General features: G+C 44.7%; 5 protein-coding genes and 2 pseudogenes across 6 annotated transcripts; 4 read left to right on the forward strand and 3 right to left on the reverse strand.

Moving 5' to 3' along the window:
- Window positions 1-21860: 21860 nt before the first annotated feature.
- LOC136509163 (uncharacterized) lies at window positions 21861-39047 on the reverse strand. The gene is made up of 9 exons (XM_066503996.1): window positions 38917-39047; window positions 38672-38818; window positions 38414-38548; window positions 38127-38238; window positions 37799-37885; window positions 37522-37620; window positions 22489-22584; window positions 21990-22311; window positions 21861-21903 (listed from the first exon to the last, which is right to left on the reverse strand). Exons 1-4 carry the CDS (start codon window positions 38981-38983, stop codon window positions 38153-38155), a joined length of 435 nt encoding a protein of 144 aa, XP_066360093.1. The 5' UTR covers window positions 38984-39047; the 3' UTR covers window positions 21861-21903; window positions 21990-22311; window positions 22489-22584; window positions 37522-37620; window positions 37799-37885; window positions 38127-38152.
- Window positions 39048-40633: 1586 nt separating this feature from the next.
- Window positions 40634-44982, reverse strand: LOC136509159 (uncharacterized). Of its 2 annotated transcripts, none has more exons than XM_066503987.1 (10): window positions 44770-44982; window positions 44500-44634; window positions 43682-43824; window positions 42982-43068; window positions 42750-42875; window positions 41857-41991; window positions 41577-41669; window positions 41316-41486; window positions 41151-41239; window positions 40634-40936 (listed from the first exon to the last, which is right to left on the reverse strand). In XM_066503987.1, the coding sequence occupies exons 1-10, from the start codon at window positions 44912-44914 to the stop codon at window positions 40921-40923; spliced, it is 1140 nt and encodes a 379-aa protein (XP_066360084.1). In that variant the 5' UTR covers window positions 44915-44982; the 3' UTR covers window positions 40634-40920. The 2 variants fall into 2 exon arrangements, with proteins under 2 accessions (XP_066360084.1, XP_066360085.1); XM_066503988.1 differs by lacking the exon at window positions 40634-40936 and adding an exon at window positions 40954-40972.
- A 2728-nt stretch (window positions 44983-47710) lies between these two features.
- Window positions 47711-49144, reverse strand: LOC136507685 (uncharacterized; annotated as a pseudogene).
- Window positions 49145-70099: 20955 nt separating this feature from the next.
- On the forward strand, window positions 70100-72226 carry LOC136507686 (uncharacterized; annotated as a pseudogene).
- Window positions 72227-72410: 184 nt separating this feature from the next.
- On the forward strand, window positions 72411-73811 carry LOC136507687 (uncharacterized). Its single transcript, XM_066502336.1, has 5 exons — window positions 72411-72539; window positions 72968-73063; window positions 73240-73389; window positions 73486-73565; window positions 73730-73811. The coding sequence occupies exons 1-5, from the start codon at window positions 72411-72413 to the stop codon at window positions 73809-73811; spliced, it is 537 nt and encodes a 178-aa protein (XP_066358433.1).
- A 2698-nt stretch (window positions 73812-76509) lies between these two features.
- Window positions 76510-80795, forward strand: LOC136509158 (uncharacterized). The gene is made up of 11 exons (XM_066503985.1): window positions 76510-76573; window positions 76861-77007; window positions 77096-77227; window positions 77342-77481; window positions 77653-77739; window positions 77906-78034; window positions 78788-78940; window positions 79097-79195; window positions 80196-80366; window positions 80468-80547; window positions 80697-80795. Exons 1-11 carry the CDS (start codon window positions 76510-76512, stop codon window positions 80734-80736), a joined length of 1242 nt encoding a protein of 413 aa, XP_066360082.1. The 3' UTR covers window positions 80737-80795.
- An 11659-nt stretch (window positions 80796-92454) lies between these two features.
- LOC136507688 (uncharacterized) lies at window positions 92455-133468 on the forward strand. The gene is made up of 12 exons (XM_066502337.1): window positions 92455-92770; window positions 93083-93648; window positions 93845-93896; window positions 94086-94214; window positions 94854-94968; window positions 95067-95203; window positions 95399-95485; window positions 98121-98249; window positions 132436-132591; window positions 132754-132849; window positions 133091-133261; window positions 133355-133468. The coding sequence occupies exons 2-12, from the start codon at window positions 93638-93640 to the stop codon at window positions 133466-133468; spliced, it is 1197 nt and encodes a 398-aa protein (XP_066358434.1). The 5' UTR covers window positions 92455-92770; window positions 93083-93637.
- Window positions 133469-135063: the final 1595 nt, after the last annotated feature.

Here is a 135063-nt window from a genome sequence, read left to right on the forward strand (position 1 = left end):
CGAGAGCTCAAGAACAAATTGATGGATGAAGCTCATCACTCTAAGTTGTCTATCCATCCTGGAAGTAACAAAATGTACCAAGAATTGAGACCTTGTTATTGGTGGACGAAGATGAAGAAGGAGATTGCAGCTTATGTCGCTCGTTGCGACATGTGTTGTAGAGTGAAAGCTCTTCACATGAGACCCGCAGGAATGTTGCAACCTTTGTCAGTACCAGATTGGAAATGGGATGATATAAGTATAGATTTTATCACCGGTCTTCCCACCACACCAAAGGGGAATGATTCGATTTGGGTGATTGTAGATCGCCTTACCAAATTTGCTCACTTTTTACCAGTCAAGAACACTTTTCGACCACTTCAGTATGCTGAGAAGTACATTGCAGAGATTGTCCGATTACATGGTATACCAAAGACTATCATGTCTGACCGTGGGTCACAGTTTACCGCTCATTTTTGGGAGCATCTTCATAAAGGTTTGGGTACTAGCTTGATTTGGAGTACAGCTTACCACCCACAGATAGATGGGCAGACAGAGCGAGTTAATGTTGTTCTTGAAGATATGCTTAGAGCTTGTGTGTTATCGTCTAAGGGTTCATGGGAATCATGGTTACCTTTGGCAGAGTTCGCTTACAACAACAGTTACCAAGAGAGTATCAATATGGCTCCATTTGAAGCATTGTATGGCAGGAAATGTAGGACACCGTTGAATTGGGTTGAGCCCAGAGAGAGAAGGTTTTACGGAATCGATTTTGTTGACGAGGCTGAGAAAAAGGTCCGTATTATCCAACAAAACATGAAAGCGGCACAGTCACGCCAGAAGAGTTATGCCGATAAGAGACGGAGACCGCTTGAGTTTGAGGTAGGTGACTACGTTTATCTGAAGGTTACTCCATTGAAGAAAGTACAACGGTTTGGAGTAAAGAGAAAACTTGCTCCTAGGTTTGTAGGACCGTACAAGATCATAGAGAAGAAGGGTCCCATGGCTTATAAGTTACAGTTACCAGAAGCGATGGGTTCGATCTTTCTAGTCTTCCATGTATCACAGTTGAAGAAGTGCTTGCGTGTTCCGAAAGAGAGAATAGAACCTCAGAGCATTCGGCTCAAATCAGACTTGGAATACCATGAGCAACCAGTTCGAGTTTTGGACACTAAGGACCGAGTCACTCAGAATAAAGTGATGAGAACATATAAGATACAGTGGAGTCATCATGATGATGGTGATGCGATGTGGGAAAGAGGAGAATATCTGCAAAACGCTTATAAGGATTTTTATAACAAATGGTTCGTAACTCAAAATCTCAGGACGAGATTCTTATAAGGGGGGAGGACTGTAACACCTCGGTGTTAAGCATGCATTAACATTTTGCAAATCATGAGCATAATCCCCATCATGCATTCATAAGCATGACATGAAATATAGGATTGAACCATGTATGTTGCATTACTGTTTAAATGAACCTGGGTCATGTTTGTACTTGTAATGATGTTTAACATGTTTGTTTGGGAGTACAAATGACTTAGAAATGTTTCACATGCATTTTGGAGCAAGGTTGATATTCAAAGTTTTCTCAAATTTTGCTTTTGAAAAAAATCTTCCAAAATACGGTTTTGAAATTAAATTGACCTTAATTTTGTAATTCAAAATCTAGTGGGAATTAGCCCTAGCTCCTTTTGACAAAGTTGTAGAGAATAAATTTTAGAGTAACTTTTATTTTTAGGCCAAAGTTCGAAACTGCTTTGAAAAGGTTCAAAATTTCATTTGAATGAATTTGGAGAAGAAATAAAAAGGAAAATCACATTTTTCACCTTAATGGGTCGCTGCCTCCCTTTCGGCCCAGCAGCACAGGCCGGCCCGGCCTGCCTCCGCACCCACCATCCGCTTGCCCACACCTGCGCTCCGACCATGCCTGGGCACGCAAGCCGCGTGGCGGCCATGCGCCGGCGAGCTCGCCGCGCGGCACCACCGGCCTGCCCCGTCCGACCGGCCACGCTGCCTTCAAGGCCCCGACCAGCCACACCCTAGCACCGCACTCCAACCCCCCTGCCGACTTCCCAAGCTCCTTGGCCCATGCCACGGGCACCGTTGGGTTCGCACGAGGGTGGGGAGCACGCTGGTCACCTTCACCGGGCTGGAGACCTCGCCATCGATGAGATCTCAGCGGTCCGCCGCCTCCTCTGTCCTGTGTGGCTGCCAGGTGGGGCCTGCCTGATGCGAGAGCCCACCTGTCTGTCGCTTGGTGTGTGTGTCTGTGTTCGGATCCAGGTGGATCTAGCATTTTTGAGCCGGGATTTTCAGAAAGAATAAAAGAAATGATTTACAGATTTTGTTTAAATGCTTTAGAAATTCATAACTTGCTCAAAATAGCTCCAAATTTGTTGAAACAAATTTTGTTAGGTTTCTTGTGACTAGATCTATCTGTTAAAAATATTGCATGTCAAATTTGTGGTACTTTTCTATGTAGCTTTATTTAAATTGAATAAATGCTAATTTCTTAAAAAATGTCTAATAAATAGAATATACATCAAAAAAATATGGTTCCAGTTTTGTTAATCTCCTTTAGTGATGTACTTTATAGGAAAAATAGAAGTCTTGCATGTTCTGAAGAGCAATATTGATGTGTAGTTCAAGTGCCTTTAATTGATGATTTTTGTTATTTTGATAGAGAGCAAAAAATTGTATAAAACATGTGTATGATAATTTTTGTGCAGTGATTGTTTACTATGTAGAACATAGGAAAAATACCAAATCTGTTGTTTGACACTTTTCATAGTACAAAGTATTTTCATGCTCATAATTATGCCATAGCTTGTAATTTTTGTGTTGGATATTTTACTTATCCAAATGCCATGAAAATTTTATGGTAGTCTACTTAGAGTAGTATTATGCTACTATAATTTTCTTAGATTTTTATGAGCACCAAAAATATATGTTGCTGTTGTATCCCTAGTTTAAAATGAAATAAAATAATCTTCTTTAATGCATGTTTAGTTAATAATGTTTGCTTTGGTGTATCTTTGAAGCATCTTAGCTTGTTGTGGTGACTTGGCATGTTAGTACAGTGGTTGTAGTAGTAGTATAGTAGTACATGTTCTTGGATGATGTTGGCTACCTTGTAGAAGAGCTTTACTTCTACTATATCCAATAAAGTTAAACATGTTCATTGACATTCCATGCATCATGATCATTACATGTCATCTCTCCGATGCACCTATGCATGAGCACTTATGCATCTGCATCAGACAGGATCGCAGGAGGAGTTGTTAGTAGCAGTTCAGGAAGAGCAGACCAGGATAGATCCACAAGAAATCCAGGCACAGGGGGTGCCAGAGGAAGAGGAGCAAGGAGAGGACCTGCCCGAGTGCATGGATCATCAAACTAGTTCATTCGAATGAGGCAAGCCCTGGAGCATTCTAAGCCTCCTACTTTATAAAAGCAATTCTTTCTATATATATGAGTTTATATATTGTTGCATTAAGTTGTAGGAGTTGATTGAAACCATTGATGCATTTATTACTATCCTTGCCTACCTTATTACCCTGTTAGGACGTGATCGAATAACTGCTTAGCCTTGCTTAGACTGGTAGCGATCGGTGACTTCCGGTCACCTACATTTATAGGTGGTTACTAGAAGAATTTAGCTATGGAAAGAATGATATCCTAGAATTAACCATATGTGATAGATAATTGGAGACCGGACGGAAAAAGTTGGAGGCAACCAGATAGGGTTCTAGGGTGCTGTTAGTTTCTGTCTGTGTCGATTAAGGACCGATCGTTGCTCGTCTCTCTTGTCATGTTGAACGCATGTCTCGCATTTAGCTGGCCGAATAAAGTACCTTTCGACCGTGAAGCTAGTGACACTATTCGAGCCGGGATAAACTCGAATTGGCAAACTGGTGCTACGCGAAGAGTGAGCCCAAGGTGCGTCCTGGCCGTCGAGCAGTCCCTGGGTAGTGCGGTCCCTAACTGTTATCCTGCGGCTACTTGGAAAGTGTCATTGGTGATCTATAGCTCACTTGATCGGTGAGTGTGGTTTGTGTGAGGAATAAATCACCAGCTGGTTAGGAATCGATTCGAATTGCCATCGCTCCTGGATAGTGAGCACTTGACTCGAGCTACAGCATCATAGTAATTATGATGGAACAATGATGGTTATCTGGATAGTACGGGATATGCTAAATCTAAGTTGGTAACTGGATGTTATTGGTTAATCAAGTGATTACTATAGTATAGGTGCTTACCTAGATGGATAGGTCATAATAAAGATGATGCAAAGTACTTAAAATGGTTTCTTCATGATAGCTTATGTTTTTTGCAAACGAGTCAGCTAGCCCACTAAAGAAAGCCTTGCATAATCCTTGGTGTCACTTTATTTTGGTTTAAGATGGGTAAGTCTAGCTGAGTACATTCTCGTACTCAGGGCGTTGTTCCCATTGTTGTTGCAGATGGTCAAATGTACTATGGTTATTGCATTAACTGCCTATACCCGGCGATGGGTGACAACTAGGACCAAGGGCAATGGTCACTCCGTATCTCTCATTGGATGCTTTTGTTGGAGATGACTACCTACTAGCACTGTATCTGAACTAAAAGTGTGTGTGTGGCTTTAAAACTATTTGCTTCCGCTATTTTAGTTTGAACTTTGGTTGTAATAACTTTATATTCTAAACTCTAATGTATCCAAGTGTCATTGCGAACTCTATGTAACATGTGACGGTAATTGCTAAACTTGTATGATCTTGGTTTGTCTGTCGATTGGTTTGAAATCCTTCGTGGTTTCACAGACTACCGGGTTATACGGGCTTAAGTTTGCTAAATTATCTGCTTCGGCGGAAGATTTCCTTACTTAATCTCGTATAATTGGTCGGTTCTGTTACAGTTCAGCATGGCAACCAACTACCGCGTCGAGCACATCAACTTCTGCATCGCCGACTTCAACACTGCCTACCACGCCATACTTGGTTGGCCAGCTCTAGCCAAGTTCATGGTTGTACCGCACTATGCTTATCTCGTGTTGAAGATGCCTTCGCCTACAGGAGTCATGACCTTTCAGGCCATCCTCTCCATCGCCTACACCTGCGAGATTGAGAGTCTCGCCCTCACCGAAGCCACTGACCTCTCCTTCCAGATGGCCAGTGTGGTCACCGACGCCAAGATGGTGCCTGTCGATGACCTAGAGATCCCATCGTTGGAGCCTCCTTGTGCCTCCGCCAAGTCCAAGGAAACCAAGGAGGTCAGCCTTGGCCTCGATGACCCCTCCAAGACCATGAAGATTGGGGCTCACCTTGACCCCAAATAGGAAAGCACATTCATCTCCTTCCTATGTGCCAACGCCGACGTGTTTGCTTGGAAACCTGCAGACATGCCGGGGGTACCACGGGAGAAGATTGAGCACTCATTGAATGTCTCGCCGACCGCCAAACCGATCAATCCAAAACTCCACCGATTTGCGCCAGACAAGTAGGAGGCTATTAGGGTAGAAATAAAATGGCTCCTAGCTATTGGATTCATAAAAGAAGTGTATCATCCTAAGTGGTTAGCAAACTCTGTTCTCGTTCAAAAAAAGAATAAAGAATGGAGAATGTGCATTGATTACACTGATCTTAACAAACACTGCCCTAAAGACCCCTTTGGTCTGCCTCAGATAGATGAGGTTGTAGACTCCACCGCCGGCTACGAACTGCTCTCCTTCCTTGACTGTTACTCCGACTATCACTAGATCTCCCTCAAAGAAAAAGACCAGATCAAGACATCGTTCATCACGCCCTTCGGTGTGTACTGCTACACCACCATGTTCTTCGAACTCAAGAACGTTGGGGTGACCTATCAAAGGGCCATCCAGATGTGCCTCGATCAACAGATTGGCCGCAACATCGAGGCTTACATTGATGATGTGGTCGTCAAGTCTAAGACTATCGACAATCTTATCGCTGACCTCAAGGAAACGTTCGCCAACCTGAAAAGGTACCAATGGAAGCTGAACCCTTCAAAGTGCATCTTTGAAGTTTCATCCGGTATACTGCTGGGCTACATCGTTAGCGCCCGTGGCATCGAGCCCAACCCCAACAACGTCTCCACCATCACCAACATGAAATGGCCAACATGTGTTAAGGATATACAGAAGCTTACAGGTTGCATGGTTGCTTTAAGCCGCTTCATATCGCACTTCGGTGAAAAGGGGTTACCGTTCTTCAAACTCCTCAAGGCCTTCGAGCGCTTTTCCTAGTTGGAGGAGGCAGACACAGCTTTCGAGTAGCTCAAGTTGTACCTAACAAAGCCTCCGATCATGACGGCGCCACGGCTAGACAAAACTCTCCTGATCTACATCGCCGCTACTTCTCACGTCATCAGCATAGCCATTGTGGTCAAACACAAGGAGGTCGGGCATGCCTATAAGGTGCAACGTCCGGTATACTTCATTAGTGAGGTCCTTAGCGAGCCCAAGACTCGTCATCCTCAGGTCCAAAAGCTGCTATACGCCATCCTAATTACATCGTGCAAGCTCTGCCACTATTTCGAGTATTACAAGATTGATGTGGTCACCGAGTTCCCTCTGGAGGACATTCTCTGCAACAAAGAGGCCAATGACCGCATCATCAAGTGGGTTGTTGAGCTCGGCACTTACTCCATCGAATTCAGAAGCAGGCCAACCATCAAGTCTCAAGCGCTTGACAATTTCATCGCTGAGTGGACCGAGATTCAAGAGCCCATCGCCGCTACTTGCCTTGAGCACTGGGTGATGTACTTTGACGGTGCTCTCAACATCAACAGTGCTGGTGCGGGCATTTTGTTCATCATGCTGACCAAGGATAAGCTTCGATAGTTCTCCGGATAAATTTTCCGGCCTCCAACAACGCCGCCGAATATGAAGCATGTCTCCACGGACTCCGTATAGCCGTTGAGCTTGGTGTTAAATGCATCATGGTATACGGAGACTCCGCGTTGGTCATCAACCAGCTCAATAAAGATTGGTCCTGCTCTAGTGAGAATATGGATGCATACTGCGTCGAAATCAGGAAGCTTGAAGGGAAGTTCTACGGTATCGAGTATCACCACGTGGTACGAGATCAAAATCAGCTCGCCGACCTCCTATCCAAGTTAGGCTCCTCTCGTGCTATGATTCCGCTAGGGGTCTTTGTTCAAGATCTTTTGGCGCCATCCATTAAGGAAGAGAAAGAAGTTCAGGAAATTCCCCCCGCCGAGCAGCTGGTACTTACGGTACCTTTGCCGGCCGCCGATTGGAGGGAACAGTTCATCAAGTACCTCACTAGCGCCAAAGTACCCACCGAAAAGACTAAAACCAAATGCCTAATTCGTCGAAGCAAGCATTATGTGCTGGTGGACAGCAACTTGATGAGGAAAAGTGCCAAGGAAGGGATACTATAGAAATGCATCACCCAAGAAGAGGGAGTGAAGCTACTTCTCGAAATTCACTCTAGTTCCTACGGCAACCATGCGGCCTCGAGAAACCTAGGCAGCAAGGCTTTCTGAGCTAGTTTTTACTGGCCTACGGCCATCTCCGATGCAGAAGACCTCGTCCGACGTTGTGAAGGATGCCAATTTTTCGCCAAGCAAATACACGTGCCGGCTCAAGAACTACAAACCATCCCAGCTTCCTGGCCCTTCGCATGTTGGGGACTGGATATGATCGGACCTTTCAATCCAGTGCCAGGTGGTTTTCGGTACGTATACATCGCCATCGACAAGTTCTCCAAGTGGATTGAGTATAAACCACTCATCTCGGTTACTGCAAAGAAAGTAGTCGAGCTGTTCGAAGATATCATCCATAGATTTGGTCTCCCAAACAACATTATCACCGACCTCAGAACTACATTTACTAGACATCATTTTTGGAACTTCTGTGAAGACCGATGCATCTTCGTCAAATATGTCTCTGTTGCCCATCCTAGAGCCAACGGCCAGGTCGAATGGACGAATGGCATGATCCTTGATGCCCTCAAAAAGAGGCTATATCAGAAACAAGAAAAACATCCGGGCAGATGGCTCAAAGAGTTACCAGCTGTGGTCTAGGGACTGCACAGTCAAGCTAGTCATAGCACCGGTGTGTCTCCATATTTCTTGGTCTACGGCTCAGAAGCCGTACTACCAGCGGATATTGCCTTCCGAGCACCTAGGGTGGAAAATTATGATGAAGAGCAAGCCGTAGCTGTTCGGACAGAGGACGTCGATAGGGCCAAGGAGGAACGCCTGATCACCTATGTCTGCACAGCCAAATATCTAGAAGGTTTACAGAGGTACTACAACCGCAACATCAAATGTTGTTAATTTGCTATTGGCGACCTCGTTCTCTATAGAAAACAAAAAAATCCGACGAATTGCACAAGCTCTCCTCCCCATGGGAAGGGCCTTACGTCGTCAAAGAGGTTACCCGACCAGGGTCTTATCGCCTATGTGACTTAGATGAAATTGATGTCCCCAACTCATGGCACATCAAGCACCTTATACGTTTCTATCCTTGAAACGCTCCAGATATGTACTCTCCACTTCATGATGAATAAAGTTTTGGTCTCCATAATATGTCTCCATTTTTCTCCATTACGATTTAATCTCCACTTACGGTCACCGAGCTCTAAGCTACTCCTTAACGAACTCTAGTACGAGATCGCCATAACTACTCCTCCATGTTTCTCCAAATCTCCAACGTATTTCGCCGAACAGGTTTCTCCAAATCGCCGACCACGTTTCTCCAAATCTCCAACGTATTTCGCTGAACAGGTTTCTCCAAATCGCCGACCACGTTTCTCCATATCTCCGAAATGTTTCGCCAACCACCGAGCAGCACACGTTTCGCTCTGCGCTCTATGGAGAAGACCCAGTCTCCGATCTCTCCCTAGACGTGCTATGGGCTCCGAGCTCTACGTTATGGGTGGTCAGCTGCGGTTCCTTGGTGACGCCTGTTCCTCCTACATGTGCACGGGCTCCGCGTTTGACGTTATGGTCTATGGGCTAGCTAAGGCAGAGAGCTCAGTAAAGAACTAACTGCTCGGACGCCACTTATACTATGTTTATCTCCAAGTTATTTCTCCAACCGCCGAGCCGCACACATTCCACTCTGCGCTCTATGGAGAAGATCTAGTCTCTGATCTCTCCCTACACGTGCTACGGGCTTCGGGCTCTGCGTTATGGGTGGTCGGCTATGGTTCCTTGGGGACGCATGTTCCTCCTACACGTGCACGGGCTCCGTGCTCGATGCAATGGACTATGGGCTAGCTAAGTCCAAAGAGTTTAGTAACGAACTAACTACTCAGACGCTACTTATACTACGTATAATTGCATTAGGGTTATTACTATAATGATTCTTCACCACAAATACCAGCAAACTGCATAAACATGCACTTTATAACATTTATACACATACATAAATGTTTTCTGCGCTCTCACGCGCTCTAACTACCCTCTCTAGATGTTACAGATAATATTCTCTGAGCAGATCACCGAGCCTCGCCATCGTCGTCCATCTCGCTAAATAGGTCGATGTCGTCGGCTAGCTTCTTCGCCATGCCCTCCACCTCATCCTCCAGCTGCTGGTGCTCCACCTCACCCATCCCTTCGGTGAATCCGGACCCTATCGCCTGAAGGTCAATGACTGGATAGTGGGACCAAATGCAAGGGCATGAGTAATGGTGGTAACAATGGCGTCGTGGTTGAAGCCCTTGAAATTCTCCCATGCCACCTTGCACTTCTAGATGATGGTGTCCGAACGCAGTGGCCTGCTGTCGAGTTGACGAGCCGCCTCCAGGTTGACGCAGTCGAGCACCGGTTTGACTCCGGCGACTACGGTGTTGAACTTGTCCCTTTAGGTCCTAGCCTCCTGCACCAGCATGTCAAACTATGCCTTGACCCTCTGATGGTAGTCTGCAAGCATTACAAGGTTCCATCAAGCACGAAAACTGCTTCAACAGTAACTTCCACTAGGAAGTACTCACCTTTTAGCTCCTCGGCCAGTTTGTCTGCTCGCCCTGACTCCTTCGCCTTCTCCTCTTAGAGTTGCTCGATGGCTTGGCGCAGGTGGCTGAGCTTCACATCTTGCTCTACAAGCGCAACAGTCATCACAAAAAATATGGCTATTCACCTATACAAAGCACATTCACCGATACGCCATACCTGCTTTCTGTTCGGACTTCTGCTCCAGCTACTTGGAAGCACTCGACAGTTGCTCAGACTTGCTGCGTAGCTGCTCGGACATGGTCGCCAGCTGCTCGGACAGGACACCCTTCTGGTATTCCAGGTCTCGCGCGTTGGTCTCCGCAAGGTCTCGCTCATGCTGAGCCCTCTAGATGTTTCTCTCCACAAGGTTCATCGCATCTTTGAGATTCTCATTCTCCTCGGTGAGGGGCTCCATCCTCTTTATCAGCTGGCGCCACTGCTCTATAGTCCAAGTTATCCCCTGCATAAATGCCAAGATCATGAAGAACAATCTCCAACATCAAAGATGAACATTACAGATGCAGTACAGACCTTGATTTGTCTCATCACTCCAATCTCTTTAGCTCCCTGGTGGTGTCCTCCTCTTCAACGACCACCACCTTGTCGCCACGTCTATAGAGGATTCGGACAGCCTAGGGTTGAGATTCCTCACGTTCAATCTCTTCCACCTCGTTCTCCTCTGCTGTGGCTAGACACACCACCGAGGGGGCTCCATGGCTGGACAGCGGGCTGACCATGCCCTATGATGCCTTGGGAGGCGCTGGTTGCTCCTCAGGCACCATCGGCTTCGCCGCCCTAGACCTAGGCGCGGCACCGGCATCTCCTGCATTCGCTGCTAAAGACCCAGCGGTTTCCACTGTTGCCCTAGGCATCGTCACCGAAACATCCGTCGTCGACGCCAACTGTTCGCTGCCGCCAAGTCCGCTAGCAGTGGCGATTGACTCCTCCACAGGCTGCCGAGCACCCAGGGACTCCAGGATGGGGTCTGTCGACATCTCATCTGCCGCGAGGCCAGCCTTCGATTACTCGTCAGTCTGGACAGGCGGGGCTAGATCCTCCGTGCGCCTCGCTCTACATCAGATCAGCTCGTCAATCGCCAAAAAAGGATAAGGAAATGACAACCAAATAATTCCAAGACAAGGGTACTTACGTAGCAGCTTTTCGAAAGATTTTTTTGAATCGACGCTGCCTACCTGAGCCCCCAGCCACGGCCTTGGGGTCGACATCTACTTCTTGGGGTGGAGGTCACGTGGTCTCCACCATCGGCCTCTCCTCTACCCACCGCTCTGGGGATCCCCTAGCCTGCTGCTCGGGGACTCCCTCCGCCTACCGCTCCAGGACTCCCCTCGCCTACTGCTCGGGGACTCCCTTCGCCTACTGCTCGGGGGTTCTCGTCGCCCACTGTTGGGGAACTTCCTCCCCTCCCCTTGATTGTTCCTCCACGCACGTGCTGCGTGGAGGCGCCTTCGTGCTCGGTGGAGGAGCAACTAGAACTTCATTATCATCCGACCACTCCAACATCGCGGTCCTCCGCATCTGAGTGGTCTGGTCACCACCAAGCGATATGTCGCCCGGCTTGAGGGGAGCGGCACCTATCATCTTTCTCTTCTTCTGGGTTGGCTCGTCTACCGTTGCCCTCTTCCCCCAGATTTTCTCTAACACCCGGGATGGACTCTCCGACAAGATGCTGACGGTTTCCTCCTCAGGCCGCGTTGGTGGTCAGGCATCTACCGTCTGTGCTCAATCCCCCTCGACATGCCCGAGAAGTACACCGCTCTTTCCTATGAATGGATCTTCGCATAAGTGAATCAGTCCACTGCTCGGCAATGATAGAAGATAAAAAAGCATTAGGAACACACAATTGAGGTATTTACCTGAGGAGGCAGATTTTTGCAGTGAAAGGGTCTTGTTTGCCCTGGCAAGTTGAACGAGGAAAATAGAGTGAACAGCTCTACAGCCCGCTCTTGCACTGCATCCCTTGATAGCATCTCCATCCTCTCCTGGGTACCGTCAGTCTCCCCCTTGAAATCAAAGGCCGCGTGAGCCCTCTCCTTGCAGGGATGAACACGGCGCACTATAAAGCTCGCCGCCACCAATCCACCGTTGGTCTTCACGCCCTTTATTAAGCCAAGGAGCTCCCTCACTTGCTCCATATCAGCGCTGCTTGGCATCTCCGGCCAGCTCTTCTGGCTCTCTAGGATGTGGTCAGCGTTGTAGCGGACGGCAGGGTGGTTCTGCTTCATGTAGAAACACCTGGCGTTCCACCCCTTCAACAAAGTGTTTAGCGGCACAGTAAGGTACTCGCCCATCATTCGATCACGTAGCCGAAGGTACACTCCGCCGACCACTTTGGAACCACCGCCGCCTCTCTTCTTTAGCCAGAACAGGTGACAGAAGATGTTGAAGTGGGGAAGGATTCTAAGATACGCCTCACAGAAATGGATGAAGATCAAGATGTGCAAAATATATTTGGGTAGATATTGCACAGACTAACCACCCAGAACTCCAACAGATCCCTCAGGAATAGATGAACAGGAAATCCCAACCCGCGCCAGAAATAATCCTCAAATACCACTACTTCATCAGTATGAGGCATTGGGAAGGGCTCACCGAGGGCCAGCCGCCATCTAACGGTAACGCGGTCAAGAAGAACGCCCGCCTCCACCAATCTATTGAGCTCCGCATCTCTCGTTCGTGACGGCACCCACTCTTCGTCATGCCGGATTTCGGCGCTCGCCTTCTTGGGGCTCGTCTTCTTTGGTTTTGTGGCTCCCTTCTTTGGCACCATCTCTCAGATCTGGTTAGGGTTTGGCGGTAGAAGCAAGTGTAGATGTGAATCTAGAAATGTGAGGGCTGAGGAGGAAGATGAAATGGCAAAGTGGCAAAGGTGGGAGCGCGGGGTGCGGCGGTGCAGTTATAAAGCACTCCCCCACCTTTTCGCATTCGAGGGTTTTTGGGAAACCGTTCCCATGATTTGCGCTTGTCTGAATTCTCTGCAACAACAAGGTGGGCCATTACCTGGGCCTTTGCGCAACCGTGGCCCATGTCGCCAATTTATCTCCGCAATTTGTTATGCCTCACTGAATATTCACCGACTTCTCTACCAACCGTTATGGCTCAGTAATTACTACTATACAGCCATTACTCTGGTATTTTCTCCACGATTATGTTTTCTCCAAGATTCCCTCTCATGGCTCGGGGACTGCGTCAACATTATGTCTCGGTTCCTCACCGCATTTGGGATTTTTCTTTAGTTGACTATTGTTTCTGACCCTGGCACCACGTGACCACGTCACCTACTATCAGGCTCGGGAACTAAGTGGGCACACTTCTCCTTGCAGTGAATGTGCTTTTTCTCATTTTGGGGCTACGCCCAGGGACTAGCTGCCTGCTTGGCTGGTCTTCTATTATTCTTCAACTTTGAACCCTGGCACCACATGACTACGTCATCTACTGTTAGGCTCGGAGACTAAGTGGGCACACTTCACCTCGCGGTGAATGTGTTTGCTTTATTCTGGAAGACTCCACGCCTCTTGAAGCTGAAGAAGACTATTTTCTTTTCTCATGGTCGGACTCTAAGTGGGCACACTTGGTCTACTGTGAAGAAATTTTCATTTCTGAACTTGAGCTCCTTACACCCTTATGGCAAGCTGCACTTGGGTTACACTGCTCAGCGATGGTTCGCGCTGCTCGGCGACAGCTCACGATGCTCAGCGATAGTTCACGCTGCTCGGCAATGGTTCACGCTATTCGGCAACTGCTCACAACTGCTCGACAACTCATCACGGTGGTCGGACCATGAGTTTGACTACTCGGCTTTGTTCGCACCTACTCAGACAAGCTCAAGACGACATTGCACAATAGGTACAAGGCACTCAGGGACTAGCTGTGGAGGGTACGACCCTGGATACCCATGGCAGACCACATCGGTTAAGCCCCCAGGGGCAGCCCAGCCCACAAGACGAAGCCTTGCAGGGCACGGCGCTGCTCGGTGTCTCCCACAAGACACCGGGAAGATATCCTAAAGATACTACAAGATCTGTTAGGATGCGTATGATTCCATAATTCCTATAATCTATTATTACTTTCTGGTTATCTCTCAGATCTAACCGACTTGTAACCCTACCCCCGGACTATATAAGGCGAGCAGGGACCCCCTCCAAACTCATGCAATATCATACGATAGCCAATACAAACCAACAGACCACAGGAGTAGGGTATTACGTCATACTGATGGCCTGAACCTGTCTAACTCCTGTGTCTCTGTTGCCTTCTTGTTCTTGATTACACGCCTCTCTACCAATCAATCTACCTTCATGGGATACCCCTCGGAGGACTACCGATGATATTCTGTCGACAACCTTTTTTAGCTCTTCCCAGGATTCGATGGAGCCAGGGCGAGGCTTGTGAACCAGTTCATCGCACCTGCTCTTCCTAGCATGATGGCAAGATAGTTTGCCATGACACTAGTATCTCCCCCAGCGGTGCGCACAGCAGTGGCATAAGCTTGTAGCCACTATGTGGGGTTCATCTGTCCCTCGTAGGGCTCGACCCTGGTGATTTTGAAACCCTAGGGCCACTAGACTGTTTGGAGTGCCCTTGTGAATGGTCGGGGCCCTTCAGGATCGTCGCCGTCGTGATCTGCGGCATTGCCGGCATTGAGTGGCTGGAGGGTTGAGTCTGGATTACTAAACTCTTGCTCGTACTCTTGACGGCGGCGTACTTCTTGGCGAGAAAAACAGCACTCGTCGATATGTCATCGCGCATCTCAGAGATAGTTGAGATGTGCTCGGACGTCCTAGTCAACTTCCTAGTCATCTTGGCGAGGGTGGTCGACGCGGTTGCCCCTGGCTCCCCCCAGGAGAGGTTGTCCATCATCGCAGTGCTGGTCAGTGAAACGACTTTGGCTAGGGTGGCGATTAGATCTTGGCGCGGCTGATCGGCGAATCAAGCTCATCAAGTAGGAAGGTCTTTGATCCTGGCGGATCTCATTGACCTGGCAGTGCACCGCTTTAAGCATGGCGGTGACCTTGGCAACCTCCGGTATTTGCGGGAGCAGGGCGAGCTCGTTGGTGCTTGGGGTCTTGTAGACGTCGTGGCCGTCAACACGAACAAATTCGTCATCGAGGTAGCGTTAGAGTTGGCGTGGCCTTCCTTGCGAGTCGAGCTGATCGTTGCGAGCAGCCTCGGCCAGCACAAGGGTAGCTACGTTTGCTCAGCGCTGCGCACGGTTGACATTCCTGATGACGCGGGCGGCACGATCCTCCTCGGTTTCCCCTTCCTGCGGGGGGCTGTTGTAACACCTCTGGTGTTACGAGCTCGTTTAGCACCACGATTTAGGCCTAAGTAAAATTTTCGAAACGAGTTTCTTAGATTTTTTATTGAAAACGTACTTGCCGTGATGAGGGAATCGGGTGTGACTTAGTTTTGTGGACTCAAATCAACACCAAGTTAAATTGCTCAGTACATAAAGATATTTAGGAATGTCGAGCGATAATTCTAGCCAATAGACAGCGAACGGTTTGCTCTATTAGATTAAGCATGAAAAAACAACATTTATAAATAAAATAAAAATCCATTAATAAATAGAATGATATATATATATATTCATAGCCTTGGTCTAGTGACATGTTTAAGTATGGACTCGTTTAGTCCCTATGATAAGTTGGTAATGTACCCGCGACAGCTGCCCGTCTGGCCACTTCATAAATTTACGTGGTCGGTGTGAAACACATTATAGACGTGAGATAGCATAGCAGCTTAGCAGTCTTCATTTACTTTTCCTGGCGTGGCTTTAGTGTACTCTCCTTGCTTTGCAATTATGCACCGTCTCGTCTCCCATCGTGGCTCTGCATCCCGGCTGTCGGTTTGCTTGCGCTCCTGTCTTCTCTCCCTCGCTTGCGTCGTATCTAAATTTTATGAGAGCACGTGGTTCTGCCCCTACCCACGTTGTGTCCTCTCACCTTCCTGCGCTCGCCGCTACTGGCCACATTGTGCCATCCCATCTTGTTTCCTTTGGCATGCTTGAAATTGGTGGCGAACCTACACGAGTCTCCTTGCTTGCCTCTGTCTGTTGTCTGCCTCTGCTTGCGTTGTCGTGCCAGCACGCCAGGTCTGCAACCGTCGTCACTCGGCCCTGTACGTTCTAGTGCCGGCCACTATGGCGAGGATGCCTAGGTGGCCATGCCATGCCGGTGCCTGTGCTGTGTTGTCCCTTCCACAGTCGCATCTCGCCAACGATGAGGCTAAGCCATGCCAAACGTATCCCTCTTTCCCTCCCTTTTTCCCCTACCTTCCGGCCACCATCATCCGGCCACAGCGCGTGTGAGCACCGAGCCCTGCTGCTAACCGTGCATGAGCGTGCCCGCATTCCTCGAGTTCGTGCTGGGCATACGGCTCCTAAGTGTTGTCCCTCTCATGCGCCTGCTCGGCCACCACCTCTGCCGCTGCACCTGGCCGCCGTTGCCGGTTGCTGCCCCACGGTCCCGCGCCGCCCGACGACCGCTTCAACGCCTGCCCTTGCACCTCCTCCGCACGCCGCAGCTCCACGACGCCCACACACATCTCCACCTCCGTGCTGTGCTCCGAAGCGCCCTGCTGTTGAGCCGTTTCGCCCTCTATCGTCCTTCGTGAGCACCGGCATCCCCTCTCCTTCCCCCTCTGCCTCGGTCCGCTGCCATGGTCAGGCGCGCCTATGCCCCGCTGCCTCTCCCGTGCGTGAGCTCCTCGGCCACGCTGGTCCTTCAGCACCCACCTTGGCGAGCTCCCACAACGTCCTCAACCCCGCGCTAGCTTGCAGCGCCATTTTCCCCTTCCCTGCTCCTTGACCACCGCCGTTGGGCTGCCATGCTGCATTCGGCCACCCACGCCCCTATCCTGCACGCTCGCCGTACCGAGCCGTTGCAAGACACCGTTGCTGGGCTAGGGCCAGGTACAGGTGTGGCCGACACCGCCAGTGGCCACCGCCGAATTGATCTCGCCCCGATGCTCCTCTGCTCTACGGCCATCACGGTGTGTGGTCCCAATGCCTAGCACCGCCTCTGACTGTGCCTCGGTCGCCTTGGGGTCACGGAGGGACCCACGCTGAGAGTCGACCGTTCTGTCGTCACCGTGGCGCCCTTCCCTGCTGGACCGACCGTCGATGAGGCCCGACGTGCGTTCCTCTGCTCTGCTCGTGAGAAGGTAGAAGAAGGACCTTAATGCGAATAGAAATTAATGCATGGATCTTATTGCAAAATACGTGACTCAGGTTAATAGGGTTGAATAGTGTCTAGAGTATCACGTGTAATTTATAGAAAGATCAGGGGTCTCGGCGCAAAGGGGTTGAATGAAACCCACTTGCATATATATATCTTTATCCTATGAGTCTTACTAGTATGACAGGATCGTGTAGATTGCTATACTACATGATTCCGGTAGAAGTCGAGTGATTGTTGTTACTCGCGAGATATAGGAAATATATTACTGTATTATTATCGCTTGGAAAATATAAATGGTGGAAATGAAAATGGTGACCGAGCAGGGATATGGTTTGAGTATTGGTGGGTATAAGAGGTTGTGTCACCGCGGACGCGGGGCATAGCTTGGTTACACTGCTTCCCCTGTCTATGTCGGTTAAGGACCGGTCATTGCATAAGACTCTAGGCAAGTCACAGACTTATTATCCCGAGCATATACTTGGGTATGGGTGCTTGGAAGACTTGCTGCTCTCTTGTCGTGGATCTGACTCTTTCCGGACTGACTGTCTTGGTGGTTTTTGGGTTAGGAGGTCCTTGCACCGCACTGAGTCTGGGACTCAGGGGCGGGGGCTTGGAGTCCCAGTTTGGATGGGGACCTGAACACCTAGGATAGGAGGGTGATGGGTTGGTCCTACTTGTGCCTTGGGTATTAGCGAGGCATGTGTTTTCGGGATACCCAGCTGGGGGCATTGATTCACGAATCGCCAAGCGATCCAGTACGGTTTGTCGAAGGCCTAGCACCGTAGTAAGAACTGAAAGATGGAAGATGGAAAAAGGAAATCTGATTGCTTACCACCTACTTGAAAGTAGCATAGGTGCTTACATAGAATGGTTAGTTAATGAACCAATGCGGTTATTAATAAAAATCGAATATAAGGACGCACTTTTAGTAATGCTCTTGCAGATGCAATAAACCCACCAGCCAGATAGCCTTGCATATCCTTGGAGTCTTTTCTTTCCTCCTATCAGGTAAGTCTTGCTAAGTACAATTGAGTACTCAGGGTTTTATTCCCCCTATTGCAGGTGATAAGTGGATGCTAGAGCCGACTCTTGTGTGTGGATTCCTCCTGGTGGGCTCAGAGAGGATTTCCTTACGCTGCGATCATAGTTTTTATTTATAACTCTCACCAAATGTTTTTATAAATAAAAGTTTTATAATCTGTTGTCATAGTTTATTTATCAATGCTTCATCATACCATGAATAGATAATTATTTCCGCTGTAATTCTGATCGCATGTTTATATTCTGCTGTTACATTAAATTGTTCATAACTTTGATAATATGATTACATTCCGTTGTTATAATAATAACTATTATACTCTGATGTTGTAATAAAAGTGATGTAAGAAATTGTTAAGAATGATGTAAGCTTTATTCTCTCATTTGTGATCCTGATGGAAAAATGTGGATTTTCGGGTTCTCCCTTAGGGTGTGTCCGACAAGACCGAGTAATTTAGTGTTCTCCCTCGAGTGCTTAGTGTCTAATGGAAGACGAGCACTCCTAGGAGGTATTAGATTAGGCGGTTCTGCTACAGCTGTCGACGCTGACGTTGAAGATTGCGCCTCCACGGAAGGGAGGTTGTTCGGCGGTGGTTTCGGCGACAGTCTCCGTAGAGCCCTGGGACTCGGAGTCTGGATTCTCCTCTAGGATGGTTTGGAGGGATACTCCGGGGCATCGGCCGACGTGTAGCATGTTGATAGCCGACGGGAGCTGGTCGGTCAGAGGATAGATATCTCCAACCTGGTCGGTGAATTTACCCCTTAGGGCATCTTGATAGGCGACGACGACGCTGGTGATCCCGAAGGGTAGGGCCGTAACCCCTGGAGTTTCCCGATCCGCCTCCGATAGATCTAAATCAGAGGGTGGTCGACGCTGGACTAGAGTGGTCAAAGCTGATTCTACGATGGAGAGGCAATCGGCGAGCTTCTGGCCAACCTGATCGATGGATGCGATCAGATCATCGTTGTTGATTTGCCTCCTTGGGTAGCGGGGGAGTGGGCGGCGAATTGTCGGCGAAAGTGACCTCGGAGGTGGTTTTGAGATCGGATCTACAGTCGTAGGTGTTGGGGTGATCAGTGTAATATTGGCCTGCATCGGCTCGATGAGCTCTCTGACTCCGTTAGCATTGATGATCCACGAGATCGATCCGACCGTGAAGATCTGGGCGGACTGTGGGAGGGACGAAGAGCCTGCAAAACATACCATCTTGTTCGACATGGAAATAGCACGCGCACCCCTACCTGGCGCGTCAGTTGTCGACAGAATATCGTCGGCAGTCCTCCGAGGGGTATCCTACGAAGGTAGATTGATCGGCAGAGATACGTGTAATCAAGAACAAGAAGGCAACAGAGACACAAGAGTTAGATGGGTTCAGGCCGTCGGCGTGATGTAATACCCTACTCCTATGGTCTGTTGGATTGTATTGGCTATCGTATGATATTACGTGTGTTTGGAGTGGGTCCCTGCCCGCCTTATATAGTCCAGGGGTAGGATTACAAGTCAGTTAGATCTAGGAGATAACTGAAAAGTAATAATAGATTATAGGAATCATGGGATCATACGTATCATAACAGATCTCGTAGTATCTTCAGGATATCTTTCCGGTGTCTTGCGGAACGCGCCGAGCAGCGCCGTGCCCCGCAAGGCTTCATCTTACGGGCTAGGCCGCGCCCTGGGGGCGTAGCCCATGTGGTCTGTCGTGGGTATCCGGGGTTGTACCCCCCCCCCCACAATAACCTATGTGTACATTTTTGTGAGACACATATGTAGGGCTGGACAAAATACTCGTGGCTCGCCAACTCGCTCGACTCGACTCGTTTTAACTTTTTCACGAGTTGAGCTGGAAGTCTAAGCTGAGGCCTATCAGCACACGAGCATGAATCCAGAAGATGATAATGCCGACCTAGAAGTGTACACCTATTCTATTAGTATGTAATCATTATTTTCAGCTGTTTCATATGAATTTTAATTTTATAATTGTTGTGGTACTTAAATGTTGATTTTATGGATTGTTTTCCAGGAAGAAAATGATGATGCTGACATTGAGTCTGTGGACTTTCCTAAGTTTATGGTGGCAAACAACTAGTTAGTATGCTGAAACTGCATGATCATGGATGGACCAGCTATGTTGCATGGTTGATATTTTTGATGAACCTGATATGTATTAATCATGTATGGTTGCATAATAATTGACATCACCTTCTAAAATTAATGTAGCATAAACATTATAAACGTGTGTCTCCTATTTTTTTAGTAGCTCACGAGCTAAACGAGCCAGCTCAAGCTCGGTAACGAGCTGAGCCGAGCTGCCCCTCTAGCTCATAATATTAATGAGTCGTCTAACGAGCCAGCTCGAGCTAGACCGAGCCGAGCCGCGATATCCAGCCCTACACACGTGTGTTATTTTTGGAAGGAGAGAGTACAACGGCCCCGTTCGTTTGAAGAAATTTTGAAGGAATCTAGAGGAATTAGATGAATCTGGAGGAATTTGTGAGAGAAAAACACTGTTCCGGATAAAAAAACGGATAAGTCAGGTTTAAGGACACGCGAAAGGGGCCTATAACACATCTGCAGGAGCAGGCGATAGGGAAAATTTCTTTACTCGTTGCAGTCAGTTTGGAATCATTTGGAGTTTGGATCCATAATGGTGATGTGGTGTTGCCATGCTAGCATGCTCGTGTGGCATCAGATGTGAAACAACCATCTTACTACTCTATGCTTTAGAGCAAAATGAAAATGTTATTTTTGGTTCAGTTTTAAATCTTACTCCAGTACTATAAGTGTGGCCACACACCATAGTTCTCGCATAGAAAAGGCTCACCAGTCTTGCGGTGAGTTGTGCTGTTACAAAATGGAGCCAAAACAAAGTGTGGCACACAAAATAACCAGTAGCCAAACTTAGGCGCAGAACCTGTGACGAGCTCTAGTCATCAACCAAACACGACATACATTCCTGTGGCATTAGGCACATCCCATTTGGACCCAGTAGCTCAGGGAATAACAAAACAAATCCACATAGCATATGGACAGAGGAATTATCCCATTTGGTTCCTAAACATAAAATGATCTGGGAGCACAATAACAATTGAGGTCCAACAGCTATGCATGCCTCTTGGTCAGAAGCTTGGCCAAAATACAGGTTGTGCCAGCTTGTTCGCAAGATGATTTCCATCTGACAGAAAATTCATCCAGTGAATCCCCTTTGGCCAGGTAATCGGTTGGTCCACAAGTGTGCTACTTACAAAGAAAAACAACTCAATTTTCCTTAGAAGGGACCCAACAGCACCAGTTCGCTCCAGGCAGCAAATGATATTTCACAAAAGATCAAGAGTCAAGAATAGCTTAAAATAATCTTAGCAGCAGTGGGCTGATGCTAATCCCCATAGATATTATAGACGATTGATTAGTAGTCTGATCGAACGTATGCAGCAACTTGAGGGTTCTATTCTCTAGGGCAAGCATCATTCTTCATAGACTCCATGGCCTCCCTGCAAGTTTGAGGAATCAGAGACATAAGAATGTCATGCACAGATCTAAGGCACTACAGGGAGGAAGTACGATTTGGATGTTCATGCTCCGGTCCAATGCACAACAGACTCGGTTAGGGCAATAGGTGAAAGTAGCATAGAAGGAAACAAGAGCAGTGCCTCAATGCTTTTTTGATGTCATGGTTGGTGGGATCGAGCTTTGGCGCCTCCTCAAAAGCATCCACTGCTCCTATATAATGGAGAATACCAACCACGAGAGTGATGATTCAGGAGCAGAAACTAGCTAGATTCAAGGCTATTTGATGTACGCTATACCTTGAGGAAGCTGAGAGCCATGCCCTCACGGTACCATGCCTTTGCCCAACGTGGGCGCAATGTTTTGCAACGTCGAGCATCTGATTTGACCAGGGGGAGAGATGTCCCCCTGATTTTCATCTTAAGAAGTTGGTGCCGTGACTCGAACCTGGGCTGGCTCAGCCAACCGCTTCTATGGCGTGTTGTGCTGACCAGTTGCACCGTGAGAGTGTTGGCCAACGTCGAGCATCTGACAGAGCCCTCACCTTCTCTCAGCCGCAGCCAGCATATATAGGCTCCGATTGGCGAATAAGGTGGCATCTTGTGGGTTTTTAGTCATTGCCTGCAGTAACAATCAGCAATACAGGGTCATAGAGCCTTTTTGAGCAGTGCCTAGTGACTACAAGAAAAAAAAATGAAGGCCCTTCTTGTGTCCAGAGCTTGATATTTCAGAACTAAGTACCTATCTTGCAACACTTTGTATTATTCCAACACGTATAGCATTGGTTCAAGCATTTACCAGCATATAGAAGTAGGCTGCATCAAAGTAGTCCCCCTTTGCAAACGCTTCTTTCCCTTTAGACTTCGCATCAGCTATCTGTTCTTCCAGTGACTCCTAAACATGGAAGCATGTTCAGTTACAAGTGCCATAGCCTTCAAGGGGCTCCAACATTTAATATTGTAGCAGTTAGCAAATTTTTGTTCCTGAATGACTTCAATCATAATCATTTTCTCACTCTAATAACTTTGAAAACCTGGCAGGCAAAGTGTGCCAGTAAGAAACCAGTAACATACCTGAGGCTCGAAGCATAGGTATTTCATAGCTCTAATAATCGCATCAATTATCGAAAAATCAAGGATTAGGCAAAGATCACGACTCACTTATATTCGCTGTGGTGATGCCAACACAAAGTTCTTCCATATTAGAGTGAACACACGGCGCAGAAAGAACTACATTCATTGCCTCCACACCGACGAGGGAATAGTCATGGCTCATGAAGAGAAGCATAAAGTGGTAGGAGACTATTTCAAAAACCATATCGGCTCCACAGTTCCTAGAAACACAACCTTCAATTGGCAAGCTCTGGGTTACTCTGCGCATGACTTGACGGAGCTTGAGGCACCTTTCTCCCAGGATGAGATTGAATACACAATAAAATCCATGCCATCCGACAAGGCCCCCGGTCCAGACGGCTTCACTGGAGCCTTCTTCAAAGCTTGCTGGCATATCATAAAGGATGACATTATGCACGCAATGCACAGCCTATTCTCCATGAACGCCCAGGGGTTTGAGTTGATGAACTCGGCTAACATCATACTTCTACCCAAAAAAACGGACGCCTTAAGGGTCACTGACTTCAGACCCATCAGTCTCATCCACAGCATTGCAAAGATCTTCTCAAAGATGCTTGCCAACAGATTAGCACCCCACTTGAACTCCCTCGTCTCAAGCTACCAAAGCGCGTTCATCAAAAAGAGAAGCATCCACGACAACTTCTTTTATGTCCAGGGTGCAGTACGCAAACTCCATAAGCTAAAGCTGTCAACTCTGTTTATGAAGCTTGATATTCATAAAGCCTTTGATACGGTAAATTGGGGATATTTATTGGAAATTTTGCAGGCCCTGGGTTTTGGGCCACGCTGGCGGGAATGGGTCTCTATCCTTTTCCGCACGGCCTCCTCCGCCATCCTAAATGGACAGCAGGGCACTAGCTTCAACCATGCCAGAGGTGTCCGCCAGGGTGATCCTCTCTCTCCCATGCTTTTTATCCTTGCTATGGATCCACTTCGGCGTCTATTTGACATGGCAACCCGACAAGGGATCATAACCCCTTTACCCCTAGTGGCAGCCAAATGGAGAACCTCCATGTATGCAGACGATGCGGCAATCTTCATTAATCCGATAAAAGAGGACGTGGATGCTATCAAGACGATCCTGGAAGTATTTGGCAACTTATCAGGCCTCCACATAAATCTACAGAAGAGCTCAGTTCACCCGATCAGGTGTGAGGATGTAGACCTCGACATGGTGCTATCCCCGTTTATAGGTACTAGGGGCACTTTCCCTTACAAATACCTTGGGCTGCAGCTACACATAAGGTCGCTACAGAAGGTTCACATTCAACCGCTCATTGAACGAATTGGACAGTGGTTGCCCGGCTAGAAAGGGAGATGGTTGAATAGAGCCGGACGTCTTACGCTCGTCTCTTCAGTTCTTTCGGCCATGCCAACCTATCACCTTACCGTTTTTCCCCTGGCAGCGTGGGCAAGGAAAAAATATGACAAAATCAGGAGATCGTTCCTGTGGAGAGGGGAGGAAGACGCAAATGGCGGTCACTGTTTGGTAAATTGGCCAACGGTCACGCGGCCGAAGGATTAGGAGTCTGTCGATGTTTTACCACCGATAGCCTGCCACGGGGGTACCCGGGACAGTTGTTCGGGCTTCGGCGAATAGCGGAATTCGGCGGTTACGCAAAGAGACTCACGATTTATACTAGTTCAGGCCCTCGACTTGGTCGAGTAATAACCTTACGTCCAGTTTTGGCGTTAGCCTGTTTGCGTTTGTATTTCTTTGAGTATCGGGTATGCCTTCTCTTCAAGGGATATCCTCACCAGCCCTTTATAGTCTAGGTGCTGAGAGGAGTTGTTTGTGTTCTACTCAGATACAAGGTCAGAGTCTTAAACTATGCTTCGGGCGCCTTTCCTTGTATAGTCCGAATTGGAGTTTTGATCTTGCACGTTGCTTTGCTCCGTGTAGTACGGTCTATGGGGGGCCCGTAGGGTTCCCTATCGACAAGCCCCCGAGCATTTCATGATTGAGCTTCAAGGGCCGAGTTGTTGTAGACTTGATCCGGGTTCTTCTTGAAGTGAAATCTTGATATGGTCTTCTTTGATTCTTCTTTTGACTGATGTGCACTTTTGCTGAAAAAAGTGCACTCATTGAGTGTAGCCCCCGAGCCTCTTGTTTTTTGGTACAAAAAACTGGAGGGTCTCTCTGTCTTCTTGGTTGCTCCGAGTTCTTTTTCGGTAGGTGCAATTTTTCGTAAAAATTGCACTCACCGAGTGTAGCCCCCGAGCCTCTTGCTTTTGCTTGCAAAAGTTGGAGGGTCTAGATTCTTGTCTTCAAAAATTTCTGGGGTTATGTATCCCGCAGCCCCCGAGCCTTCTCCGAGTTCTTTTCTTTCGAAAATAAATCGGATGAAGGGTCTTGATGTGTTGTCGTTTGTTGTAGTCTTGAATTCTTGTATTCTTGGTCCTTCGTCTTTAAATCCGAGCCCCCAGGCGTAGTTGAAGCGAATGCCGAGCCCCCAAGCTTAGTGTTTGACTAAGCCGTGATGTTCTTCTGAGTTGTTTTTATTCATCCAGGTCATTTCTAGACTTCTCTGGTTCTTGATGTACCTCTTCCAGGTTGTTTGCACTTTGTCCAGGTTCTTTCTGAACTTGTATGTACCTAATCCGGGTTGTTTTCTGATCACTCCAGGTTCTTTTTTGTCTTGATTTCTGTTCCCAACTTGTCTGAGTTGTTTTTCTTCAATATGGGTTCTTTCTGATCTTGACTTGATCTCTGTCTCTCCTTGTTGGGGTTCTTTTTTGATCAATCCGGGTTCTTTCTAAGCTTGTTTTGGTTCTTGTCGGGATTCTTTTTTGATCAATCTGGGTTTTTTCTAGCTTGTCTTGGTTCTTGCCGTACCTCATCGGGGTTCTTTTTTTACCAAACTAGGTTGTTTCTTGACTTATCTGAGTAAAGTAGCTCTCAGGAGCGTGTTTTTCTTGATCTCATGGTACAGATGTAGCTTTCCTTCTTTGTTGGTTGTGGTTCCGCCTTGAGTAGGAAATTATTTCTTCAATTCTTTCCTCATTCGTAGCTATGCTGGTGTGTGAGGTTGAGCAGCCGCCAGGCTTTTGTATACTTGATAACTTTCGCGTTGGTAGTTAGAAGAGTTCTTGTGATGTGGCTTCCATGCTTGCTCTATCTGCTTTTCTTAGGGTAATCAACCGATTTGTACTGTAGATCTACGTCATTCTTGGGGCGGGGTAGTTCTGAGGGTAAGCTCCTGAGTTGTACTTGTTACTTGTGCCTGCTTCTGGGGCGAAGTGGTCGACCATACTGCTCTTGGAGTAAATGGCCGAGTTGTTTTTTGCTGATTGTTCCGCTCTTGGGGTGTAGTAATCGCTTGACTGAGTTGTAGAGTTGATTGCGCTTGTTCTTTGTGTGGAGTAGTCGATTGTACCGCTCTTGGGATAGGCGACCAAGTTGTTGGAGTGATTGTACTGCTCTTTGGGTGAAGCAGTCGATTGTACCGCTCTTGGGGTAGGCGACCGAGTTTTCTTTGTTGATTGTGCCGCTTGTTGGGTGAAGTTGTCGATCGTACCGCTCTTGGTGTAGGCGACCGAGTTGTATATTTGTAGATGCCTTCTTGTTGGGCGAGGTAGTCAATCGTACTGCTCTTGGGGTAGGCGACCGAGTTGTTTTTGTGCTTGTGCCGCTCCTTGAGCGAAGTAGTCGATCGTACCGCTCTTGGGGTAGATGACCGGGTTGTAGTGCTTGTGCCGCTTTTTGGGCGAAGTAGTCGACTGTACCGCTCTTGGGGTAGGTGACCGGGTGGTTGTAGTGCTTGTGCCGCTCCTTGGGCGAAGTAGTCGATCGTACTGCTCTTGGGGTAGGCGACTGGGTTGTTGTAGTGCTTGTGCCGCTCCTTGGGTGAAGTAGTCGATCGTACCGCTCTTGGGGTAGGCGACCGGGTTGTAGTGCTTGTGCCGCTCCTTGAGCAAAGTAGTCGATCGTACCGCTCTTGGGGTAGGTGACCGGGTTGTTGTAGTGCTTATGCCGCTCCTTGGGCGAAGTAGTCGATCGTACCGCTCTTGGGGTAGACGACCAGGTTGTTGTAGTGCTTGTGCCGCTCCTTGGGCGAAGTAGTCGATCGTACCGCTCTTGGGGTAGGCGACCAGGTTGTTGTAGTGCTTGTGCCGCTCCTTGGGCGAAGTAGTCGATCGTACCGCTCTTGGGGTAGGCGACTGGGTTATTGTAGTGCTTGTGCCGCTCCTTGGGCATGTAGCCGATCGTACCGCTCTTGGGGTAGGCGACCGGGTTGTTGTAGTGCTTGTGCCGCTCCTTGGGCGAAGTAGCCAATCGTACCACTCTTGGGGTAGGCGACCGGGTTGTTGTAGTGCTTGTGCCGCTCCTTGGGCGAAGTAGTCGATCGTACCGCTCTTGGGGTAGGCGACCGGGTTGTTGTAGTGCTTGTGCCGCTCCTTGGGCGAAGTAGTCGATCGTACCACTCTTGGGGTAGGTGACCGGGCTGTTGGAGTGCTTGTGCCGCTTCTTGAGCGAAGTAGTCGATCGTACCGCTCTTGTGGTAGACGACCGAGTTGTTGGAGTGCTTGTGCCGCTCCTTGGGCGAAGTAGTCGATCGTACCACTCTTGGGGTAGACGACCGAGTTGTTGGAATGCTTGTGCCGCTTCTTGGGCGAAGTATTCGATCGTACCACTCTTGGGGTAGGCGACCGGATTGTTGGAGTGTTTGTGCCGCTTCTTAGGCGAAGTATTTGATCGTACCACTCTTAGGGTAGGCGACCGGACCCATATAGCACAACCGTTTCCAGGTTAGCTGTTTGCAGGAAAAGTAAGCAATCGTACCAGCTCTTGGGGTAAGCGATTGCGCCCGTATAGCAACAACCGTTTCTGGGTTGAGCTGTTTACAGGGCTGCCCCTTTTTCCCCAACCTGATTACGGGTTGGTTCTGTCCGTTGGACAGGGCTGTCAGTCGTACCATCTCTGTATGGTAGAGTGACAAATGCTAGATTGGGTCTCCTTACCCAAGAAGCTATTTGGCCATTGGCCGTCAGTTAGACCATCTCCATATGGTTGAGTGACAAGATTGCCCGTGTAGCGCAACCGTTTCTGGGTTGGCTATTAACAGGGAAGCCCCTTTTTCCCCAACCTGATTACGGGTTGGTTCTGTCCATTGGACAGGGCTCATATTTGAAGTTGTTCTTCTTGAATAATCTCTGTTTTATTTTTCTTGAAACTTGAGTACAATCTGTTGTACTTAATTGTAGAATCTTTTGAGCTGGCTGATATGCCAAGTGTTCTTTGCAGGTATTTCATCTGGAGTCATCAACTCGTATGTGCCGGGTCTTGTTGCTGTCTTCACGATGAAGGGTCCTTCCCATGGACTGAGTAGTTTGTGTCGTCCATCTTTCTTCTGGATTAGTCGTAGTACTGAGTCCCCTGGCTTTAATGATTGGGGTTGAGTACTTTTGTCATAATGTCTTCGTAACCCTTGCTGATATCTTACATTTTGTATGATTGCACTCTCTTATTTCTTCTATTCAATCAATTTCTAACCGCCTCGTTTCTTCTGCTTCGCCTTCTTCATATTGTTCTATTCTTGGAGATGGCCATATTAAGTCGGCTGGTAGTACTGCCTCTGATCCGTAGACCAGAAAGAACGATGAGTATCCAGTTGCTCTGCTGATCTGGGTTCTTAGACCCCATACTACTTTCGATAATTCATCGATCCATTTTCCACCATAATCTTTCAAATATTCATATAATCTTGGTTTTAAACCTTGTAATATGAGTCCATTTGCTCTTTCAACTTGTCCATTGGCCTGCGGGTGTGCTACTAATGCAAAGTTGATTTCTATCCCACAATCTCTTGCCCAGTATTGGAATTCTCTTGCTGTAAATGGTGAACCAAGATCTGTGATTATTCTGTTGGGCATGCCGAACCTATGCATGTCTTGTATGAATTCCACTGCCTTTTCTGCACTGTATTTGACCAAAGGTTTGTATTCAATCAACTTTGTAAATTTGTCGATTGCCACAAATATGTATTCGAAGCCTCCTTTTACTTTTTTGAGTGGTCCGACTTGATCTAGCCCCCAGCATGAGAACGGCCAAGCCGGCGGTATGCATATTAAGTTGTGAGCCGACACATGTGATTGCCTAGCAAACATTTGACAATTCTTGCTTGTTCTGACGAGCTCTTCTACATCTTTGAGTGCTGTTGGCCAATAGAAACTGGTTCTGAATGCTTTGCCGACTAGTGTCCTAGAGGTTGCATGATTTCCACAGCATCCTGAGTGGATTTCGTCCAAGATTTCCTTTCCTTTATCTGTCGGAACACATTTAAGCAGTACTCCTGATGATGCTGCTCTTTTGTATAGTTTATCCCCCACCAGAACGTAGTTTTTGCTTCTTCGTACAACCCGGGTTGCTTCTGCTTTGTCTTTAGGTAGTTTCTTGTCTTTGATAAAATTAATGTATGTTTGTCTCCAATCACTTTGTATGACCATGATTTGTCACTGGTCTGGTTCTTCTGCTTGATCTATTTCCATTGGATCTGTTGTCACCTTCTCTTTTTCTGTGTTCCTGAGTTGTTTGATGGATGGGGCTGTGAGTTCTTCCACAAATATACCGGGTGGTACTTTTGCTCTATCTGATCCTAATTTGGCTAGCACATCTACTGCAACGTTGGAATCTCTTAGTACATGATGGATTTCGAGCCCTTGGAAATTTTTCTCTAATTTTCTAACTTCTGCACAGTATGCATCCATATTATCTTTTGTACAATCCCAAACCTTGTTGACTTGATTGATTACTACAGCTGAATCACCGTAGACAAGTAAGTCTTTTGATCCCAAGCGAGCTTGCAACTCTTAGACCGTGTATTAATGCTTCGTATTCTGCTCATTGTTAGTTGTCTGCCAAAGTATTTGTAACACATATTTTAACTATCTCCCTTCTGGTGATATGAATAGTACTCCTGCTCCAGCTCCTAGCTTTAGGGAACCGTCAAAATACATTTTCCAATGATCAAGTATTGGTTCGGGTTCTTTTTGACTGATTTCTGTCCATTCAGCAATGAAGTCGGATAATGCTTGAGATTTGAGTGCTGTTCTTGGTTTGAAGTCTAGGTTGAGAGCATCGAGTTCTACTGCCCATTTTGATATCCGACCTGTTGCATCTTTGTTGCGTAGAATATCTTGAAGTGGAAAATTGGCTACCACTGTAATCTTGTGTTCATGGAAATAATGTCTCAGCTTTGTTGATGATATCAACACTGCATAAAGTAGTTTTTACACGTGTGGGTATCTCACTTTTGATTCTGTTAGTACTTCGCTTATGTAATAGACTGGTCTTTGCATTTTGTATGCGTGTCCGGGTTCTTCTCTCTCAACCACAATTGTTGTGCTGACAACATTCTTGATTGCTGTAATGTATAGCGTAGTGTCCTCTGTCTTTTGGTGGTGTCATTACTGGTGATGATGCCAAGTATTCTTTTAACTTTTGGAATGCTTCTTCTGCTTCTTCTGTCCATTCAAAATTTCCTGCCTTTTTCAATAATTTAAAAAAATGTAGCCCTTTTTCTTCTAGTCGGGAGATGAATCTGTTGAGTGCTGCTATGCATCCTGTAAGCTTCTGTATGTCTTTAACTTTCTTTGGAGGTTTCATATCCATGATGGCTTTAACCTGGTTTGTACTTGCTTCAATTCCTCGGTTACTGACTAGAAACCCGAGTAGTTGTCCTGATGGTACCCCAAAAACACACTTTGTGGGGTTTAGCTTCCACTGCCATGCTTTTAGATTCTTGAAAGTCTCCTCGAGGTCTTCTATCAATGATCCGGGTTCTTTTGTCTTGATTACTACATCGTCAATGTATGCTTCTGCATTTCTTCCGACTTGACTCCCCAAGCAAGTTTGAATTGCTCTTTGATATATTGCCCCTACATTTTTTAGCCCAAAAGGCATTGATTTATAGCAATATGCCCCAAATGGTGTAATGAACGAAGTCTTGCTTTCGTCTTCTTCTCTTAAGGATATTTGATGATAGCCTGAATAGCAATCTAGAAAGGATAACAGAGCTGATCCTGCTGTCGAGTCGATGATTTGATCAATCCTTGGTGGAATATATGGATCTTTTGAGCAATGTTTGTTGAGGTCTATGTAGTCGATGCACATGTGCCATTCTTTTGAATTCTTCTTCTCTACTAGGACCGGGTTGGCAAGCCAATCCGGGTTGATTATTTCTCTGATGAATCCTGCTGCCATGAGCTTGGCGATCTCTTTTTTTTTTTGCTGCTTTTCTGTCTAGAGCGAATCTTCGTAACTTCTGCTTAACGGGTTTGGACCCTTTGTTCACATCAATTATGTGCTCAGCCAACTCCCTTGGAACCCCTGGCATGTCTGCTGGCTTCCAAGCGAAAATATCTTTGTTGTCCCGAAGAAAGTTGGTGAGCGCGAGTTCCTATTTAGGGTCGAGATTTGCACTGATGATTGCCGTCTTCTCCGGATCACCAGTCAGTAGGTCAATAGTCTTGGTAGCAGCTTCTTTTGGTGGTGCGAAGTTGCTTGGCTTCTTAGCCGGTATCTTAATCTCATCTGGGTTCATTTCGTTGACCAACATTGCAATCTCCTTTCCTTTCTTTATATCTTGTAATCTTTCGAATATTTGTACTGCTTGTACGTCACAATCATGTGCTTTCTTTATATCTCCTTTCAATGATAATACGCCCTTTGTTGTTGGCATCTTGAGTAGTAGGTATGGATAATGTGGTACTGCCATGTATTTTGTTAAAGCTGGTCTCCCAAGTATTGCGTGGTAGCATGATTCAAAGTCTGCAACTTCGAATTTGATGAATTCCGTCCAGTATTTGTCTGGTGTGCCAAAGGTGACAGGTAGGGTTATCTGTCCGAGGGGCATAGCTGCTCTGCCGGGTACTATTCCGTAGAATTGTGTGCTTGTGGGTGTCATTAGACCTTCACAATCCAGATTCATCCTTTTGAGAGTGTCTACGAAAATTATGTTAAGCCCGACTCCTCCATCGATGAGTACTTTAGTTACTGCTACTCCTGCGATAGTTGGACCCAGTACCAGCAGGTAGCATCCTACGTTTGCTGCACTGGTCCATTGGTCTTCTCTTGTGAAGTGGATGGGGTACTCTGACCAATCTAGATATCTTGGGATGGCTGGTTCAGCTTCCATGATGGCTCTATGAGCTAGTTTCTCTTGTCTTTTGCTTCGTGTGTTAGGAACACCTGAAAATATCACCGCTAATTGGCGTTGGGGTTCTTAATCTCCTTCAGCTCTCTTTTCCTCCTTGGATTCTTCTTGCTTTGGCTCCGAGTTGTTTTGATTCCTGTTTTCTCTCTTCATGAATTGCCGCTGAAAAGTGCTGCATTCAACTAACTTGTGTCTGGCCCCTGGGTGTATGTGACACGGCATGTTTTCTATGTTTTCCGGTGCTCTTCCTCGGTAGTTGTTACTCTGATAGTTGCTATTACTGTTGTAACCGCTGTTGTTACGGTTGTTGCTATTGTTGTAGTTGCCATTGTGATTGCTACCATTGCTATCATTGTCGTTGCCATTGTATCTTCTTTTGTTGTTTGTGGTTGCCACCATATTGTCCTGCCTTGGTCTTTTGTCTTGCTGTCTGTAATCGGGTCTTCTATTCTCTGGGTTGTCCCTAGCAAATCTGTGTTGAGTTCTTTCTTCTGACGAAATTAGCTTCTCAACAACCCTCTTGAAGTCTTCATTTGTTCTTGGGTTCTCATTGAAATAGTCCTTGTATTGCCAGTTTGCCCAGATTCCTTTTGCAAAGGCCTCTATCACCTCCCTATCAGTAATGTCATGGACTAGAGCCCTGAATTCTCCAAATCTTCTATAGTATTCCCTTAGACTTTCTTCTCTCCTTTGCTTTACTCCTTTCAATTCGGCTGCAGTCATTGGATGGGTAATAATGCCTGCGAAGTTGTTGCAGAAAGCTTCTTGCAAGTCTTCCTAATACCTGATTGATCTTGGCCTCAATTTGTCAAACCATTGTAGCGGCATTGCTTCGAGGGCCATTGGGAAGAATAGAGCCTTGATGTCGTCGTCTCCTCCAGCTAATTCAATAGATTGGGAGTAAACCCTTAGCCATTGTCTTGGTTCGACTTTGCCATCATACTTGGAATGATTTGCTGGTTTAAACTTGTGTTGTAGCTTTAAAGTTTGTAGTCTTCTTGCGAAACAAGGGAATTTGTCGTATGGTTCCGTTCTTCCATAATCTGGCGATCTTGCCCTTCTGTAATAAGACATGTCTTCTTTTAACTCAGACTCTCCGTAGTCATCTTCTTTGTCAAATCTTCTTGATATTTCTTGGTAGCGTTGGCTCAATTTTTGTTTGTCTCTTTCTTGTTGCTTTGAGTAGTGTTCCTTCCTTCCATTGATATCAACACTTTCTACTGGTCCTATCCTTTGAAAATTCGATTTTTTGGGTGGCTACTCCCTTTGTGGCTCCTGTGGAACTTCTTCGCCGGGTTGTTTTTCTGATCCCCCGACTTCTTTCTTCTGGTCTTCCTTTGCTTTCCCGTTATTCGTGAGGGTGTACAACTCCTTTGTTAATTCTTCAATTCTTTCCCTTTTTGTATTTTTTGTGGCTTCTTTTTTCGCCTTCTTTCTGTTGTATTCCGTTAGCTCCGCTTTGTATTTATTCCAGACTTGCTTCCTTTGTTTAGCTCGGTTCCTCCTTCCAGCTTTCAATTTGTTCTTCTTTAGCCTTGCTAGTCTTTGCTCATCATTTTCGTTGCTGTCGCTTTTCTCATTTGGCGAGATGTTGCCTTCTGATTCGTCTGAAGATTTTATATCTGGTATCTGTGGTGGTTCCAAGGGTTGTTCTAACTGCTCTGCCATGTATACAGTATACCTCTTCCGAGCATTTCTTGTACGGTATTCCATCCTTCGTTTGGTTGAGCTGTCTGTAGCTTCTGAGCTGGATCCGAGTTCTTTTCCTTCTTAATAAGGTAGTTCTTCAACGGGCGTGCCAGTCTGGGCTTTGCTTGAGGTGAAAGAACCTGACCAATGCACCACACAATCTTGCGGGGTAACTGTCATGATCATCCCTTCTTGTGCTCCCTCCAGGAGTATTCTTCTTGCTAAGTTCATCTTGTTTTGGGTAAAGTGCTGATAGACTGATGCCGCGTTGCGCAGTCCGTAAGTTCCCAAGTTCTTCTTTGAGTTGTACGGGTCGTATCCCTTCGCGATCGTTGTTGTGTCTCCGAGTCCAATTAGGCTTGGCTCTTGTGCCGTGAAGATTGTCTTGGAATCAGGTTGTATCTCTTTTTCAGAGTCGGTTTCGTATCCGCTTTTTTCCTTATTCCGAGTTGTATCCGAAGTTGAGAGTTTCATCATCTTCTCAGCGAGTTTGTATTGAACTTCATCATCGAATTCTTTTTCTTCTCGGAGACGGGTACGAAGCTTGCCGTCGTCGTCAGCCTTGCAGATCCAGGATCCGAAGACAAAGGTTGTTCCCGCCAAAAAGGTCATCTTGAGGTTGAGGTCCGCCGAACTCTCGAGAAAAAATTCGTCGAAAGCCCCTACCTGGCGCGCCAGCTGTCGATGTTTTACCACCGATAGCCTGCCACGGGGGTACCCGGGACAGTTGTTCGGGCTTCGGCGAATAGCGGAATTCAGCGGTTACGCAAAGAGACTCACGATTTATACTGGTTCAGGCCCTCGACTTGGTCGAGTAATAACCTTACGTCCAATTTTGGCGTTAGCCTGTTTGCGTTTGTATTGCTTTGAGTATCGGGTATGCCTTCTCTTCAAGGGATATCCTCACCAGCCCTTTATAGTCCAGGTGCTGAGAGGAGTTGTTTGTGTTCTACTCAGATACAAGGTCAGAGTCCTAAACTATGCTTCGGGCGCCTTTCCTTGTATAGTTCGAATTGGAGTTTTGATCTTGCACGTTGCTTTGCTCCGTGTAGTACGGTCTATGGGGGGCCCGTAGGGTTCCCCATCGACAGAGTCCCCAGCCTGGAGAGGTTTGGCCGCGCCCTCCGTCTCCAATGGCTATGGCAGGAATGGACAGAAGACTCCAAACCTTGGTTAGGAATGGACCTCCCTTGCAATGACATTGACCACCTTTTATTCAATTCATCAACAACAATCACTTTGGGCGATGGCGTAAAGGCCCGCTTCTGGCACAACAACTGGCTTGACGAGGAGGCCCCTAGATACCTAGCACCCAACCTCTTCAGACTTGCCACCAGAAAGAACAGAACAGTGAATCAAGAGCTCAGAAACAACAATTGGATACGCTCACTAAGAGGCCGCATCACCTCAGCCACCCACGTCGAAGAATTTGTCTCCCATTGGATTAGGATCTAGGATGTGCATCTCCAGGGCGTCCCAGACTCCATCACTTGGAAATGGACTCCGAACGGCACTTACTCCACCCGCTCGGTTTACAGGATGCAATTCTGTGGATCCTTCAGTACTTTCTGGAGCGACCAAATTTGGAAAGCACATGCTGAGAATAAATGCAAGGTCTTTACCTGGATACTTATACATGGGAAAGTACTAACAGCGGACAACTTGCAGAGAAGAGGGTGGCCACATCAAGACCACTGCGCACTCTGCAATGGACCCCTACAAACCGGCCTCCACCTGTGCTTACACTGCCCTTTTGCCATGGCGGTCTGGAACCAGATTTTAACATGGGAGCACTTCGAAGACATCTTGAGCCAACTACAGCAGGCCCCCTCTTAGATCATTTCTTGGTGGAAGAATGCTGCAAGCAAAGTGCCTAGAGCGGAGCGGAGAAGGTTCAATGGCTTGGTGATTTACACCTTCTGGAATTTATGGAAAGAGAGGAATAGGAGAATTTTTAACAACGCCACAGAAATGGTACTACAAGTGGCCGCGAGAATTAAGGAAGACATAGACCTTAGAAAGAGGGCCTTTTCATAGGGGCTGCTCTTCTTTCTTTATGTGGGGCTTTGATTTTTCTGCTGTGTGACAGCCGAGGGCCAGGTCTCTTCCCTTTCTTGTACATAAACTTCTCTTTTTTCCTACCTTAATTGAAAGGCAAAGCTCCTGCCATTGCTTTCAAAAAAAAGCGCATCAACACTCCAATGTGGAAAAATGGGAATTGGTTGTCTGAGGAAATAGAATTTCAACTAGCTCACGTTGTTCACAAGCTGCTAACATGATTGGGAATTTCCCACGCTGCAATGCAAACACAAAAGTGGAAGGTAATATAATCTGGCATGAAAGGAGGAAAGACCAACAACAAAGAATTCTAAGAATATAACATAACAATTGTATGATGGTCCTATATAATCTTAAATTCTAGTTAGTTATCAAGTGCTAGAAATCATACCTAGGCTAACATTTTCAACAGTGGGATTTGAATTCTGTGCTTTGGACCTCCCAGGCATCACAATTTCGAGAGGCAATTTTGATTTATAATACACTTCACAAATCATTCATGTTTTTTCAGCAGGTACTTATAACTAGGGCTGCAAACCTCATAATATTTGATTGGATCACCACAAACCGAAATAAATTAACCCAAAAAATCTACATAGAATACACACACTGTACAAAAGTTGGTTGCCATAAAGATGGGGATGGTTCGGTTTGGCCCAGCGGTTCGTCGAACCGCACCATAGAAACGACCCATTAGGGCCCCTTCTCTAACCCGTAAAGTTTCTTTGGGTAAGTGGATCAGAAACCAAAGAACCAAAAGATCCAGGGGTTCGATCCACCTCGTCGCCGGCGCTCACAACTGGAGAAGGCCGCGACCCCGTCGATCCCGGCACGGTAGCGGCAGCCGCCCCTCCCCCCGGCAAATATTTCCGGCTGCTGCCCTGCTGACAGACGACAACCACATCACCAAGGCGAGCTCCGCAACCTGTGCGGCGGCAGCGGCGGCTGACCAGTGCTGGATTCAGCTTCAGCGATGGGGTTCCACCTGCTGCCGTTCGTGGCGGCGAGGGGGCCGCCGCGGCGGCCGACCGGTGCTAGATTCAGCTTTGGCGATGGGGTTCCCCCTGTTGGCGGCGTTCGTGGCGGCGAGGGACTCATGCAGGTGTTGAACCTCTTGGTGCCGCTCAACCTCCGGCTGCTGCTCATCTGCTTGCTCTGCCTCCTCGGATCAAGCGGCAGCGAAGCTGCAAAGGAGAGGAACGTACACAGAGGAGAGAAGCTAGGCTGTGGTTGGAATCGCACGATCGACGACATGGGTCGACCCGTATACCCATTGGAGCATTAGACCCAAGCAGCTTTAGTTTATAATGGATGAACCGGTGCCCCTTAATGTCATGAATGGATCGATGGTTCGGATGTGGTTCGATCCATGGACCAACCACGCCCATCTTTAGGTTGCCACAGGAGCAACAGGTATTTCATACACGCACTTATGCTCTTCAAGTTTTTGTTAACCTGATCACGAGCTCTACCGTTCATGAACGCAAGAGGTTACTAAACGGGAACACACTTAATCCCAGCCTAAGCAACAGTTAGCAAGAAAACAAGAGGCAAAAGTTATGACTATGACAATATAAATGAGCAACATAAAAGGTCTCAATAGGGAACTGAACTAGCTCCACTAGCTCCAGAGCCTCTGAGACCTTGGTTTCATTATATTAACCTGTCATAGGAATATAGGATATGCAGATGAGCAGGAGATTATAAACCACGCAGCATCAAAGTAAATAAACAGCAGGAAAAAAGATAATCATAAATGAGATTATCCTGTCAGGAATGTTAGGGTCAGCTCCAACCTCCAGCAAGAACTTGACAATATCGGTGAAGGCCTTATTAACTGCTGTTATTTAAACACGTGGCTCCTGCAGACTTTTGAATTTCACATCAGCACCAGCCTATAGAATGAGAAATACAAGTCAGATTTAGAGCGGATTGCGAATTTGCCATGTGTGATAAGGAAGACAAGATCAATGGTTGTAAGATCAATTAGTTGGTCTACATTCTATCCATTACATATTAAGGCATAAAAATGTCATAATAGAATACTTCAAGGAAGTCAGTAAGTACCAGGACCTGAGTAAGTAGCTTCATACATTTCAAGGAACGCGCACAGCATGCCATCATGAGTGGTGAAAGGTCATCATGGACAACTCTGTTGGGCTGCAAAGGGAAAATGGATGGGGGTTTTGATTAGCTAGTGAGGTCACTGGAAAAGAAAAGGATTCAGAAAATTCACCCACCATTGTGTTCTCTAAACCTCCGACAGGGAAGTAGGGAACGATTTCATCATCAAGTAAAGCAAAAACAAAATTTTAGGCAGTGCGGTGTGCTGCGGTGCTTCTCTCTAGCATGTGAATTGCCAACACAGCAGGAGTAACATGACATCAATACTGAAACTTACATCAGCACCATGATCCAGGCGGATCTTCACAGCACGGCGTGCCACATATGCAGATTGAGATGATCAACAGAAACGCCCTTGGACAACAGCAGCCTCACAGCGCCGTAGTGGCCTGGAAGGCACGCGAAAAGATGTTAAAATTTCCAGATCAAACACAACCAGACCTCCTCCTCCAGAGAGGACAGGTACGGTAAACAATTCATAAGCAAGGTTCTCAATCTAAGCGCCCCTTCCATAATACTGCAGAGGGCAAATCGAGCTATGGAAGAGAAAGGAAAGGAACACACCATTGTGCACCCCATTGTGCAGCAGCGTGGATCCTCTGGCATCCGGCATGGCCGGGTCCCCGCCGCGATCAAGAAGGTACATCAGAACGGGGAGGCTCCTGCTCCCCTCGGTGGCGAGGAGAATTGGCGTCTTGCCTGCGAGGGGGAAGGGAGCACTGCCACTATCAATGATATTTTTGACGAAAAAGTGATAATCCAGTGATTCAGCCACCGGGAACCTGGCAGAAGGTCGAGATTCAGCGAGGCGTTTCAATTCACCTTCCGCAGAGGTGGAGTTGACATGGAACCCCGAATTCTCCACCAGGAACTTGCAGTCCTCGGGGTGCCCACCGCCGGCCGCGAAGTGGAGCAAGCTCCGCCCGTTGAAGCCCTCCACTCCCCGCAATTTCAACTCGCTCGAGATTTCTAATCAACAAAGAGAATTGCAGGAATCAAATCAAGCGGGTGAATTACACGAGAGAGAGAGAGAGTAGTGGTGGGCTGGCGGTGATGGCAGCGCTTACGCTTGAGGAGGCAGAGGTTGCCATCACGGGCGCCCTGGATGGCGAGGTCGGCGGTGCTGGGGGCCATGGCGGCTGCTGTCCCTCAGGCAGATAGGTCTCCAGAAGGTTCGAGAAGGGTTAGGCGGCGCTAGGTTTTTGAGTGGAGTGGGGAATGGAATTATGGAACCGTACCGTGGAAGGAAGCCGGGCGGGCGGTGTTTTTGGCGGGAAATGCGACGGCTGCGCGGGAGAGTACGGGACGGCTGCCACGTGTCTCAGGGAGGAGAGGACGCAGCTGGGACTGGGACCCACGTGCGTGACCTCATGTGGGATTTTGCCACGTGTGGCTTTACCTAAAGTTTCGCAATTGATCTTGGAATGTCACACCGTCACCCGAAAGCAACAAAGCTGGATTATTCTCAAGACTAGTTTTGCAACTTTTCTTGCATTGTTGCTTTTTTTTTTTTTTGAAAGGCTTGCATCGTTGCTTCGCCGAACCTAAAATGGGAGGCAGAACTTTCTGTCGTGCATTCATTTATCGTTAAACTCCTTTTATTGTTTCAATACAATTTTGTCTGTTAATTAAATTAAGAAAAAAGAGTGGAGCCTATTTGACAATTATCTTTGACGACAGTTAAAACTTAAAAGTGGTTTTGAGTTCATCGTTCTTTTTTAGTTCATCCAAAAACCAATCCGTTAAATTCTCAAAAACAAAAAACAAATCCAGTAAACACATTTTTTAAATAAACCACAGAAATGTCGAAGCCTTTAAAAAATCCAAAAAAATCCTAGATATATATTAGGACAAGAGACATCTAAATAAAATTTTTTAAGCTCCTGAAATTATCAATGGAAGCTTCAAAGAATTGGATTGAACTCTATAAAATGGGAAAATATCTAGAAAATTCTCAAAACATTATAATCGATGTTTAAACACATTTTGAAAACTTTTCATGACAAAAACATGAGATACAACTAGCATGAATGCAACATAGTGATTCTAGTTGCATTCATGACAGTTTCATCTCATATTTTTGTTGTGAAAAGTTTTCAAAATATGTTTGGACATTAATTTGAATGATATTCAAATTTTCTAAATTTTCTATATATTTTCCCCATTTTCCTAGAACTGAATCTAATTTTGAAAGGGTCCCAAGATAATTTCATGAACTACAAATGTTTTATTTGGTTGTATCTTATAAAATTTATCTATACGATTTTTCTAAAAAATAGGCTTAAAGATATTTTTCATGTTTTAAAAATATCATTTATTACTTTATACAACTGTTTTTTGAGCTAAAACAGGATGTGACTGAAAACCGAGTCATTTCGCTGAAATTTGATTTATGCTGATGTTTATGCTGAAATATTATGAGAAAAAACATTGTTTATTCACTAAAATGTACTGCTGAAGTAGCGCACATCAAGCTGGGATTACAGAGATTGGATTGGAGGGGCACAAGTGGCACACCAGCCTCGCCAGGAGTCATGGGAGCGGCACAGCAATTTCAGTTCGCGAGTTCTCACAAGCTCGAATGTCGTTACTCTGTCTATAGCATCAGAGCTCAGAGGAATATCCACATTATGTTGTACCAAACCATAGGCCCCGTTCGCTTCGCTGAAAAAACAAGCCGAAACACTATTCTGGCTGATTTGTTGTGAGAGGAAAACACTATTTATGCTAAAAAACAAACTGAAAAAGACGGATTATAAGAGAAACAAACAAGGCCTATAACCGGCATATGCCAGAAAATCTCAGACATACACCCACACATATTTGCATGCGCTAGGGTTACAGAATCCTCTAGCAGCCGATCGAGCTACACCTGTTTCTACTTGAATGCAAAGCCGACCTCAAAAAACAGAGCCGAAAAGTGTGAAATGAAGAGAACTGAATTCAATACGTTTCACCTCCAAAAACAGAGGATGCCAAGTCTGGACCCTTTACTCCTAACATATGTGCTGATCTCCTAACGGTAGCACTTATCAACCACAGGTTCCGTGGACGCCCGGCATGTTACCACTTCACTGATGCTCCCCACTGGATCAAAGAAAAAGGCATCCAACCTCAAATTATCTGACAAATTCTCCAAATCAGAACAAAAGCAATTATCAGCCTGTTCGTTTCGGCTGAAACGATAGTGGATTATTACTGCTGGCTGGTTTGGTGTGAGAGAAAAATACTGTTCTGGCTTATAATCCATGATCGTTTACGACCAAGCGAATAGGCTGTATATATAGCAGAGGCTACAAACCTTGATGTTTTGTCAGTTTTGTCAGTCGGGCTACTTCCAGAACCCAGCCTCGACGCAGGCCCCGGTTCTTTCCAGGTTCTAGCAAAATCCTAAAAAAGGAACCGTCAACATATCAATAGTGAATATGACACATTGTGTCGCCGTTAATTGCTAGTACCAACTCACCAGCACCAATTTCCTAGCATCAGATTCAGGGTCAAGTGTCGATAAATTCGGCAGCACCATATTCATGTAGTTAATTGCTTCCTCAATAAATTTTGCTGGAGCATGCAGATGTAGATGACAAAGACTCCTCTTTGCATACAAGGCTGGATCCTGGTGACCAACCTGAGCTGCCTGCAATCATCCAATGATACAGAGGCTGAAGAGCTATATTGGCATCTATAAATGTAACTTAAATATCATTTGGAGAACGCAATAATTTACTTCTGTGTAGAATCTCAATGCAATATCACGTTCTTTCCTCCAGTACGCAGCATCCCCCTGTTCAATAGCCCTACTGCTTCTGCAGAAGCGCTCCTACAGTACATGTACAACCCAAAAGTCAAATAGAAACCATATTCCAAATCAGTGGTGCAAAGTGCATTGCAGTATTCATAAAAGCTACTGCCATGTTTTTGAAAAAAGTATTCATAAAAGCTACCAACCATCATGCTACAAAGGAAAAATGGAAATATTTTGTTCCAAATTGTGGGTCTGAACTCACGGTTCTTTCCCACTGGACTATTTCAGAAATGCTCAGGCCTTCATATTGTGGCAAATGGGGTGCGTGAGGGAGAAGAATCGCCACGCATCTCTCCCATCCTTTGACCGCAGCAATTTGGACTGGGATGTTATTATCCTGTTATAAGAAGCCACAAAAATGAACTTTAGAAATAAACACATGAGAGCTTAAGGAATAACAAAATTAGGCCCTGCAAATTAGTTGCAAAGAATGTGGCAAAGACATTGTAATCCCAAGAACTACATGTAATTATGCAGCGCAAATTAACAGTTGTACTTATGTATACTGTATGGTAGAACGACAATATAGACTGTGCAAGTGGATTCAAATTCCTGTTGCTCACTGGGGCATGTGAAAAGAGTGAACAAGTATATTTAAAAAAAAACTGAACCCCCCCCCCCCCCTCCCCCACGTGCGCGCGCGCGGTGGCAGGGAGTCATCATGTTAACTTCAGTACTAGCAAGCTATGGAACATTCCCAAGATAAGTTCGTCGAAATAAAATCCTAATGTGGGTATTTTATCCTAAACTTCTAGTTAGGAAATAATTCCATTAGTGTCAGGTATCACAATTCTTTCAAGTTCCAACAATCAATATCTGGATATCAAGACCTAAACAGGCTAGTAAGCACAAATGTATTTTTGAAATCACAACATTAAATCTCAAACAACAAATTGCCTCATTTAAGGACCTTTGCTAATTACCCTAAATTTGTTGGAGTATCAAACAGAGTCATAATAACTACTCTAAAAATTGTAAAGATCCTAGTGTGGTATGGAACAATTGTCCAGGAAGATTATGTACAATTAAAATAGGCATAAAGCCCAGAAGCTGACAACTAATACTGAAATTGAGAAATAGCAAGGTAGAACTCACTTCATCAGGTACATTGGGATTAGCACCGTTTCTCAACAAACACTGGATGCAGCGATCTAAGCCTTTATAAGCAGCTAGCGCTATTGGAGGTACAGAACAACCAGTCCCATTCACATCAGCACCAGCCTGCAATTGTGTTCATCTCAGGAATCACACAATCAAATTTGTTGAACCCCATTGGCAAGAAATAGTTTGGGGCAAGCAGCATCTCTAAAGTGACAAAATACTGCACCTCAATTAGTATCTCCAAGCAACTCAATGAAGAACCATGGAGGGACACGAGCAGCGGTGTTAACATTTTCTTTGACACTCTGTTATACTGGGGAAAAAAGAGAAGAATAACGATATTGTCGAAAAAACAAGGGTTCAAGCAGTGTAATATGCAAGTCACCAGAAGAAGATAGAAAAGTTACACATGGCAGCACCTGACCAGTTTATTCAACTTTACCTACAAAATAAAACTAAAGATGCAAATGGGAAACCACAATGACCCATCATCTCTTTTTTTTACTGTACCACTGAATATAAAACTAAGCCTAAACATTTTTAAGATGAAAATTCCAGCTTTCATCAACAATGTTCCCCATGAAAGTCCAGACAACAAATAAATGCCGCATGATAGAAGAAATAGAACAAAAGTGAGAGGGCATTCGATAGAACTGGTCAATAAAACAAAAGTTCCAGCTCGGTCCAGTCAAGCAAACAAAATTAGTATGCAACTGTGCAGTGTTGGGACTATGGTAAGAGCCTAAAGGAAACAAAAACAAAGGCAACCAATCTGAGTTCACCCATAAACAATTGGTTACTCGGTTCTCATAGGTAGTGTATTGAACTCAACACATATAATATTGTCAAAATAGAGCAAAGGAGAGCAACACATATAATATTGTCGGAAAAGAGCAAAGGAGAGCAGGAAAGCAAGAAGATATTACATCTGCGTTATGCTTCAAAAGGAGTGTCACTATTCTTTCATTTCCCTGGATAGCAGCACAGAATAGCGGTGATTCACCATCTTGACATAAGGGGTCAACATTAGCTCCTTTTGACAACAAGTACTCTGCAATTTCATAGTAGCCTGGAAAAAATATATGGAAAAAATCACATCAAATTGACTTTTAGGACCTATTAATTACATGTGTTTCATAACGAAAGGGTAGTCAACACCAAGAGCTCAATATTTTAACAATGGATCGTTTTAGCATTTCCATAGGCCTATAAGCTAAATTTAAAATGATATGAAGCACAGAGGCGATTTTGCATTGCAGTACAAGCCCTGGGATGGTTAATACACATCAGGTGTCCATTTGACCTTCTACACAGGCTCCTTTTTGCAACATTCAGCCTAAATAATACAGGTAGGTGACTAATCAGAAGGTGGCCGAATAATCAGTTTTTACTAAGTAACAAGCTCAGGGTTATTTCACTGGCCATATTCCAATCAACCTCACAAGCACTGGGCTTCAATGCAGGATCCAGACTTTGTTTCTCTACCAAAGCTAGCATAGTGTCTACGTTCAGGTAATGATAGTTGATCCAATCAAAATGGGATTACGCCTTTTTTTTAGCCATGACAAAGTGTGAGTATTGTTCAACTCTGCTTATGTATTTGATTCAAACGAAAAACAAAATGTTTGGTTTAAGCACATGGGCATCTGTAGAGAAAATAACATAGATAAGCCGGGTTAAAACTAAAAAAAATCAAAGAACACCTAAAAATTACATAACAGACATATACAAGGGCAGAAAAAACCTTGCGTTGCGGCAATGTGGAGTGGAGTAATTCCAGAATTGTCTGTTTTGTTTGGATCAGCATGATTGTTGATAAGATATTTGACAATGGCTTCATTTCCCTCACGATTTAATGCAAACATTAGGGGTGTCGTACCTAGCAAAAGCATAAAAACAGTATATATTGATTAAGAATGATCGATACTTCTCACTCTGACCAAATAAATCGAGCCTAATTGGCACTAAAAACCTCAGCTCTACCCCTTTCTAAACAAACCTCAGCCCCACCCACCTTCGCCCCCAATTAGCTGCTCGCCACGCGAGCGGGCCGCGCGGCCACGACCGCTGCCGCGCCGCCTTTCCTCGCCTTCCCCGCGCATGCAGTCTGGGCGGCCACGACCGCTGCCACGCCGCCTTCCCTCGCCTTCCCCGCGCATCGCGTCTGGCCGCCGACCACTCGGTAGTCGCCCACCACGCGCCGCCGCAATACCTCTCTCCCCCCTTTGTCTCGTTTTTTTAGCAACACCACCCTCCAATTTAGCCCAAGCCCAAGCCCAAAACTAAATAGATGGCCTCGGACCTCAAATCCAAGACTCTCGAAGCGTCCGTTCCCCAACAGTAGAGAGAGGCGACGCGCCGGCGATTTCTCGACTCCCCGCCGAATTCGCTGCTTCTCCTCGCCGTCGGTGGTCTTTTTGGCGCCGATGTGCTTGGGAACGGCGGATCCGGTGGGTAACGTACATAGTTTTACCTAGAATAAGGTTAGATTTCTTACCGGTAGAGATGTTGTCGGTAGGCTTTTGTCCCTTCCAGAGTTTCTCTACTATTGTCTGTGTTCGTGGTGAGCAAGTCCTGTTGCTGTCTGAGGTGCATGTGGTGATTGATGGTGATATCTTTTGCGAGGATCTCAACATCGATGGGTGTGTCATCGATTTTATCTTCTGCGTTGGTGTTTGGTTTCCTATCATATTCCGTTGGTGCCCGTGGTGCCAACGATACTGTAATCCAGAATACGGTAATGGATATAAGGAGAAATTTTGGAAGGTATGTCTACCGACTCGAAGAGAAACCAGGTTGGGTTTGGATCCCACTTTCTCCGGTGGTTTTGCTTCCCTTCGGGTTATATCTTTCTTTGTTGAGTCAGGGCTGCTGGTGGCCTTTGAGACGTCAAATTCCTTGTTTTACCGGCGATGTGATGGCCGGCGGCCATATTCTTCAGCCAGGACATTCAACGAGCTTACAGCATGTCGATGCACTCGATATGCGACTCATGGAGGCATCAAAAAATTGTGAAGAGCTTTCGTTCGGAAGGGGGTCGGCTTCGAGCTGCAGATTGCTCCGATCACCGGTGACGAGGTCAACAGGGAGGGTCATTGTAAGGTTTGGTGTAAACATTAAGAAGTTTATGTAATATATTTTTTCAGCTTCTCAAAAAAAATCTCCTCCGACATATATACACAAATCGCGTGGGAAAAAAACAATCGTAGGCGAAATCAAATCAAAATACAATAGGCGCACAAATGCGCAATGCAAATTGATAGGCAATTACCATCAATCGTCGCAGCATCGGCGTCACATTTGCATTGTGTGATGATGAGCTTGCACATAGCATTGTAGCCGCTCTGAGCGGCGTGGTGAAGCGGTCCGGCAAGCTTTTGGGCCTCGGGGTTCTTGGATGCGTCGAGTTCTGCCAGTTCTCCCCACACTTGGTCCACATCGATATCATCCAGCCTTTTTGCTAACTCTGCACCAAATTCCATCCCCAGTTTATCGCAATTCACATCGCTTGTAGAACCGAATTAAGATCATAACCATCTCTAGCGATTGGAGTAGGAAGGGGGGGAGGGAGAGGCTACTTACTCCTCGCCCGTACGATGTCCTTGCGAAGCACTGCGACAGAGAGATCGACGGAGTTGCGCTGATCCCTGGTGAAGCTCTCGCTGCTCTGTTGTAGAAGCAAGCTGATTATCGACTACTCCTCCTCGGACCGTTGCGACTCCGATGAGGAGCCCGCCTCATGACCGCGATCCCGGTCAGAGCTGAGGACGGGGACGAGCTGGAGGAGGCGAGTCGCGATCGCGGTGTGAGGTTGCGGTCGCGGCTTCGCCGATCGTCCGCCTCCATAGCGGAGCGGGGCGAGCTCGAGCGCTCTCGGTTCTAGACGCGACGGAGAGAAGTACGAGGCGAGAGCGTGCGCTCGGTTCGAGGCGAGACGGAGAGGAGGAGGACAAGAGGAGAGCGGTTCGAGACGAGATGCAGGGGAGAAGGTGAGAGCCGGAGAATGAAACGAGCGGGAAGGCTCAATTGGGGCGCTCCATACTTATTGTGCGGAGTAGAGAACAGCCGGCGAAATTTGAATTGAACCAACATGCGTCGTGTGTAGAAGATTCCTATACATGCGTAGTGTCCATCGTGGTCGCCCCTGGGAAGGAGGGCAAGGGCGGCGTGCGCGTCGGCGGCCATCGTGCCAAAGTCGTCGTTCTCGGAGGAAAGCAGCGCCATGCCGCCGTCCGCGCCGCCTGCATCATGCACCTCCCTTGCGCCCACGACCGCGCGGCCTCGAGGCTGTCTCTGGCTGCGGTGGCGTTGGCCGCTGCGAGCCTGGCCGCGGGCGCGTCGTGGCACCGCGACGACGGGTCCGGGCACAGCACGACGAGCTCCGGTGTCACGTAGTAGCAGCCGCCCATACCGCCGCACACGTCGTCTAGCGCCGTGCTCGCCCCGACGGAGCCAGAGCCGGGGCCGCCGGTGATGACAGGCGCGAAGACGAGGAGTACAGCAGATAGCATGGGAGTGGAGGCAGCCATGGTGGATGGATGCTACCAGCCGGCCAAGAAAATCTGGTTTCATTTGGTGTTGATCTAGAATCGCAAGATCGCACTCATAAGACTACGAAAATGGAATTCTGTAGTGATCTATTAAAGCTTGCCGGTTGTGAATTAAAATGGAGATGTGGTGGGAAGATTCAGTTTCTGGATCGGTTCAAGATTTGCTGAGCTCAAGATACTTCAGATCCAGATTATTTCCATGGAAGATGAAATCTAACATTTGGGGTGCCTCACACTCCAGTCGTCCAAACTCCAAAGGTGGTCTGCCAACCTCTGCGTTGCCTGATCAAGTTGATTGGGCTCTGGAAAAACATAGAATGTGTTCAACCAAATCAGTGTACCGAGCAATGGCATTTTCGTGTGCGAATCTCAGCTGCCTCGTATGTAATTTTTTTAAAAAAAATCTCATTGCTGGTCCTTGTGAACAGTTCTCAGTGTGCAGAGCAACTGAAGAAGAGGAACAGAGCAGATAGGCTTGTAGAAAAATTTTGTTTCCCTTTTTTTTTCTTTTTTCTTTTTTTAACTCAGAGGTTATATATAGGCTTATGGACATTCGGCACCAAAATGGCGATCGTTAAGTTTTTGGGCAAGCCAGCTGACATGTGGAAAATCTTTTGTTTTTGAGAAGAATTGGGAAGAGCTGCTGAACGGCAAGCAGCAACTGAGTTCACAGCTATATATGCCAACATCACTTACACAGTACACAGCGCCATGCCAATGAGAGCCGCCGAGCCCAAACAACGGCAATGTAGAGCTACGATGCAGCAAAACACACACACGAAATCAGTGGTCTATTGCATAGATTCGACAATACAAGCAGCAGCTTCCGCATCACCGTCACCGCAACGCGCATGCCACGCCCACCCAGGGACGGCGGCACGAGTGGCAGGGAGGCCGCGCCCGGCACCGACCCCAGCCACGACGCGCAGAAGGCCACGTCCACGAAGTCGTGGATCGCGTCGCGCGAGACAGCCACGGTGTCCGCCGCCGCCGCGCCGCCGTAGCGTAGAAGCAGGAGAAGCAGAGCGCGTCGGCGCCCACGGCGAGGAACGTGGTGGTCCTGCTCATGGCTTGCTTGTAGTTAGGTTCAGGAGATCAGATCGATGAGACGCAAACTGAACTTTACACAGGGGAAACACACGAGTTCTCCACTTAATCGACGGACATGGCAAGACGATACGATCAGCGCATTGATTATTACAGTACAGTACAACGAGCTTCTCCATTCTCGCGTAGCCGAGCGGTGGTGGGCGGATCATCAGCCGGTGGACATGCATGGAGGCGACGACGGCGTGCGCGACGAAGGCCACGTCGGCGAAGCCGCCGTTCTCGCGGGGCAGCGCGGCGGCCGCGTCGCCCGCGATGCCCTCAAGCAGCCCGCGGCGACGTACTGCGCCGCCTGCAGCACCTGCGGCGCGCCGCGGTACCGCCCCGCGGCCACGGCCAACGCCGCCCACCGCAGCGCCGGCATCGCGCCTGCGTACAGCTGCAGGCACGACCACGCGGCCGCGGTGGCGCCGCCGCCGCAGGCGAAGGACGAAGACGGCCTCGATGCTGTCCTTGGCCGCCGCGGCGTTGTCGGCCGCCAGCCTGGCCGCGAGCGCCGCCACGGCGGGCGCGTCCCGCGCGGCGCGGCACGGCGCAGAGCGCGGACGCGCAGAGGGACGGCGTCACGTAGTAGCTGCCCAGCCTCCTGCACACCTGATCCTGCGCCGGGGCAGGGGCCGGCGCCGGCGCCGACGTCGACAACGTCGAAGCCTCGTCTGTGCCGGCGCTGGCCGAGGCGAGGAAGAGGAGGAGGAGGAGGATCGGAGAGCAGGAGGACGACCCGGCCGCCATTGCCGCTGTGCTCGTCTCCGGTTTGGTGTTGTACTAACAGTAACAGCTAGCTAGCGCGGGCATAGGCGCACAGGCATAGTTTCACAGTCACAGGGTCCAGATGTTCTTGGAGAGTGATGGTTTTCGGGCTCTGGCCGATCAGGTCATGATGATCCGCCGCACTCGCACGTTCTCTGTCCGTTCCGTCGTGCTTCTTCTCAACGGCCGGCTGTTGTGGTCGGGGCAACTCCCATCAGAAAGGCACCTACTCCTACTCGCGTTTCTCTCAACGGTCGCTCAACTCCATGATGCAAATAATAATCTGCAGTGCTCCAACCAAGCAAGTCAAGTAACTAGTCTACTCTCACCGTATGTGTTAGGCTGTTTGATCGTGTAGTGCTAATTAGTAGCTGCATACAGCCCTAAACCTCTTCCACCCCCCCCCCCCCCCCCCCCCCCCCCGCCCCACTAGCTGCAGCTAAAATCTAGATACCTAAATCCTCAGTAATAGTTAGGCCCCTTTAGTTTGGACCGGAGTAAAGTTTTCTGTTTTATCGGAACGCCTAGCATCCGGACGCGGCTTCGACACCTGTGCCGCTACGGCATCCGTATCCCGCCCCACGCCCTGCATCCCGCGTCCCGCCCCAGCACGCATGTCTACGTCCGTCGTAGGCACTAGTGCCCCGCACGAGGAAACCCACGTGGGTTGACCCATGGTTGTTCCCCAGCAGCAGCGACAGCCACCGACCGCGTCGTGCAACACCCCGATCTACTTTTGCAGCATCCAGATAAAACATTTGCAACATACGTCTAAAACAGATGAAACATTTGGAACATACAGTTGAAACACCATTGCAACATGTGCAACATCCCGATCTACTTTTAAAACATCCAGATGCAACACTTGCAACATACAAAAGAAGACAAATGAAACACTTGAGACATGCGTTTGAAACACTTGCAACATACGTGTAAAAAAATAGATGAAACATTAGGGATAGACGCTTGGAACATATACAACTATTGCAACATCCATATGAATCCAATGAAACATACATCTGAAACAACTGAAACACTTGAAACATGGGCTTGCAACATGTCTGAAAAAGCATCCAGAAACACTTGAAGCATAGCATCGCCGTGCGGCCATGACCTACTTGGTGGGCAACTGCGGTGGCACAGGCTCGCCAGATGGTGTGCGCCCGCACACCCGCCATGTCCATCGTCGCCCGAGGGAGAGGAGACGCTGTCGAATCTGAGGTTGGGCACCGCCGGATATGGAATTGAATTTATAATTCCATGCCAGCACTTCACACAAGTGTAAATTGCTAACTTGGTTTGGATTTGTGTTGCCTGTCCCTTTTAACCACTTGAGAAAGACATGGACAAGTTTCACAAACCTGACATTGTGTGCATTGTCTTTGTCTGTTTGCATCTTCTCGTCCGGGCTTCTTTTGCTTCTCGATGTCTTGAAATTATTGCGTGTCTTCTAAGATCTTCACAATAGCTCCTTGTCCTTGCTTGAGCTGTTGATCACTTGATCTTCACATTGCCTTTGTCTAAGTCCATCCTTGCATCCTTATAACTAAATACCTTGTTACTAGCAAACAATGTTAGTCCTATTAATCATGTTGGCACTCAATCACCAAAATTGTAGATGGCCCTAGCTAGGTGCCATTTTTCTTACAATGTGCAAGTGTGCTTATGGGTTGGGGCCGCTGCCTATTGGAGATTGGCGATTTGCTTGGACACATTTGGCAAAGCTCCAATCAACGAAGTTGTATATGAGTTCATATGTTGCATTGCTTGAGGCAAACCATGCATGATGATGATAAAGGAATTGCCGACATGCAATAAAATTGGAGGTTGTCAACTAGGACGAGGAGGCAAACCATGCAAGAGGAGTTGAGGACTGAGGTGTGGATGCATTAGTAGAATAGGAGTTAAGACGAACATCCTACATCTCATGTTGGTGGCTTCTACTCGATAGCTAGGCTGCCATTTAAGAAGTATGCACATGAAAAAAAAATCAAAACTGTAGTCGTGCATTTGCTATGCGGGAGGCGGATGATTCAATTAGTCCTCAGTGGGTTTCTTTGACATTTAGATGTGGTTGTTTATTATTGTGCTTGGCGTTTCTAGATTTGACTATCATAGACAACCAGGAGGAGTCGGAGGTCACCATGGCATGTGTGCGTTATGAAAGCATCTGGCCACTAATTTAGTTTTTGTGATTAATGATGACACAGAATCACTATGACTAACGTGTGTTTTACAGCGGCATTACTTTGTGAGGTCACAATAATGCATTTTGATTGGTTTTTTATTGTTTTCATGCCCCCGATGATGGATTTCGATCCATTTTCAAAGGATATGCATGAAGGCTAAGGATGAGCTAATCCAAGCTGTCATTTGATGAAGAGAGACACTTAGGATAGGTTCTTATTTTCTTCTTTGGTCATACTATGAAGAGGGGTATGAATAGTAGCTTGTACTAAGTGAGTCTAGTGAGTGGATGTGATGCACACTTGTGAAACTAGCACTAGGTAGCTCAAATGAAGCTCAAGGATAGATGAAACCCAAAGCCAAACTTAGAGGGGTTGATTGGAAGAGTTTGCACTGCTTTTATAGCCATTGGAGAAACCACTAGAGTTATGGAACAATGCTTGGCTAGGGTTTGCTTGAACTGTGCAAGGTCGAAAGCTCTAGTTTGGTTTTGGTTAATTAATAAAACCCTAAGTGCTAACCTAGTTTATCAAGATGATCATGAGATAGGTAGCACTACTCCAAGTGATGAAGTAATGACGAAGATCATGGCATTGGTATTGATCAAATGCTTGAACTTGGAAAAGAAGAAAGAGAAAAACAAAAGGCTCAAGGCAAAGGTATAAAATATAGGAGCCATTTTGTTTCAGTGATCAAGACACTTAGTAAGTGTGATCACATTTAGGATAGATAGCTGTACTATTAAGAGGAGTGAAACTCGTATCGAAATGTGGTTATCAAAGTGCCACTAGATGCTCTAATTCATTGCATATGCATTTAGGATCTAGTGGAGTGCTAACAACCTTGACAATATTTGTGAAAATATGCTAACACTTGTGCACAAGGTGATACACTTGGTGGGTGGCACACATGAGCAAGGGTGAAGAAGTTTGAAGTGAAATGGAGTTGGTCGCAAAGATGCTGGCGTCGGTCAACTGACCGGACGCTGGATCACCCAGCGACCGGACGCTGAAGGGCTATGTCCGGTCGTGTTGTCAGATGACACATTGACTAGGGTTAAGCACCGAACGCTGGTTTGTGTCCGGTCAAGCATGATCGGATGCGTCCGGTCGGCAAAAGACGGTTGTGGAAGCTTACTAGAATCGACCGGACACTGGGGTCTGAGCGTCCTATCACTTGTGCCAGAGCGTCCGATCAGTTAATAGCCGTTGAGATCTGGCGGCTCAGGTTTAACTCAGAATGACACGTGGCTTACATCGGGCGACCGGACGCTGGATCCAGCGTTCGGTCAACTGGACCAGAGCGTCCGGTCAGCCCGTGTTGTGCCCAGTGAAGGGGTACAATGACTCTATTTCATGGGGGCTTCTATTTAAGCCCCATGGCCGGCTCAAGCTCACCCTCTTGCACATTTTCATTGACATAGCAACCTTGTGAGCTTAGCCAAATCCCTCCCACTCATCTCCATCATTGATTCATCATCTTTGTGGGATTGGGAGAGAATCCAAGTGCATTGTTTGAGTGATTGCATCTAGAGGCACTTGGTATTCGTGTTGCGCTGCGGATTTCGCTTGTTACTCTTGGTGGTTGCCACCACCTAGATGGCTTGGTGCAGTGGTGGAGGATCAGCATGAGTTGGTGATTATTCGTGGCCGTCTCCGGTGATTATGAGGAGAGTTGTACCTTCCCCGGCGGAGTGCCGAAAGGTAACTCTAGTAAATTGCTCATGTCATTGAGTTACCTCACTTGTGGGTAGGTTCTTGTGGTGTCCAATCGTGTGGACAAGGTTTGTGAAACACCTCTTAGCCGCCGAACCACCAAGTGTTGATCGACACAACGGGGACTAGCGTGTTGGCAAGCACGTGAACCTCGGGAGAAAAATCGGCTATCTCTTGTCATTTGCATTCTCCCGATGATTGGTTTGATCTTCATCTTGTGATTGGTTCATCCCCTACACGGCGGTATAATCACCGTACTCACTTATTTACATTCTTGTAAACTAGTTGATACAAGCTCTTTAGTGTAATTAGAATTGAGACCTTGCTTTATTATTTACATTCATCTAGTTGAGCTCTTTAGAGTAGCAAGTTTGAGAGCTCTTAATGAGTAGTTACATAGCAAGTTTATGTGCCTAAGTAATCATTGCAACTAGAATTGTTGGATAGGTGGCTTGCAACCTTTGTAGAGCTAGAGCAAGTTTGCATTACGCTATTTGTCATACTAATCAAATTGCTCTAGTTGAAGAGTAGATTTTTAAATAGGCTATCCCCTCTAGCCATATTAGGACCTTTCAAGTGGTATCAGAGCCGTGGTCACCGTTTAATTGAAGGCTTAACAACCTCGGTGTCAAATTATGGCTCAAGTTGTGTTCAACCATGTGGGGGGCAAACCACCTTTCTTTGATGGCACAAGCTATAGTTATTGGAAGAGAAAGATAAGGGTGTATCTTGGTTCAATCAATAATCAAGTATGGGATGTAACCGAGAATAATTATGCTATCATTGATCCCGATAATCCCACCAACCAAGATAAGTCCAACAAGCAATGCAATACAATGGCTCTCAACACCTTATACAATGCCATTGATCCAAAGGTGTTTGAGCAAATCAAGGATTGTGAAAGAGCAAATAAAGTGTGGAGGAGATTGGAGGAAACATATGAGGGCACACCGGTGGTGAAGAGTGCCAAGTTGTATATTCTCAAGGATAAGTTGACAAGCTTCAAGATGAAGGAAGATGAGAGCATTCCAGAGATGTTCCATCGATTACAAGTGATTGTCAATGACTTGAAGGCTTTGGGAGAGAAGATCAAGGATGATGATGTCTCTCATCGATTCTTGATGTGCCTACCTCCTAGGTTTGACATGTTGAGATTGTTTATCATAAGAGGAGGATTAAAGGATATTACCCCCAACCAAGTACTAGGTGATGTCATGACACAAGAGACATACCGTGTGGAAAGAGAGGGGGATGACAAGGATGACAAGAAGGAAGAAGAAGACAAGAAGAAGAAAAGCATAGCATTCAAGGCTAGCTCATCATCATCAAAGAACAAGGGCAAGTCCAAGAAAGAATCAAGTGATGATGATGATCTTAGTGATATTGATGATGAAGCTATGGCTCTCTTTGTGCGCAAGATAGGAAAATCATGAAGAAGAAGGGCTATGGTGCAAGAAAGAGAAGAGATCACACCAAGAAGAAAGAGTATGTGAGAAGATGCTATAATTGCAAGAGCCCTGGTCATGTAGTAGCAAATTGTCCATATAATAGTGACAATGATGAGGATGAGAAGAAGAAGAAGCATAAGGAGGATAAGAAAGAAAAGAAGGAGAAGAAGGAGAAGAGAATGACCTTCCAAAAGAAGAAGAAGGGTGGAGGCTATGTTGTCACTTGGGATAGTGATGGTTCTTCGGATAGTGATAGCTCTAGTGACGGTGACAAGAAATCTATCGAGCACTAGCAAGCATCGCCATCAACAACAAGCCCTCCATCTTCGACACTCCATCAACATGCCTCATGGTAAAACCTACCAAGGTAAAATATAATGTGAGTGATGATGATGAATGTGAAAGTGATGCTTGTAGGAGTGATGATGATGTTGAGGAGTACTCCAAGGAGGAGCTCATGGACATGTGTGAGCAAGTGCATACGTGCTTTGAGATGAAAAGAAAGGAGTGCAAGGAATTGAACAAGAAAGTCAAATTTTTTGAGCAATCCCTTGATGAGCTCAATGCCACTCATGAGAGGCTAATGGAAGCCTATGAGAAGCTTGGCAAAGCTCACTCTAAGCTTGAAAAGGCTCACTCCTCTCTTATTGAGCAAGTCAAAGTGGAGGAAGCTAAGAAGGAGCAAGTGATCATAACATGTGATGTGGGACTAACATGTGATCTTATTGATGAATCTTTTCATGAGTCCATTTTAGTTGCTTCCACTAACACTTCTTGTAGCACTACTACTTCCACTTCACCTTTGAGTGATGGTCTCACTTGTGATGCCTCACTTATGGTGGAAAAAGAGAACCTCAAGAAGGAGGTGAATGAGCTCACTTGTGCCTTAGGCAATGCCTATGGTGGAGAAGCCCACTTGCTAAAGTGTTTGGGTAGCCAAAGATTTTCTTTCAACAAAGAGGGATTAGGCTATACCCGCAAGAAAGGCAAGGCGACTTTTGTCACTCCCAAAGCTAGCTTTGTGAAGGGCAATGGTCAGTTTTGCAATAGATGCAAGCAAGTTAGGCATATAGAGCAAAATTGCAAGACTAACAAGAACAAGCTACCTAATGTATTCTCAATCAAATTTGATTCTTATTACATGCTTTATAAGGGTGCCAATGGTGTGAAGGCTAAGTTCATTGGTACACCAATTGTGGGCCCAAAGAAGAATGCCATTTGGGTACCAAAGACCTTGGTGACTAACCTACAAGGACCTAAGCAAGTTTGGGTACCTAAAAAGAATTGATCTTCTTTTGTAGGTAAATTATAAAGCCGGAGGAAGGCATTGGGTGCTTGATAGTGGGTGCACACAACATATGACCGGTGATCCAAGAATGTTCAATTCAATCAATGAAAACAAGAGCAATGGGATTGATAGTATCACATTTGGTGACAATGGCAAAGGCAAGGTCAAAGGGCTTGGTAAGATTGCAATATCCAATGATTTGAGCATTTCCAATGTGCTACTAGTAGAGAGCTTAAACTTCAACCTATTGTCGGTAGCCCAATTGTGAGATCTTGGTTTCAAGTGCATATTTGGTGTGGATGATGTAGAGATCATAAGTGTAGATGGCTCTAACTTGATATTCAAGGGATTTAGATATGAGAATCTATACTTAGTTGATTTCAATGCTAGAGAAGCTCAATTATCAACATGTTTGATCACTAAGTCTAGCATGGGTTGGTTATGCCATAGAAGGCTTGGTCATGTTGGAATGAAACAATTAAACAAATTGATTAAGCATGACTTAGTTAGAGACTTGAAAGATGTTACATTTGAGAAGGATAAGCTATGTAGTGCATGTCAAGCCGGAAAGTAAGTTGGTAACACACATCCTAAGAAGAGCATGATGAGCACATCCAAGGCATTTGAGTTGATGCACATGGACTTGTTTGGACCAACCACATACACTAGCATTGGTGGAAACAAATATGGATTTGTGATTGTGGATGATTTTAATAGATACACATGGGTGTTCTTTCTTGTTGACAAGAGTGATGTATTTGCAACATTCAAATCTTTTGTCAAGTGCATTCACAATGAGTCTGAAACAACCATCAAGAAAGTTAGAAGTGACAATGAAAGTGAGTTCAAGAACACTAGAATTGATGAGTTATGTGATGAATTTAGAATTAGACATCAATTCTTGGCCAAGTATACTCCTCAATCAAATGGGCTAGTTGAAAGAAAGAATAGAACCTTGATTGATATGGCAAGATCAATGTTGAGTGAGTACAATGTGAGTCATTTATTTTGGGCCAAAGCAATCAACACGGCTTGCTATTATAGCAACCGACTCTATTGTCACCCCATGATGGAGAAGACACCTTATGAGATTTTGAATAGAAGAAAGCCAAACACAACATACTTTCGGGTATTTGGTTGTAAATGCTACATATTGAAGAAAGACACTAGATTGAGCAAGTTTGAAAAGAAATGTGATGAAGGTTTCTTGCTTGGTTACTCCACTACTAGTAAGGCTTATAGAGTTTGGAATTTGGCTAGTGGTACTCTTGAGGAGGTTCATGATGTGGAGTTTAATGAAACAAATGGTTCCCAAGAGGAAGATGAGAACCTAGATGATGTAAAGGGCACTCAATTGATCAAGGCAATGAGAAACATGGACATTGGTGAGATAAAGCCTAGAGAGGTGATTGATATTGAAGATGACAAGAATCAAGTACTCTCCAACTCAAATGTGCAAGCTAGTTGTTCTCATGATCAAATCCAAGCAAGCACTAGCGATGGCAATATGCAAGATCAACAAATGGCGAGTTCATCATCTCAACCAAGTGATAAATCAAATGCAAGCAATCAAGTGCAAGTGCTCCAACCAACCAATGTTGCAAGAGATCATCCATTGGATACTATCATTGGTGATATTTCAAGGGGAGTGCAAACTAGATCAAGATTGGCATCATTTTGTGAGCACTTCTCATTTGTGTCATCCATTGAGCCTAAGAAGATAAATGAAGCTTTGAATGATGTTGATTGGGTCAATGCTATGCATGAAGAGCTAAACAACTTTACAAGAAACCAAGTATGGGATTTAGTTGAGAGGCCTAAGGATCATAATGTGATTGGAACTAAGTGGGTCTTTCGGAACAAGCAAGATCAAGATGGATTAGTAATAAGGAACAAAGCAAGATTAGTGGCTCAAGGTTACGCTCAAATTAAAGGTCTTGACTTTGGGGAAACATATGCCCCGGTTGCAAGATTGGAAGCAATTAGGATCTTGCTAGCTTATGCTTGTGCCCACAACATCAAGTTGTACCAAATGGATGTGAAAAGTGTATTTCTAAATGGGTACATCAATAAGCTTGTGTATGTTGAGCAACCTCTGGGTTTTGAGGATGAAAAGAAACCCAACCATGTGTACAAGTTAAGAAAGGCTTTGTATGGATTGAAGCAAGCACCTAGAGCATGGTATGAGAGATTGAGGGACTTCCTACTCTCTAGGGGATTCAAGATGGAAAAGGTTGACACCACTCTCTTCACCAAGAAGCTTGGAAATAACTTATTTGTAATGCAAATCTATGTTGATGATATCATCTTTGGATCAACAAATCAAGAATTTTGTGAGGAGTTTGGCAAAATGATGGCAAGTGAGTTTGAGATGTCTATGATTAGAGAGCTTAGTTACTTCCTTGGTCTTCAAATCAAGCAAATAAAGAATGGCACATTTGTGAGTCAAGGCAAGTATATCAAGGATATGCTCAAGAAGTTTGAAATAGAGGAGAGTAAAGCTATTAGTACACCAATAGGGATAAGTGGAAGCTTGGATAGTGATACTAGTGGCAACATGGTGGATCAAAAGATGTATCAGTTTATGATTGGAAGTCTACTCTATGTGACCGCATCAAGGCCAGATATGATGTTTAGTGTATGCATGTGTGCTAGATTTCAAGTCTCACCAAGAGAAAGTCATTTGAAGGCAACTAAGATAATATTGAGGTACTTGAAGCATACACAACATGTTGGATTATGGTATCCCAAAGGAGCAAGATTTGAGTTGATTGGATATTTGGACTCTGGTTATGCGGGATGCAAAGTTGAGAGAAAGAGCACATCGGGCACATGTCAACTATTAGGAAGATCACTTGTGTTTTGGTCATTAAAGAAGCAAAATAGTGTAGCACTTTCAACCGCCGAAGCGGAGTACATTTCAGCCGGTAGTTGTTGTGCTCAATTACTTTGGATGAAGGCTACCTTAAGTGACTTTGGGATCAAATTCAAGCAAGTGCCATTGCTATGTGACAATGAAAGTGCCGTAAAGCTCACCAACAACCCGATTCAACACTCAAGAACAAAGCATATTGATGTCCGCCATCATTTCATAAGAGATCACCAACAAAAAGGGGACATTTGCATTGAGAGTGTGGACACCGAAGATCAGCTTGCCGATATCTTCACCAAGCCACTTGATGAGAAGATGTTTTGCAAGCTAAGGAATGAATTGAACATACTTGACTTCTCCAATATGTGTTGATGCACCCCCATTATATGACATGCCTCTCCTTCGAGCAATCCAAGGTAAAAGTTGATTGGCATGGCATACATCCTTGCTAAGGACATGATTAGTGCATCTAGACATGTTTCACATTTGAATAGGCTTATTCACGAAAATCAAATGAATTTGATGCTTGTATGGTACCACTATTGCTTGTATGTTTGAAATGATCTAGTGGTAGCATATGACATGTTTGTGGGCTTGCAAGCCTAGTGTTTGATCTAGAAAATGAGCTATAAGTGTTTAACTCAACATGGTACAAGATAACCCTTAATTGGAGGTGTGAAGAAGCTTGTCCTTGGATCAAACCGAGTTAAATATCCTTTGCAAGTAATCTAGATTGAACCAAATTGGGAAAATGATCCTCACTTCACATGATTTCACCCCAACATATCTATAATTTGAGGTCACCTTTTGTGCTAATTGTTGACATTGATAATCCTACCCTATCTATACTTTAAGCCTTTGTGGTCATTGATGACAAAGGGGGAGAAATAGTGTACAAAGATAGTGAAAAGACAACAAAGAAACAAAGGGGGAGAGATAATATATGACAAAGGAAGGGGGTCAATTAAAATTTTGAGCATACAAATAGGGGGAGCAAGCTCATAAACTTGTATGGTAAATTTGAATGTGCATTACATATGTTTGCTTGCATGGCATAATTTTTTAATTTCAATATCTATGCTTGTGTGGTGTATGCTAGTTGTAGGTTTGAATGTTGAAATAAAAAACTAGCATGCATAGGCTAAAATAACTAGACCTATGGAAACTAGACCCTTATTTGTAATATTGATCTCATGGGGTATTCTAGTTTTTGTGTATGTCTAGTTACTAATGGTGCTAAGGATGGTATATTGGTGCGCTCCGATTGGTATCACGCTTCAAAGGTCCATCTCTTATACCTTAGCATCATTTGGTAGAAATTGTCTCCTATATTTCTTATCTAATCATATGTGCAAAGCTTCAATCTAAACTCTTAGCACATATGTAGGGGGAGCAATTGCTATCATATGGAGTTCATGAAACTTGTTCATACCCTTTACACATGGTAAATATGCTTGGGCAAGCAACATGGATTCAAATGAACTTTAATTCATATCTTTGTATAAGGGTTGTCATTAATTATAAAAAAGGGGGAGATTGAAAGCTCTAGTTTGGTTTTGGTTAATTAATGAAACCCTAAGTGCTAACCTAGTTTATCAAGATGATCATGAGATAGGTAGCACTACTCCAAGTGATGAAGCAATGATGAAGATCATGACATTGGTATTGATCAAATGCTTGAACTTGGAAAAGAAGAAAGAGAAAAACAAAAGGTTCAAGGCAAAGGTATAAAATATAGGAGCCATTTTATTTCAGCGATCAAGACACTTAGTGAGTGTGATCACATTTGGGATAGATAGCCGTACTATCAAGAGGAGTGAAACTCATATCGAAATGCGGTTATCAAAGTGCCACTAGATGCTCTAATTCATTGCATATGCATTTAGGATCTAGTGGAGTGCTAACACCCTTGACAATATTTGTGAAAATATGCTAACACTTGTGCACAAGGTGATACACTTGGTGGGTGGCATACATGAGCAAGGGTGAAGAAGTTTGAAGTGAAATGGAGTTGGTCGCAAAGATGCTGGCGTCGGTCAACTGACCGGACGCTGGATCACCCAGCGACCGGACGCTGAAGGGCTACATCCGGTCATGTTGTCAGATGACACATTGACTAGGGTTAGCACCGGACGCTGGTCTGTGTCCGGTCAAGCATGACCGAACACGTCCGGTCGGCAAAAGACGGTTTTGGAAGCTTACTGGAATTGACCGGACACTGGGGTCTGAGCGTCCGGTCACTTGTGCTAGAGTGTCCAATCAGTTAATAGCCATTGAGATCTGGCGGCTCAGGTTTAACTCAGAATGACGCGTGGCTTACATCGGGCGACCGGACGCTGGATCCAGCGTCCGGTCAACTGGACCAGAGCGTCCGGTCAGCCCGCGTTGTGCCCAGTGAAGGGGTACAACGGCTTTATTTCGTGGGGGCTTCTATTTAAGCCCCATGGCCGGCTCAAGCTCACCCTCTTACACATTTTCATTGACATAGCAACCTTGTGAGCTTAGCCAAAGCCCTCCCACTCATCTCCATCATTGATTCATCATCTTTGTGAGATTGGGAGAGAATCCAAGTGCATTGTTTGAGTGATTGCATCTAGAGGCACTTGGTATTCGTGTTGCGCTGTGGATTTCGCTTGTTACTCTTGGTGGTTGCCACCACCTAGACGGCTTGGTGCAGTGGTGGAGGATCAGCATGAGTTGGTGATTGTTCATGGCCGTCTCCGGTGATTGTGAGGGGAGTTATACCTTCCCCGGTAGAGTGCCGAAAGGTAACTCTAGTAAATTGCTCATGTCATTGAGTTACCTCACTTGTGGGTAGGTTCTTGCGGTGTCCAATCGTGTGGACGAGGTTTGTGAAACACCTCTTAGCCACCGAACCACCAAGTGTTGGTCGACACAATAGGGACTAGCGTGTTGGCAAGCACGTGAACCTCGGGAGAAAAATCGGTTGTCTCTTGTCATTTGCATTCTCCCGGTGATTGGTTTGATCTTCATCTTGTGATTGGTTCATCCCCTACGCGGTGGTATAATCACCCTACTCACTTATTTACATTCTTGCAAACTAGTTGATACAAGCTCTTTAGTGTAATTAGAATTGAGATCTTGCTTTATTATTTACATTCATCTAGTTGAGCTCTTTAGAGTAGCAAGTTTGAGAGCTCTTAATGAGTAGTTACATAGCAAGTTTGTGTGTCTAAGTAATCATTGCAACTAGAATTGTTGGATAGGTGGCTTGCAACCTTTGTAGAGCTAGAGCAAGTTTGCATTACGCTATTTGTCATACTAATCAAATTGCTCTAGTTGATTTATAGATTTTTAAATAGGCTATTCACCCCCCTCTAGCCATATTAGGACCTTTCAAAGGTGTACTTTCGATGTGTGCACTGAAGTTCACAGCAGAGTTACATAATAGAGATGAATACAATTGGCTATCAAGGTGAAGAATTCGCCTGAATTCTCCAGCGTGAGCACCGAAGTATACACCAGATGTCCATTAGTCGTTACAGAGACGAGTGCAAGTGGCCGAGAAGAAATAGGGTCACCGAAATCCTCTGGTGTATCATTGAATAAAATCTGTATATAACGACTAGTTGAGGCTCGAGTTTATTCAAGGTGAATGGATTTTTCCGGTGCGGCACTGTGAAGAAAGCACCCTTGGAGGAATCGGGTGAGTGGATTTCTAGTGGTTAGTTTTGGGTGCTTAGCCTATATATACCATATCCTCTTGTTTTGAGGTCTTTTGAAAGCCAGGGGCAATTAACTACGCATAATTGGGTCCAAGAGAGTGATTTGGCCTATTGGAGTGATTAGCACATCTTGAGTGGAGGTTAAGGACTCCATTAGTGCTTAGATAATAGTAAGTGTGCATATACTCTTATCATTAGGCTTGGTTGGGTCAAGCGAGAGCATGTGTTTGTTACTCTTGATGATCAGCATCACCTAGATGACATGGTGGTGTTGTTACTCTTGATGAACTTTCACATTACACTTTGCAAGATGAAATGAAAATTCGTGCAATACAAATAGGGGTTGTAAAGACCCAACCCTAGGGGGCAAACAGTGCGGCGGATCCAGGCCCTGAACGCTAGGGGCCTGCCGCTGGATGTACTCTCTATAACATAGCAATTGTATAGTTGTGTGTATACATGGCTTGATCTAACAAATATTAGGAGAGGAAAGGGGTCGTTGTTGACTCACTAATTTCTTGTTGGAGGCTGGGCTGTGCTGCTAGCCTGTGCGTGAGCTCTCTATCTTCTGGATCTCCATTTTTTCTCATTAGAAGGCCTCACGATGCTACGTTCCTAAGGACAATCTCATTAGAATTTCATATACATTTAATAAGTTAACACAACGTAAGTATTTTAATAATATGACAACATTTTTAAGAAGAGAAAAGATACGACTCTTTCGGTTTGATATCTAACTTTAGATAAGTCATAGATATAAGTGTCCATGAAAAAAAATTACAAATCAGAAGTGACGGTTTTATTTATGTTTTATTGCATTCTACGTTTCTTCAAAACAATGCTATAAAATTTTTCATTGAAAATATGGCCTAATCCTAAACCTGACTTTGATTACCGGCTACCGCCCGGACTCAAGGATATGCAGATGGCACCGGCCCACTCGATCGTGCAACGTTCTCCTGCCTTCCATGCAGCCACGTTGACGACCGACTGCCAAGCTGAGACCCGAGAGACGAGACCTCACCTCACCGCCTATCCGACGGCTAGCCGCCTCCGTTGGCCATTGCGATGACGTGATTCCTGACGATGGGTAAGATTTTTGCTTTGTGCTTGTTGTTAATTGCTGATTGGGTTCTTAAATGTCGGTACCTTTATGGTGTTACTTAGTATGGAATCCTATATTGATCTTCTGGTATCTCTGCTCTCATTTTCAATCTATTTAATTTGTTCTTAAGAGTATCTATTATTGTTAATGCTAATCAGACCATTTTCTCCTATATATGTTCGTCCTCATATTCACAGCGTTAGCCGAAAGAAGCTTTTCAAATTTCATTGTTAAAGTTATCCAAGAAATAACTGATGTCTACGATGACCTAAGAAAGGCTAAACGAATGACGGCTTCACATCAACAAATGTTAGAATAAACTTTACAACAATATGTAGATATTGATTGCTAACATCGCTTTTGGATGGATTTAAGTGTTTACGTGTGACACTACAAATATATAAAGGAGTATCTATAATAACAATAATTTCTTTTTTTTTATAAAGACACTCCTCACATATGATATATCTTAAGAAACAAATGCTAATATAAAAGATTGGACAGCAAGATACAAAACCACCTCTAGAATAAGAATGCATCAAAGACCAAATCGAACCACTTCTCCCTTCGATCGTCTAGTACTTACCGGAGTTTGAATATCGCAAAGAAAAGACAGCAAAGAAAAGAGACACCTGCAAACACTCTCACCAAAACAAGGCTTTGAAGACTGCGAAAGCCACTCACCACTGACAACGAGATCTAGCCTCACTGAAAAAACATCAGCTAAAGGATCCATTGAAAAAACATCAGCTAAAAGATTATTCCTCTAAAGAACACAGTTATTCCACTACTCCTTCCGTTCCAAATAAATTATGAGTCAGTAGCTTCACACATTTCAAGGAACGGGCACAGCATGCCATCGTGAGTGGTGAATGGTCATAATGGACAACTTTGTTGGGCTGCAAAGTGAAAATGGATCAGAGTTTTGATTAGCTAGTGAGGTCACTCATAATTCAGAAAATCCGTTCCAAAAAGGGGATTGTCATCACAAGAAAAAAAAAAAAGAGGACTAACCACTCGGCCCTACTCCAGCCCAGACAAGAGCATGTCTAGGTGTTTGTTCCCTGCCTGCACCCACAAACGAGCCTCATCTTGTATCTTTGAGATGATCTGTGGGAAGTTCCTTTCTCTGGAAAACACATCTATTCCTCTCCTTCCAAACTGTCCAGGTTATCAGGATAGCAAGCACAAGGGTCCTAGGAGCAGCGGCAGCTGCTGCACCTGCAAAGGTGCCCTTGAACCAGTCCAAGAGACTGCTCATACCCGACCAATTACAAGGATGTAGACTTGCTTGTTTTGCCCAAATTGTTGTGCCCTCCCAGACCTTCAAAACAATTGGGCATTCACAGAAAAGGTGTTGTGAAGTTTCAAGATTCCTGTAACATAACTTGCAAAAACGCTGAGTTTGGCCAGCCATTGCAGTCGAGCGGCAGTCCACAGTCTGTCTTGAAGCAGTAGCCACATAAAAAACTTACAGCGTGGGACAACTTTGACGTTCCAAACATATCATCCCATATCCGAACGCATTGCACCTTCAAACTGCAGTAAGTATGCCAACCGTGAGGAGTATTCACTGTTTGCAGTGTATCTCCAAGTTATGGAGTCCAGGTCTTCAGTGCTCAAGTTGAGCTCTGCCTCCCACAGCATGGTGAACAAATTTACAAATCATCGATAACAGGGGTTGTCAGGTTGTGATCAATGTCGGCAATCCAGTGGTCATCCTCCATTGCAGCAGCCACTGTTCGATTCTTGCTCTTGCTATGAGAGTATAGCAGCGGGAATAGGGAGGACAAAGTTATGTCTTTCATCCAGCTAGAATTCCAGAAAGACGCCTTCCTGCTATTCTTAACCAGGACACAAGTTGAAACATTGAACAATGATATATCCATCTCATCAACTGGTAGCTCCATACCAGCCCATGGCTTCTGTGGGGAAATCCAGTCAAACCACAGCCATCTTAGCCGAAGGGCCCTGCTGAAGCACTCCAAATTCAGAATTCCAAGTCCCCAAAATTGTGTAGGTTTGGTGCAGATGAGCCAGCTTACTTTACATTTAGTGCCTGTTAAATCCTGTTACTCGGCCCAAAGGAAGCACCTCGCATTTAGGTCCTTGATGAACTGCTTAGGTGTTCGCAGGGCCGTGAGCAGGTAATGGGTTGTGAAGACAACACTGATGGTACCAACTCACGCCGTCCTGCTGGGTTGAGCAGCTTTCCTTGCCAGCCAGCAAGCTTGGCCTTTGCTTTGTTCTGTGTAGGTTGGGTGCACCATCCTTAGTCGGCCAAGTATTAGAGGCAAGCCCAAATAGTTTAGCAGAAAATTTACCCTGTTTCCAGGATAGGTCTGCAGGATCTCTTCTAAGTCCAGATCAGCACAACAGATAGTGGCAACCGCACTCTTAGCAAGGTTTAGAGTCAGGCCAGTAGCTTTACTAAAAAGGTTCATAGTGTCCATAACCATGGAAATGTCATGCTTGTCCGGATTGGTGAACACGACCGCGTCATCAGTATATAGCGATAGGCGCAATGTTGTGCAGCGTCCCCTTAGTGGTTGCAACGTCCCAACCGAATCAGCAAGCCCAAATACTCGCTGCAAAGGTGTCAATTGCCAAAATGTACAAGTGTGGGGAGAGAGAGTCTCCTTGACGGAGACCCCTTTGGTAATGAATCCTTTGTCCTGGAGCACCATTCACTAAAACTGAGGAGGATGAAGTTGTGAGTAGAGCAGCAAGCCAGTTCGCCAACGGTTACTAAAACCTCGGTGTTGTAACAATTCTGGCAGATAATCCCAAGAAACTGTGTCAAAAGCTTTTGAGATATCCAATTTAAGGAGACGACAGGCTGGTATCTGCTTCCTATGGTATGCTTGCTCTAAGTTCCTTACATGTAGGAAGTAATCTTGGATACTCCTCTTCTTGATGAAAGCGCTTTGGGAGATGGATACCAAGTTATTGATATGTTTGCAGAGTCTGATGGACAGGACTTTGCGACCAGTTTTGCAAAGGAGTGTACTAAGCTTATTGGTCTAAAATCCTTGGGTTCATAAGTCGTCTCCGTTTTTGGGATGAGGGTGATGTTAGCTCCATTAGTCTGAGGCAATGCGTTCGTGTGTAGATGGTGGAAACTGGAGGAAGCATTCAACACTTCACCCTTAATGATACTCCAGCAGCAGCGATAGAAAACACCAGTGAAACTGTCCGGTCCTGGAACCTTTTCAGAAGGTTATTGTTGTATGGCCTGCCGCACTTCCAGCTCGGAGAAGGGGCCTATCCATACGCTCCACCATGGCATTTGTTAAGCATGTCAGGTTCAATAAGTCCCAATTGAAAGAGTTGCTCCTGGTCTCCTGCCCTATAATGTTGTTGAAGTAATCAGCGATAATGGTTTCCTTTTCCCCCTGTGTATATAATACACCAGGGACCGGTCTGGTTTGGGCCAAGCAGGGATGTAGTTTAGTACAGTGTGTGTATTCTATGCAGATTTTTGGGTTACTTTGTTTTGGTCTGCGTGATATGATCAGATCTTCTGATGTTTGCAGCTTTAGTTATAAATACTGCAAAGACGTCTTGAATGATTTTGTAAAGTGTATTATATATCAAAATTGCTTCTCGGAATTGTGATGCCTGGGAGGTCCAAAGCACAGGATTGAAATCCCACTGTCGAAAATGTTAGTCAGGTACAGGTGCTATGATTTCCTGCACTTGATGACTAACCAGAATTTAAGAGGGACTGATTTTGCATGGTTTCCTCTAAATTTTTCTCTGTATTTAACATTATATAGGATCATCAATATGATTGTTATGTTATATATTCTTAGAATTCTTTGTTGTTGGTCTTTTCTCCTTTCATGCTAGACTATGTCACCTTCCACTTTTGTCTTTGCATCGCAGCGTGGGAATTTCCCAATCATGTTAGCAGCAGGTCATGAACATCGTGAGCTAGTTGAAATTCTATTTCTTCAGACCAAGCCAATTCCACTTTTTCCAGATTGGAGTGTTGATGGGATTATTAGAGCTATGAAATACCTAAGCTTCGAGCCTCAGGTTTGTTAGTGGTTTCTTACTGGACACTTTAGCTGTCAGGCTTTCAAAGTTAATAGAGTGAGAAAACGATTATCAATGAACTCATTCAGGAGCAAAAATTTGCTGACTGCTACATTTTAATTGGAAAAAGTCTAGATAACCCCTTCACCTATGACAAAGTGTCTAGTTAACGCCCTGAACTATAAAACCATCTGTTTAACACCTTAAAGTTTTGAAAACCGGTTAAAGTACACCTTGGGCTAGTTTTACAGAGTGGTTTGGCTTACGTGCACAGCCAGCCTGGCTCAGTCGGACACGGTGGCCTTTGGGCCTGGTTGTCAGGTGCTTGTGACGCATAAGAAAAGGAACGGAACCATATGTCCCGTGCAGCCCCTCGACCGAATCGCTGCCGCTCCTCCTCGCTCTCTCCGCGCCTGCCCCTTCTCTCACTCGCGCACCGCGGAGGATGGGCAGATGATCGGCTGAAGCTTCTAGTGACCGCGCGCTTCCTGCAGTCCGATCAGGTGTGTCTTAGTCGTTGGCCCTGTTGATGATTTGGTTTACACGATGGCAGATTGGATTCGGATGACTTTGGGGAAACTGGGGTTTTCTATTCTTGTTCATTAGGGCAACATTAAATGAAGTTGCGGTTTTAGCTGTTCTAGAAGTGTTAGTTGGTGTAACGCTGGGGATTAAGGATTACTTGGTGTTAGGTTTTTGTGCAATTGCATTGAACTGATTTATGCAGGTTTAGGTTTAGAAGTTATTATGGTTCTGTTTAAGCAGGATTGTTCAATGCTTTTTTTAAAATAATATTCAAAAGATTTCTTTTTTGCTTTCAGGATGGATTGGATTGCAATTAGATTTCACTTTGGTGGGGCTTTTGTCAATGTCGATGGGCTTTTGTTGTATGCGGATGGAGGAACTGCTGAGTCACGGATTGAACTGGACAAGCTATCATTTTTTGAGATCAAGGGGCACCTAGCAGATCATTTTAGATCACCAAGTACCATACGGATGTATTGGTTGAAGCCTGGAATGGAATTGGGGAATGGGCTCGTCTTGCTGGTAGATGATGCTTCATGTCATATCATGGCTAGTTATCATAGAGATGGTAGCATTATAGACATGTATGTCGAGGAGGTTGCTATGGAGCTGACTGCATATGGTGAAGACATCTGGGCTGGTGTTGATAATTTAGGAGATGATGAATCAGAGGCAAACCATCAAGCTATTTATGACACAGATGATGCAGGGATAATGGGAACTCGAGAGCAGGAAGACAAGGACTACAAATCCTTCATGGAATTCTACAGATCTCCTTCAAAGTCAACAGAGGAAAAGGTTTCTATTGCACAAGATGAGGGTCAACAAGAAGACAACATTGGAGAAGGTGAAGAAGTAGCCAATTTATCTGATGATACATCAGATGAAGAATATAAGCAACCTATAGATGAAGATAGTTCTGCAGAGGATGAGGAAACAATTGAATTGAGGGAGTATGCAAAGGAGATTAAGAAGAACATCAGAGCAAAGAAACTAGGCATGCATGGTAGTCAACCTATGAAAATTAGAGCTGAGGATTTGGTTGATGAAGTTCCTAACTTGGATGATCCAGGTAGTCCTTATCTTGATTCTAGTGATGATTACTCATATGAGGAAAATAGTGAAGGGGAAACTGAAAGGTGGAAGAGCATGGAAAATAAATATGACAGTAAAGCACCTATTCCTGTCTTCTCTCTTGGCATGGTTTTTAGATGCACTAGGCAGTTCAAAAAGGCTCTAGTCAAGTATGGTTTAAAGACACATAGACACCTCAGATTTTTGAAAGATGAAAAGGACAGGGTCAGAGCAGTTTGTACTTGGCCAGGTTGTAAGTGGTTGATATATGGGTCCATCACAAGCAGATCTGAATGGTGCAAGGTCGTAAGGTTTGATGATGTCCACTGCTGCCCACCAAGGAGGGATAACAATCTTGTAACCTCCACATTAATAGCTAAGCACTATTACCAGGAGATCAAGGATAACCCCACCTGGAAGGTTGGTTTGATCAAGAATGCAGTCCAAAGGGACTTCCTTGCTGATGTATCTATTTCAAAGTGTAAGAGAGCCAAAGCAATAGTACTTCAACAAGCACTGGATTCTATGAAGGGAGAATACAGCAGGGTGTATGATTACCAATTGGAACTTCTTAGAAGCAACCCTGGTAGCACCATAGTTGTTTGTCTTGATCCAGATGTCGAGCACCATAGTTGCTGGTTCAAAGGTGCTAACAATGGTAACTTACTCTGTGCAATTGGAAGAGATGCCAACAATCAAATGTATCTAGTGGCATGGGCAGCAGTGCCAATAGAGAATTATGAAACTTGGTACTGGTTTATTGGTTTGCTGCAAAAAGACCTTAACATCAACAATGGAGGTGAGGGCTGGGTGTTCATATCTGACCAGCAAAAGGTATAAAATTGTTCTGAGCTGAATATTATTTTTAAGAAAAATGTTGTTAGCTGATTATTGTTTCTAAAAAAATAGTTAGCTGATTAGTAACCACTATTTAAATGTTACATGCAGGGATTATTGAAGGCAGTAAAGGAGTTGGTACCTAATGTAGAGCACAGAATGTGTGCAAGACACATTTATGCTAACTGGAGGAAAAAATACACTGACAAAAAGCTACAAAAGAAGTGGTGGAGGTGCACTAAGTCATCTTGCAGGGTTTTGTTCAACCTCAACCAAGCCTACCTTGCTCAGGACACACCAGCAGGAGCCAAGGACATGATAAGCACGTCACCAAAACATTGGAGTAGGGCTTTTTCATACTTGGTTTGAATTGTGACTCAGTGGACAACAACATGTGTGAGAGTTTCAATAATAGCATCATGGACGCAAGGTTCTATCCAGTTATCTCCATGAATGAGGCCATAAGAAAGAAAGTGATGGTCAGAATTCAAGAAAATAGGGCAAACGCAGAGAAGTGGGCAGGGACTATTTGCCCCAACATTTTTAAGAAATTGAAGATGAATATAGAGAGGCCAGGCAAGTGTATTGTTCTGTGGAATGGAGAACATGGGTTTGAGGTCCAAGAGAATGAGGACAGAAGGTACACAGTAAATTTACAAGAATGGAGTTGTAGTTGTAGGTACTGGCAACTTTCAGGACTCCCTTGTTGTCATGCAATTAGTTGCATATACAAGGCATCAAAAGAGTTGGAGGATTACATTGCACCATGTTTTATCATAGTCGAGTACTTGAAGACTTATCAGCATGTTTTACAACCTGTTGAAGGTCCTGCAAATTGGCCAATCTCTGACATGCCAAGACCACATCCCCCAGCTTTTGTGAAGATGCCTGGAAGGCCCAAGACCCAAAGAAGAAGGGAGGAAGGAGAGCAACCTAAGGGAACAAAGCTAACCAGAGTTGGCATCAAGATGAGCTGCAGACTGTGCAAAAAAATAGATCACAATGCAAGAAGGTGCCCCAAAAATCCTGAAGCTGGTAACAAGGTAAATGCCCACATCAAGAGAGCTAAAACTAGGAAGAGGAAGGATACAGAGTCAGCATCAACTAGTGCTGTAGCAAATGATCAAGCTGGTAACAGAAGTACAAGAGCAAAGAGGACAACAACAACTGAAAGGGTAACATTTTTTTCTTATTCACTTGTGTTATACATTCGTCAAGTAAAATGTTCTCGATAATCAACTTATAAACATTCACATGTAGGCTGATGTCGGAACAAGTGGACATTAGGTAACTCATAGTGCGCCAACTCACGGTCAGGCGAGTCACAGTCAGCCACCAAGAGTGGCTACACAACCCAGTCACAGTCAGGCAAGTCACAGTCAGGCACCAAGAGTGGCTACACAACCCAGTCACAGTCAGGCACCAAGAGTGGCTACACAACCCACTCAGTCCACAACAGCACGACAGCCAAGGCAGAGGTCCACACGGCCCAATCAACTTGCTCATCTCATGTTTGGTGACAACTACTAAGATACTGATGAAAGCCATAGTCAGCCTGTCTTTTGTTGGTTCTTTTGGATGTACATACTTACAGCTGTTATATAAGCCTCACATGACCATGGGACAACTACTGAGTTGCAAATATGCCTTAGTTATATAAGCCTCACATGACCATGGGACAACTACTGAGTTGCAAATGGTAGCATGTCTTTTGTGTCTCTACTTTTGGGTTCACATGCTTCCTAGTGTTGGGGCTCACATGATCATGGAACTTTAGGTGATCATGTGTGTAACTCACCCAATTACCTGGTGATGTAATGCTAGCTTCAAATCTGTGTAATATATACCATGTTTGCAACAGTTTGGACACATGTGTAATATAAATCATGGTAGCCTCAATTCCCATGATGTTCAGTTTGTGATTGGACAGTTTGGAAATCAAATCTGTGTAATATATGAGCAGTTGTCTCTGGATTCCACACACATATATTGACCAATTTTTGTGGACTGGACAAATACATTCAGTTGCAAATGACAAATAGCAGGGACATTGTTAAGTTCATCAAACATTCATACTTTACAAAAGATGTCCAGGATAACTCGATCTGGATTGCACATAGCTACTCCATTGTCTACCATCACACTAACTTAGATACATGGAACACCAAACAGGAGGCCAACTACAAACACAAAGAATTAGCTACTGAAGTTCCTGCATTCAACAAGCCAACTATTGTAGTTCTACATTCTTTGCCTTCAGTTCCTGCACCTTCTCTCATTGAGTAGCTTTAGCTCACCAGCTCCAGCATCCAACCCCGCATGCATCCTCATTGATCCCATCCTCACCGGCTCATAGGCAAGAGGCCCTTCCAGCAGAGGACTCCGAAGGCTCCGGTAACAAAGGATTCCGCCATGGGAGTAGAGAACTCCAAAGGCTCCGGTGACGCAGGGCCACGCCGCAGCGGCCGAGATGGGCGGAGGGGGGCACGCGCTGCTCCTCAGCAGCGCCGCGGGCCGGCGGCGACTTGACGGCCCGGGCCGCGCGGCCAGCGAGGGGCATAGGAGGGCGGCGTCGCAGCGCAATATGGGCAAGCCCTGTGTAGTTCGGCGCCGCGGCGTCCGAGGGCGGAGGAGGGCACGCGCAGCTTCGTCGCGCCGGCGGCGACCTGAGAGGGCCGGGCCGTGCGGCCACCGAGGGCGCACGCGAGGCGGAGTTCGGCGAGGGGGCGGAGGTGCACGAGTTCGGCGATGGACAGAGCGATTTGGCGAGGCCCAAGGGCCATCGTGTCCAGGTGAGCCACACTGGCTGTCCACGTAACCCAAAACAGCCTGTAAAACCACCATAGAGGGTATGTTAGCTGGTTTGTTAAACTTTAGTGTGTTAAATAGATGATTTTATAGTTGAGGGTGGTAACTAGACTTCTTGTTATAGGTGAGGGGGTGATCTAGACTTTTTCCCATTTTAATTTATATGTTGGAGCCCCTTGAACGCTATGGACTTGTAACTGAACATGCTTCCATGTTTAGGAGTCGGTGGAAGAACAGATTTCTGTTGTGAAGTCTAAAGGAAAAGAAGCGTTTGCAAAGGGGGACTACGTTGATGCAGCCTATTCCTATATGCTGGTAAATGCTTGAACCAATGCTTTACTTGTTGGAATAATACAAAGTGTTGCACGATAGGTACTTAGTTCTGAAACATCAAGCTCAGGACACATGGAGGGCCTTCACTTTTTTTCTTGTAGCCACTAGCCACTGCTCAAAGAGGCTCTGAGACCCCATGTTGCTGAATGTTACTGCAGGCTGCCACCTTATTCGCCAACCGGAGCCTACGCTGGCCGCGGCTGAGAGAAGGGGAGAGGGCTCTGTCAGATGCTCAGCATTGCAAAACATTGCGCCCACGCTGGGCGAAGGCATGGTACCGTGAGGGCATGGCTCTCAGCTTCCTCAAGGTGAAGCAATGCAACCAAATTTAACCTTGAATCTAGCTAGTTTCTGCTCCTGAATCATCACTCTCGTGGTTGGTATTCTCCATTATTATAATATAGGAGCACAAAGGAGCAGTGTATGCTTTTGAGGAGGCGCTAAAGCTCGACCGCGCCAACCATGACATCAAGAAAGCATTGAGGCACTGCTCTTGTTTCCTTCTATGCTACTTTCTGCTATTTCCCTAGCTGAGTCTATTGTGCATTGGATGGAAGCATGAACATCCAAATCATGCTTCCTCCCTGTAGCGCCTTTACTTAGATCTGTGAATGGCATTCTTAGGTATCTGATTCCTGAAACTTGCAGGGAGGCCATGGAGTCTACGAAGAATGCTGCTTGCCTTGGAGAACAGGATCCTCAAGTTGCTGCATGTGTTCGATCAGACTAATAATCAATCCTCTATAATATCTATGGGGATTAGCATCAGCGCACTACTGCTAAGATTATTTTAACCTGTTATTGACTTGATCTTTTGTGAAATATCATTTGCTACCTGGAGTTAACTGGTGCTGTTGGGTCCCTTCCAAGGAAAATTGAGTTGTTTTTCCTTGTAAAGTACTACCACCCATTTGGGTAGCGCACTTGTGGACCAACTGATGACCTGACCAAGTGGGACTCATTCGATGAAGTTTCTGTCAGATGTAGATCGTCTTGCAAACAGGCTGATCCAACCTGTATTTTTGGCAAAGCTTCTGACCAAGAGGCTTGCATAGCTGATCCATCCCTGATCATTTTGTGTTTAGGAACCAAATGGGGTAATCCTGTTGTCCATATGCTATTTGGATTTGTTTTGTTATTCCCTGAGCTACTGGATCCAAATGGGATGTGCCTAATGCCTCAAGTATGTCGTGTTTGGTTGATGACTAGAGCTCGTCACATCTTCTGCGACTAAGTTTGGCTACTGGATATTTTGTGTGCCGCACTTTGTTTTGGCTCCATTTTGTAACAGCATAACTCACCGAAAGACTGGTGAGCCTTTTCTATGCGAGAACTATGGTGTGGCCACACTTAAAGTACTGGAGTAAGATTTTAAACTGAACCAAACATAACATTTTCATTTTGCTCTAAAGCATACTCCCTCCGTCCCAAAATAGATGTCATTCTCACTTTCTGAGAAATCAAACACTTTTAACTTTGATCACACACACACACACACACACACACACACATATATATATATATATATATATATATATATATATATATATATATATATATATATATATATATATATATATATATATATATATATATATATATATATATAATTAGTATCATTAGGTAGATCATTGAATGTACTTTCATAATAAACTTAATTGGAGGTATAAATGTTGTATGCATTTTCTACAAACCTAGTCAAAGTTGAAAAATTTTGATCTACACACATCCCATAACTTCTATTTTGAGACAGAGGGAGTAGGGTAGTAAGACGGTCGTTTCACATCTGATGCCACGTGAGCATGCTAGCATAGCAACATCACATAACCAATCTGGGTCCAAACTCCAAATGATTCTAAACTGCAACAAGTAAAGAAATTTTCTTTCACGAGGCCCAGCGGATGTGTTGTATTACTCCCTCAGTCCCAAAATAACACTCCGCCTATGAATCAAATTTTGTCTCACAAAAATATACACATATAGGTTATCAAATCAACGTACAACAATATTGAGTACTCCTAACACCCACAGGTTGAGACCACCAGAATAAAAACATTATAAAAAATGAAAGTAAAAAAAACGGACCGGAGGTGGCTACCTCCCTCCGACCGGACTGCGAAACCTCTCCCATATCAGATGCTCCTTATAGGGTTAGCATTTTGATTTTCCAGCGATATTAGTTTAGTCACCCGAATTCTAAACGTGCTTTTATTTTGCAACGGAGGGAGTGTGAGGGGGTGTTTGGAGCCCTATGCAGTATTAGCCTAAACGCTTAAACGGACTAAACGATCAACTATCGTTTAGCTATTTATTTGGGCTAAACGATCATTTAAACAAACATAACGGTGATTAAACATGATAAAACGGTTGATTAAATGGACATGGCAAACCACTGTGTAGCGTTTACACGGTGCGTAAACGGGCTAAACAACCGTGTAGATGAACAATGGTCCTAGGGTTGCTCTCTCCCGTGATCTTCCATCCTCGGTAGTAATAGCGGTGGGGTGAGAAGGGTGGTGGAGCATTGTTAGCCTATTAGCCACCCACGGGTGATGGCCGCATTCTAGAGAGAGCCACTGGTAGGTTAAGGGAGGGTGTCTGGTGTGGCAGAAGCCATCACCCTTTATGAGAAGGAAAGTGTTGTCGAAGGTGTGGCAGAAGCTAGGTGTGGTGGTGGGCGAAGGGCCCACACACTGCGTTCTTCCCCGCAATTGTGTAAGAGTATGTCCAAAAATACTTTAACTCAACATGCATTCTATAATAAAAGGAAATGTTTATATGCACACAAAAAAGAATCTCCTCCAATGTTACTCTTACCCAACATTTAATTTTAGTAAGATATCATTCTTCTTCCACCTCAAATTTGAGTCACTCCTTAGTCCAATCGATCTTATATAGAAAATATGAGGTTTAAATTTATACAAGCTGCTTGGGAAACGATAAGAAACGGATTGGAGGCATTTATTTGCTTGTCACAATTTTCACTCCAACTTATTCAAGTTTGACCAAGTTAACAAGTGCTTGATTGAAGTTAACAAGTGTTTGATTGGTAACTAATTTAGGCAAGATTCTTTTGGACTCCATATGTTATAAATAAAGTAAAAAAAATATGTGACTAGATTCTCTTAGATATGGTAAAGTGTGGCTCTAAATTTTGTACTTACATTTTTTTAATCACGAAAATTTTATACTTACATAAGGTGAAATGTGATAAAATGGAGGCTTTAGCCCCAGCCCCCATATACATTTGGGTGGACCCTGCTTTATAGAGTTGTCTGGCTCAATGCAATTGGAGACACGAAAAGTTAAAATTTTCCGGTCCGTCTGATAGTCTCTGACTCTCCGGAGCCCGAAAGGCCAAAACCCTAACCCTCTCACGCGCCTAAACCCTTCTCCCCCTGTGTCCCGGCGCCGCCTACGCCGCGGTCATGGCCTTCTCGTTCCCCGAAGCGCTCGTGGCCGCCATGGACGGAGACCTCTGCCTCCTCAAGGGTAACTACCCTCCATCTCCCTCGCTCACGTTTTCTAATGATCCACCTCTGCATCTTCCATTTGCTTTGGTTCGCGGCGCCAAGTTTTCTAGGAAGCTCGATGTTATTTTTCCTTGATTTGTTGGCTCATTGAGGCAGAGATGTCCATTTCGAGACCATCGGCCCAACAGGGTTTGTCATGGTTATACAATCGCACCAATTATCGGTTTTGATTTCAGTTTTGATTGTTGTTTTTCGGTTCAAATAAAAAAATGTTTAATTTTTGTTTTTGGAAATTTCTCATGTCAGAAATGGCGGACAAGGTGAACCTTCGTGAAACCAAGGACGCTAAGGGGCGGAACGCGCTCCACTGGGCCGCGGTGAACGGCCACCTGGAGGTCTGCAGGTTCCTGGTGGAGGAATCGGGGTTTGATGTCAACTCCGACTCCGAATCAGGTGCGTGTGGCTAGCTGAGATATGATTCGCCCATTGTTGGAAGAGTTAGAGGGCCATGGCCTATCAGTGCGATTCTTTCCCTCTGTAGGCCAGTTGCCGGTCCACAGCGCTGCTGCTGGGAGAAGCGAGAGTGTCCTGAAGTACCTTCTGGACCGTGGCGGCGACCCAGTGAGGCCAGACTTAAGGGGCACGACGCCACTGCACTTTGCGGCGGAGGAAGGTGCATTCTGGCCTTCTGGGCTTATAGAAATGACTTGTGCATCCTGATTCCTGAGTTACTTTGTTGTGTTTGATACTTTGATATGGAGTGCTGATTATTTTATTGTGCCTCCAGGGAATTGCGAGGCTGTAAGACTACTGCTATCCAAGGGTGTTGATGTGGAGCCAGTCAATTTTATGGGGACACCGTTGCACTTGGCTGCCTCCCAGGACCAAGATCAAGTTATGAAGATCCTGCTGGAGCATGGTGCTGATGTAAGTTGTTAGTTTCATCAGTTCCACATTATGTTGGTGCTTATGAATTCGAGTTGCATCTCTGGAAAATTTTGCTTCACTAGTTCACTTGATTGTGAAACGGTTTCTGTTTTGGAAGTGTGGCAGAATACTTGACACTAGCCTTATTTTTCTGGATTGTTTTCCATGCAGCCCAAAAGAGTAGTTAATTATGTCTTTACACCACTCTTGATGGCTTGCAATGGGCCTTCCTTAAAGTGCGCAAAGCTACTGGTTGAGGTCAGTTATTTCTTTACTTAACTCGTCCTTATTATTCAAAGAAATTTGTTTAGGGTAGAATCTTGGCTAACTAAATAGCCTTGCTATTTCCAATCAATTTGTCATCATGATTCGACTTAACTGTTCTGTCTAGAGCTATCAAAACTTTGTATTGCCAAATCTATAGGCTGGTGCTGATGTGAACTTTAGAAGTCCTTCTGGACCAGTCATTTTAATGGAGGCAGTTGATGATGGCTTCACTGAGATTGTAAAGTTCTTGCTAGATGCTGGAGCTGACCCTAATATTGCAGACGAGGTAATTAGTTCATATTTCAGGGTTCGAATCTCATGGACTCTTGCATATCAGATGACTAGGCGTTAATACAAATTTAAGGTTTGTTGGCATTTTATGGAATTTGGATCATTTAAATACCAACAAGCTTGGTACTGCAGATCCTTGTTTAAGTTTATTGTTACAAATTTCCTTCAGACTGAAGTGATTTGGTCAAATATATCATGAATTTTGGCTCTAGGGATAAGTAGCCTGTGTCTAAAATTATGAATATTTTGAAAATTCATTTGGATCAGGTTCTGCATCTCAGAATCATGGTACCAGATCGTCTAGGGCAGACTACTGACATTCCGCTGTTGACATATTAGTCTAGATTCTAGATAAACCTAAGATTTATGTCAAATTAATTGCTAGCTAGTAGTCTAGGAGTTATTTCCCTAGGTTTCCTTCAAATTCTGTTTTATTTATTTGATAATATCTAGCACTATTACTGCCATTGGAATTAAAGGGTGAAAACTTCTATCGTCGATCTCCTTTTTCATGTTTCATGTTGGCAGTAACAGAGCTAGTTGGTGGACTGGCAGGGGGCCACCCCCTCCCCCTAATGTTCCAATTTTTGTCTGTTATAAATCCCTTGAAATTGAGTTGAATTTTGTTGCAAATTCTGGTATTTGGTCCCAATTATCATGAAGAACTACATGAATTTACTTTGCTGTTTCTAGCTCCATCTCTCAGACTCTGACGGGTTGTATTACTGCTGTGTTCTTTACAATGCAGGATGGGAGAGTCCCAATTATGTGCGCAGGAGCTCATGGGAAACGTGAGCTTGTTGAAATTCTATTTCCTTGGACAAAACCAATTCCATCTATGCCGGAATGGAGTGTTGATGGGATAATTAGAGGCATGAAATATCTGCGTTTTGAGGCTCAGGTATGTATGTAAGTGGCTCCCTATGGGCACCACCCTCTCAGACAAGACTGCAGTAGCTCGATCTAGTTGACTGTAACATTTATCATGTTGGGGAACCCCCTTGAACAGCAATTATGTGCTTGCCATTTGTGTAATTGCACATGCTGTTGCATATAGGGTGCAGTTTTGAAAGAACATATAGCTGATGCAAAGTCAAAAGGAAAGGAAGCTTTTGCAAAGGGGGAGTACTTCGCAGCAGTTTACTTCTATGGTCTGGTAAATGCTTGAACCTATACTTGTTGGTATAATATAATAATGTAACATGAGCAGCCTTGAGGTTGTTTTCTGAACAACGGAGGCTAGAAGATTATGTTGACATATCTATAGTCTCTCACATCAGATGGTGGAGCAATTACACTGCATTCTTTATAAATTATAATTGATATAATTGACAAATATGTTATCTTGGATTAAGTCTGTTTTCATACATCAGATGCTAGCTATTTATGGTTTGCTCACACACCAGTGTCAAACTAAGGGAACAGTTCACATTTTGGTACCTGCACTTTTGATTTGGTCTGATTTACTTCCTGTAGTGTAAAAGCAGTTATTTGGAGCCTTAACTTCTCATACTCCACACTGGTTCACATAAGGTGGGCAATGTAGAATGGATTTACTCCAGCTTAATATTTTTGGGAAGTGCTGAATTCACTTTTATATTATTAAAAATAGCAAACAACGTTTAAAAAGTATGAAAACATATGGAATGCTTCTAAATTTTGAAAGTATTAAGCTGCCATAACTCCATGCCATGTCGATTAAGACCAACCTCACGATGGTTCTAGACCAGATTTGAACTGATACTGAAATATAAGGTTTTGAAGTCTGGGTAAACTCATGAACTTGATAGTATATGTACTAGCCACGTGCCTGCATTCCAACGGACCTTCAATAAAAGAAAATTCAAGTATAAATTTGAACCAAGAGCCATTGTTCACAAATTTACAATTGGTAAGGCATGTACAAACCAAATGAGTACAACTCTCCAATCTCCATAGAGGATATACTCCATACACACATATGCATAAGCAATTCATTTCACAGAAAATCTCCGTGTAGAACCAACCAACACCACCACCTCACTCTTGTAAAGAAGTAAAGAAAGTTATTCTTTGTTTTTACTTAAACCAATGCGAGGAGCCAGTTTTATGCTCCACACAACCTGTTAGACACCAGAAAATCCAAAGAACCGAGTTCTCACTGATTGTTAATGCAGGCAGTGGACAGAGATCCACTTGATGCCACCTTGTTTTCCAACATAAGCTTATGTTGGTTGCGGGTGAGAGACGGGAAGCAAGCTCTTTCATTTGCTAAAAAATGCAGGATGATGCGTCCTAGGTGGTCTAAGGCATGGTATCGTGAGGGCGCAGCTCTCATGTTCCTGAAGGTACATTAGTGAGTTAATGGCTACATCAAAATTAGTCTTGTAACCAAATTTAATGCCTCCCCTATGTATCTCACTCCCGTAGCTTTTCTCTATGTGCACAGCACTACAGAGGAGCAGTCGATGCGTTCACGCAAGCACTGAAACTTGACCCTGCAAGTAATGAAGTCAAGAATGCGTTGGGGTAAATTCTCATTGTTCCCTAATACTTGCTACATGCAGTTGTTTCCATTATGTCCATTATCCATGGGAACATGAGCAAGTAAATCTCATTCTTTTACATACATTGTTATGATACATGAATGGTCTTTGTTGATTCCTGAAAACTTACAGGGAGGCCAAAGATGCTATGAGGAACACTTCTCGCTCGTGAAACCTGTGGAGCTGCTTCGTCTGTTATTAGTTCTCCGTAACTCTATGGGGGGCAGCTAGGCAGGGCTTCATATAATGTGTCCACAACGTACTGTTGTAGAGACTAAACTGAGAATGTAGCTGGACTATTGGTTCTTTTGTGATATAAACTGTGGGATGTTTTGTGGCTGCCCGTAAGCTTAGTCATGACTTGTAGCACTGGATTGAACTGGCATTGTACATAATCTAGATGCCTTCCAGGAATTGTAGACTTCATGCAGGATCGTACTGGTTCATTCAAACTGTCATGTCACTGGTGTCAAGCCACCCATTGCCTTTGCTGTGCGCTGATGCTTGTTTCATTTATTTCTTATGTTTGGGAACATGCTTTGTGTCCACAATGTCATTTTGCCCCCACGTTTTAGCAGATGTGCAGTGTCCAACTCTGCAGTACATATAGGGCATATGAGCCTGAGCAACACCCTACCAATATAAAAGCCGGGCTGGCCAGAGCTTTAGAACCTTTTTTTCTTCCTGTCTACCCAGGGTGTCCACACCATCAGCGCGCGGCTGATCAAGTAGAGCGTGCGCCGGCAGCGGCTGCTTCTCCACGAGCACGAGGACCTTGGCGCCAGCGGCGATAAATGGCTCCGCACCACTGGCGGCGACGGCGCCGTCGGGGGAGTGGTGGCTTTTGGGCGTGCCTCGTTGCATAGTTCGAGACCTCGGTTGATGGTGATGGCAGCACCCATGCTTGTGATCCAATCCTCAATCGGTATAATGCTGAAGAATAATGTACGCGAATCAGATGAGTACTACTAAGCTACCGGGTAGCTGAAGTGAAGAACTGAGACCAGAACAAGAACACGAAGGGGCTGAGCTGAACTGAAACTGTGTGGCTCGATCGGCGATGGATTGGATCTGTACGTACTTAGATTATATATATATACTCCTATAAGACAATAATTCTCTTTTATCCACGCAACCGGAAGCAAATAAAATGATCTAGTACTACTTTATAAGCTAATTGCGTGGGGTCTTGCAAAATTTCCGCTGCCAATTGGTTCAAAATAGGGAAAAAAAAAGAGTTTTAAAGACGAAAGGCTGGAGATGCCGTTCCAAATGTGTGCTATGTGGAAAGGAGAAAAGTATATAGGACATATCTACTTTGGTCTTTGGGTGCTACACTGCTACATGTTGGGGGTTTGTCTCCGTAACATTTTTGGTTATCTAGCAGTCTTTCCCTACTTCATGTCCAGTTTTTTTTTTTTTTGGTGTAAGTTGGTCCTTCGACAAGTGAAAGGCACCACATTGTTTGTCTTTCTATTATGGTAATGCTCTCGTGCGGGCATCTGGGACGGACGGACGCGGCTTCCGCACTGGCTACTTTATCCATCCGCTCACTCCCATCCGCACCCCAAGAGAATTGCTGGCGCCCGGACATGCAATGGGATAGGATTCCGTCAGATGGTAACCTGGGCACACTCCCACTAAAACGGCTTAGAAGAACGGCCCATCAGAAAAACACCATCGCACGACCCTGGCTTTGGTCGCCAGCCCGCCCGCGCCTGCCGCTACGCCGTTTGCTGCTACACGCGCGCGTCCGTCCCTGTCCGCCTCATTCCGCCCTACACGCGTACCCCACCCCGTCCACCTCGCCTCGCCCCACGCCCGCCGCTCCTTCCCCCTGATCCCCTCCTCTCTCTCCGTGCGGGTGGGACACGGGAGCCGGACTCCGTGCGGGCATGACACGGGAGCCGTAATGAGGACGAGCACGCCCCGTCTGCAGGACCCAGGAGCGTCGCGTGCCCCATCCATCAGCACTCGGCTCGCCACGCCCCTTCCCCTAGCACCCGAGCCGTGCCCCCATGACTCTCCGAACATATCTCTGAAACACGAAACACTTGCAACATGAGACACTTGAATGCAACATACGTCTGAAGCAGATGAAACATTTGAAGCATACACTTGCAACATGTGTGTGAAACATATGCAACAACATGTGTGTGAAACATATGCAACATAAAGATAAAAACACTTGCAACATGAAAACACTTATTGCAACATAAGACTGAAATAGCTGAAACATTTCAAACATACTCTCACAACAAATGTGTGAAACATGTGCAACATCCAGATAAAAAATACTTGTAACATACGTCTGAAACAGATAAAATATTCTGAACAGACGCTTGCAATATGCCTCTAAAACACTTGCAACATAACTTCAGTCCAAGTGCTATTCACTTTCTGACGTTGTTTGTGCTTGCCTTGTTGCTGGTAGCCCCAGCGGTCTGAGAACGGTAAACTTTACTTCTTTCAATATAATCATAGAAATTACGACCTCCTCCAAAATAAAATATGGCAGAATATAGCTAGTAGGGAGGAGTCAGCTACAAGCAAAGCTGGGCATTTTGTGGGCCGAGTCTAGTTCGGGCTAGGCCAAAAAAAAGTCCGGTTATCCTGTCCATGACCGTTCCACTAGGTGAGTCGGGCCTACTTTTTTTTTTGGGTCAGGCTCAGGCTGGGTCCAAGCCTGTGCGGGCTGCTCGCGTAATTTATTATGTAAAACAGCTAAAATAAATATTTCGGGCAACGAGATCTGTGCCCAGGCCCTGTCCACTAAGGTTCATGGGCAGGCTAAAACCCAGCAGGCTTGGGCCGGGCTAGGCTCAATTTGCTCAGGTCTAATTAGAAGCTTGTTAAGATCATGCTACTTTTTCACTAGATCAGGATCATGACTCGTGAGATCGTCGATCTGAATACAGAATGAGATCGTCCATGTGAATACAGAATACTAAGACTATCTCGAACAAATATGATCCAAATAGGAGACCCATTAGTTGAAATATGTGGTGCTGTAGCAAAAAGGTCACCTACCTATTTTTGGTGTTTTCTAAGAGGGGATGCAAAAGAAGACCCCATGCATGCACGCGCGACCGGGCAGCAGCAGTTTGAGCGGTGTGGGGCTGGAGCTAGGCGCATCATGCAGCTTTGGCCAGGGCTGCAAGCAGACGTGTATTTGGGTTGCATCTAGCCTCTCATGCAAAATGCCTCCTTCGTATGCCTATCCTGTTGGATGCTTTTTTTTTGCGCTAAAGTAACATGCAGCATGCATTTTGCGTTTAGGTATCTTTATGCGTCATCTATTAATTGGAGATAGTCTGATCAGCGCCCAGAGATGCACATTCTTGGCTAGGTCATCAGGCAATTGCCCCCACTGCCATACTTTACCTCTGCTTACTGGGGAGGCAAATTCTAAGATGACAATGTACACGACTGCCGAACAAGTAAAACAGCAGAGAAAATGATTATGGATGACACTGATCGATCACATTAGAGCTTTAGATGAATCGGGAAGCCTCAAGTGTGCACCCAATTGAATTTGACAAAGGGAGTATCAACACTTCAACTTTACTAGTACCCAGGAACAAGTGCACTTAGGCGTCTGAATACATCTATTACTAGTTCAAACCGTTCACTGATATGCTACCTTCCCAAAGTCATAGGTTCCATAGGTATCTTAGGCTTCGTCCCAAGGGGGCAAAAGATACAACAAGCTCAGATCGAAACTAGTATTTCCAGCAGTGCGTTATGGCTACATATATATCAATAGTATGAGGTTATGATAAGCCCCAGCCACAGTGTTATATACTTATATATAGAGAATTCTTAACGTGAGATAAAGCGCATGGATGCAAAAGCTCATGGGTTCTGTTCTCCGAAGTAGCCAGCATTATTCGTCAGGGAATCAGTGGCCTCCCTACAAAATTTCAAGAATCAAATGTCTAAGAATATGTTCATAGATAGTAACTTGTATGAAAATAGTTGGGAATTTAGATGCTCATTCTCCACTCCGGTGGATAATTAAAAATAAAAAATAGCATGGTGGTGTTCGATAATAGCTTCAGTTAGGGAAATAATTGAAAAACAGCAGTCGACGGAAACAAGAGCATTGCCCGTAAGGCTTTCTTGATATCATAACTCGCAGGCTCAAGTTTCAATGCTTCCATGAACGCATTGAGTGCCCCTTCGTAGTCTTACACAGTACCACAAAGCGGTGAGATACATTTGGAGATATTAGACAAACTGCAACACTAAGTTTCACACAACTTTCTTTCCCTGTAATACAAAGATACGCAGCTCTCCTGCGTGTTCGAGAAAAAAGTTTCACACAGCTTCTGTACCTTCAGCAAGCTGAGAGCTGCACCATGCCTTTCGACCAACGAGGCCACATGGTTTTGCATTGCTGAGCATCTAACAGAGCAAGCTCTCCATCTCCCAGCCGCAACCAGCATAAGCTTCTGTTGGAAAACAAGGTAGCAATGTAGCATCAAGGGGGTCTTCGAGTATTGCCTGCATTAATAACCAGAAATGTATGGGACCTTAGTTCATCAGGATTTGCAGACAGAACAAATCAATATAGCATGTTTTGTGTACATTATTTAAATGTAAGTGAGCAAAGCGCAGAGAATTAAGCTCATCTGAATTTACCAAAACATAAGACCACTCGAATTAGGTAAACTAAAAGTCAATGATATTTATGGAATGGAGAGCATATTCAATTGCACTGCAACGTATGTAAGGGATCGCAAAGATGTTAACATATACACTATAGGCCAGCCTGCCTTATCAAATAGATGTATCCAGATAATAAGCTATCATGCAACATTTTCATTGTTTCAAACAAATATATACTTAAGATTGCTTCGAGTATTCACCTTGTCATAGAAGTTGGTTGCTGCAAGGTAATCCCCTTTTGCAAATGCTTCGTTTCCTCGTGGTTTTGCATCAGCTATGGTAAGCTCTTTATCCTAAACATAATATCCATGTTCAAAAATATGAAAAATCCTTTAAGCCCCCGTAATACAAGTTACTCTGAAAGAAACAAGAAACCAATTAAATATATACTATAGATTTGAAGTACGTAGATCTCAGAGTATCAATATCCCACCAACACTCCAGTTGGGCAAAGAGACAATTGATTTCGTGTATAAACTCCATCCACAATTATAGCCATCGGATCTAAATTGCTACTCAAATTAACCACCTTTGCATCTACGTTAGCTACCTCTACAAAAAAAACATAATCTAAAGCATCTAAATTTACATCTAAATTTTGTTTCCACCTTTGCAGCTGTGAAAGATAACATAAATTACCCCTAAAGTAAACTAAATACCATAAAATGTTGCCCATTAAATTACCTACATCTGCTATTGTGAAAAACAAACTAAAATAACCCATCAAAGTCATGTGTAAATTGCCCACATACGCTATATATATTTCTGGTTTTTTTTACCAATGTTAATATACAAAAGACTAACTCAAAATGGACATGCATGTTGTGTGCCATTATACAGACCAAAATGCATGCATGCTTGAGCAATAAGAATATATTTCACGAACAGAGGAGCCTTATTAGCAGCACCCTTGTCTAGGGTTCAACTTCCCCATTGGAGCAAATTTAAACAAGCGTGGATTAAAAAAACATCTTTCGTCAGCTATGTTCTTGAGTTATACGTGTAACCACCTAAGTTACTTTTAGTGAGATGCACATCACCGCAAGCACATATGCCTTGGGTGCTAGGCACTTCCAGGGCACCCAGCCTTCCGGGTGTATTTCTTAGTCTGCGTGCGAGATGTTTCTTCTTAATTAATGCAATGCCGCAGGGATGTTCTTTACCCCGTGCAGCTCGAAGTTTTAATAAGCATATATTTCTATAGTTTAGCAATCGTAAAAATTGCCCCCTAGCAAATTTTGTATCAAGTCTCCAAAAATAGTTGCATCCAATAATAATTCATAACTTTTGCATATAAATTTGGATGAAGATAAACTTTATATTAAAATTTTAACCTTTTATGCGGTCTACAACTTTGTAGTTGATAAGTTTTTGATTTGAAAGTGTGTTTAGAGTCCCAAAATATTATTTTAAGTTTATGGATTTTGAAAATTAAAATTTTCAAATAACCTCGGATGTTGACGTGGTCTATATCAAAGTTGTAGTTCTCAGCACAATTTGTATAACTTTGTAGTTGAATTTCAAGTCGTTTAGAATCGCAACTATGTGTTTTAAATTCATAGATTTTCGAATTTAAAATTAAGAATTTATAAAAGGACCTTAAATGTTCATATAGTTTATATCAAAGTTGTAGTGGCCGACTTGATCTTAATGTTTGTTGTTGGTAAGTTTTTTAGTGTCTCAAATATTAATTTATTTTAGATTAACATATTTTGATATTCAAATTTTAATTTTTTCAAACAATCTCGGATGGAGACACATACGATACCTAAGTTATAGTACTTGATAAGATTTAAAACTATGTAGCTGAAACTTTTTTATTTGAGTTTATTTATTTGTAGCCGAAATATAATATTGAATACAAGATTCTGTAATATATTTATAAAAAATACATAATCAAGTATAAAATACTGATGGGTGGGTGTGTGGTGTAGTGATAAGGATGTGCTATTGTTGAGCAGTAGGTCTCTGTAAACCATTAACAGAGACGGGTACCTTAATAAGATCCCAGCCAATGACCATTGGTTAGATGTGGACGGTTTGCCCGCATCTAAAAATAAAAAAATGTGTGCATCTGAAATTTTTTTTTTTACCAGTGAAGGTAGTCTCAATAAGAGTTCCATGAGAGTTAATTTATATATATTAAATAAGCTATCAACTTAGCAAATATGTTGACATAGCATAATATTAATAAAAGAGAGAGAACTCCTTTTAACCCAAGGAACTCTAATTTTGATGTTGATAAACTTGTGAGACTTGCTGAAATTTATGTCGAGGATTTTGATATTGGCAACCTTACTATTTTGCCAACTCAACTTAGAGCCTTTGTCAACCGTGCTAGAAGAACTCAAGAATTCCTTGGATGTATTGAGCTTGGAAAAGTTGCTGAAATTATGGTCAAGACTAACATGGACACATCTTATCAATTGGTTTATCGTCTCATCGAGCTAACACTGATACTTCCGGTGGGAACGGCTTCAATTGAGAGGATATTTTTAGCTATGTCCACTATAAAGACAAACTTGCATAGTAAAATGGGCGATGAATGGCTCAATGACTTGATGATATGCTATAATGAGAAGGAGATATTTGGAAACATTGATAATGAAAAGATTAAAAAGCGGTTTCATGAGATGAAAAAACACCCCTATATTATTGCCTAAAATAGTGGTATGCTCTATTCTCTTCTAAATTCATAATTTGGAGGTCCATATTTGTTTGACTAATCAATTATGTCTATTTGTGTAGATTGCTTCTCCAGATGAATAATGAGTGTCACCATCATGCATTATCTATTAGTTTCGTAATTTTGGCCTTTCGCTATGGATAAACTGCATCCTTTATTTTTCATGATGTATTTTGTGATTTTCATCGTTCATCGATGTTTTGATATAAGACTACTTCAAACTATTATATTTGTCTTTTGGTGGGGATCATAGTGGAGTTATGTCGATGTAGCGCTTTTGTTCAGCCCCTCCTAAATTTTTTCCAAGATTTGCCACTGCTCGCTGGTCGCGCCCCTCACTAGCTCACCGTGTCCTCGCGAAGTCGCGCGTAGCCGCGTAGGAGCCGCGCTTGGGTATCTAGCCGTCTTGCGATGGGGATTGGGGAATATAGGGGATTGGGGTAGGGTTTCTTCTCTCATTCTCTAGTTGGCCGGTTGGGCCTTGGCCTTGGCTGGAAACTCCCCTGTCTCTATGGGTCGTCGTCTACCTCTAATTGGACCTCAGCCCCCTAACTCATACATGTATGCCTAAAATTTCGTGGGGGGCTCCCCCCAACTCCTAGATCCACCCTGGCCTATGGACCCGGCCCTTTGCATCTGCCTATCCATGGAAAACCAAAAAAAAGAGCAAGAAGTTTGTAAGATAAACTCTTCAGTATGTAGCTAACTACAAAATCTACCATCTAATGGGATTTATAGAAACTAGTTCAAAATTTAACCTTCAATATCTTCACTTGGAAATCATTCTACTATAAGGTTTGCCAAATAAATCTCTTACAATAAATATAGGAATTAATCAAATTTCAAAGGGGGAACAACATTACATTTATTGCAGGAGCAACTAAATTTGAGGAAAACAACCAAATTACAAGGATGACAAGAAAATGCAACCAAGGTGAAATAGCACCAAACATTTTAGTCATTTTTCTGTTTTAAATACTGATATCCATTACTTAGCTAATGCTTGGTGCCAAAGTTAGGACGGTGCATGGCACTAGTTCTCCATGGGCCGGTTACATTTTGTATTATGTAGTCTGACTAAAAATAGAACTGACAAGAAGGTAGATGAGATGGGACCGAACTAACAGCAAGTGACATCAAAGAAGATAAAACTAGAATAGACAATTTTGCATGGTCAGCCACTTTTACCAATGTCCTCTCTGCTCCATGTTCCAATGAGTGTTAATAAAATAAAAAGTTATTTTGGGATGATGCTTGAAAGTGTGTCTAAGAGAGATTTTTCTTGTTCACACTTTCGAAAAAAACATCTTTGAGCACCGAAATATCATGCACTTTTTTCCTCTAGTCTTTACTAAGACCAAAATAATTCGACACTCTAGACATACATGCCACTATATCAGTGATATCATCCATTGAAGAGCATTTGAGTGTCATGCCAATTCCTTTGATAAGATCACTACGTTCAGTAGAGAATACAAAACAGGGATGGTTATAGATGAATATCAAATACCTATCTAGCATTCATCCATAGCCCTTGCACCTCTTTTGTAAATCTTGCTGCACAAGTTAAGGAGATGTCCAATACGTATAAGACTAGAGGAAATGTAGTAATTACTAATTAATGTATAAGACTAGAGGAAATGTAGTAATTACTAATCAGTAATCATGCAGCTATGCTACTGCAATCCTTTGTTTAGCTCTGCAAATATGTCATGCCCTAGGAGTCTAGGACAACATCCTTTGTTTAGGCCATAACCGCATCTTTACACAGTAGGTGAGGTTCTAGGGCAGCTTATGTTAGCTTTGATATGTGACTATGCCAAGTAGTATCATATATGTTTTGGTGTCTTTGCCTTGTGCTTTTATTTGTGAGTACTTAAAAAATGTAATGAAAGCAAAAAATTCGAATGGATATGAATGTGAAGTCACAGATATGCTAAATACAGTGTTACACAACCGTTGGATAGGTGCAAAGTGGCAATTATCCAAATCTCCGCACATAAAATATTCTATCTCTAGAATTCCCATTGTGTTCAAAACCTAGATATTTTTCTACCATGCAAAAATATATACCTTTAGAAGCTTCTCCACATCACCATGAAGCATGGTTACTATATTTGTACTTTTCTATGAAGACAATTCTACAATCTTCCATGGAAAATATCTCCTCTCTTGCATTCTTTCAAATAATTAACACATCATATTACATGAACACAAGGACGGACAGGGATGTCACGACCTGTCGCCTATCGCTAAATTCCGTGGATTATGCATGTCTTTGATGGTGCACACTAGTCTAAGTACTACTCTCATCCTCCCGGAAAGACAAGTGCTAAAGTTGTGAGAGAAAGTGCGCGCTAAAGCTGTGAGAGAAAGTAAATGTTGTAGGTGAAGCTTTTTATTAGACGAGTATGTGAACTAACGATTTCTCAATTTGCTTATTACTTATTATTGAAAAGATTAGCAGTTGATTATCTTTGTACCTGTTTTTTTTTTTATTTCAGGCTCCTGAAGATGCCACCAACGAGTTTGCTGGAAAGAGGGAGAAGAATGGTTTCAGATTGGTGCATGGATAAAGGATAATGAATCTGTCATTGAAGGGAGCATTTCTCTAACATATGCATCGAACGCTTTAGCTATGAATAGTATGTGGTTTGGGAGTGTTTCACTACTATAGAGATGATTTGTAGCAACGTCTTATTTTTTCAGTAGGGGTGGCTCACTCATCAGGCGCTCGCCCGCCCCTACAGAGCCACCGGTAGGGTCCCACTAGATCAGTCGCCCCTATTAGTGCTCCAGGTATAAGTAGCCTAGCCCCCCTTCTTCCTTCACGGGTAACTTACTGTTACCCGAGAAAAAAGGAAGGGGTCCTTGGGCTACCTCCAAAAATTACTCTTTTAAGGGGGAATGTTTTGATTTCAATTCCTTTGGTGGAGGAGGTTGTAGAAAGGAAGAAAATGCTATTCCAAACTTAACAATTGAAATAGGCTATACCTTCTTCTTGCATTTGGCTTTTGTCGCCCTCGTCGGCCTTTTGACTCTGGCGGTCAAAGGAGTCATCTTCTTGAGCGATGGCAGTAGCTACTTCGTCGCCAAGCCTTTGCCCTATCCGGTGGGGGTCCATGGCACCGCTCCTCTACCCACGTGGCAGCAGGGGTCATTGTCGCTGCTCCTTTGCTCCACCCAGCGGCTTAGGTCTAGGGCTGGACAAAATACTCATGGCTCGCCAACTCACTTGACTCGTGGCCGGCTCAGCTCGGCTCGACTCGGCTCGTTTTAACTTTTTCACGAGTTGAGCTGGAAGTCTAGCTCGCTATTTTAACGAGCCAGCTCGCGAGCTGCTCACGAGCTGAAATGAGCTAAGGCCTATTAGCCAACGACCATGAATCTAGAAAATGATGATGCTGACCTAGAAGTGTATACCTATTCTATTGGTATGTAATTCTTATTTTCAGTTGTTTCATATGAATTTTAATTTTATAATTATTGTGGTATTTAAATGTTGATTTTATGGATTGTTTTTCAGGGAGAAGATGATGATGCTGTCATTGAATCTGTGGACTTTTCTAAGTTTGTGGTGGAAAGCAACTAGTTAGTATGCTGAAACTGTATGATCATGGATGGACCAGCTATGTTGCATGTTTGATACTTTTGATGAACCTGATATGTATTAATCATGTATGGTTGCATAATGGTGGACGTCACCTTCTGAAATTAATGTAGCATAAATATTATAAACATGTGTGTCCTATTTTTTTTAGTAGCTCGCGAGCTAAACAAGCCACCTCGAGCTCGATAACGAACCCATCCGAGCTGCCCCTCTGGCTCATAATATTAATAAGCCTAACGAGCCCGTTCGAGCTGGACCGAGTTGAGCTCGATATCCGGCCCTACTTTGGTCGCTGACGCCGCTCCTTTGCCCCGCCCGGTGGCCGGGGTCACCGGCACCACAGATCCATTGCCCCGTCTAGCGGTACGAGTCCTTGGCCCTGTTTGGATCCATGGGTTAGAGCTAGTTTGGGTTAGTTGGAGCTCAACTAGCCCTAAAGTAGCCAAACAGGAGGGCTAGAGTGGGTTATTTGCAACTAGCCCACCCTAAAAAACTATCCCCCAAAGAGGTGATTATTTGGGCTAGTTGGGGCTATTTGAGGTGGGGTCCACTGTTTTCTCTCTACTTTCACCCGCACCAATGATTTGAAAAGCACATTTATTATCATTTTAACTCTTGTATCCAAACATCTCTTAGACTAGAGTTAGTTCAGGGCTAGTCCTGAGCTAGAAACTAACTCTAACCTCTAGCTGTGCTAGAGTATCCACACAGGGCCCTTGACGCTACGCCCTTTAGGGTGGAGGCGCGTCATAGAAGGCTTACCTCCTCGTTGTTGAAGTCGAGGAGGTACATAACCTTCCCTTCTACCGGGATCCAGTCTAGACTACCGCTGTCGCTCGATGGGGAGAACTGCCCTTGAGCGTTGCGCATCTGGATCTTCGTGTTCCACTCGTAGCGGCCGGTCATGGCCGCACACCCGAGGGGAGAGGAGGATGCAAGGGTTTGGAGGAGGAGGCGGAGTGGAGGAGATGGATTGAGCGAGGCCAGACGATATTAATTATAGAAAAACTAGAGACGGCTCTGCAGATCCATTTGTAGAGAGTGTTACCAGCCGTCTCTGAACCAGTCCATCTGATCCCTTCTTCCCCTTCCAAAGCAAGGCAAAAGCCCAACCAACGCGCAATCTTCCACAGCCCCTTGAACCTCCTTGCGTTGTGTCCGACGCCACCGTCGCGATGGCTTCAACCTCCGACATCGCGCTCTAGCCCGCCATGGACGGCAACCTCGGCCTCCTCAAGAGTAACACCCCCTCTCTCGCTCTCGTTTTAAATGATCCACTGCCGCGTCTCCAATTAGCATTGTTTAGCGGGCGCCAACCGCCAAGTTTTCACACGAAAATCCGTTGCCATTCTCCTGCGATTTTTCTCTCGCGACCATGCTCTTGCACGTATTTTGTTTTCCTTCGATTTGTTCATTTCGAGACCAATCGGCCTGCTGCGGTTTGTCATGGTTTTAATTGCACGATTATCGATAGTGCTTTTTTATTCCGATTGTTGTTTTCCGGTTGCAAACAAAGGGGTTTTGATTGTTGTTTTCTGCAATTTCTCCTAGCTAGCGATGGCGAGCAAGGTGAACCTGCGGGAAGCCAAGGACGACATGGGGAGGAACACGCTTCACTTGCCCACAGAGAAGGGTCACCTAGAGGTCTGCAGGTTCCTGGTGGAGGAATCTGGGTTCGATGTTGACTCCGTCTCTGCAGAGTGCTAGCACCTAGCAGTGAGATTTAATCCTTGTAGGCCGGCGGCCGGTCCATGGGGGATGGGGCTGCTGCCGGGGGAAGCGAGAGCGTCCTGAGGTACCTTCTCGACCGTGGCGGTGACCAAGTGATGCCCGACTCCAAGGGCTCAACGCCTCTGCATGATCCAGCAGAGGAAGGTGCTGTTCCTCAACTTTATGGAAGAGGAGATCATCTGTGTGTCCCGAGGTTCAGAGGTTGTGTTTGATGTGGAGTGTTCGGTCATTTGGTTGTGCCTCCAGGGCATTGAGAGGCTGTAAGACTTCTGCTGTCCAAGGGTGTTAATGTGGATGCAATCAGTTCTCTTGGGACACCACTGTACTTGGCTGCCTCCAAGGACAAGGATCGGGCTCTGAAGATCCTGCTGGACCATGGTGCTGATGTAGGTTGTTGCTTTCATCAGTTCCTTATTACACCGGTGCTTATGGACTAGAATTGCATCTGTGGCAAATTTTGTTTCACTTGGATGTGAAATTGCTTGTGTATAGGAGGTGCAGCAGAATACTTAATGGTACCACTTTCCTAAATTATTTCCCATGATCTGATCAGCTCTCATAATTGTTCACCTGCATTTGCAGCCCAACAAAGTTTTCAATCAGTTCTTTACACCACTGCTCGTGGCATCCTGTGGTGCGCATTCCTTAAAATGCACCAGCTATTTCTTTACTTACTCGATTTCTCCTTATTATTTGAAGAAATCTGTATAAAGTAGAATCTGGCTAACTAAATAGCCTTGCTATTTCCATTGAATTTGTCATCATGATTTCACTTGACTGTTCTCTCTAGAGCTACCTAAGCTTTGTATTGCCAATTCTATAGGCTGGTGCTGATGTGAACTTTATAAGTCCCGGTGGTCCAATCATTTTAATGGAGGCTGTTAATTATGGCTTAATTGACATTGTCAAGTTCTTGTTAGAAGCTGGAGCTGACCCTAACATTCCTGACGAGGTGATTATTACCATCTCTTTGCTCCTACTATCTATTTAGTTCATACTTTGAGGGTTAGAATCTCATGGCCTCTTGCATATCAGATGACTAGGTGTTAATACAAATTCTGAGCCTATTTTATGGATTTAGATTGTTCGTATGTCAAACAAGTTTGGTACTGTAGGTTTGTATTTGCTTCACAGTGCAGTGATTTGGTCAACTATCCCATGATTTGTTGCTCTAGTGATAAGTTGTATGCATCTGCAATAATGAATATTTCCGTAATTCATTTAGATCAGGTTCTGCATCCCACAGTACCAGATTGTCTTGGGCAGACCATTGAAATTCCACTGGTGACATATTAGTCTAGAGACACCTATGATTTCTCGCGATTGATCACTAACCAGGAGTAGTTTTCCTAGCTTCACTTCAAAATCTGCTTTACCGATCTATTAATATTTAAACCTATTACTACCAATGGGATGGATTAAGTGAAGGTCTAGTATATTTGCTCTCTATTATCATGGAGAACAACATAAGTTAACTTTCCTGGCACCCCTAATCTATTAATTCTAGTGCTGTCCCTGCATAATTTCACAAAAGAATAGTGTCATGTGCCCTATTTATTTTATTCCTGCTGTGTTTTTCTATACAATACAGGATGGGAGAATCCCAATCATATGGGCAGCAGTTCATGGCCTTCTCGATCATGGTGGCGACCCAGTGATGCCCGACTCCATGGACTCAACGCCTCTGCATGATACACCAGACGAAGGTGCTGTTCCTCAACCCTCGAGGGCTTAGAGAAGATCACTTGTTCGTCCTGATGTTGTGTTTAATTTGGAGTGTTTGGTTATTTCGTTGTGCCTCCAGGGCATTGTGAGGTAAGACTTCTGCTGTCCAAGGGTGTTGATGTGGATGCAATCAGTTCTTGTGGGACACCTCTGCACATGGCTGCCTCCAGGGACCAGGATCAGACTCTGAAGATCCTGCTGGAGCATTGTGCTGATGTAAGTTGTTAGTTTCATCAGTTTCTCATTACACCTGTGCTTATGAATTAGAATTGCATCCGTGCCAAATTCTGTCTCGCTTGGATGTGAAATTGCTTGTGTTTATGAGGTGCAGCACAGTACTTGATGGTATCACTTTTCTAGATCATTTCCCATGATCTGACTAGCTATCAAAACTCTTTATTTGCCTTGTAGCCCAACAAAGTTGTCCTTCAGTACTTTCCACCACTCCTCATGTCATGCCGTGGGCGTTCCTTAATATGCATGAAGCTACTGATTGAGGTCTAGTTATTTCTTGACTTAACTCAATTTGTCCTTACTGTTCAAAGAAATCTGTATAGAGAAGAATCTAGGCTAACTAAATAGCCTTGCTATTTCCATTGAATTTTTCATCATGAAAGGTTCTGGGATTCTTTTTTGAAAAAAATTCGGAACCCAACGAACTTGATGAAATTCGGAAAATTCAGAGAATTCGGACTGGTTCCCACTCAAAATTCGAATGAAATTTGATCAAATTTGAACAAAATTTCTCCAAACGGTCAGAAGTGGCAGTGGGCATGGAGAGGATGCATGCAGGGCCAGCGTGGAACTCGTAGGTGGCGGGAAAGACGGCGACGGTGCGGTGGTGGCAGCAAGAGGTGCAGATGGTGTCGACGACCTGTCAGGGGCTGTGACGGTGCAACGGTGGGTGTCGAGGAGCAGCCATGGCACGGGGGCGGCGTTGAGGAGCATCCATGGGCAAGCTCGGATGTTGGGGGAAGCGACCATAGCTCTCTCGGTGGCTGCAGGAGCATTGGCGCAGGCTGCGGGGAGCGAAGACGGCGCCTCTGGCGGCGGCTTGCAAGCACGCGGCGTTGGCTAGGGACCGTGAGTAAGGTTTTCAGGGTCATATTGGTTAAGGAATGTCTATGGACTCTTTGTTGGTCCATAGAACGGGTTGAAAATTTGAATCGGGCCAAAATATTTTGGGCGGTATAGTTTTATCTCGAACCGGACCGAAATGGGTGAAATTCGGGCCTCTCGGGCCGAATCCCAGAACCGTCATGATTTCATTTGACTATTCTCTCTAGAGCTACCTAAGCTTTATATAGACAATTCTATAGGCTGGTGTTGATGTGAACTTTGGTGGTCCAATCATTTTAATGTGCACTGTTAATCATGGCGTAACTGACATTGTCAAGTTCTTATTAGAGGCTGGAGTTGCCAACACTCTCATGGTGCAACTGGTCAGCACAACACGCCAAAGAAGCGGTTGGTTGAGCCAGCCCGGGTTCGAGTCACGGCACCAACTTCTTAAGATGAAAATCAGGGGGACGTCCCTCCCCTTGGTCAAATATTAGAGGCTGGAGTTGACCCTAACATTCTTGACGAGGTAATTATTGCTATCACTTTGCTCCTGCTGTCTATTTAGTTCATACTTTGAGGATTAGAATCTCATGGCCTCTTGCATATCAGATGACTAGGTGTTAATACAAATCCTGAGCCTATTTTGTGGATTTAGATTGTTCTTATGTCAAACAAGTTTGGTACTGTAGGTCTAGGTCTATATTCAAGTTTATTGTTTTGTATTTGTTTCACAGTGCAGTGATTTGGTCAACTATCCCAAGGATAACTTTTTATTCAGTTTTATCTTTTCATGTTATATTGTTGTACATCTTTGGTGTCACTTACTGTTAGTTTAGTCCCATCTCTGTACTTATTAAGTTGTACGGCAGGATTGGAAATAACTGGTAAAAGCGGCCTAGGAACAATAATTCCTTGACTGGTTCCTTTTGTGATAAAGACTGGCAGAGAAAAATATCAAATGTTCTGTCCAATGTGTAAACAACCTCTCAAATCCAAATATTAGCAAGACTAAGTCTTTTCTTCAGCATCTGCTTCTGGGACTAAATATAAATGGGTTTCGACAAATCGCAAAACTAAAACAAATGGTGCCATAAGTATCCTCCGGACTCAGCCACTGCCATGCCCCGAGGAATTTGATTTATTGGTTGGAGAAGTGTTTGATGAATTTATTGTTGATTCTATTTGTGAGATCCTGCTGGAGCACAAGTTGGACAACAATCCATTGTAATACTTTCTTTCATTTATATGATATCTATGTAATACTTTCTTTCATTTATATAATATCTAATAACTAATTGTGTAACCATACTTAAACTTTCAGAGAAAAGTTTGTCACCAGTCTTTCCTAATTAATTTTGTTTCTATTGTCAGCATCCAGGCTCGATTGAAAGTCTTCACCAGGTCAATTTGTGAAGAATTGAACGGTGAAGGGGAAGAGAAGATGAAGGTGCAGCACAAAAAAAACCGGTACTCAATTAGCATAAGTGTCAACTCAAGAGTTCTCGCCTCACCATCTCGATATGAATTTTACTACTGTTGCTAAATGAAGGATGACGAATTCTAAAACCCGGTCTTTGTCGGCACCCGGATCCACACACTAGAAGGATGGTTGTTACTAAACAATTAATAGACAGGCAGACGCCAAGAAACCAAATCGGACTAAACAAGGTGTGGCTACGTGCTAACTAAATAGCCTTGCTATTTCCACTGAATTTGTCATCATGATTTCATTTGACTATTCTCTCTAGAGCTACTGTGGGGTTGTAGCCACCCTCACCAACCAGGACCATGGTTCCTTCATCGGGGTGAGGGGCAGGAAAGGGAGTAAGTGCCAAAAGATTAGGGTTAGAGGAAAATCAGGAGAGAGCCCCTTTGCCCTTGCCCCTTGGGTTCTATTTATAAGAGAGGTGGGAGGGGGCAATCTTCCTCTCTACCCCTTTGGTTCACAAATTTACATACATGTCCTCATATCTATTAGGCAATAGGTACTAGGCCATTTTACAAGGAGGGGGTAGACACAGCCGCCTCTACCCCCAACAACTGCCTAAGCTTTGTATTGCCAATTCTATAGGCTAGTGCTAATGTGAGCTTTATAAGTCCCGGTGGTCCAATCATTTTAATGGAGGCTATTAATTATGGCTTAATTGAGATTGTCAATTTCTTGTTAGAGTCTGGAGCTGACCCTAACATTCCTGACGAGGTGATTATTACCATCTCTTTGCTACTACTGTCTATTTAGTTCATACTTTGAGGGTTAGAATCCAATGGCCTCTTGCATATACTACTAGGGATATCCACTTCTATGACGACTAGCTTTTGTCACAGAATGAGCCAAACTTGTCATAATTTTAGTTTTATGATGAATCTATGACAAAAACCGGTTCGTCATAGAAGTCGTGTCATACTTGAACTTCTATGACGAATCTAGAAAATCGTCATAGAAGTGGATAGATCTATGACGAAAACAGATCGTCATAGAACTGCTTTGGCATGCGTGGCGGGGGGCAGCCACGCTAGCAGGTGCTTCTGTTGGAGATGCTTTTCCACATGTACATGCTATAGCCGGTTGCATTGGAGATGGTTCGGGTACGTGTCACCTTATTGCACAACGTGGACATCTCTGGTTCTTGCATGTTTCAGGTTCTTACTGGAACACGTGTCGGGCCCCTATTGTTCCACATGTCTGTTTTCTATTGGTATACGTGTCGTGTTGCGGTTGGGTCACGTGTCACTTCTTCATTAGACCATGTGTCGTATTTTTATTGGTTCACGTGGCGTGACCACAATACCCCGCGTGTCTTTCTTTAACTCGGCCACGTGTCTTGATGTTGTACGTCCGCATGTTAATATTTTATTAGGCCACGTGTCATGCCTTGAGCTACCCACGTGTCTTTTTCTGATTCGACCATGTGGCAGGATGGATTTGTACCACGTATTTGGTTTGTATTGGCCCACATTGAAAGGTCCTAATGGCTAGAGGGGGTGAATAGCCTATTAAAAATTTCTACAACAACCCTTAACAAATCGGTTAGACAATTATGAAGCGAAGCGAGTGTTGCGCTAGTCTACTAAAAATGCAAGCCACCTACCACAATTCTAGTTTATATTGTTTCTATCCACACAATAACTATGTCACTACACTAAGTTAGTGTGCTCTCAAAAGGCTAACTAAAGAGACACACTAACCAAACTAACAAGCTCTCACAACTAGCTACACTAAAGAGCTTGACAACTAGTTTACGGTAATGTAAAGAGAGTGAGCAATTTGTTTATACCGCCGTGTCGAAGAAGGAGCCAATCAATTACAAGAATGAATACCAATGAAGACCAATCACCTCGGAATCAAATGATGAACACAATGATTTTTTATCGAGGTTCACTTGCTTGCCGACAAGCTACTCCTCATTGTGGCGATTCACTCACTTGGAGGTTCATGCACTAATTGGCATCACACGCCAAACCCTCAATAGGGTGCCGCACAACCCACACAAGCCACGAGCAATCCACTAGAGTACCTTTTGGCTCTCCACCGGGGAAAGGTCAAGAACCCTCACAATCACCACGATCAGAGCCGGAGACAATCACCAACCTCCGCTCAACGATCCTCGCTGCTAGTAGGTTCATCATCATCACTATCACTTTCTTTTTCTTTTTCATTATAATGTTTCTCATCACTTTCATCATCACAAATTTGTACCTTGGTGGCCTTAGCCATGAAGTATGATGGAGTGTCAAAGAGAGAAGGCTTCTCATTGATTGCAATGCTTGCAAGTGTCTTCTTCTTGGTGATCTTGTCATCATCACTTGAGGAAGCATTACTATCCCAAGTGACCACATATGAATCACCCTTCTTCTTCTTGAAGGTTATCTTGTCCTTCTTCTCTTTCTTTTTCTTCTTGTCCTTCTTGTTCTTCTTGTTGTCATCATCATTGTCGCTATTGTATGGACATTAAGCAACAAGATGATCTTTGCTTCTACATTTGAAGCACCTTCTTGACTCTTCCTTGTTCTTAGATGAAGATTTCTTTCTTCTAGCACGATACCCTTTCTTCATCATGAACTTGCCAAATTTATTGACAGAGAGAGCTGTCTTCTCATCATCATCATCCCATGAGCCATCATCTTCACTTGATGTTTCTTGCTTAGCCTTGCCCTTAGATGATGTGGCCTTGAATGACATGCTCTTCTTCTCATCCTTCTTCTCATCTTTCGTCTCCTTCTTTTCTTCCTTATCATCATCTCTATATGTATCATCTGTCATTATATCTCCTAACACTTGGTTTGGTGTCATGGTGTCCAAACCGCTCCTCACTAGAATAGTGACCAATGTGCCAAATCTTGAAGGCAAACATCTCAAGAACTTGTGGGAGAAGTCCTTGTCCTTCACCTCTTCTCCAAGTGCTTTGAGATCATTGATAAGCACTTGAAGCCTATGGAACATCTCCGGCACACTCTCATCCTCCTTCATCTTGAAGCTTGCAAACTTCTCTTTGAGAATGTATGCCTTTGCATCTTTCATAGCTTGAGTGCCATCAAATGATTCTTTCAACTTCTTCCAAGCCTCATGAGTCATCTCAATATTCTTGATTTGCTCAAATGTTCTTTCATCAATTGCATCATGAATGGCACTTAGAGCAATATCATTATTTTGGAGCAGCACTTCTTCGGTTGTAGTGGGATTCTCCAGATCTTCAATCTCAATTTTGGTTTTTACCACCTTCCACACTCTTCTATTGATTGACTTGATATGTGTGGTCATCTTTGATTTCCAATATAGATAATTTGTGCCATCAAATTGGGGTGGCTTCTTGGCGTTGTTGATTTGAGCCATTTTTACACCAAGGGTTGTTAAGCCTCAAATCACGGTGACCTCGGCTCTGATACACCTTGAAAGGTCCTAATGGCTAGAGAGGGTGAATAGCCTATTAAAAATTTCTACAACAACACTTAACAAACCGGTTAGACAATTATGAGGCTAAGCGAGTGTTGTGCTAGCCTACTAAAAATGCAAGCCACCTACCATAATTCTAGTTTATGTAGTTTCTATCCACACAATAGCTATGTCACTACACTAAGTTAGTGTGCTCTCAAAAGGCTAACTAAAGAGACACACTAACCGAACTAACAAGCTCTCACAACTAGCTACACTAAAGAGCTTGACAACTAGTTTGTGGTAATGTAAAGAGAGTGAGCAATTTGTTTATACCGCCGTGTCGAAGAAGGAGCCAATCAATTACAAGAATGAATACCAATGAAGACCAATCACCTCGGAATCAAATGATGAACACAATGATTTTTTACCAAGGTTCACTTGCTTGCCGGCAAACTACTCCTCGTTGTGGTGATTCACTCACTTGAAGGTTCACGCGCTAATTGACATCACACGCCAAACCCTCAATAGGGTGATGCACAACCCACACAAGATAAGGATCACACAAGCCACGAGCAATCCACTAGAGTAACTTTTGGCTCTCCACCGGGGAAAGGTCAAGAACCCCTCACAATCATCACGATCAGAGCCGGAGACAATCACCAACCTCTGCTCAACGATCCTCGCTGCTCCATGCCATCTAGGTGGTGGCAACCACCAAGAGTAACAAGCGAATCCCGCAGCGAAACACGAACACCAAGTGCCTCTAAATGCAAACAATCAAGCAGTGCACTTGGATTCTCTTCCAATCTCACAAAGATGATGAATCAATGATGGAGATGAGTGGAAGAGCTTTGGCTAAGCTCACAAGGTTGCTATGTCAAAGCAAATGGCCAAGAGAGTGAGCTTGAGCTGGCCATGGGGCTTAAATAGAAGCCCCCATGAAATAGAGCCGTTGTACCCCTTCCCTGGGCACAACATGGGGTGACCGGACGCTCCAGTCATATCGACCGGATGCTAGACCTCAACGTTCGGTCATGTGATGCGTGCCACATGTCCCTCTCTTCAATTACTGAACACCCAATCTCAACAGTCATATGACGACCAGACACTGCAGCTAAAAGAGACCGGACGCTAAACTCCAACATCCGGTCGTTTCTACTAAGCATCCGGAGATGAATTTTCTCGACCGGACGCGTCCGGTCATGCTCGATCGGACACACCCAGCGTTCGGTCACTTGGTGACTCGTCTGTGCACGACCATGTCAGTGTAACCGGACGCAGCTAGCCAGCGTTCGATCATTTCAATGCCAGCGTTCGGTCGATGACCGATGCAACGCTTTTTCTGCTTCTACTGATCGGACGCGCTGGTCCTTTAGAGACCAGCGTCCGGTCACTTACAGTGACATCCATCTTTTCTGTCTAGGGCACCAGTGGCACCGTCGGACTATCCGCACTCTACGGGCGGACACTCCGCCGGTGAAGTTCCTAACCCTTGCTCAAATGTGTCAACCACCAAGTGTATCACCCTGTGCACATGTGTTAGCATATTTTCACAAACATTTTCAAGGGTGTTAACACTCCACTAGATCCTAAATGCACATGCAATGAGTTAGAGCATCTAGTGGCACTTTGATAACCGCATTTCGATACGAGTTTCACCCCTCTTAATAGTACATCTATCGATCCTAAATGTGATCACACTGACTAAGTGTCTCGATCACCAAAACAAAATGGCTCCTACCATTTATATCTTTGCATTGAGCCTTTTGTTTTTCTCTTTCTTCTTTTCAAGTCCAAGCACTTGATCATCACCATGGCATCACCATCATCATATCATGATCTTCATTTGCTTCACCACTTGGAATGTGCTACCTATCTCATGATCACTTGATAAACTAGGTTAGCACTTAGGGTTTCATCAATTCACCAAAACTAAACTAGAGCTTTCACACATGTCCTGTCTTAGCTCTTACACGTGTCATTCACTGGTTCATCCACGTTTTAGAATCTTATTTAACAACGTGCCTGTGTCGGATCTACCACGTGCACACCAATTATTACATCAGAAAAAATGATTTTCAGATCTACACTGCTGCACAAAATGACTACATGCATAATTATATTGAACCTGAATCAAATAACAGCAGTTCAGCTTAGCAACAAACCACTGACATAGTTCACATATCAAGCCACCAAAAGTTCACATCAAAACAGCAAACAAACCACATATTCACTGCATCAACAAGACTGAGAGTTACCAGCGCTTAAGAGCATGATATGCTTACGGAGCTTATTGTACTCCTCCTGTTGTTGTTTCTTGAACTCCTCAAACTCCCTATGAGTGTTTTCTATCTTCCTCTTCAGTTGATCCACTTGTTCGGTGAGGACAACTAAACTTTCCTGTTGAGCAGCAAGCCGTTCCCAAAGTCTAGAGCGGCTTATCCTAATGCCAGCATTCTTCAAAGAAAAGGTGTTGCAGCTGGCCTGGGAGATGACCTTGAAAACAACATTAGCAACAGGTTATGTCCGTATAGTTTCCATACCTTCCTACGAAAACCAATAAGTAAACATTAGGAAGATGACTTAAATTGCAAAACCAAGAGATTATTTCATTACAAGTAATGCATAGGTCTTCCTCAGCCTACTGCCGACAGAGATTCATAAGCACAATGCATAGGTAACACATTAACTGTTGTAATATTACAACTTCAAAATGATGGTGCCACTTCAGGTTTCTCCTACTTTTCCTTCTTTTATGCCAATGACTTCAGCAAATTTCAAGGAAAACAAATGTAGGTACTTACCACTGCTTCTCTTGCAGCATCTCTTAGTCCTATGTTGCTACTGGTATGGAAGTTGTTGAAGATTCCCACTGCATCAACATCTTCATGAGGTCGATCATGTTCTTCAACGAGCACTTCTTGATCGTGTCCTGCGTCCTTCCTATTTTTGTCCTTATGTTAAAATTGCACATGTCTTTCTGTTAATACAAAAGGCATTGCGTATTTGATATAAAAAGAGTAACACAACCATCATTTACATATGCTTTCAGGTGGGCAACATAGGAGCGAGATCCGGTAACCTAGTGGTACTTGACTTTTGCACGGTTTAGCTTGTTCTGCTCCGAGACTGCCTATAACCACAATTGTGTTAGACTACAGCACAAGTAGACTACATAACGACTAGACAAGAAATAAATGAGTTCACACACACCTTGTTCTTGGAGCTTAACCACTTGTGGACAAGTGCACACCACTGTGCATCATTCATGCAAGACACAGGAGAGGTCTTCCTGATTTGATCAGCGGGGATGCCGTTGAAGTAGGATCTCTTGAACATGTACCATGTCTGTCGTATCATAGACTAGAATACACTCGTGCATGCTTCTTTTGTTGCTTCATCATTGTCATCAATGGCCAGCCTCAACTACAGAAGTGTGAATGCAAATTAAATCCATTACTAAGTTGCTCAAGGCAGAGTTGAATGTCAACAGAGGATATACATACTTATAGATGGCTTGGCCACAAATTCATTGCGGTTGACTTGAGCGCCTTGCGTGGTTTGTGGCGATGTCGAGCAGGTCGCGGGTGGTACGGAGCTTCAGATAGCCGAGCTTGTGGATCAAGGACTCACAAGTTGTCCCAGAGAGGAATGCGCTGATGACGTCCTCGTCAACCACATCAGGAAGGGAGTTGTATCGTTTTGAGAACCTATGGATATAATCCTGCAGGGACTCATTGGGCTCCTGCTGGCAGCTCTTGAGGTCCCAGGAATTCCCAGGACAGACATACGTCCCTTGGAAATTCCTGATGAAGATCCTTTTGAGATCCGCCCAATCGCGAATGCTGTCAGGTGGGAGGAATTTGAGCCATGCTCGAACATGCTCCCCACACAGATGGGGAGGTATTGAATGATGAAGTGGTCATCATCCACTCCTCTAGCTCGGCAGGCGAGCCAAAAGTCTTTGAGCCATATATCGGGATTCATTTCCCTGGTGTATTTTGCGATGTCGGTGGGTGGTCGGAAGCATTGTGGGAACGATGCTTTCTAGATGCGACGGCCAAAGGCCCTTGGTCCTGGGCCGTTCGGGCTAGGACTTCGGTCATCTAGTCGGTGACTATGCCTAGGGTGCACGTCCCCGCTCCCCTTGATGGTTCAGGCAGGGCCCATGTTGCCTCCTCTCACCGCCCCTTGATGGACGTCATTATCATGCCAGGCTTGACGCCAATTGTTGGTGACGCTGCGAGCGTCACGATTCGGTCCAAGCCGTTCACGCATAGGTGGTCGGTGTGGAGCGGGTGCCGGGTCAGGCCGTGATGCAGCTGTGGCCTCCTGTTCCACGCCCGGCAACTGTAGTGGTGAGCAGATGGAGCGATTCGACTGGTGCACCCCCATTCCCTCAGTGGGGAAAGAGGCCACGAGCCGGTGTCGCGACGCGGAGCTCTCCGCTTGTTGAACGGTGGCGGTTTCCACCAGCGTCCAGAAGTTCCGGTGGATCGCCTACTCCTAGGGGTCGACAGGTTCGGTAAGGCCGTGCAGAAGCATCGCTGCAGCGGTAATGATCTGGCCAGCCCGAGCGAACTATGGGGGATCATTTCCTTTGTCTAGGATGCTGCGCTAGACCTGATAGGCGTGTCCCTAGGCACCATTTGTCAGGTTATGCGCGCGTGGTGCAGCGTGCTGCGCCGAGCGCGCCGGCGCAGGTGGCGGCTAGCTCTGCCGCCTTTGTCGTAACTCCTCGCCGTGCTCCTGTGCACGCGTGAGGGCCTCCGCACGAGAGTCCAGAGGGGTGTGAGTCTGTAGAGACTCCGCTACCATCGGCGACTGTCCCAAAGCGTCCGCCATAACGCACTCCCAGGACATAGGGTGGCTAGGTGTCACGACGTCATCGATGCTGGAGCCATCGCTTTTAACCTCGTCATCCACGAGGTCGTGGAAAGAGGCAAGAGCGTAGCCCGCTATCCCCACGAATTTAGATGTGAGAGGGGGCGGCGTCAATATCTTTAGGAGCCCCCACGCGTACGTGTCCATGGGGTCACGAGGCAGTAGGGGAACTGGCCGCACGGCGGTTGCGATGGGGACAACGTGGTCCCTCCGGAGAGTCGGCAGAAGATATTAAATAGCGAGTAAAGAACAATATGTACGTTACTCACAGTGGGGTTTGAGCCCAGCGTGGGCTCGGAGCGAAACGCAGGTGTCTCGTCGTTGAGGTCGCCGGGTGGCCCGGAGCCGAAGCACGCTGAGCTGGTCGACGATGAAGTCCAGGCTTTCGAAGAGGAAGGTCTGGAATGGCTCGAAGATGGGAGGAACCCACATCCCAACAGGCGGGAGCGTGGGAAACTCTAGCGAGCCGAAGCGAATCGTATCGCTTGAGCCCGTCATGCCGAAGATGGCGGAAAGGTGGGCCATCCGATGACCAAAAGCGTGAATGTACGGCGTCCTCCCCACGGATGGCACCAACTGTTAGTGCGAAAAGTGACCAACAAATAAATATTTGTAGTTTTGTCGTGCGTTGTGATCAGACGTGGCCTAGCAATCAATGACACAGGGTTTATACTGGTTCAGGCAACGTGCCCTACGTCCAGTTCTAGTCGGTCGATGACTTTATTCCTAAGCCCAGGTGCTCGAAGTTTGCTGCGGGGTTACAAACGAGTGTGAATAAGAAGAGGGTGTTAAAGGTCTGGTCGGGCTCTGGACCGAAGGGCCAAGAGTGACGGGAGCTCCTATATGCGCTAAGTATTGGAACGTATGCTCTGTGTAGCTTTAGAGTTCTAGAGCCGTGGAGTTGTTCGAGTGCTCAGAATATCTAAAGCTTACTAGAGAGAGAGTCAGAATGACCGTCCTCCATTGAGAGAGAGTGCATCCCCTTTTATAGGTGAAGGAGATGGCCTTACAAGTGAGAGAGAGTGTGTGTGCTCGTGTTTTTCTAAGTCTTATTGCGGGGACGATCTTCGACACCCACAATACTGTTTATGTCAGACGTGTGTGGCAGGCTTTACCGTGTTCGCCTGGTATGGCAAATGACGGCGCCCACAACACTGTAAGACAAATGCTGGCGTCTACAACACTATTCAAGTTCTGACATGCCTGGAAGGTTGCAAAGCACCCTTCTGGCATGGTCTGGCGGTACTCTCCTACAGGTGTGCAGGGTACGGTCCTTGATATTGCGGTTGACTTGAGCGCATTGCCTTATCTGCTCCGCCTAATTCTTGGGTCCTCACCGAGCGGGCATCCCCGGTCGGTCGTTCCCAGTCGGCTCCGACCGCGCCAGTCGGAGAAGCTTTGTAAGCAGAGGTTCGGTGTATTCCCAGTCGGAAAAGTGGGTCGGAGTCAGAAGCGAGTGTTGTCCCCTCCTTGGTCAGGCCTTCCGGTCGAAGACTGGATCGCTCTTTCGGCCTGTTGTTAGGTATCTGGGCCGGCCCAGGAGTTGTGCGTTTGTTGTAATGCCGTCTGCTGGGCCGAGCTTTTGCTGGGAAGCGGGCCCATCTGGGACCCTGGGTTTATGAACCCGACATATAGGATGTCAAATTTAAAAAAACACATATTTGATGTCAATTTCAATAAGGTACAAACCTTAGGGTAGTCTTAACCATGAAACTGTGAGCTATACTTGCTGATTAATATATAAACTACATATGCAAATTATATTCTCAATGGATAATTTCTTCAAATTAAATTTTCATCCAATCATCTACCTCTCCTTTCTTGGTTTATGTGTAGACATAGTAGTTTCTTATAGCATCTACCATTCACATATCTTTGTGTCTTGATTCTCGTGTAGACATGGTTTCCTATATAAAAAATCATTTCCTTCTCTCTCTTCAGTAACTATAGTGACACATCAGTATTTTGCTTAGATGGCACACTAATTAATAGCTATAGAACCCATCTGGTTTCTGAGTTGGGAGTGTCCTTACTACCAAATCCGTTGTCGTAAACAGGAAAGTTAGACTCGTCTTTTTTGAGCGAGGTTAGGCAAGGCTATCTCCAAATCCAAACATGTCCCCAAGGTGCTTTTGCCACTATTTCTCGCGTCCAACCTAGTGTGATGTTGCCATCATCGAGGTTGGCAGGACTGCAAGCATGCAACCTTGGCTCATCCAGAGTAAGGGCTGTTTGGCCCTGATGACAAGCAACTTGGCCAGGCATCCATCGTCACTCTAGGCTTCCAAAATCCAACGCCTCAGATGGTTGCTGACCTAGGAAGCTCTTGACAGCTCCAAACCAAACATGCCTTGCTTACCCACGTGCTTGCATCCCTTGTGGTGCTTGCATGTTCCGAATGAATAATGTTTGCAACCCACCTAACAAATTGAGGTGTAACGGCTCTCAAGTAGACCTGATCAAATAGAGCATGGACTGTGGGCTCGGTCTGAGCTACCGAGTTTTGGCCCACCCATGAGCCTTAGGGTCTGATTGGTTGCTTGCATTGTGATAGTATGCACAAAGATTTAGTATTGGATATCTAATCCGGCATAGCCTTATGCTTTCAAGTAGTGTTTGGTTGTCCTATGTTTCGACTTTGCATAGCTTAAGACTATGTTTGGCTACCTATACTAGGTATTGCAAATTTGCAATGCATAATTGCTTGTGTTTGGTTGGTTGCATAAGGGTGTATATGGTCACCAGTTCTCACACATTCGGTAATGCTCACCAATTCTTGATCGTACTGCCTTTCTCTCACATGCGCACTCTCCCTCTCGCAATCTCGCTCACCGCCATCTCTCCGTCTCTCGTGTGATCTCTATCCCTCTTATCTCTCTCGCCAGCTTCCATTGTTGTGGAAGTAACCCTCCCAGAAGATCCGGAAGCTCCTCCCTCTCGATGCTCGTGGCTAGAGTCCGGACGCACCGAGCTCCTCAAGGCCTTCGATGACTCCCGCAAACAAGCATGTGCCGCCAGAGCCCTTCCATGACCCGGCCCAAACCCCTATTCCTCCAATCCCGCTCACCCCGCCCGACGCCTTCATCCCCGTCGTGGACCTCTCCCTCCCTTCCAGGCCACCTCACTGCCACTGCTAGATGAGATCTCCTTGGGGATCTCCTCTCCGAGATTTATCCCACTAGCGCGTGCTCTCATGACCGTGAGGCGCGTTGTAGTGCTCCCACGCGGCGCGACGTGCTCCTCCTCGGCTCTGTTTCCTCCCTGGCTCACCGAACGCCATTGCCATGGTGCTCCCGACGGAGCTCCTCCACCTAGGCATCATATCATGGCACACCGTGGCCACCCACAGCTCGGCATCGCCCATGACACACGATTCCGCCTCTCCCACCGCTTTGGCTCGACCGCCTCCTTGCAATCTGCTAGCCTCCACCAGCGCGCGCTCTAGCGCCTACTCCTTCGTCGTCAAGTTCTTGGCCTCCTTCTTTGACACCAAGGCAATGGGTAGTGAGAGGATGGGGACGAAGCGGTGAGCATAAACCTGAGATGTTGCAGAGCGGATGCAAAGATTGCAGTGTGGATGCGGGAGCTGCACAGGTGGATATGGGAAAATTGGTTGGATAGTGGGATGCAGGCCGAACCTGCTTTGAGGAGAGTGCTATTCTGCATATTAACTTATGCAAGTAACCAAATAGAGGCAAGTTGCAATATGGGGCCCGGAGAAGGAGTTATGCAGACAACCAAACAGACCCTTAGTGGACAAGGTCCTTACATTGATCTCGTTGCACAAAAAAAAAATCTCGGCCTGAGCCTAGACTCGAAATATTTATTTTAGCTATTTTACACTATAAACTGCGCGAGCGACCTGCCTAGGCCCAGGCTCGGCTAAAAAATAAGGTCGACTCGTCCAGTGGGACAGTCATGGCGAGGTTATTTCAGGCTGAAACAGCCGTGCTTTTTTTCGGCTCGGCCTGCAAAATGCCAAGTCTACTGGCAAGGGAGCCCAAGATGGTTAGGTTGCATGAGCTCCTGCTGACTACTACTACTAATAGATTGTCATTAATATGTGGCGCTGAAAGTGCATCTAGACACTAAGTGCGTTTTGATAGATTGAATGACAACACAATTAAAGGACTAGCAAAATTCATGAGATTTTGCATGTGTTAGTCCCGGGTATGATTAATGTATGAGGGGGCTCATATTGTGTGAAGTAAATGATATAAATAAGAATTGATTCTAGGTGGTGGGATCCTGCATGACGGGGCGGCTGGACGTCTGCAGGTACCGAGTGGAGGAGAAGGGCTTCCATGTCAACTCCACCTCCGTGGAAGGTACGTCCCTGTGAACTCACGCTCCCGCCCTCCTCACTGATCGAGGTTGCTTGCTCCCTCTATCTCCACTTGCAGGCGAGATGACAGTCTTCGTCGCCACCGATACCCCTTGGGCGGTGGACGGGTCCGCTGCCGCCGGTGTCGTCCCTCTTCTGACCTACTTTCTCGGCCGCGGCGTCGACCCGGCTGCGCCCGACGCCAAGGGTTGCACGCCGCTGCACAATGCCGAGGCGTCCGGTGCGTTGTTGATTCATTTCTCGCACTGCAATTTTACGTACTTTCGAACGATGAATAATGAATCATTTTGTCGATCAGTGTATAGTGATCATGTCCTTTTTCATACGTATTAATTTCTATCTGAATTTAACTCTCTAAATGATTACTTGAAGAGTCATATATTTTAGGAAAAATCATTTTCTATATCTTGGTACCTATCAACAACTTTTTTATATACTGTGTGCACTTTAGATAAATATCCTCGCTCTCCATCTTTGGCTAGCGACAAATACAAATAATTAGTTAATAGTAGAGTATGTATTTTTTATTTTGAGATCCAACTAAACAGTCCATTGGAGGGTTTTTTTACCAAAAACCTCTATTACTCTAAATTAGAAAGGATATAAAGAGTATCTTAGAGATACTCTTTTATAATTAAGAGTTAGATCATTCTATTTTTTTCATGCCTTTTTGTTTCTTCGTATCTTATATTACTACGTTAATTCTCACCAAATGTGCTAGAAAAAAATGTTTAAAATTCTCACAAAATTTAGAAAGATCTGTCCATCGATTGGATGGACTCTAATCACCATTCTTCTGTGTTGGCATCAAGGTTCATGTTACTGAATGTCGAGATAGTCGCAGTTGTCAACAGGTTCTTCATCGCTTGTGTGGACTACGTCGGAGCGCAGCATTGCTACAAACCTCGTCGTCGTCGTCTTCTTCATCAAACACTTCCTGCCAAAATAGCATAGGGGGATGACGTCAACCAAATTTCCTTCTTATTGATAATAACTATTATAGGACGGATTGTACTGGGAAGCATACCTCATTGATAGTCGCGAAGAAGGAATCATTATCCACAAAATGAATATCGGGGTCCTCACTATTGATCATACACAACTCCTTGTACCTTAGATAGGCGCTATATTCATCGAGTGATTTAACCTCAGGTGGGATAGGCGGATCATCCTTTCAAAACATTTCGTTGCACATGTCAGTGAAAAACTTACGGGATTCTCCACGGAGGTGATATGCAAGTCACTCCGTGGAGAATCCCGTAAGTTTTTCACTGACATGTGCAACAAAATGTTTTGAAAGGATGATCCGCCTATCCCACCTGAGGTTAAATCACTCGATGAATATAGCGCCTATCTAAGGTACAAGGAGTTGTGTATGATCAAGATCAATAGTGAGGACCCTGATATTTATTTTGTGGATAATGATTCCTTCTTCGTGACTATCGACGAGGTATGCTTCCCAGTACAACTCGTCCTATAATAGTTGTTTTCAATAAACATGTCACACCTCCGTGGAGAATCCCGTAAGTTTTTCACTAACATGTGCAACGAAATGTTTTGCAAGGATGATTCGCCTATCCCACCTGAGGTTAAATCACTCGATGAAGATAGCGCCTATCTAAGGTACAAGGAGTTGTGTATGATCAATGGTGAGGACCCTGATATTCATTTTGTGGATAATGATTCCTTTTTCACGACTATCAATGAGGTATGCTTCCCAGTACAACTCGTCCTATAATAGTTGTTTTCAATAAGAATAAGAAGGAAATTTGGTTGACGTCTTCCCCCTATGCTATTTTGGTAGAGGGTGTACTCTGTCACCGCTGCACAGCCCAGCTCCCAGCCGCTGAACGCTGGCACTGACGCCCGCGATGGCTGCGCGGAGGTTCGCGGCGGCTGGCCTCGCCTCCGGTTTGTTTCGCGGAGGTCGTGGTAGCCGGATCTCGTCCCATGGCCCTGTTTGGCTTACCCCATAGTCTGTTTGTGACTTTTTTTTCAGCCGAAACAGTGTTTTCTCTCACAACAATTCAGTCGGAACCGTATTTTTCAGTCAGTTTCAACCAAGTTTCAGACCAGCGAACGGGGCCATTAGCCGCCCTCCGAATCGAAGACGGCAAAGCTTCTCCAATCGACGCGGTCCGCCCACACGTACCTCACCGGTATGTGCCGAGAACCATACCCAACAGTGACCACCCCTGGCTTAGTAAAATCACCAATATGCTAGAATCCCCAAAGCCTTTCTTTTTTTTATTACAGATTCCGTGATTTGATTCACGTGCTACCGTATAGAAATCTCCCCAACATTCACTGCGCATCGTCTCGAAGAGGCAGCTACTGGAATCGACCCAACAGTGCCCACTTCCATTTTTTAATTACAGATTAAAAAATCCTCAAACGGCGATAATCCCCAGTTGCCATCCATTTTTTAATTACAGGTTACTCCGTTTGATTCATGAATTAAACTAATCCTGCACGTTCGCTAGTTCCAAAAACATGCTGCTATGCTTCAATCAGTTTCTCATGATTTTTGTAGTTTTTTTTATTACCAACTTGTTTTTATCACTGCTTTTTTTAATCAAAGCATTTCCCTGTGCGCGTCATACTTTTATTTGTTGACTTTCATCCTTACAAAACAACGGCAGTTTTTCCCTCATTTTTTTGTAATTTAAATCACAATGACTCTCACCCGGTACCTGAGGCTAATGGAAAATATACTCTGCCCGCGGCGTGCTTCAACCTAACACCAGACGAGAAGAGAGCTATATGCACTTTCCTGAGGGGGATCAAAGTCCCGACTGGGTTTTCAGCAAATGTGAAGAAGCTAGTGTCGATGAAGGACTTGTCAATAACACACTGCAAGGCTCATGATTGCCATGTGATGCTGACAGTGTTTCTATCTATTGCAATCAGAACTATAAAGCCAGAGTTCTTGAAAATGGCCATCACCCGCATGTGCTACGTCTTTTCGAAGATCTCACAGAAGACGATTGGCAAGTAAGAGCTGAGTGACCTACATAAATTTGTGGTGGAGACACAAAACCAACTGAAGATGTGTTTACCTCCTGTTTTTTTTGATATAATGTCATATCTCATGATTCACATGGTTCATCAGATACAGGTGCTGGACCCTTGCTACTTGAGTGAAATATGGTCCTACGAGCGGTTCATGTCGGTTCTAAGTTGATACGTGCATAATCGAGCATACCCAGAGGGCTCTATGATAGAGGGTTACAGTACTGAAAAAGTCATCGAGTGTTGTCAAGAGTACCTAAAAGTACAGAAAGGGATTGGTAAACCTGATTCTCATCACAAGGGTAAGCTGGCTGGGAAGGGCACCAGTGGTAGAAAAGTGTTTATTAACCATGATTACAAAGAGGTGAGTCAGGTGCATTACAGTATCTTGTAGAGTACACAACTGATGCAACCGTACATTAATGAACACTTGGCTATCATTATGGCGGAGAGAAATGGCCGTTCGAATGATTGGGTCATGAAACAACACAAGCAACGACTAACTATATGGTTAAAGGACCAAAACATACCGCCTAGAGAAACCATAGACTCTATTACCATCAGTAGGTTGGCGGAGGGGCCATCGAGACAAGTGATATCTTGGAATGCTCATGACATCAAAGGGTATACGTACTATACCCATGCAAAGGATAGTAAACATGTGAACCAAAACAACGACGGTCGAATAGAGGCTCTCGATGGATTGGGACAAAAGATCCAATACTTTGGCATCATTGAAGAGATATGGGAACTTGACTATGGAAGGGATATAATGGTGGCCATGTTTCGATGCCGCTGGATCAAACAACACCAACTGAACGAGATCGGATTGAGAGTCCTAGACCTCGAGAATCTAGGCTACCAAGATGACCCTTGGGTGCTCGCTTCATGTGTCCCATAAGTTTTCTATATGTCTGACGCACAAAGTAACCTCCCTCTGAAGAAGAAGAAGAAAAAGACAAAGCACGTGGTTGCCTCCGGGAAATAGCACATTATTGGAGTTAATGGCATGGACGATGTTGAAGCTTACAATAACTACGATGAGATGTCGCTATTCATAGACTTTCCTAAGAAGATTAGTGTTGTGGAAAAGAACCTACCTAAAGACATATTGCCATGGGAACGAAAAGGTGTCCAGAAGAAAGTCGTTACAGCGGGCTAGCTAGTTGTTGAACGTGCAGTGTTTGTGTAAGTATATGTTTGTAAGACTTCATTTATGCATGCGTGTGAGACTATATATTTATATATATGTGTAAGACTATATATTTGTATGTGTGTGAGACTACATTTATGCATGTGTGTGAGACTACCCTTTTGCAACATTCAGATGAATCTATTTAAACATCCACTCTATTACTACTAAAACTTTATGAAATCACTTAACACTTTATAAAATGAAGAAATGACCAAATAAAAGTAGGAGGTCTTGATGAGTTATACAACTTTTATATTCATCACCTTTACAGCTGAAATCATTTAGTGTTTGAAAATCAGGTTTGAAGCTGTTATTTTCTGAAAATCAAAATTTGAATTGTTCAAAATTAGTGACAAAGATAGATGACTAGACTAAAATGATAGAGAATGATTTTAGAAAATTTTAGGAAAAAAACCATCACATTTGGAGTTAGTATGAGGGAGAAAAACTAGCTACAAGTTTTGGCCACAGATTAAAAAGAGAAATCACACTTGTTCATCATTGATCATCATGAACAATTATGATTTTTCTTTTTAATCTCTGGGTAAAATTTATAACTAGTCTTTCTCCCTCAAACTAACTCTAAATGTGATGGGTTTTTTTCCTAAAATTTTCTAAAATCGTGCCCTATCAAGTTAGTGTGTTGATTTGGTCATCCTTTTCATTTGACAAAGTTTGAACACTTTAAATTTTCAAATTTAAAAAATGACCAGTTCGAATAAGATTTTCAACCATTAAATGATTTTAGTTGAAAAAGTGATGAATATAAAAGTTGTATAACTCATCAAGATCTACAACTTTTATTTTGATCATTTCTTCATCTGTTAAAGTGATAGTAAACATTGTTCACAAAAATTAACATGTTTTTCGTATAGTTCATGAAACTATGAGTCATATGTGAATTTGTGAACAATGTTTACTAATACTTTGTCATATGAAGAAGTAACCAAAATAAAAGTTGTAGATAGTAATAAGTTCAACAACTTTTATGTTTACAACTTTTATTATTGAAATCATTTAAGGTTTCAAAATCTTGTTTGAAGTTGTCATTTATTAAAATTTAAAATTTCAACTATTCAAATTTGGTAAAATGAAAATATGATCAACATAAAAGTTGTACATATTGATTAGTTCTACAACTTTGGTATTCATGAGTTTTTCATCTGAAATCATTTACTCTCTCAAAATATTGTTTCAAGTTGAAATTATTTAAATTTCAAATTTTGAATCATTCAAACAAAGTCACATGACAAAATGACCAAAATAAAAGTTGTACATGTTGATGAGTTATACAACTTTTATGTTTATAATATTTTCATTTTATTTCATTTAATGTCATAAAATTGTAGTCGAAGTTTTAAAATTCAGATTTTTATTTTTTTATTTTTTTGTTTTCTATATTGTTTTGACTACAATTATTTTTATATATATTTCTGCATATATAGAATAATACAAAACATTATATTTGTGCATATATGCAATTGTTTTTATATTACTTTGTGTTTTTTGTGATATAAAAAATACAGAATTAATAATTTAAAAAAATAGAAAATATTTGTAGGGGTGGCTGGATCAGAAACCGCCCCTAGAAATCGGCCTGAGTATAAATAAAGGGCGCACGGGTGAAAACCTATAGGGCGCTCTCTTCTTCCAACGACGCCGTCAGGCTATCTACTCCTTCCCCGACGCCCCGCCGACGCCGCCTCTCGGACCTCTCTCGACGTCCGTGCCCCCTCTCCGCACCCCCGGACCTCTCCCGACGCCCGCATCCGCGCGCCCCCTCCCCGCACCCGGCCGGTGGCGCTAGGGTTTCTGACGCTCCCTCTCTGACCTCGACCACCGAACTCACCGACGTCGATGCGGGGGTTGCTCTCGGGCGCTCATCCACCGCCGTCGTCTCCGTTCCCCAACAGTCGCCTTTTCATAGGCCGTCGGGGCTAGGGTTTGAGTTGCGCTGGCTCGGCCGCGTGCTCTAGCTGGTGTCCCCGCCACCGACGCTCCCTCTCCGACCTCGACCACTGAACTCACCGATGTCGATGTGAGGGTCGCTCTTGGGCGCTCCTCCACCGCCGCCGCCTCTCTCGTCGTCCGTCGTCGCCATCCGTCTCAAAGGTCAGTGCACTGTCATGTCGTCATGTTCAATCTTACTTCCTCCAGATGGAAAAAGGTGTTGTTTTTTAAATAAGTACAGTTTGAAACCATGACTATTGATATGTTTCTAAATTTTCATGTTTAAAACATGAGAATCATATAAGTAGAAGATGTATCTCCAGAAGTACTGTAATAATATTATATATCATTCGGTTCTATTGTTACACTACAATTAAATTATTTATTTGAATATAAATTTTTGGAGAGCATGTCAATGTCCAAAATAACATTATTCTTTCATGGTGAGTGGTACTGAGGGGTTATATACCTGCATGGCTCTCCAGTAATAAGGCAGGAAGGATACTACATAAGCGAGGTCTCTAAAGTGTTTAACTCTTGTGCAGTAGCCATAGTCTGGTGTAATGTAGCTGCCTATTATGTAATAACATGCCAAATACTCTAGGCTCCTAAGCACTGCTACCTGTTTGTCAGAAGTCATTACATGCTTAGTCATTTTGATACTAATACAATCATTTATGCTCAAGGATGTAGTAGCCTATCGAGTTGTTATACTCCAGTCTTTCTTTTGTGAATTTTACAGCTTGGTATTGGGTTAACAATCTACCAGCTTACTGTTGTATGGTAGAAGTAGAAGATCTCTCTTTTTCTCCATAGGTCACACTAGATGCCTCCCTGTGATGGCATTTAGCAAATTTTCCAATCATTTTGCTTGCCTATTGGCCTCCAGCATGGCTTCTATCGGCTACTAACACTTGTCGGCTTCCTACATGCCGATTTGTTTTTGCTTCCTATAGGCTTACCGATAGTACTTGCCTATCGGCTTCCTGCATGGCTCCTATCGGCTACTGTATGGCTGACATGATCCTATCGTCTCCACTCTGTTTCTTATCCTCTCCTCTATGTTTGGCAGCAGCTGCTGCTCTATTTGTTTGGCAAGCTGGTGCTGCTCTATTTGTTTTGGCAAGCAGCAACTGCTTTTTTTGCCTCCTCTCCTCTTCTCTCCTCTCCTCTCCTTTTTGCCTATGATGAAATTATCATCTCCATATATTATATGAAGTGAGCTGATGATCAAATTCTTATGAGGAACTGGGCATCATCTACCTTACCTTCATGCACTTCTTTGTTACGATGCCTTGATGCTCCAAGATCATGATCAAATGATTATTAACATATTTCTAAGGCCTCTTACTCATACTCCTACTTCTATTACTACTACTACTAGTACTTCTACTACTACTACTACTTCTACTGCTACTGCTCCTACTACTACTTCTACTACTGTCCTACTACTACTAATTTCTTCCTTTTGCTTATAGCAGTAAGTGATTTCCTATGTTTTCACATTGGTCGGTTTCTACTGTTAACTATATTTGTGATATTTTCTTGGACTACTCCTCCTCCTACCACTACTCCTACTACTACTACTATATTGTTTTGCTTATATAATGCTAGTGTGTAGTGGATGTTGCTACTACTACTACTACTTAACTACTACTACTACTCCTCCTACCACTACTCCTACTAGTACTCCTCCTGCTCCTACTACTCCTTCTATATTTTTTTTGCTTATATACTACTGGTGTGTAGTGGCTACTGCTGCTGCTGCTACTACTCCTCCTACCACTACTCCTCCTCTCACTACTCCTACTCCTCCTCTTACTACTCCTATTACTCCTCCCTGTACTTGCTACTCCTACTGCTGCTCTTCTTTCAGTGATGCTCCTACTACTACTCCTAAGTGGCTACTGCTCTTACTCTACTACTACCACTCTACTGCTACACTTACTCTACTCTACTACTTTCTACTTACTACTACTACTTACTACTCCTAAGTGGCTGCTACTCTTACTCTACTACTACCACTCCTTCTCTGTTTTTTTGCTTATATACTACTGGTGTGTAGTGGCTGCTTCTTCTGCTGCTACTACTACTACTACTCCTACCACTACTACTACTCCTACTACTACTACTACTCCTCTTACTACTCCTACTACTCCTCCTCTTACTACTCCTCTTACTACTTGCTACTCCTAAGTGGTTGCTGCTCTTACTCTACTACTTCCACTCTATGACTACACTTACTCTACTCTACTACTTTCTACTTACTACTACTACTTGCTACTTCTAGCTACTAACTGTTGGCTGCTGTTGCTTTTTTGCCAAATCTCCTAGGACTCGCCCAGGATTTGTAGTCCTGTCTTTTGCCATCAGCTGCTGCTCTATGTTTGCTAAGCAGCTGTTGGTTTTTTTGCTAAATCTCCCCTCTCCTCTCCTCTCCTTTGTTTTGCCGATGATGAAATTGTCCAAGTCCATACATTATATGGAATATGAGCTGATGATCAAGAACTTGTGAGGAACTTAGCATCATTAGCAGCCGCCCCTACATTACCTTCTCCTCTCTTCTCTGTTATGATGCCTTGATGCTCCAAGTTCAAGATCAGATGATGATTGACATGTTTCTGAGGCCTCTACCACTGCTACTACTCATTTTTTTTATATATTGTTATTTTATAGGACTACTTTGGTTTATAGACCTTTTTTATTTCTTATACCTTCTCGCGTACCTAAAGCACACTTTCTTGCATCTATTAGAACAAAGCACGAAATAATGTCGCGGACACCAGATAGTGCAGCCCGATGCCCTGAGCATGATGAGCACCCAACCTATGAGGAGCAAGCACTAGAGGACCAGCTTACTCAGGAGCAGTTCGATAATGAGTTAGAAAAGGATCTAGAAGTGATGCTTACTCAGGAGCAATGTGACGCGGAGGAAGGGGGAGCAGAAGGAAGAGTAGGAGAGGCTGCTGAAGGTGAATAAGTTAATGATGATGATGAGGAGGACTTAGAAGAGGGATATGTAAGTCCTGAGGATCCTTTCTCACATGAAGCCAGAAGAAGGCCAACGGAGGAAGATTTGGACAAGGATTTTGACCCGAACGAGGAGGTAGGAAAAAGCCTTAGCTTGTAAATTTTGCTAATGCTTTGGCTGTGTTACCTCTGCTAACACTTTGACCTATCGTATATACAAGTCCCTCCTAAAACTCAGAAAAGATGATGTCGACGTCCGCGACATCTCGCTGGACAAGACGGAGTAGAGGAAAGGAGAGCAGAGGCAACAACCATAGAGATGGATCATGATGCCTCTGCTCCACAACCTCAAGACACAACCACGACTACCAAGCCTAAGAGTAAACGAGGGGATAGAAAAGGAAATCTATATCCAGATAAGGCATGCTATGTGATAACGGAGGTTGGGCCAGCAGGGGAGATCCTTGAGCCGAAGGAATTAAGAGGATGATTTTATAATGCGACCGGGGCCCTAGTAAGAGATAAATTGAACCCAGCAATCCTTAACTAGAAAGAGGTACCAGAGAACAAAAAGAATGAACTATGGGATAGGCAGCTGAAGCTCAATTTTAGATTTCTAGAGGGTAAGCACGAACTAGTAAAAAATACTTTCAGGATGATGGGAGAGTCATTCCGACGTTGGAGGTCGGAGCTCAACACGAAGTATATCCAAAAGGGGTTAACTCCCTTCAACGAGTTCGGCAAAATAACTCCTAGTCAATGGGAGGAGCTCGTGGCTCAAAAAACTTCACCGGAGGCATTGGAGCTCAGTGCCCGTAACACCGAGCTAGCAAAGAGGAACAAACACCACCATCATCTAGGCCCCAGTGGCTACTATGCCAAGGAAGAACAGTTTAGGAAGGTGGACAAAGAGGCCGCAACTGCTAGGAATATCGATGTGATGAATTTGAAGGTACGCTCAAGGAATTGGATATATGCGAGGAGTACAAAATCATCTGATGGTAATCTTAAGTTTGATAAGCCGAAGACCCAAGAGCTAGTATCAAGGATACTGAAATATGCTGAAGACAAGAAGAAGGGCTCATTCAATCCTTCCAGAGAAAGGGACGAGTTTAGCCTTAGCTTAGGAAATAAGGAGCACACAGGCCACACCAGGAGGCTAGGGAAAAGAACGACCTAGAAGCAAGGATTCGAATAGGACAGGCACATGTACAAGAAACATGGCAGAGACCGGGAGACTAATCTTGAGCTCCAAGTAAAGGCTCTAGTTGCGAAGACGCTGGAGGAGCAAGGACTGTCTATGGAGCCACAGATATTAGTGATGCCACGCGAGAGAACTGGCATTAGTTGGCAGCCCTCCAAAAATTCCTAGCAGCCAAGGTTCCACTATAGCCACAACCCCCGTCGATCGCATACGGGAACCATCTAGTTGCACCTTGGTGTTTCTCAGCGGTCGGCAGAACACTATGATGGAGGTGGCAACAGGTGTGGCACATCCTCCTGGTGGCTTACACCATAATAATAAGATACCGGTGGACTACACTAGGGCCGAGGTGCATACCGTGAAGCCCAAGTCCATGATTGGTACTTGTGTGTTCTCCCAACGAGCATAGACCTCATACAAGCATGCTTCCCCACCGGCATATTTTGAAGCCTAGTCGGGAAAATTGTCTTTGACTTCAATGACATGCACACATGCTTTCACCTAGGAGAAATGGAGATGAATCTAATTCGCATGTGGTGCCTGTAAGTCCTTGTCCTCCCGATATGATATGAATGTAATCTTTGAATTTTGTTGTAACTAACCCACACCGTGATTTGTAGAATGCAAGTGCACATTATCAAACAAATGCCAAGTGTGAAAGCCGGGTATCTAGACCCTCAAGCTATAGCCCAAACAAATTTTAATTACCCTAAATAGTGGAAACTGGATGCCAAAGAGCTAGCTACTGCAAAGACTCTTCGGGAGAAAGAGCACATCCATACAGCGAAACTAAGGGAAGAGTCCCTTAAGGTTGCGGCATACATTGCCCTGGCTTTCAAAACTCTCCAACAACACTCTACTATATGGCTATCATACAACTTCGAGTAAGTTCAACTCTATACTTAAAGGTTTGTTCGATATATTTTATTCGATGCAAAAGAGCTTATCTAGTTCTATGATTAAATCCATACAGCAATCACTGGATTTGTATAGCCGTCGATGTCGGGAGGAGCATGGCAAGGGTCTTTGATTCAATAGATAGGGACCCGGTGATATACAAAGACTTCATATCGATTCTCAAGACGTATACATATCGATAATCCTCATTAGCTTATATGTTTGTATACATACTTGTAACATTCACTTTTGGATACTAACAAGTTGTATTTGCTAAAATAATTCGAACAGGGCATTTAGGTTCTATGTCACTAATCATCATGGAAAGCATGATCCAGCAAGGAAGGAAAAGCTGGCTATAAAAATACTATGCGCGGTAAGTGTAACTTACTTCTTCAGTACTCCATTATATGGCTGTCAAAAGTATTACTTAACATTTTTATATGCAAAACACACAGTGCCCTAAGCAGAAGCCTGAGAGTGAACATTGTGGATACTATATATGTTCTATGATGAGTAACACCGATGCCTACAGGAGACACCCCTTAAGGGTAAGTTTGAACCGCTTCACCCGTAGTATAAAAACTTCGTACATGGTATGAAATACTAAACCGAAACTTGTTCTCTTGTAGTGGAAAGAAGACAAAGGAATGAAAAGAGACCCATACAAGGATGACCAACTCTTAGAGCTCGTCGGCGACCTTTGCAACTTCATATTAGACCAGATTGTACATGTCAAAGGCGTCTACCATGACCGAGAGTCTGACTTAGGTAGAAATCCACAGTATCAACACCTTCGTGAGACTAAAAGGCTAGCTCTAGGACGTTGATAACAATGTGTATGGAATTTGTATATTTAATGATGGATTGTATATATTCTTATGAATTGGACTTGTAATTGTAGTTTATATAATACTCTTGTGCTTGTAGTCTAAGCGGTTCGGAACGTTGGTCGTAGGGCGTTCGACAACGCGAACGTGGTTCGGAACGCTGGTCGCGGGGCATTTGGCAACGCGAACGCTGGATGGAATACGCGGAAACAAACAGTATTCTAGTCGAATTTGAATTGTAAATTTGAATTTTTTTTTTGCAGGAAAACATACTGTAGGGATGGTTCTAGATTGAACCGCCCCTACAAATAGGTATTATAGAGGCGGCTAGTACTATAGCTGCCCCTACAAATCGATTTGTAGGGGCGGCTGGTACTACAGCCGCCCCTTTTGTAGGGGCGGCTGGTAATACGAGCTGCCCCTACAAATCGATTTGTAGGGGCGGCCTAAGAACTGCCCCTACAAATACATGATTTGTAGAGATGGTTCGGTAGGGGCGCCTGGCCAAACCGCCCCTACAAAGGGTTATGAGCCGCCCCTAAAAATGGTTTATGTACTAGTGATTCAAATCCCGCGACACCCTGTTCAAAATGGTGGCACGACAAGTTCTGGGAACACCACTGCAACTGAAACTCAGGATCCACCTTCTTCACGTGCTGATGCTGGTGGCGTGTCTGTGCCTGCCACCACATCCCATGTGAGACCCATCCAACGCCAGAAGCAAGCCATCTTCAAGCAATTACAAATAGAAGCTATCTAAGGTTCTTCTACACGAACTCCTAAATGAAAATCGAATCATACCTCACTTCCTGAAGACCTATTATCTGGTCCGACCAGATGCTCCCCTAGGCTAGCAGAAACACAGCACAACGATGATGATGTGAGCTTGATGTTATTAGGCCCTATTTGGTTCCCAGCTCTTAAATCTAGGCAGCTAAACTATCTCTTAAATTTTAGTAAGACCATGTTTGGTTAGGTAACTAAACCTGACATGTACATATTTATAAAGACGAAAACACCCCTCATTAATGCTAACTTGGTGTCTCTGGCATTTAGCGCCAATGGTGCCGCGCTGCTGGCTCCCGCTAGCGCCGCTGCCTCCCGCGTGCGGCCTTGACACCAAATGCACGCTTGGCTTGCTGCTCTGCTTGGCTGCTCTGCTAGATGCTTGGCTGCTCTGCTTGGCTGCACGCTAGCACCATTCCTTGTAGCTCTGCTTGACTGCTATGGTAGTTGTTTGCTGCAATGTACATTCTCACAAATAATGTTCAAATGGTTTACAAAAAATTCATTATTACAAACCATGGTGCTGCTATGACCTTGCAAACAAACCATTCGCTATCCAATCATGAAATTGATTCATGTTTTCATCTTCATCTCAAAAACGCGTGGTGCCTCTAGTTGCTTGAGTTGAAGTTCCTTCCTCTATTGGTATATAGTTTTCATCTTGATCACACAAGTCAAAGAGGTCATCCATCATACCACTCTGTCTAATAAAATTGTGCAGTGCCATGCATGCCATTATTATTTTGCTTTGCTTTGCCATGGGAAAACTAGGCAAATTCAACAAAATTCTTCACTTCATCTTTAGGACTTCAAAAGACCTCTCTATAACATTTCTAAGTGAAGAATGTGTGTAATTGAACAGCTCTTTTTTACCTCTAGGTGCAGGCCCTTCTCTCCATTTGGGGACATGGTATTTTGTACCTCTGTACGGTGCAAGAAAACCTGGTCGATTTGGGTACCCCGAATCAATAAGATAAAATTTGTCTACATAACACAATACTTGTGTAAGTAACATGACAAATACTATGACCAAGACAATGAAGAAATGTAAAAGCCCATACATACCTATAGGTGGATGTGGAAACTTGTCACCAAATTTCTCAAGTGCGTCATTGAACACCCTCATATCATGAACTGATCTTGTCCATCCAGCTAGAACAAAAGTAAATCTCATATCAAAGTCGCATACGGCTAACACATTCTACATGGTGATTCCTTTCCTTTCTATATACTAGACTACCTTCTCAATTGGCACAGTGATAGGTACATGTGTCCCATCTATAGCTCCAATGCATTTATCAAAGTACGGAGCAAACCAAGGAGATTGTAACCTTCTATGAATAGTTGAAAATTGTGGATCATTTGACCTAATGATATCAATTGCTAGCTTCATCACACTAGACAGTACCTTATCAAACTTGTTGCTACATGTCCCTAGTGACCTCTCAAATCTATTATCAGCTTGTCTCATGGACTGAGGGGCACCACACATCCACAAAAACATTGCTAGAGCCTCTATAGAAGTCATTTTTGTAGTGGACTACAGACCATATCTCTCAACTAGCAAAGTGTGAAGGCTATAAAAAACATCATTGTGCATCCTAAACATGTTATAACATTGTGTCCTATGTCCTAGGGTTCTCATAGTACACTGATATCCAGTTTCAAGTAGGACTCTATAACCAGCCTTGTTCATGAACTTGTCACATTGGTACATACCTAGCAATAACACAACAGTAGCAATCCTTCTCCTATTCTACTAACACCTAGTAGCATGCATCATCAAACCTGCTTCCTCATCATCAGTGCAGTCTCCTTCATCATCAACATCTGACAAATCATCATCAGTACTACACTTGTCATCTGAGTCTTTAGTAGGGGCACCATCATCAGTAGTACTCCACCAATCATCATCAGATCCTACACCAGCAGTAGCCCCTACACCAACATCAGAAAGTCCAGCATGATCCACTCCAGCAGCAAATCCCACTTCATATGCTCCCTGGTCATCATAAGAAATAGATGTTAAAAGAGCATTGAATGTTGACATGAACAAAAATACTTGGGCAGCATTACAACAACATCAACAACAATGGCAGCAACACCCATTACATTATTCAATAAGCATTACAAGATCCAAACATAAACCATGGTTCATTACGATTACGTCATAAATTTAAGGTCCTAAGCAAAATAAAATTAAGGCTGCCAAACTAGAGACTCCATCTGCCAAGTCTTCTGCCATTCTATCCTATCCTCCTCAAGCATTGTGGGCAGCCCTCCTCAGCAATGCCATCCTTTGCTCATTTGTATCAAGGCCACTAAAGACCAACCTGTTGTAGCTACTTCTAAACATCATGGTAGCCACATAGTACTCATTTGAAACTTTGTCTACCCTAGCCTCCACAGCCAAATTGAGGCACCTAGAAACATCATCAACTCTGGCTTGCTTTGCTTTTGTAGCTTCCCCTCTCTTGCTCTGTGCTATTTGCTCCAATGCATTGACTTCTTTCTCAACAGCAATCTCCAATTGAGTGACCAGTCCCTGCATGATAACATTCACTGGAACTTTTTTGTTCTTGCTAGGACTTGAGGCTGTGTCAGTTGTGCTGCTTGCCCTCTTGTGGCTATTTGTGATACTTGGTGAATTGGTTTGTAAGCCCCAGTCGTCTAGAGTAGCAGCACCATCTTCATCATCCTCATCTATCCTTGTGTCTTGGTCATGGCATGACAGCCCAGGGATGGTGGCAGTTGAGCCATCAACAACAGTGTTCTAGAAAGAGCTCAACCATCTGAGGAAAGAATCTAGGCAACCCATACATGAATTTCCTACACTCTGGCTTCTTCTGAAAAATCACAAGAATCCACTGTTAGCAAAAACCAACATGAAAGTAGAACAAGCAAACAAATTATTAGGCACAAAGATTACCCTGGTATGCCTATCCCACCAAGATAGAGATGCATCTATCCCTCCATTTTCTTGGCGGCCAACACCTGTTTGTAGTTGTGCCCACTTATAGAAACTGTACATGGTCTTGAGCTGACTGAATCTATTCTTCATACATCTAAGATCATGCTTTAGGCCAGTCTGTTGCTCATAGAAATCTCTCAAATTATCATAACCTCTCCTTGTCATTGTCCTCTTACTTGAATTGCCCTTTCTTATTTCATCAACAGCAAGACAAGAGAACACAAATATATTTGCATCGGACCAATTTGCCTTGTCAAACTAGTAGAGAAGCAGATCAGAGAACAAGAGACAAAAATTGAAATAGATAGATATAGATCAAACAAATACACAGTACTACATGAAACATGTACACACTTCAATAACAAACAACTAAACAGTAGTAGTTCATACAAACTTGTAGATCAAATAAATACAACCTAACACACACCTGTAGATCAAACAGATTAGACAAATAAACACTTGTACATCGAACAGATAAAATCTAACACATCATATCAATGAAAAGTATGAGAATATAGTAAAAAACAGACATGCAGAACCATAAACAAGACATGCATAACATAAATAATAAGCAGAGCAAAGTACGAATCTGATCAGAGAACAAGCTCACCTCGGGGCAGGATGTCGTCGTCATCTTCTAGCTCCATTCCTTCAGTTGGAGAATATGAGCTGCCCGAAGCAACTGTTCCACACATCCTAGCTGCCGGCGCGCAGGCACGGCTACTGCCAGTTCCCACCCTGGAGCGGCACACAGTAGCGCGAGAAGCCAGGCGTTTCCCAGATCCGGTCGCTCCTGTGGTCGGCCGAGGAGGAACGAACCCTCCAGCACCGGATCTGGCGCCAATGCGAAGTGGAAGAAGCCCTCTACCGCCGGGAGCGAAGTCACCTTGGAGGAGCCCCTGGTAAGAGCCCATGTAGGGGAAGCCGGCGACGTCGGTGTTCAGATCCAGCCCCTCTATGCCGCGTCGAGCGGAGGAGCCCACACCATACGATGGCGCTTGGGAGAAGACGCCGAAGTCGTCGACAATGGGGGGGACGATGGACCGAAGCCATTCAGATCCATCGGAGAAGAGGACTGCGAGTAATAGTCCGGATACTCGGACCCGTGGCTGTCCATGGCGGAAGCGGTGAGCGGAGGAGCTGCTACGCCGGCGGAGGGGTTGGGAGGAGCGGCAGCGGCGTGGAGCAAAGTGATGGCGGTGGCGGGGAAAGCAGAGGAGAGCGAGCACGAGAGGGAGAGGGTGAGCGAGCTGAGAGAGTGAGCTGTGAGTGATGGGGTACCGGTGCGCTCGGACAGGGCGCATTGATGAAGGGCAAGCCTTGTCCAGACGTGGTTTTAGGAGCTGCTAGTAAGGTTTGGGTGACTAGCTGACTAAAGGCTGTTTAGTCTCTTTTAGTAAAGGTGTTTGGTAAAAAAGTTATTAAAAAAGACTAAAATCTACTAAATTTAGGAGTGCTAGTTGAACCAAACACCCCCCTTAGTTTGGCTCCAGCTCCGGCTGTTGATCATGCCTACTTTCAGTTTCAGTGGTTGCCCTGCTAGCTCTTGCATACAGCTTTGTTTTGTGGTGTGTGTACGTCACTCTTACTGAGAGCTAGCTAACTGGTTTCCTTCACATTGAGCAGCTAGCTGCTTTCCTTCACATATTATCGCGCATTCGTAATCCTTCTCCGATCCTCAGCACTGTGGGGCTGATCGTTATGCTAAATAAAGTTGTCACAGTGTGCTTGGCAGCACATTAAAGACTAGCTTTATTTGCTCCTTGAACTGTTTTGATCATTTTGTGGCTTCCAGTAAGCTTATCAGGCAGGAACTCTTTAGATCTATGTTAATGTAAGAACGAAAAGATATGGACTTGGCGTTGGTGGTTATGTTAATTCTCGTGTTTTCGTTTGTTGAAATGAGCTGGTTGCGCGTATCACACTTGCAAGCTACGTAGATCCATGCAACTATTCAAGCTTTAGGCCCTCTTTTGGAACATAGTTCTTTTCCTGTTACTGCGTTTTTCTCTGTGAACAATAAACTCATGAAATTCCTATACAATTTCTATGAAATTACTCTGTTCCAAAGGAGCCTTTAGTTTTGAAGTTGTTTCGTTGCCGTAAGCAATTTCTAGAGTATGCACACTGCGGTAGTCCATTTGACCATTTGTTTGCCATGGATTGTCCTTTCTTGATCCGAATAAAGCAAAAGATCTTTAGTACTCACAATTAAGGCCCCATTTGACACGACTCCATCATCTGTTTCTCGAGTTATTTGGAGTCATTTTGTGCCTAACGAGGTAAAACCGAACACCTCTACCTATGGAGCTTCTTAAAACATGCTGAGACAAATGATTGGTATAGGGTGAAACTGAAAGTAGTGGCTTCACCGAGCTCCGGCTCACTCTAGTGGGCCCTATGTGGGAATTTGTGAGAGTGTTTTAAAATTGCCAAACAGTTCACAAAACAGCTCCAGTTCCACTGGTTGAGCTGCTCGTGAAGCTGAAGCTAAAAAATAGCTTCACTAGTGAAGTGAACCTCAGCCAAACAAATTAAAGCCTAAGAATCAAATATGCAACCTAGCTGCAGTGAGAAAAAATACCAACCCAACAATCAAATTACTCAGTCAAATCAAGCACTTGAAACTAAGGCAAATCATCAGGTCCTATGTGGTCTTGGACGATATAGTCTTTTCATTCCCCAGAAGAAGATGCCTCAACGATTGTAAAGTTCCTTTCACGATACTCCACTCGTCCTTAAATAACTATCGTTTTTTTTCCTGTGCCGTAAGTTTGACTAGATTTATAGAAAAAACGTGCAACATTTTTATCTCCAAATAAATTTATTATAAAAATAGATTCAATGATCTAATGATATTAATTTTGTACCATAAATATTAATATTTTTAATATATATTTATTTAAAGTTATTTCTCGAGAAACGAAAATAATAATAGTTATTTAGGGACGGAGGGAGTACGCCATAAGATTTATTTTTTTCCTTTTTAGAGTCACCCCTAAACAGAATTTTTTATATTGCATGAGATTTTTTTTATTATCGGATGTCAAATTTTGAAAGGCATATATTTAATGTCACAGTAAGATACGCGCATTAGACGTCAAACATTGGAATTTCTCCTATTGTCTTAACTCACGTTCTGTGAGCTTTAGCCTACTCCCTATTATTTTTTTAATATGTCGTTCTCATTATATTAAATATATAAAATAAATATTGATTTTATAGTACTGGTATCATTAAATAAATTGTTTAATCTATTTTTATAATAAATTTATTTAAAGATATAAATATTGCTAATACTTTTTTTTTGTAAACTTAACTAAACTCGAAAAAGTTATACTGGCGCGATTCTCGCGGTGACACTTAGGGACTGGAGCACTGAGGGCAGTCCTAATGCTGTATTGATGATGGTTTTTATCCTCATTAAATGCTGATATGGCAACGTAATTAATGAAGAAAGAGAGCAAAAAAAAAACCTAGAAATGGTTTCCTCAGGGTCTTCTCTTGACCTAATGCACCAAGAAACCATGATATCGCCATTGGGGAGAAACCACCAGTTTTTAAGAGACTCGTGCCACACTTCCATTGGAGGAAGAAGATAGAGTTGGGAGAAAGAAAAAGAAAATAATTATTGCACAAAGACACCTCCACTGTAGAAGATAGTTTCTATAAATAATTTCTTGTGCTATGGAAACCGCATCAGTTTCTTTCATTGAGACTGGCACGAGGTGAGCTCTGTGAACTCTTTCAGCCTGTTCGCTTATTGGTTTTAGTCAGTCCAAACCAGCCAACCAACAGTGTTTTTCTCTCACAACAAATCAGTACCAGCCAGTCTAAACTAGCCCAGAAACCAATCAGCGAACAGAGCGTTTGACTCGTTGTCGTTGACCGCAGAAGACGAAGAGGCTGCGCTTCGTTCAACCCGTGGCCCGCCCCGCCGCATCGTCTTCTCCGGTACGCATCCATTCCATTTTTCCCATCCCCTTTCACCTCTCCGGCTCTCCCCACACAAAACCCTCCTACACAGCGCTACAACCACCGGAAAACCCCCGTCGCACACGGCCGCCGCCATGCCCCCCACCCTTAGCCCGCTCGAGGTCGCCGTCCGGGCCGCCGTCGCTGGCGACCTCCGCCTCATCAAGGGTAACCTCTCTCTCTCTCGCTCTCGCTCGCTCGCTCTCTCGCGTGCAATTTGATCCTCTATTCCTCTCCTCTCCCATGTTCATTGGTGTAGAAATGGCGACCACTATGGACCTGCGGCGAGGCAGGGGCAGAAACGGCCGGAACATGCTCCACTTCTCGGCGACCTCGGGGGTTCTGGACCTCTGCAGTTTCCTCGTCGAGGAGGCGGGCTTCGATCCCAACTCCGTCTCGGCGGAAGGTAACCCCATTCCCCATGCTCTCTCTCCGCCTCCTCGCCGGATCTTAGGCACGCAGCGGAGTAATAATTACCTAGAATCCTGCTCCGTGACGTCAGACGAGTGATGACCAACGCTTGGTGCCTCTCCATCCACTTGCAGGCGAGACGCCCATCCTCACCGCCACCGAGGCTGACGTGGACGACGGCGGCGCTGCAATCGTCCCTGTCGTGAGGTACCTTATCGAGCGCGGTGGCGACCCGGCGAAGCCCGACGCCAAGGGGTGCACGCTGATGCACAATGCCGCGGAGTTCGGTGCGTCGATCAATTCCTCGCCCTTGATACATACTTTTTCTGCAACTTCTCGGAATTATCTCGTGCTCCAGTTGCGTTGAAATTTCTGCATGCGTGTACTATTTCGTTAATCTGTGCTGTGCCCAGTGGCAGACCTAGGATTTTTGCATAGGGTATGCCACGCAAAATTTTTCACACGCAATTCGGTAAAAACCGTTTGCCAATTCGGTGAACAATTGTAAAAGTTACAACATAATTTATTATGCTGGCATTAAATAACATAATAAATCTTAAATTTAGCAAATTACAATATAAATAGTTCAAATGCAATATTGACAGTTTGAAATATAGGCATAAAAGAGACAATCATCGGACTTTTGTGTGATATGTCTTCTACTATTAATCTTGGCAAACTATGAACCAATCTCTAATCTAATGATGAGTGATCTTGCCTAATCTCCCTGATAAACAAATAATTATTAATAAAACCAAGGTCTGATACTATTAATATGAGGTGTACAATCTCAATTCCCTTTGCATATCTGATAGCTGGGCAGTAGAATAAAACCAAGGTCTGTCAGATTCCGAGCTAGTTTCACTCCCCTTTAAAAATCTTTCATGCTGTTTGTATGTATTTTCAACAATCAGTCATTAGCTTTTGTTTTCTGATCGTGACAACATAAGTGGTGCCAGTATGTAGGTCCAGAGCATATCGGGAATTATTCTGCTATTTGAAATGCTTGTCTAGGCACATGTACTATGGGTCTGATTGGTTGACTGCACAACCCTTTGTCCGGTCTCCGATAATGCAAAATAGACTTGATTGGTTACCTGTACAGAGCCTTATGCAGCGTAGCACTATCCTCAAAGCAGTGCTGATCTGCATCCCACTATTCACCCGAATTCAAGCGTATCCACTCTGCAAAACTGGACAGCACCCGCTGTGCAGCGGCCTTTGCACCCGCAGTGCAGCCCACATGCACCCGCTCTGCAGCGGCTCCCGTGAGATAGGATTAGCCCCCGCGTCTCCCTCCTCTGCCCCCCGCGTATGCACTCTGCATGTCTATTTCGAATATGGAGTTAGCTGTTTGCATGTGCTAATTCGGCTGTATATGTGCATTCTATTTTAAGACCTTTTGGTAAATTGAGTTAGCTGTACATGTGCTAATTCCGCTGTTTGCATGTCTGAAGACAACTCTTGTGAAGTGTATGGGTAGGACATGGCTGTTGCTGGCAGCTTGCGGTAATAAAAACACTTTTTTTTTTGCCATTTCCTCAGTTGCAGTAATAATAAAAAGCCTAGGAACACTTGTGAAGTCAAGCTAGAGACAGATTAAGAAGGGGGTGAGATACACCTGAGGTAACCCGGACAACACTTGTGCAGTCAACCAAACACACACGTTTGTACTCCCCTGTGCCTACGCATGGAAACCAATCACGTGCGCAACAGTATACACCTACATATCCAGTCCAACCAAACAACTTCAAGTTGCATTGCCTAATGCAGAATAAGGGTATGCAGCGTAGGATCTATGTGCTATGCAAGCTAATGCGAGTAACTAATCAGACCCTATAATTTCCAGCACTTGATCACTGACTGGATCTTAAGATGGAGTATTTTTTAGTTTTCCTTCAAATTCTACTCTATGTATTTAACGATATATAGGACTATCAATGACATTGCTATGAATTCATGAATGTCTTATTTTTTTCCAAAAGAAGTTACGAGGGAAAAAGAAGCTGTACTGTTGATATCCTTTTTATCACCTTTCATGCTGGACTATGTTACCACTTCCATTTTTGTCATTTTAATGCAGAATGGCAGACTCCCAATCATGCTAGCAGCTACTCGTGAAAAACGTGAGCTTGTCGAGATTCTACTTCCTCAGACAAAGCCAATTCCATCTGTGCCAGACTGGACTGTTGATGGGATTATCAGAGCTATGAAATTGATACAGTCGTCCGAGCCTCGGGTATGTTAGCACACTTATCGAAAGCTTTCTTAGTTAACAGACAAACACATGCATGATTATGAATTCATGATTTGAATATAGGAGCAAAATTTTGCTGACTGTACTATTTATCATGCTGTTGGAACCTCTTGTATGTAACTGAACATGTGGCATCATGTTTAGGAGTTGGTGGAAAAACGATTAGCTGATGCCAAGTCACAAGGAAAGGAAGCGTTTGCAGATGGGCGCTATGTGGCTGCCGCCTACTACTATATGCAGGTATATCCTTGAACCAAAAATAATGCATTGTTTGCTTGTTGGGATAATATAATACATTGCACTGTAGATATGTAGTTCTGAAATATCACAATGCTCAGGAAACATGGACTCACTTTTCATTTTGCCTTGAAATGAAATGGCAGAGCAATCAAACTAGTGCTGACAGAAGCTGCTGAATCCATTTACTGTGATTCAACCGAACCCTGGGATAACTTGAGTCCTCAACGATTTGTTCATGCAGGCAAAAGAGATTGATCCGCATGACGCCACCGTATTCTCCAACCTGAGCCTTTGCTTGTTGCGGCTGAGAGAAGGGGAACAAGCTTTGGCATACGCTCGGCAATGCAAAGCGTTGCGTCCTGATTGGTCCAAGGCATGGTACCGTGAGGACATGGCTCTCAGCTTCCTCGAGGTAGCTCACATTACATTGAATCAGCCTTCCAATGAACCTATCTAGTCTCTGCACCCGTAATGGTCTCACTGTATTGTCAATCTCGATCCACAGGACTACAATAGAGCGGTCAATGCGCTCCATGAAGCGCTGAAACTTGACCCTGCAAGCAACGTGTCAAGGGCGTCGGCGCCCAAGGTAGCTGGACCGCGGCTACGGAGTTCGTAGCCTCGTTCCGTCGTCGCCGGCGATACCATGTTGTCAAGGGCGTCGGCGCCCAAGGTAGCTGGACCGCGGCTACGGAGTTCGTAGCCTCGTTCCGTCGTCGCCGGCGAGGTTTTACCCCTCAGCCGTTGGCTTAGTTGGTTGGAGAAAAGAGAGAGGAATTAGGGAATAACTTCTCGTTTTTTCCATTAGTGCCCGATTACAAAGATATATATGGCCTAAGGCCCAAACCAACTAGAGCTAATTATTCCTAAAATTGTGGAACTGAAAAGAGGGAAACTATCCTATCTTTCCTTCCTAGCCACTGGTGGTTGGCGCCTCCCTGGCCGCTCCTGCCGCGCGCCCAGCGCGTTCTGCTGCGCGGCGGATGTCGCGGGCCCTCCTACGTCGAGTATAGGAGCGTCCCCACATGACACAACGAGATCAAGGAAGCATTAAGGTAGGTAGTGGTGCTCTCATTTGGCACCATCTGTTACATGTTTTTTCCAGCCCCAGTGGTTACCCTAAGCAAGAGTCGGCATCCATTGGGGCAGGGACATTTGAACCCCAGGCCTTGGGTACGGCTTTCGTGGTGTGTGATTTGAATGGCACTCTTATTAGGTTTTTTGATTGTTAAAACCTGCAGAGAGGCCGTGGAGGCACACTTGAACTCCTTGTTCAATGGAGAGGACCCCTGAGCGGCTACTTCAATTCCCTTCACATATCGTCTTGCATTCCTAACACTGTGCGGCTGATGCTAAATGTTGCCAAAATGTGCTGCGGCATGGACCAACTAGTTTAGTATTATTTGCTCTTTTGCAAGATCATTTTGTGGCTTTCAGTACGTAAGCTTTATTAGCCAGGAAAGAATGCATATTGATGGACTGGATCGTTGATCTTGCACTCTATATATTTCACATATTGTAGACTGTAGATGTGTTCCAGGAATATGGACTTATTTCAACATACAAGCCTCTGGTGTGGTCTTTTGTTTACAGTAAGCAAATTGTGGAGTATGCACACTGCATATTCCTTTTATTTTCCCTTGCGAACAACATAATCTGGGGATTGTTCTTGTCTGCTATTCGGAATTTCCATTTCTTGTGGGAAGCACAGTGACCTGAGGGCCCATGTCGTGTTGGGCTAGGCTGTATTCGAGGACTGGGCCGAGCCAAGCAAATCCACGTGGACCAGACAGTCCAACTCGGGTTCCCGCCAACCGGCACAAATAAGCAGCACCACGGTACGGATCCTCCCGCCCGTTCCTGTCTCCGAAACAATTTTGAGTTTGGTGCTGCCCAAACAGCCGCTGCATTTTCTCGTTCTATCATCCTTTTATATATATTCAACTATTATTACATCAATACTAGCGTCCTCACGTTCGAAGCGCCCGCGCACCCATGTGCTGCTACGTCTGCCCGTGTGCTTCGCGCCCCACGCCTGCTGCTGTCGGCCCCGTGCGTGCTGCTGCTGCTGGGTTCGCGCGTGCTGCTATTGCCCCGCCTGCACGGGAGAGCATGTACATAGGGCCCGCCTAGCTGCATGCTAGAGAGAGGATGGGAGCACAGCGAGCGTACCATTATTGACCCCAACTGCATGCTCCACGGTGGGGGGCCAAG

The sequence above is a fragment of the Miscanthus floridulus genome, chromosome 15 (genome assembly GCF_019320115.1).
Source record: "Miscanthus floridulus cultivar M001 chromosome 15, ASM1932011v1, whole genome shotgun sequence".
NCBI lineage: Eukaryota > Viridiplantae > Streptophyta > Magnoliopsida > Poales > Poaceae > Miscanthus > Miscanthus floridulus.

Excerpts from the sequence above, each read along its gene's own strand:
- LOC136509163 (XM_066503996.1), bottom strand. The coding sequence starts at position 38,983 with ATGGCCCCCAGCACCGCCGACCTCGCCATCCAGGGCGCCCGTGATGGC. Across the intron at positions 38,549-38,671 it reads CAACTCCACCTCTGCGGAAG|GCAAGACGCCAATTCTCCTC; the intron begins GTGAATTGAAAC and ends TCCCCCTCGCAG. Across the intron at positions 38,239-38,413 it reads GCACAATGGGGTGCACAATG|GCCACTACGGCGCTGTGAGG; the intron begins GTGTGTTCCTTT and ends CGTGCCTTCCAG.
- LOC136507688 (XM_066502337.1), top strand. Across the intron at positions 94,969-95,066 it reads GCATGATACACCAGACGAAG|GGCATTGTGAGGTAAGACTT; the intron begins GTGCTGTTCCTC and ends TTGTGCCTCCAG. Across the intron at positions 133,262-133,354 it reads TGGCTCTCAGCTTCCTCGAG|GACTACAATAGAGCGGTCAA; the intron begins GTAGCTCACATT and ends CTCGATCCACAG.
- LOC136509158 (XM_066503985.1), top strand. The coding sequence starts at position 76,510 with ATGGCCTTCTCGTTCCCCGAAGCGCTCGTGGCCGCCATGGACGGAGAC. Across the intron at positions 76,574-76,860 it reads AGACCTCTGCCTCCTCAAGG|AAATGGCGGACAAGGTGAAC; the intron begins GTAACTACCCTC and ends TTCTCATGTCAG. Across the intron at positions 78,035-78,787 it reads ACCCTAATATTGCAGACGAG|GATGGGAGAGTCCCAATTAT; the intron begins GTAATTAGTTCA and ends TTTACAATGCAG.
- LOC136507687 (XM_066502336.1), top strand. The coding sequence starts at position 72,411 with ATGGGCGGAGGGGGGCACGCGCTGCTCCTCAGCAGCGCCGCGGGCCGG. Across the intron at positions 72,540-72,967 it reads GCAATATGGGCAAGCCCTGT|GAGTCGGTGGAAGAACAGAT; the intron begins GTAGTTCGGCGC and ends TTCCATGTTTAG. Across the intron at positions 73,390-73,485 it reads TGGCTCTCAGCTTCCTCAAG|GAGCACAAAGGAGCAGTGTA; the intron begins GTGAAGCAATGC and ends ATTATAATATAG.
- LOC136509159 (XM_066503987.1), bottom strand. The coding sequence starts at position 44,914 with ATGCGCGGGGAAGGCGAGGGAAGGCGGCGTGGCAGCGGTCGTGGCCGC. Across the intron at positions 42,876-42,981 it reads GCTTGGAGATACTAATTGAG|GCTGGTGCTGATGTGAATGG; the intron begins GTGCAGTATTTT and ends ACACAATTGCAG. Across the intron at positions 41,240-41,315 it reads ATGCTAGGAAATTGGTGCTG|GATTTTGCTAGAACCTGGAA; the intron begins GTGAGTTGGTAC and ends TTCCTTTTTTAG.